Source organism: Orcinus orca, chromosome 18 (genome assembly GCF_937001465.1).
Source record: "Orcinus orca chromosome 18, mOrcOrc1.1, whole genome shotgun sequence".
In the NCBI taxonomy this organism is placed as follows: domain Eukaryota; kingdom Metazoa; phylum Chordata; class Mammalia; order Artiodactyla; family Delphinidae; genus Orcinus; species Orcinus orca.
Window position 1 is genome coordinate 8,267,030 of NC_064576.1, and position 121,929 is coordinate 8,388,958.

The 121,929-nt window shown below is 40.9% G+C and overlaps 4 protein-coding genes across 14 annotated transcripts; 1 reads left to right on the forward strand and 3 right to left on the reverse strand.

Annotated features, from left to right (window-relative positions):
• Positions 1-7,553: 7,553 nt before the first annotated feature.
• On the reverse strand, positions 7,554-49,093 carry LOC101277203 (protein-lysine methyltransferase METTL21E). Of its 2 annotated transcripts, XM_033435074.2 has the most exons (10): positions 48,846-49,093; positions 47,033-47,163; positions 45,257-45,336; positions 43,335-43,664; positions 34,519-34,685; positions 33,291-33,408; positions 27,419-30,511; positions 15,775-16,018; positions 13,823-13,917; positions 7,554-11,417 (listed from the first exon to the last, which is right to left on the reverse strand). In XM_033435074.2, the coding sequence occupies exons 4-7, from the start codon at positions 43,438-43,440 to the stop codon at positions 30,108-30,110; spliced, it is 795 nt and encodes a 264-aa protein (XP_033290965.1). In that variant the 5' UTR covers positions 43,441-43,664; positions 45,257-45,336; positions 47,033-47,163; positions 48,846-49,093; the 3' UTR covers positions 7,554-11,417; positions 13,823-13,917; positions 15,775-16,018; positions 27,419-30,107. The 2 variants fall into 2 exon arrangements, with proteins under 2 accessions (XP_033290965.1, XP_033290966.2); XM_033435075.2 differs by lacking the exons at positions 7,554-11,417; positions 13,823-13,917; positions 15,775-16,018; ... (1 more) ...; positions 47,033-47,163; positions 48,846-49,093 and adding an exon at positions 46,295-47,009 and having other exon boundaries at positions 21,892-30,511.
• Positions 49,094-49,998: 905 nt separating this feature from the next.
• ERCC5 (ERCC excision repair 5, endonuclease) lies at positions 49,999-78,970 on the reverse strand. 3 transcript variants are annotated; one of them, XR_007472991.1, is made up of 16 exons: positions 78,429-78,970; positions 71,408-71,583; positions 70,383-70,498; positions 69,877-69,963; positions 68,760-68,820; positions 66,291-66,434; positions 64,125-64,332; positions 62,672-63,787; positions 60,627-60,874; positions 60,151-60,270; positions 59,763-59,976; positions 57,673-57,817; positions 53,611-53,813; positions 52,381-52,463; positions 51,082-51,240; positions 50,570-50,692 (listed from the first exon to the last, which is right to left on the reverse strand). XR_007472991.1 is itself a non-coding variant. In XM_049700938.1 (15 exons), exons 1-15 carry the CDS (start codon positions 78,514-78,516, stop codon positions 50,102-50,104), a joined length of 3,600 nt encoding a protein of 1,199 aa, XP_049556895.1. In that variant the 5' UTR covers positions 78,517-78,969; the 3' UTR covers positions 49,999-50,101. The 3 variants fall into 3 exon arrangements, 2 of the variants coding, with proteins under 2 accessions (XP_049556895.1, XP_049556896.1); XM_049700938.1 differs by lacking the exon at positions 51,082-51,240 and having other exon boundaries at positions 49,999-50,692; positions 78,429-78,969; XM_049700939.1 differs by lacking the exons at positions 51,082-51,240; positions 71,408-71,583 and having other exon boundaries at positions 49,999-50,692; positions 78,922-78,940.
• A 2,929-nt stretch (positions 78,971-81,899) lies between these two features.
• On the reverse strand, positions 81,900-108,858 carry BIVM (basic, immunoglobulin-like variable motif containing). Of its 5 annotated transcripts, none has more exons than XR_004485244.2 (11): positions 108,727-108,858; positions 105,264-105,864; positions 98,958-99,087; positions 95,211-95,306; positions 94,825-94,929; positions 94,512-94,606; positions 87,500-87,632; positions 85,507-85,593; positions 84,461-84,557; positions 82,673-83,607; positions 81,900-82,231 (listed from the first exon to the last, which is right to left on the reverse strand). XR_004485244.2 is itself a non-coding variant. In XM_033435073.2 (11 exons), exons 2-11 carry the CDS (start codon positions 105,739-105,741, stop codon positions 82,183-82,185), a joined length of 1,359 nt encoding a protein of 452 aa, XP_033290964.1. In that variant the 5' UTR covers positions 105,742-105,864; positions 108,727-108,858; the 3' UTR covers positions 81,900-82,182. The 5 variants fall into 5 exon arrangements, 4 of the variants coding, with proteins under 4 accessions (XP_033290964.1, XP_012389851.1, XP_004273663.1 ...); XM_033435073.2 differs by having other exon boundaries at positions 83,519-83,607; XM_012534397.3 differs by having other exon boundaries at positions 81,900-83,607; positions 85,507-85,590.
• A 395-nt stretch (positions 108,859-109,253) lies between these two features.
• On the forward strand, positions 109,254-120,496 carry POGLUT2 (protein O-glucosyltransferase 2). 4 transcript variants are annotated; one of them, XM_004273617.2, is made up of 10 exons: positions 109,254-109,751; positions 110,984-111,189; positions 112,922-113,127; positions 113,303-113,380; positions 114,424-114,596; positions 114,716-114,953; positions 116,324-116,533; positions 117,235-117,324; positions 118,489-118,596; positions 120,256-120,496. In XM_004273617.2, the coding sequence occupies exons 1-10, from the start codon at positions 109,570-109,572 to the stop codon at positions 120,271-120,273; spliced, it is 1,509 nt and encodes a 502-aa protein (XP_004273665.1). In that variant the 5' UTR covers positions 109,254-109,569; the 3' UTR covers positions 120,274-120,496. The 4 variants fall into 4 exon arrangements, 3 of the variants coding, with proteins under 3 accessions (XP_004273665.1, XP_033290961.1, XP_049556897.1); XM_033435070.2 differs by having other exon boundaries at positions 109,282-109,751; positions 118,680-120,496; XR_007472992.1 differs by lacking the exon at positions 120,256-120,496 and having other exon boundaries at positions 109,282-109,751; positions 116,324-116,538.
• Positions 120,497-121,929: the final 1,433 nt, after the last annotated feature.

The window sequence follows — 121,929 nt, forward strand, 5'->3', positions numbered from 1 at the left end:
CAGGAGAAAAGCTGCTTCCCTCAGGACTCTCTGATTATCCTTTTCCTCTCTGAAAAGAAATCATTCCTTTTTATAGGTTCTTCAGAAAGACATACAAGGTTATTAAGAACATTTTTTAATTCACATAGCCCAGATATTTTGGGGTAACTGTGTCATATTACTGAGTTATGTGTCCAGATTGTATATTTTTAAAATTGCTGTATATATATGAGCAAATGAAAAATGAACTGTGAAATTCCTTATAATTGCAGCTGCAGTCTCCTAAATGGAGCATTAAAAATTTTACAGGAACCTCTGGGTGGCACTTTGTCTTCAACTTAAGCCTGTGTGGCATGAGAGTCACACAAACCTCATTGAGACAAATAGAAATGGGGGACAGTTTCCTAAATTGTTTGAGATTTCTAATGGCAATCTACTGTCCTCTACTCAAAATAATGAAAAAGACAATATGCCAATTTCATCACATTAAAAGAAATGCATATATACATGTATGTGACACAAAATTCTGACTTTTAAATTCAGTCATACTAATGAAAAATATGTCAGGACCAGCGTCTGTTAAAAATTAATTACTGCAGTTAACAAGTTTAGAATAAAAATCTCTTTCCAATGTTTACAACTTAGAGACTTAACATTTCCTTAAAATGTAAATTAATTTGAATGTCTCAGCCTATCTCTCCGCCACCACAACATCATTCTTCCCTAAATAAAACTTTACCTATAAAAATAATGGGTGAGAAAACCTGGATAAAAGATAACTTATATGTATCGATAACTTGGGCTGGATGGAAACCATGACGGATTTTCCTATGTGATTTCTGGAAAAAACAAATACATCCAAAGATGCTCCATTTAACTAAATAATAAAATTTCTTTTGAAAAACAATAAGAAAATGAAGTCAGGAAAATAAAAAGAAGAATGCTTTCTATAAGAGACTAACAAAAGATGTCTCATGTCACAAGTTATATTACCTTTCAATACAACTGTGCTCCCTAGTGGGGACTTCTGAAAGGTTTCGTTTAAATTTTTTAGAAGTTCGTTTCATGTAAGCATCACCACATATGCCAAATGATCCATTAAGGATACTCCATTATAGCTTAAAGAGTTTTCAGTTAAACACACAGGGTATCGTGGCCTAAGATGCTAAGAAAATACACAGCTCATTTCCATTTGATGTAACTCTGCAGGAAGATGTTATCCACAGAACATCTGCTGCATTAAGGCAAGCATTTATACAATGCCTTCAGAACAATTTTGAAGATTCTGACCTCTCTGGACCAAAGTCCGTCTGTCTTAAGGTTTTGGAAAGTTGGTCAATTCTCATTTTCACACGTGAGATCTGTGTATACAGAGGGTGCATTGCAAACATGCCTAAGGATTTAAATTATATCCTTGTGTTTCCTCGAGAACTTTCTACCACCAAGCCAACCCACCCTTCTGACCCACACCTCCAAGACCTTCTGTCTCAGGTCTCTCTCAAGCTGGGAATGTCAGAGATTAGAGTATGGACTGTCTGAACTTCTCTCTGACTTATTCTGCTCTCTATGTGCCATTCCACTGAGAGTCAAGGGTCCTGAAAACACCTTTGAGCCCAGATTACATAAGGAGTGTCTGCATGCTTGGAAAGAAAACCAATAGCTGCAATTCACTGAGAACATCCTAGACTCCAGACACTAAGCCTACCCTGAGAATGTTCTGCCACGTGAGCCCCTGAAGCCTGTTCAAAGTCAGTGGTGCAAAAATATCCCCAGGGGATCTTGAACAAGTGCAAAGCCAAAGATGCAAAAGGAAGTTTAGACAGCTTACTTCTGGAAAGTAGAGTTCTCCCTCATAGTCCTTTATGTTTTGCTTTCTTTCCACTCATTTGCTCTCGCCATAAATCACCAAACTCAGTTACGCAGGATGGAAAGAATGCCAAGAACCCAACTAGTCTGAGAGAGATCGGGATTGATGTGAGGGGGCTATAAGGACCAGGGAGGACGTGAGCCCTTATCTTTAGGATTTTCCATAAAAGTGGAGGCAGGGAAGGAAGGCATTCTAAGTGGGTGATGGCAGGGTGAACAAATCTGAAAGACAGAAATTGCCATGGAGTATTCAAGCAACAGAGAGCACGCCTGCTTCACCAGGTGGAAGGTCTGTGTCGGGGATCATTGGGGTGGTTGGGGCCAGATAGAAAAGGTTCTTGAATGTCAGCCTAAGGGAGCTGGAATTTAGCACACAGAAATGAGAAGTCATTAAAGGCTTTTGAGATCATGAAAACCACATTTCAGGAAGGCTTATCTGATAATGATGTGCAGAAGAGATTTGGAGGGACAGGGTGGATTGAGGAAAACTGGAAAATAGGAAGTATCAACGTGCCCTCAGCCAAACCTCTGCCTTTAGCTCCGTTTGGTGACTTGGTGTCAGAGGGAGAAACCCAAGCAGGGGATAAATAAAGAACTTCCCCCATCCGTCTCACTGTCTCCCCGCTCCCCAGGGCTAATCCCACCCCATCCCCTAGAACAAGCACCCCTGGGAGAATCCCAAGTCCAGCTCTGTACTCCTCCTCTCTTTATTCACTTGCTGAAGACGTACAACTAGATAAAGAGAAGCCTTTCCTTTTAAGGGCACTGGATTCTGCTTAGCTGATAAGGACCCTTTAAGATCAGCAAGTCCTCACCTGGGACAGGGCCAACTAAATATGTCTGAATTGCCCTGGATAAAAGGCCTCAGTCTACAGAGCCTCCTTATCAAAGCTACTAATCTTTCTGAGTATTCTTCAAGCTGTACTCAGCCCTACTGAAGTTTTCTCCCACCTGCGTGTCAAGTTTGAGGTCAAGTTTGAGGTCCACAAAGTTGCCAAATGCCAGGTCAGACTTGCCAGTCTCATTCTAAGGACAGCACACCTCTCTTTCCAGCGAGACCCGTGCTGACCTCAGCTTGCTTGACCTTAACTTGTCTCTCTAGCACTGCGGGTTTCCAGTGACCATAATGGACCTGACCCACCTTCTCATACGGGTGCGGTCACCTAAGGAAGCTGCAGCCATCCAGTCATAGGTGGGAAGGTCTGACACACATTGAGAGCAATGGAAGGAAAAAGGAAGCTTCCATCAAAGCATCCTCGACTTCTCCTATCATACCATAGTGAAAGGGCTAGAGTCAAATCACTCTAGAAGATAAAATGTACAGATCATTTCCACGGGGTCTTGTGAAAGTCAGAATCATGTCAGTGGAATTCAATCTTAAAATGCCTTTGTGGCACTGGTATTAGGTAAAAGGCCTAGAAACTCATAGTGATTATGTGCACAGGCAAAAAAAAAAAAAAAAAAAAGAGAGACAGAATGAAAAAGAGACTTCTTTGCTTTTCCTCTTTCAAAGAGATGTAAATTGGGTCATTGAAGAAAAACTCAGAATGCTGGCTCTCAAGAAATCTTCATCACTAAATTCAGGTCGATTCATTTCTTTCCTGTTGTACAAATCTGGAATGTTTTTTTATAAAATATTTACATCCTAAATGAAGTTGAGAGAAGGCAAAGAACAGAAAAATGGAATTGTTAATGAAATGCAGTGGAAGATAACAAAGGTACTGAGGGACTTTGTTCTATTTAGTCACCTACATAAAATACTACAGCCTAAAAGTAAGATATCTATAAGCAAACGCAACCCAAAGTCCTCAAAATGCAGATGTGTCTGACAGTGATACCCAGGAATGTATGATGGAAGGTCTGAGTTTGTTCTTTCATTAAACAGTTATACCTTTAATAACAGGAACTTATTAAAGTTTAAGGAGAGATAATTGAGATCAGTCTTGAGGACCAGAATGAGTTTGGCAAGTGGAATAAAAGAAGAGAACATTTCTCATAGAGAGAAGAGAACGAATTAAGGCCTAGAAGCATAAAGCGGCAGGAAGCCACTTTCAACTCTTCTTAGCCTGTGTTCATTCCAATGGAGGTAAATGACATTTGAAAAGTATAAAGAAATGAACAAATTTAAGGAATTTTATAATTGCTTTTATCCTTTGGAAGCTGAATTTGTACAATCTGTATTTCATTCTAGAGATACCAAAAATAGTATAGCATATAAGTGAAACAAGTCAGAGAAAGACAAATACTGTATGTTACTACTTATATGTGAAATCTAAAAAATAGTACAAACTACTGTATATTCAAAACAGAAACAAACTCACAAATATAGAAAACAAACTAGTGGTTACCAAAGGGGAGAGGGCTGGCGGGGAGGGGCAAATTAGGGATATAGGATTAACAGGTACAAACTACTAGGTATAAAATACATAATCAAGGAAGAATCAACATTGTGAAAATGACTCTACTACCCAAAGCAATCAACAGATTCAATGCAATCCCTATCAAACTACCAATGGAATTTTCACAGAACTAGAACAAAAAAATTCACAATTTGTATGGAAACACAAAAGACCCCAAAAAGCCAAAGCAATCTTGAGAAAGAAAAACAGAGCAGGAGGAATCAGGCTCCCTGACTTCAGACTATACTACAAAGCTACAGTAATCAAGACAGTATGGTACTGGCACAAAAACAGAAATATAGATCAATGGAACAGGATAGAAAGCCCAGAGATAAACCCAGGCACATATGGTCACCTTATCTTTGATAAAGGAGGCAAGAATATACAATGGAGAAAAGACAGCCTCTTCAATAAGTGGTGCTGGGAAAGCTGGACAGCTACATGTAAAAGAATGAAATTAGAACACTCCCTAACACCATACACAAAGATAAAGTCAAAATGGATTAAAGACCTAAATGTAAGGCCAAAATTATAAAACTCTTAGAGGAAAACATAAGCATGACACTCTATGACATAAATGACAGCAAGATCCTTCTTGACCCACCTCCTAGAGAAATGGAAATAAAAACAAAAATAAACAAATGCGACCTAGTGAAACTTCAAAGCTTTTGCACAGCAAAGGAAACCATAAACAATACAAAAAAAAACCCTCAGAATGGGAGAAAATATTTGCAAATGAAGCAACTGACAAAGGATTAATCTCCAAAATATACAAGCAGCTCATGCAGCTCAATATCAAAGAAACAAAACTCCGATCCAAAAATGGGCAGAAGACCTAAATAGATATTTCTCCAGAGAAGATATACAGATTGCCAACAAGCACATGAAAGGATGCTCAACATCACTAATCATTAGAGAAATGCAGTTCAAAACTACAATGAAGTATCACCTCACACCGGTCAGAATGGCCATCATCAAAAAATCTACAAACAATGAATGCTGGAGAGGGTGTAGAGAAAAGGGTACCCTCTTGCACTGTTGGTGGGAATGTAAATTGATACAGCCACTATGGAGAACAGTATGGAGTTTCCTCAAAACACTAAAAATAGAACTACCATACGACACAGCATTCCCACTACTGGGCATATACCCTGAGAAAACCATAATTCAAAAAGAGTCATGTACCACAGTGTTCACTGCAGCTCTATTTACAATAGCCAGGACATGGAAGCGACCTAAGTGTCCATCAACAGATGAATGGATAAAGAAGATGTGGCACATATATACAATGGAATATTACTCAGCCATAAAAAGAAACGAAATTGAGTTATTTGTAGCGAGGTGGATGGACCTAGAGACTGTCATACAGAGTGAAGTAAGTCAGAAAGAGAAGAACAAATACCGTATGCTAACACATATATATGGAATCTAAAAAAAAAAAAAAGAAAAGAAAAAGGTTCTGAAGAACCTAGGGGCAGGACAGGAATAAAGATGCAGACGTAGAGAATGGACTTGAGGACACAGGGAGGGGGAAGGGTAAGCTGGGACGAAGTGAGGGAGTGGCATGGACATATATACACTACCAAATGTAAAACAGATAGCTAGTGGGAAGCAGCCGCATAGCACAGGGAGATCACCTCGGTGCTTTTGTGACCACCTAGAGGGGTGGGATAGGGAGGGTAGGAGGGAGACGCAAGAGGGAGGAGATATGGGGATATACTTATATGTATAGCTGATTCACTTTGTTATAAAGCAGAAACTAACACACCATTGTAAAGCAATTATACTCCAATAAAGATGTTAAATAAATAAATAAATAAATAATCTTACTATCTTCTCACCTGTGAGGTCTGTTCTGATCTTTCCAGGCAAGCAATGGTAGTATAGTAGTTCTGCCTTCTCCCTTCTTATAATTTTTGTTATCTTCCCAAGCAGTGATCACTCCTCTCACATCTTCTTGCTCTGAGGAGGTTAATTTAGAAATAACTCTTGACGTCTTTTTCCTTTTCCACAAGCATTCTTTCATTCTGGGCTTAATCCTCTTAGCCACTATTCTTTGTCTGTTATGGCTATTCAATAAATATTTGTAAATTTTAAAAAAATTTTAATAAATAAATTAGATAATCAATAAGGATATATTGTACAGCACAGGGAATTATAGCTGTTATCTTGTAATAACTTTTAATGGAGTATAATCTGCAAAAATACTAAATCACTGTGCTGTGCAACTGAAACTAACAATATTATAAATCAACTATACTTTAATTTAAAAAATAGTAGGCATATTAGGGGCATTATCCCTTTGGTAGACCATAGAAAAACTTAGTACCCAGGTATTTGCTCCCGAACAAAAAGAATAAAACAGTGGAAACGTCTCCTCCTTCTGCTCTTTCACCAAGTCATAAATCGCTCCTTAACTGACCTCAGGGTCTCTACAGAGAAAAATGGAGAACCACAAAGGAAGAGTAGAAATGCAAAAGAGAAATCTAATAATTTCTTGAAACATTTTTTCTACTACTATCCCCTCCCCTCTGTACAGTGGTTCTTAATGTTGCTAGGTTCTGGATTCTTCCAAGAACCGATGAAAGCTGTGGACGCGCTCCCCAGAAAATTGCACACGCTCGTCAAAGTTCAACCCAAAGAACAGAATCCACTTGGGAATTGTATTTTGTATTTTTCACCCATGACAGAACAGAAAGGCTCCCTGGATGGCAGAAAGTAAGTTAAAAAGCATAGAAAAAGAGTTAACAGAAAACAAGCACAAAAATATCTGCACACATGTAGCCTATCCAAGGGCTCCCAGCTCAAAACTTCACCATAGAAAGAGAGACCTTAAAACAACAAGCCCAGGATGAGATAAGACAGGAACAAAGCACTCTGCATTAAGCACCGAAGAAAAACAGAACATGGTTATTCTTTCATGTCAACCTGTCTACCCTGCAAAAGCTGAATTGTAAAACCAACAGGAGAATACAATCATGTGACTTGATCTTCAATTTCCTCATCTGCAAAGTGGGTACAATAATAAAATCGTACCCTATCTACCTGCTGGCATGGCTGTGAAGGTCACCATAGAGAACATATGTGCAAGAGTTCAGAAGCTCTCAAGTGGCTATTATTATTATGTCTGATCCAAGATATAGATCACCTTTAGGGAATCGATAGATACTTCTATAATCCACTTGAAAGGAAAGGCTATTACTACTGAAGTGCTCTAATCAATTAATAGTAAATAGTGCATTCTAAAATTAGCTGCCTCAACATAAGTCCACTAAATAATATCTGACTGATCAAGTAGCATTTCCACGAACAAATATCTATTAAACACGGGTGAATCTGCAGCAACGTCATTATTGAACCAGTATATATGGAACGCCAGATGCTCCAGAATATTACTCACAGGAAACAAGCACAGGGAGCTGAAGTTCAGCCTCCTACTGGAAACGCGCTTTCAACTCAAGAGAGCCCATTGGAACTCACCACCCTCCCCTCAGCCCAAACTCCCTCCTCTCTCCTTTTCATTCTCACCATCCATAGCATCCCTGTCCACCTGGGCTTTCATCACTTTCCATTCCACTTCCCCCTCCTTCAACCCCCATATTCAGTTAAGCAGCAAATCCTGTCATTCAACCACCAGTTGAACGACACGTGGCTAAAGGCAGTGGTGTCCCAGACTGGAAGAAACCTGGATTGCTGAGTCATCACTACAAGGACAATCACCCTGAAATTTCAGGATTTACCTTAGCATAATCAAATGCATAATTAAGGTCCAAAGATAATCAGTATATCTAACCTTAGATGATCTTAGAATAATTTAAGTTCAGACACCCCCTTCCCATCTTACACAACTATGCATCCTGACTTTACCACCCTTCAAATTCATGGCTATTTTTCTTGTCCTCCTCCTACTTACCCACATGATTGCCGTTCTTTCTTACATCTCATGCCTTTCTTCTGGGTTCAATCTTCTTTTTCCCAAAGTAAATTTATACTGATGTTTTTAATCAGGAGTTTTGTTGGTGGAAAACTACTCAGGCTTTCTTTATCTCTAAACCTCTTTATTTTGCCCTGCCTCTTGAGATATAGTTTAACTGAGTATAGAATTTTTACTAACTATTGCTTTCCCTTGGCACTTTGAAAATATTATTCCATTACATTCTAGCATCTATTTTTGCTGACGATAAGTTTTATGTTAGTTTAACAGTTATTCTTTTGTAGCTGAGCTATATCTTTTTCTCTGGTTGCTTTTAAGATCTGTGTGCCTTCGGTGTTTTGAAGTTTCATCAGGATGTGTTTAGGTGTGGGCTTATTTATTCAACTCAGGATACACTGAATTTCCTAATCTGAAGACATATGCCTATAATCAATTTTTTCAAAGTTTCAGTCACTAAGTCTTCCAGTATTTCGCTTTCCCCTCCTTCTCTTCTTTCACTCTGGAACTTCTACTAGAAATATGTTGGACCTTCTAATTCTATTGTCCACATCTCTAAACTTCTCTTTGTTATATTTCTATCTCAATCTTTCTGTACTGTATTCTTGACAATTTTTTTTAGATCAATCTTCCAGTTCACTAATTCTCTCTTCATCTGTTCACTAAAACTGTAGCTCTATCTGGACTTTATCTTACCCTCTGAGAATTTTATTTCAAAATCTTTTTTTTTTTAATTTCTAGAAATTCTATTTTGTTCTCTGTCAGATACATCTGGGCTACTCTGATAGTCTTGTTCTCATTTTGATAACTTATGCATTTAATTGTGCTGTAGTCACTGTCTGATACTTCTATCACCTGGCCTGCTTGGAGCCGAAGCCCGTTGTTTGTCTTCCTTGCTGACTCCTTCAGGAAGAACTGTTTTCTACCAGCTTTGAGTCCCAGTTCCACAACTGAATAGGCATGTTATCTTGGGTAAATTACCTAACTAAATTCAGTTTCCTAGTCTGTAAAATGGAATTAGGGACTAATTCCTGTTTCGGAGTATTGCTGCAAGTGTTAAATGAGGTCATATGTCCATAGCCCTTAGCATAGAGACTCAGCTCTAAAAACATCACTTCTGTTACCAGTGCTCGGCTCTGGATTCTCTCTAGTACCTACCACAATGCCTGCTACTTGTTGGTGCTCAGTGAACATCTGATGAAAAAAACAAAAAAGTAGATGAAAAAACTGAAAGTTAAATCAGTTATGGCAAACCTTGCTATAAAGAATTATCCAAATACTAGTACTCCTCGGGCTATAAATGCCTAACTTATAAATACCTCAAACATTCATTCATTCATTCTCTATACAAGAACGACCACTGTTCTAGTGATGCGATAAATGACAATGAATGATACAAAGCGCCTGCTCCCATGGGGTTTGCATTCCAGTGGGGAGGATCTGACACTAGATGGAGCATTTATTAGATAATTGATTGATAGATAGATACATAGGAAGCAAAAGGGGAGGAAGGAAGGAAATAGATAATGATTAAGGCTTAGTCAGAGAATTAAACTAAAGTGATGCACTGGGAAGTAGTTGGGTTAATACTTTAGATCTGAATGGACTTACGCTATAGTAACACTGAGCTGAGATCTGAAGGATAAGAGAGGACAAGCCATTTGAAAAGACGAATCAAAGCATCCAGGCAAATGCGACAATGAATGCAAAGGCTTTTAGGGAGCAGGCTTTGCTCTTTCAAAAATCACAAAGGCTAGTGTGTCTAGAATGCAGCCACATTAGGGTACGATGGTCTAAGACAAGGTCAGGGAAGTAGACATGGGCCATATTATGCAGGGCTCTGTAAACCAGGGTAAGGAATCCGGAGTTTATGTCACCAGTGCTGGGAAGCCATTGGAGAGTTTTGAACAAGAAAATATCATCTGAGTTCCATTTCCAAAATACCACATACCGATTGATGCTTGAGATGGAGAACTGTTTGAGCAGATGCAACAAAACAAAACAAAACAAAAAAACAAACAACAACAAAAAAATGAAAGCTGGGCAGTTGCATCCTTTTTTCCTGACCCCCAATCTACCCTGAAACTGCTGTCACTGCCACCACTACTTTACCATCACCACCAGTGTCCACACACAAAGCTCTGGTCTCATAAGGCCATCTGGTGACCAGATTCGGAACTGTTTGATCCTGTAGCCTCTGAAAACACCCACATCTTCCCAGAAAAATCCCCCAAAGTCTTCTAACTTCTCAAATCAAACTCTTTCCAGTCCTACATTTAAAAACATCTGTTATTCAATTTAGTTATTTTCTTTCTTTCTTTTTTTTTTTTTTTACAAATAGAGAGCAATAGGATCTTTTATTATTTTTCACTGTAAGTAAAACAAAGTCTGGACTAGGCTCTAATGTCATAATCTTATAAGGCTATAATTTTATTAGTGAAATTTAGTATTAATCATAGTAGGTTTCATGGGGGGGACAAAATGAGCCTGAAGTTATTCCTCCCCTTACAAACCACTTACAAACACTTCTAGAACATAACTAAGGGGTAACCAAGATAATTTATGATGTTGCTTTACTAAAAAGGTTCGAAGTCAATCTCCTGTATGTATTTTTAGTTCAGAACGTGGTCCACATGTGTAATCATAACATCTGGAACAGCTGGTATGTGTCGAAAGAAGTTCATGATATTTTTTTTTCTTTGCTTAAGATAGTAGCAGTTTGAAAGATGAAGCTTTGTTTCAAAGAGGAGAGCTATTTATAACTGGCAGTTGGCAATTGTTAAAGCTAGTTCTGGCTAAAATATATATATGAAACGAACTGCCCTTTTCAGCGGTGTAACGGTCAAATCAGAAAACTCTCAACTTTCTCCTGGCTAATACAAAGCAGCTCTTTTTACATTCATTTAAAAATATTACACCAGGGCCACCAATCCCCTTTTGAGAGTATTTTTCCACTTGCAATAATGTGGCTAATTGCAATGATATAAGGAGACCTACTTTGCTACACTGATATTTTCTTGTCCATCAAATTGAAAGATTTTAAAAGCGATGCTTACTCACTCAACTTTATTCAGGAAACTTTGACACATTATAGCAAGTCTGTTAAAAATTTATCTCCCTGGGCATAAAGAGCTCCTGCTGCTTTGCTAGGCGGAGCTGGAGCAATGAATTTTTACTCCAGACATGACTAGTTGACTCTTACTTTGGGGATGCTTTTGGGTCTTCCCACATCAAAGCAAGATCTGGAAAAGAAGTAGTAAAATTCCTCTTTGTGGGAAAATTAATTAACATGTGATTTTCAGTATCTGTTAGTGGATGAAAATAAGACAGGTCTGTTGAAAAGCACTGCACTCTTGGTAAAGACTTCTTTCTCCCAGCTCAGCCTTCTTGCTATCTTATCCCAAAGTACCTCCTCTCATGGGAATACTCTACATGAAATGAGTTAGGGGTCTTAGCCCTCTTCTTAGCAGACACTTGTCACAGAATCTTTCACCACTATCGGCAGCAATTAGCACTAACTGGTACCCTAGACAGCAGTGGAACAGGAAGGTCAGTGATGGAGTGAGCAGGCCGAACAAATTACCCTGTCGCCCCTGGAAGTGAACTTATCAGTTCTGTGCGGAGGTGCTCTGTTCCTGCTACCACTGCCGGGCCTGCGAGGTGGATGAAGGAGGAATTTATTCTCTGAGGCTGTCCAACAAGAGTACTGGGGAAGGTCAGGTCACGGAGTGGGTCAAACAAAGCTGTTGAATTATGACCACTAAGCAGCCATCACCCCAAATTACCTCACCTCTTCCCGTCTCTCCCTGTCGCTTGAAGTTTCTTCCTATAATGTTATAAATCCAGTCAAAGCAAGTGCTCTGTCAGCATTTTTCTCTCCCACCCCAGAGCCCACACTGTTTATACTCATCGCTGTACAACAAGATCACTCGGAGGTTGGGAAGAGACGTCATCATTTGTCTTAGCTTTGCTTCCCTGTACATTCATCCTCCCTCCTTTCAGGAGACACAAGGGGGGATGGTGTGAAAATAAGGAAAAGAAGACCTGTGCAAAACTTTCCCTTTGTAGAATAGTCATTCCACTAAGTGCCCTTGTGTTTTGTCATTCTAATACCTTCACCATAGCTACTTTAAGTCAATGGTTTGAGAAATCCTTGAGCGAATTGTCAGGGAGTAATTAATAACTCTTTCCTCGGCTACAAGTAGCCACCAGATGACTTGGCACCACTCATAAGACAGCAGAAGGCAAAGGAATGTTGGCATCCTGCCACCTCATGAAAGTCACTCCCCCCTTCCACTTAACTCAGATGCCAGCACTTTCCTGAAGGCTGAGAAGAGAGGAACAGAAAAGGGAGTGGGCATTTGATTAACAACATAACAAATAAACCAGAGCACCAGCGAATAAGTCAGTGCCCTCCCGTCCTCCTAAAAAGAACAATACATTTGAAACTCAACCAAAACTATTCACTTTCCACCTTTGCGTTACCTAGAAAACACTTCTTATCTGAGTTTTTAAGCATTCACTTGGAGAAAAGAACAAAGAAGAAATGGCTGACCTAGAAATAATTCAGCCTTGCAGGGATGCCGGAGCCCAGACATTAACCAAAGCCAAGAGGGACCTTTCAGGACCATTTATAACCAAATCAATATGTCAACTAGTCTTGCCCTCAACTCACTCAAGCTTTTGTTGGAATTGAAAGATTAGCCCAGAAAAGAACCTGCCAGAAGAAATGTGTAGGAGACAAATTTGTTCTGCTTAGTCTTCATTTGCCTTCCTCAGAGGAATCCAGGATGAAGTTAATGAGGTATCTGGCCTGGACATCTTTTATTCTCATCCACTGACAAAACACCTGACAATAGAAAATGTTCCGCAGCATTTGTGAAATGAAAGAATGGGTAAATACCTGGATGGTCATTTACAGGCTAGTAAAGGAATAAACTTTATAGCAATTAACCGAGCTCATTCCATTCAGCCAAACTGATGCTCTTGGCTAAAGCCCAGAATTAAAGTGCCTGGAGCAAAATGAAAAAGGTGTAACACTAGCTAGAGGGTGACGTTCTTTCATTTATTCAATCAACAAACATTTATCAACAGTTAGGATGTGTCAGCCCCTGCACTAGGCACTTGGGCACAAAGATAAAAAGCATCGACTCTGTGTCAGTCAGAGTTCAGTTTAGTTGAGAGGGTGGAGATGAGAACAAAGAATGACAAAGCAGTGGGGAATAGCTCTCCTCGGTTACATCAGGAGGGTCCCGGGGAAGGGGGCTACCAGCCCTGGGAAGGTGATTGAGGAGGGACATTTGAGCTGGGCCTTTGGAGGGTGAGCAGGAAACCAAGATGGAAAAGGAAGATAGTGTTCCAGGCTGAGGGGGCAGGCGGAAGAGAAGGGGCTCCTCGGGAAGAGAGAGTGGTTGAGTGTCCAGTTCATAAGGAAAATGAACAGGGTAGAGAAAAAAGGAGGCAGAAAAGGTGGAAAGAGGGGAAGAAAAGTTGTAGGGACTAAGAAAGCATGTGGGGTGGAGTGTGGGTGACCAGGGCCTGTGTGCTAGCGAGAAAGAAGTTTGGACTTGAGTCTACAGGCCACAGGGTACCACAGAGGAGTAAAGTAGGGGAGTTAGCAGCTCAGATCAGCTGGAGGACCATTTACCTAATTCGGTTGGCTGGGTCAGTGTCCCTTTGTTCCTGTTCACTTCCTGGGTGTCCTTCTGGAAGTTTGAATGAGTGAATGTTCGCAGAGAGATTCTGTTTTTTTTAAAAAACAACACAGTGTGGAAAATAGGTTGGAGTAGAAGAAAAAGTCAAAAAGACCGCTTATGGCTATTTCAAGGGCAACACTTAGGAGGTAAAACGGATAAGCCTTGATGACTAAACGATCTACGAATTAAGAGAGAAAATAGACTTGAAGATGACTCAGAGGTTCTAGCGCAGTACTGAAATGGTTGAAGAAATGCTTATCAGAAGAAGACTAGAACCTCTATTTTTCACTCCAAATAAGAGGCACTGGGCTCTCAACATAGATTCAAAATTTTCATCACTGTGTTGAACTATTACATGCTTAAAGGCATAGGCCAATGGCAGGTTTCCCACCTGTGCCAGAAAACAGCAAGAAATACTTTGATCCTGACAAGCCTTACAGAGATCAAGGAAAGTATTATCTTAAAATACTGCAGTTTAGCAAAGGTATAGTTTTTGTTTTCTGTGCCTATGGTGCATGAGGAAGCAAAGGCGACGTTTGGAATTAAGGATGAAAATGCATTTCAGTGAAAAAAGCCCCATGTTCATTCATTGCTAAATTCCTGATTTTAAATGCAATCTCAATTTTACCTCCCCTGAGAAAAGCACGCATTTGTTTCTGTATTAAAGTTAGAGCTCAAAAACCTGTGCGAGGTCCAGAAACAACGGACAATGATAGAAAAGTGAACCATGTTTCGTATGATTATGAGACAGACAGCGGCAGTGGCTCGTCTGGGCCAGGGTGGCCCCTCCCTCGGTCCTCCTCTGGCCCAGGCCTTGGGGACCCAGACCTGGGCATTATTCATTTTGCCTTTGGCACCCAGAGCACAGGCTTTCAAATATGCAGACAAATGGATGGACATAGCTATGCAAATAGCCTCTTCCCTGTTGCGAAATGTACCTGAAAATCACATTTTCCCAAGCTTGCCCTCAGGCATTTTAAATACTCAAAACCAGGTAAATGTTTCAATTTATGCTGAAGTTTGCAAGTACTCCACTATGTAGGACTTTTACTCAACTCCAAAAGGAGAAGGTTTTGGCTTCTTCTAATTATAAGCCAATTAAGTATAGTTTTGCACAATAAGGTATTTCATTTGGTTTTTGTTCTGTATCAAAGTGACACAGGAAAATTATTACTACTTCCTAGCTGGTTCTAGCCATTGGTTTTATTTTTTGTTCTTCCTCTTTCTTTTCTCTTACAAACCCCGGGAATCAAGGGTAAAACACGTTTTAATAATATTTATGTTACAAATGTAAACACAGGGAAGTCAGAAAATATTTTAATAAGGTTTTCAAAGTCATTATAATTCATCCAAGCTGTTCTCATGCTAAATCCTATATTCTTGTCCTGTTTTCTAACTACATAGTTTACTGAGGAAAGGATAAGTGTGGGTAACCCCTGTTTGCAAAGAGAATCTTCATTTTTAACTTCTGTTGACTCACATTTGTAACCCAGATAAAATGAATGACTGAATTGTTTTACTTATACTCACAGGGAAGGCTTCATTTTTCTTACTCTATTACTTGGTAACACCTATCAAGATAGCTAATTGAATTGACTATTCATAATCTACTCTACCTCCTCAAAGCCATGTTCTACTTCCCCTTTGGTTTACTATCTGAAACATACCAAAGATGACCTGAAGCATGAGTGAATTTAAATCCCATATGAATTGTGCCAGCTTTTGTATTTTGCCTTTACATTCAAGAAGAGCTTTTTTCTTTTTTTTTCAACTCCCAGGCCACCAAACCCTTTTATTAATAAGCTGCAATAGAGTGAGATTAGTAACAATGATAACCACAAACATCTCTGTTTATTGAATACAACTTGGTAAGCAATGGTGTCAGCACTTTTTATCCACTTACCTCGATTAACCTTCACAGGAAATGAAAGGTTCACTGCTCTTTCTCCATTTTTAGCCTGGTGGACCTGGGTCTGGGCTTGGGATAGAAACCTGCCCACTTCCATCCAGTGAATAACTGGTAGATTCCCTCAGGTGAGGGGTTCAGAAGGCCCCCTGAGTGTCACGAGGACTGACTGACAGACTTCACATGATGTCAGTGGAAAGGGGTAAACTGCAGACTCCAAGCTGGGGATGTTTCCCAGTTTCTGTGAAATCGAAGGGGGTAGGAGGGGTCAAAGTGTTGGAATGTTCTAGAAATTATAAAAGCCCAGCACTCCCCCTTCCCCCTGAGTAGAGGGGACCTCCTCTGTCCAACTCCACACAGAGCCTGTTTGCTCAGGGGACATACTGGGAGACAAGGAGGAGGGAGCTCATGTGCACAGAGGTGCCAGCCTTCCCACCCAATTTGGGGCCTGCAGGACTCCTGGGGTCTGGTGAGAAGCCTGGATTTGGCATTTCTGCCCTGTTCTGATTGCCTGTTTCATGACCTTGTTTGCTGCCCAGGTCGGAGCAGCTCCCTGAGCCCATCAGGGGGTGGTCCTTCCCGCTTCTCCAGTCACACATCCCAAGTGACATTCCAAAACATTGCTCCAGGGTCTTTGCTTGGGTTGGGGGGAGGGCTAGCATAGTTCTGTGCATTCAGTTCCCTCTCCTAGCATGAAATGACGGCAGCCCTCTCTTTCTGCAGCCCACCAACATCACCTCTCCGGGAAACTGGAGCCTGGTTACAATGCTGGGACACACTTCCAATGGGATCAGCAAAAATCAAGTAATCCTCCTCTAATTCCTCTGTGCTATTTTGGACAAGTTGACTAACCCCAATGCATAGCATTCCCTTGTTGCATCTCTGGATCCATCAAAGCACCCAGGAATGCTGGGGGGCGACACATCCTGGGTTACAGAGGAGGACCCTGACTCCTCTGGTCTTCCCAGACATGACAGCTGATGGGAGGCCTTAGGGACCAGTCCCCTGCAGAGGCGTTAAGAAGAGCTTTTTTCTGACTTCTCATATAGAGACGGAAGAAAACAAAAAGATGGGCCAAACTAAGCCGCCTGCAGAGCGCCCTCTAGTGAAAGACCGAGGATGCTGCCTTCCAAGCCGGGTCCTGCCCTGACAGGATTTGTTAGGGGAAAACCACCTCGTCTTCCTGAACCCTGCACAAAACATTTTAAGGATCTGACTCCCAATGCAACAGATATCTTGACATCTAATCACAGCTGCCTGGTTGTATTACTGTTACTCTATTAAAATTCCAAATCAGCTTATTAGTGTATGCATTTCTTCCGTGAATAAAAACAGGAATTCTAACAGAACTCTCCTCAAGTCGGTAACAAAGCCGGAAACCATCAAGATGATAAGGCACTAAAACCTGGAGAATTCATCTTTAAATTGCTATCAAAGGAAAGAAAAACCAAAAGTGTGGCAGTCATTCAATGTAGCAACAGCCTCTCCTAATAAAAACCAAAATGCCATGGGTGCAGATATTGACCAAGACAAAGGGGCAAAGTTATGTCTATTAAAGATTATTCATCTAAGTGGCCATTTGACAAACCTTAGCATTGTGAGAACGTTAGGTAAATTTAAGGTTTCATTTTGTATGGCCTGTTTCCACAAAAGATTTGAAATAGTTCAAAACAAGATAGTACGGTAAGATGATCTATTGAGAGAAATAATTTCTCTAGAAGGAATTGAAGTTAGAAAATAAAAGCTTTTCCCCAATGACATTGGGAGGCACTACGTGCTGCTTTAAAGCTGCATTGTCAATGGAAATATGGCTATGAGTGGTGTCTACAAAGAACTAGACACAGAGCGCAGACCCCTGGGAACACTGGCAAGGGCTTCTATGACCCCCTAGGAGAAGCAGTCACTTCCACAATCCAGCAGGAGAAGCAAAGCCCCACAGATGGTGAAAAAGCACTGTATACTTAAGTAGTAACAGTATCAGCTGCCCTGGACCAAAAACTCTTCCCACTTTTCCCAGACCAAGCAAGCCTCTGGAGTTCTTGAACAATATATAGAGTAGAGCCATCCTAAGATTAATACAATGTTCTTCCGCTAACCCTAAAGATTGAGAATACCTGTGTGTTTTTAATCTATTTTTAAAGTGAGAGTATAATTTTTTTCACACCGATATTGTGGTTCATGTCTGTCTTCATAGTAAAATATAAACAGACCTAGGAAATTCAACTCAAATAAAAAGTGGACTAAATATGCCAACTCTAGTGGTCAAAATGGCTGTCTTTGGCTCGATGCTATTTTGAAATGATCAGGTTGCATTGAATGGTAAGTAGGATTTCTTTTAAAAGGGAAAGTTCCAAAGCAGGTTTATTACTGTGACTTAACTTGAGCTTTCTGAAGAAAACATAAATGGTTTTAAGAAAATATTGAATGTGGCTTTCAAATTCCCTAAATGAATCTACATATATAGGAAAAATGTCTAACGTCAGATAGGAAGTCACATTCCTTCTTGACCCTTCAGCTAGGAGCCAAGTTCAGGTAGGTACTTATAATTTCCCATCTCCTTCAGGTGGATGACCACTCCCTACCTATTACACAACCCTAGCATGGGCTTGAGTAATTTCATCAGTTAGCAAAAGGGAAACATTGGACTCTGACCTTGCAAAGCAAATAATTCTTTGAGTTTATGGCGGATAGGAATTTCCGCAGGAAATCCCATACTCTCCCTGGGTGGGCCCAGACATGTACAGCAATGCATTTCACTACTGCATTTCCTGTAGACCTGAAGTCTAAAGTCAGATTCCTAGAAGCAAGATTTCTTGATTCCTTCCATATCTATGAAGTACAGCCACTGCCTGCCATTCCATTGTTAAAGTATTATGTTCAGAAAAAGTGCTTTCCATCTAGGTCAGACCACCTCCGTAGCACTGCCTCAAGTCTGGAAGACCACAATTTAAGAGGAGATATTGAGTAATTGGAGTATGTCCAAGGAATATAATCAAGATTCTCAAAGTAATGTCAAATGGCATATGATTGAAAAAGAACTGGAAATGTCTGGCTTGAAAAGGACAGACTGTCTCATGCTTCTCTCATTGCAGCTTTATAGAAAAGCCTTGTTTTGTGTAGAGAGGCTTATTTTTTGTTAGATCTAAGAGGCAAGCAAATTTCAGTTCCATATAAGAAAGTACTTTCTCATAATTAGAATATACTGCATTTTCAGAAGATGATTTCACACTAAATAAGAGGTTGGACTCCTAACCTTGAAATTCCAGGTTCCTAATAGTCTATATAGCTGGGTAGTTCTTTTTAAAAATATATATATTTTGGGGGGGCATGAGAATTCTGAATCATTTCTGGAGTCAATAGTTTCTTCTAAAGCAGCTCAGTCAGACAAAAACACTTGATTTGATGCCAGTAGGTATGATTCCCATCACCTTACAGATGGGGTAGTAGGTAAAACCAAGAAAGCATGGACTTCAACGTTTGACTTAAGTTCAAATCCTACTCCACCATTTGTAGCCTGTTGTGACCTATGTTACCTATCTTAACCTCACTAAGCTTTCATTTCCTCATCTGTAAAATGGGATAATACTATTTAGGTACAAGACCCTCGTAAGAATTAAATGAGATAATGAATATAGGGAGCTTAGCGAAGTCCCTGTGGCTCAAAGAAACTCTTCAATAGAGGGCAGCTGTGATATCAGACAATTCACAGCCCTTCATTGCCCCTGCACCCCAAGCACTGCACTGTTTGAAGATTTTCCACATGCATCCTAGACATCCACATACAGAGGAAGGTGGGTGGGGAAAGGGAAGGACAAAAAGTTTTGTATGCCTCATCCATACACAAATAAATACCTCTGAACGCACACACATTTCTTCTTAAAAACTTTTTTTGGTGTAACTGTGGATTCACGTGCAGTAATAAGAAATAATACAGAGACATCTGATGTAGTCTTTATACGTTATACGCCTTTTAATGTCATGTTATTTTCTTATGATGTTAGGCATTGTTGTCTGGTGTTTTCCCTCCATCCAACGTATTGACGCAAAAAGTGGAAATAATAAATGTTGCTGAAAGCACTGAGAACCTGGGTGAGTCTGTGAGTCACTGTTTGGGGCCTGTGAGTCACTGTTTTTCCCTTCTCTCGACACATCTAGCCCCCGGTTGAGTCTTCCTGTCTAGGTAACACCTGCCCACTGCTTTGTGGACAGCACAGTCCCGGTTCTAGGACACTGAACTTCCTGGGTTCTTGGAAAATGGTGTTTTTTGTGGCTTGTTGAGCAAAGGGTGTGGTTTGTGTTGAACATGGTAATATTCCGATTTCTCTTGATTAATCAATTAATATTCCAGTGCTGAGGTGAGGTAGTATGTTTTCTTTCTTCTCACAACAATTAATTAATCTGTATTGGCTGAGCCCCAGAGAAAATGTATCCTAGGATATATCTGGGGTTGGTTTCAATACAGTTGGGGGCTTTCAGGTGGAAAATTCTCCATTTAGCAATTACATGCAATGAGAAAACTCGGAATTCGTAAGTGATTCAGTAACTCACAAGCCACGGAGTGCAATAAAACCACAGAGGGACAACCTGAGCTGGATTCGTCACCTACACCAAACCAGTACTTCTCCCAAAACGGCTAATGAACAGGATCTTGTAGGGAGATTTTTAAAAGTACAGATTCCTGTACCAAAATGCACCCCTACCAACCCCTGAAGGTTCTAATCCAGTGGGTAAAGGCAGGGCCAGGGAAACAGTATTTTCTCTAAAGTTTCACAGGGGTTCTGAGTGCCAGCCAGGGTTGAGAACCACCGCTCTGAGCCAGCAGATCAACACGATGCCTGTGCACTCGTATTAGGAAAGAGAAAAGGAATGCTTCCCTCCAACCCCACTTTCAGAATATTCCAGTTGCTTTTATTTTTAATTATTTTTTACAGTGATGATGAGGAATTCCAGTTTTTCAAATTACTTCACAGAGATCATCTAGTTGGAGGTATGATAAGGCCAGTTTCATGGAAGAATGTGGCTCTAATTCATCACAAATTTGAAAAGAGAAAAAAATGCTACACCCTATTGCCAGAATATTTCACTAGTGGCAAAAAAAAAAAAAAAAAATCTCACCAATGCCAACATCTTCTAGCTTATTGGGCAGGTGGGGAAGGTAGGTGACAAATGGGGTGCTTGCCCAGATACCTACCTACTGCGGTGAAACCAACAACTCCCGCACCCCAGGCCTGACAAACTCCTTTGCACCACATCAAATCCTACCCCAAATGCTGTCACTCTTGTGTATATGAGAACTTTCCCTCTAAAAAGACAATACAAGAGTTGGGAGCCAAATCTCTGGTGCTAGGAGCATCTACACATATTTTAATTAAGAGCCCATTTGAATATGGAGCTATTACACACTGTAGCAATAAAATTAAACATTGTCACTGTCTGTTCTTTAATAGCTTACAAGCATTTTATATTCAGAGTCCCCAAGCTAGAGTTTCAAGAAATATCCCTTTAGTCTTTGACTGTGAAACAATCTCCATATAATTTTTCATACTTCCTTTTCACTTCACAGACTATTTATAACCACACTTAATGAGCTAGACTCAAAATGAACATAAATGGTACATCAACATAAAAGAACATTAAGGGCAAGCAAAAAGGTTAGTCTGTATCATACCATGCTGATAAAGTTGTCTTCCCAACAACTTAGAAAGGATAGAGCCTACGGGAATATATGTAGGGGGTTCATGGAAGGTCCCACGGGGTAAAGTGTTCATTCGAGGAAGAGGGTGCATTTTAAGATGTGAATGATCGGACACAGAATAGGGGAAAGGGCGCATCTTCCTGATATGCCAAAATGCCCTCGTTTCAAATGATTAACACTCAAGGTTGAAGTGTCATGTATGACAACAGCGGTTCTCAAAGTGTGGTCCCCAGGCCAGAGAACCTGTTAGCGATGCACATTCTCAGGCCCCACTCCAGATCTGCTGAATCAGAAACTCTGGGGTTGGGACCCATCTAGATGTGTTTACCAAGCTCTCCAGGTGATTCTGAGCCACGCTCAGGTTTGAGAACCACTGTATTACAAGAAATGAAAATATGGCCAGATATTTATACTCTTCCCTCTCCTCTCCTCCCCTCCCCCTCACACACGTACACAAACACACACACATGCAGCCAGGAGCACGCGTATAGTGTTCAAATAACTGGAAACCAGCCCTTGTTTTCCCTTTTCTGGGAGACTTTATTTCCTTTCGTGTGCACAGCGCTGAGGCGGGGGTGGAATTTAAACAATCCCTAATGAAGGCAGACGGCACCACGTATTTATCACATTTTACTGTGCTGTATTTACCCCTTACCGCTTTGGGTCCATTTGCATATAATCTTTCATAATTCAATTCACTTGTTTAAATCATTTCTTTTATTTTCACTTATTTATTCAGATAGGGAAGTTCATTTTACAGATCACTGGGGCCTCCCAGTGGCAATGTTTGGTAATTTCAGACTCGGATTTAATTCCCCGAGTTTTGAGGGAATGGTATCCAAATCCCTAGCCTTTCACCTAGTTGGTAGAAGCAAAAGATAGAATCAATGCACGCTTTTTATCTGAAGTGGATTTTATGGGCATTCGAGCTGACATGTCCTCAGATGCTGGCTTCCACTTCTTGCACCTATCAGACTCCACGTTCAGGCACTTGCTGAGTAGAGAGGTCGGTCAGCGGGCTTCGGTGTCTGCTGGTCAGTGCACACAGGAATATACGTAATAAAGAAAGAGAGAAACTTATCCTGCGATTCCTTTTCCTCAGTAATCTTGAGGTTTTCTCTCTATAGAGTTTCCTCCCTACCATCCCGCCCTGGAAGTTGTCACTGCCCCGGGTAGCCAAGTCCCGCCGGAAGTTTACATACATCCTTCTCTGTTTTCTGGAACATTCTGTGGTCTGGCTCGCATCGCCATCCAGCGGCAATGGCCAGGGTCCTCTGAGCGGGGCCCTCAGGGACAGCCCCTGACAGCTGCCCTGTGCTGGCGTCACGGCAGCAGGCACCGGCCCGGCCCCGCCCGCATCGCCTAACACTCCGTCAGTGGTCCAGGCCTCTCGCTAGGGTGTGAGGCTTACTCAGCAGTATCAGTATCGCCCTCCCGGAACAGCGGGGCCTGTCAACGGATAAACCTCAGGCTGATGGACGCCCTTGGCCGTTTCCACTTAGCCAAGTACTCTGGTGTCCTTCCAGTCTCCCCGGCACAGCCCCGGTGCCCTCTGCTGGGGCTGCAGAAGGCCACGCTGCCTGAGTCAGTTCTGCCTTCGCCTGGGAAGATTGCTGAAAAGGTGGTTTCCTGGACTGGGATGCTCCCCTCACCCCGCGGCTTAGCTCCGTGCTGATGCAGAGTGAGCCTTCCCCCCTAGGAACAGCCCTGTAAACAGCCGCGTCACTGACAGATCGGATGAAGTTCTAAAGTTCAGCCCCGCCCCCTTGGCCTTTCCCGCTGAGGAGTCACCTGAGGGAATCCTCTGCCTTCACCTCCTTCGGCCTGAGCTGTTTTAAGATCACTACATATCTTTAAATTAATCTTTGTCCGATTTCTTTTTTTTGCAAAGAAAATTTTATTTAAATCTTTGCTTATACACTCATTCTCCTAGTGATTTACTGTTCACAATGCAGATACATAGCAATAGTATCCCACTTACGCTAATTTGTACAAATAAAGACAGCATTCACTAAATTCAGAGCAATTAGTGAATTGCTCCGAATTAGCTAGAATAAAAGTCAAATTGCAAGGTTCAGAGTGGAAAATGGACACAGGGCAGTTCTCGAAAAGAGCAGAAGCTTTGGTGCCTTAGAGACCAAGGTTCCCATCCCAACCGGACACACATCAGAGAAGCTGCTCACCCCCACTGAGCCTCAGTTTCTTCATGTGTAAAATGGGCTAATACCTCCAGGGTATTAGAAGTATTCAGTGAGCTCTATGTAAAATATCTAAAACAGAGACCAAAGCTGTGAGTATTCCGTAAATGGAGTTGTTTCAGCAAGGATTATTAGAAGCTACAATTTTTCCAGAGAGTGGTTCAAGGGGGTTACTCTCGGCTTCCCAGAAAGCGCCCCTGTCTCCATCTCCTTTCCCAGCTACAGGTTATTTCTCCAGGAAGTCTTCACTGACGCCCTGGTTGTGGATTAGTTCCCCTCCTATCACCACACCTGACACTGCACTGAAAACATGTCTGTCTCCCCCTCCATGCATTGACTTTGCTGCATCTGCCCATTTGCACTGAACTTGAAGCCTCCAGGAGGACTGCCCCATCCACCTTGTTCACTGTGTGTCTACAGCCCCTGCTTGGGGTTTCAGTAAATACTGAATGAATGAATGACAGCCATTAGATGGCTACCTAGAGAAGAAAAATAAAATATCAAGAAAGTAAAAGGTATTTACATTAGTTATTTTGCATTCTTATAATTGCCTTTAAGTCTCCTTGAATTACCTTCAAAAAAATATGAAATCTGTTCCCAGCCGCTCTAGCACTTTGCTCCCCCCACCCCAAGAATGCTGCACATTCTTATTATATATATTTATTAGAATAATTGTATAATTATTCCAACTAATTATAATCATATTAGAATTATTCCTCTTTTGAATACATGATTATAAAATATGTTTATCATGTTTGACACCCTTCTCATTCTTAAACTGACGACATATTAATCACAGAGATCCTAAGGAAGAAGGAAATCCTTGGTAGAAAAGTGTTAATAATTTACTAGTTGCAAACTGTACTTTTACCTCTGAACACCAGGTGGGTAAAAAACGTTACTCATGTTTGTTAATCTAAGAATTTCTTACATTTTTATGGCCTGTTCTTTGGGCTTATTTATGATGGTTTGGGACAAAGAGAAAACCTTTACCATTATGATTTATACTCTTCCAACAAAGGAAACACAGAAAGAGATAAGAAACCCAAATTAAACCATGGCATCAGATAAGAAAACCCAAATTAAATCACCACACACACACACACACACACACACACACACACACACACACAATCCACTGAAGGTAAGGGGTAACTGATAATTTAAAATCAAAACAAAGAAGAGTATAGACATACAGACTGTGGACAATGAAAATATGGAAATTTTCAAAAGCCTAAGCTACAAAATCTAGCATTACCAAATAAAAAAATTTCAGATGCCTTGTGTCCTGTATTTGTGGCATTATAAAATAATGCCTAGCCATTAAAGTACTTTTATATGCCTTATTTTAGTTTTAGTCAGTTTGTGCTTTTGTTTAGAAAATCTAACAATACATTTTGGTATGCTAAAGTGTTAGTAATTAGCAGCAGATAGCCAATATTTTCCTATTTTTTTTTTTCTGTTAATGCCATTTATCGAAAAATTGACCTGGACATCTGTTTTCATTTTTAGTGATGCTTTTAAATTCCTTGATGGTTGAGTGCCAATTCTAAAACTTGATTGGATTTCAAGGAAAGACAATTGCCTCAGAAACAAAGAAACTGAGAGAAGTGAGAGGAAAAACTCCTGTCTTCAAGCTTTCCCAGTATAAGCACTGTTGATGATAGAGGCCAAAGGTTAGTTCAATAGCACAGGCAGTCAATGGTGTGTGCCCAGCAATCTAACTACAACATATTACGCAATCCGAGTAAATACTCATGTCCAGGCCAGAAACTCTTAGTAAAAGGAGTTAGTATGACCACAGAACTAATTGATGCTACCTAAGGCCACCTAAGACACAACTGTCCCATTAATACAACCATGCAATTATACAGAACACTGTCTTTGATTATGTGTGAAACTTGGAAGCAGAGCACATACTGAAATTGGGCTTGCAGGTAAATATTCTAGACTTAATTTCACATCACAAACTCAAAAATGCCAAAACCTGGATGTGGAAATCATTTGTGAACTATTTCCAGACTCCATAAAGCAGACATGAAGAATTAGGTCCACACACAAACACACCACCAAATATCTATGATTTTTCAATTTCGCTTTGCCCGTATCCCCTACGTTTTGTGAAAGGATTTACCTGCTGCATTCCCAATCTTATTTAGTACTGCCTTATAATTTGGTGGAAAAAATGTACATATTTGACAATTTTTTTACTTCCTTCACGTGTAGATTTCCATGAAAATTAAGTTAAAGTGGAATTGAGAAAAGAGGCACAGTATAATTAACTTTCTTCTAAACTTATCACTAAGCTTACTTATCTGATCTACTTAATTTGACTTTAATCCTTTTATTTCTAGAGCCCAAGGTCCCAAGATTGTTTTCAAAATTAGTACATGTAAATATTTTCTTGTATCAAAATCCTACCCAGTGGATATGTTTTACTACCAAAGGATATTCAGAAATTACTTATCTGCTCTCATGCCAACAGCAATGCTTAAAGCAAGTTGGACGTGATCTCTGTGTACAAAGACCAGGCATTCACAGAGAACACCAAGCTGCTGGAATCTGAGGATTTAAAGGAAAAAAAAAGGAACATTCCATTCTGTTATGTTTCCTCATCTTCTTTCTTTATTCTATGGCTCCAAATCTCTTAGGAAGTCACCCAATGCCATGATTCTTTATCCAAAAAGAGAACCAAATATTAATCTGGCATGAAAACCAATGTTTTAACATTCTGGTAGACAAAAATTGGTACAAATGAAATAGGATAGATCAGTAAATTCTAAGACAGAAGATTTGAGTACAGTATTTAGTTTCCTAAAGTCAGCGGATATGGCCTGGGGCACAAAAACTCTCGTGTTTACATGCATATAACAGAAATTTTAAGCTGCAGAGTATTGCCAGCAAGTTGGTATGTCTGCTGTGAAGCAATAATGATTCTGTGATAACCTCTATTAAAACCTTGACAGTCAGTATTGTTACTCTATTAGAAACCCAGAAAGTTACTGCAAGAAATAGACTAAGGTTTTCAGTAGCATAGTTTAACCTGTCAGAATGAAAGACAGAAAGAAAGAAAGAGAGAGAGAGAGGGAGGGAGGGAAGGAGGGAGGAAGGAAGGGGAGCAAAGGCAAAATTCACAGTAAATTCTCTTGGGTTAAAGTTAACACATCAATTCCTAGCCATTAAAAAAAAAAAACTGTAAGATAGAAAAAAGCTACTCAAATTACATCTTTTGGAATTCAATTATTGTAAAATTGAATCTAGAAAAGTGTGGAGAAAAGATAGCACAAAGATAAAAGTAGACAAACACGCAGAATGGAGTGAAGCAGGAGAGACACAGGGTATGTGGGTGGGTGCTCCAATTTGCAAGGGAATGCTATAAAACAGAATAAAACAATGGGTGTTGAGCACTGTGTTTGACAGACTGACACCTGGAGAAAGAGGAACTGTTAAGAACCACACGGCTGGCTTGGTTCTAACACAGTCTTTGAAAGAAGGACACTTTAGTCTAACTAAAAATAGCTTAGTAGTGATATACAAACTTTTTTTAGCAGAGGAGCCATTTTTTTCATTTGTTACCCCAAGATTCATGCTGTTTCACCTAAAACCCTCCTAGAAGCCTCTGAGGCAGCTTCTCGGAACCTTGAGACTCTGCTGGCCAGCTCAAAAACCACAGTGGCAGTAAATTCTTTCAGAGTCAACAGACCCGAATATAATTTGGGGGAAGGAGGGCAGAGCCTCGAAAACATACCTCGGGTCTAGCTGTGTCTGACCTCAGCGCGGCCACCTGGGGGCTCAGTCCTCGTTCCAGCTCCTGTTCACTCTTCTGCTCCCCGCGTGAGCTGTGCAAACGACCTCTCTGCCGATGACTCTGATGTTCTTTGTTCTGTGATGTCCAGCAGCTCGGACCAAACACTCCCGAGTCAGCCTCACACTCATACTCAACATGGAGAGAAGGTCGGTGGGCATTAGCTTCCAGACTCTTCTAGAAATGACCCCTTCTCGCCACCTCCGGGCACAGTCCCCGCGGGGGCCCGGGCTGCCATCCCCACCACAGCCTCCCCGCTGGTCCCTCCGCCCTGCGTAGTATCCTAGGAACATCAGCCGGAGTGGTCCTTACACGGAGGGATAACTGCTTCACTCCTCCACTCCAAACCATCCCGCGATCCTCCGCTTCACCGGAGGAAGAGCCAAGGTCCTCGCAATGGCCTTGAGGTTGCGGCTGCCCTGATGTGCTGCTCAGACCCCTCAGGAGGACTCATCGCCTCCACGCGGGCAGCGCTGCTGGCCGGCGGCCCTGGGCTGTCAACGTCCGCGGGCATCGCCTCACCCGACCCCCCGGCGTAAGTCACCTCGCCCAAGGTCACAGCCTTCCCGGGCCACTTGCGTCCAGTGACTGTGCGACACGGGTTATCAAGGCTCAGCAGTCTCAGCGCCCCCCATCCCCGCCCCCAGGTCCACAGCCCCATGGGGGTGGGTCGGCTGAGGCCGTGCACGGCAGCTCCACCTTGCCCCGCTTCCTTCTGCCCCTTCCACAGGTCTTGATCCCCACGACACTCCCTAAAAATGGCCTGCACATCAAATGCCGCCTCCTGGCCTGCTTCCGGAGAACCCAGCCTGCCACGAAGGCCCCGTCCCGCCGCCGATACTGAAGCTTCCTAGCCTCCCCGCTCGCCCTGCTCCGAGCTCACTGGCCTCCGATGTTTCCTCCTGAGGACCGGTGGGCTCCGGCTTTAAGGTCCTGGCAGAGATGTTCCTTCTGCCTGGGACACACCTCCCCAGATACCTGCACTGCTGCTTCCCTCACCTCCTTCCAGCTTTGCTTAAATGTCACCTTCTAAATGAGCCTCCCTGACACCAGAGAAAAAGATTCTCATCTTCTCCTGATGCATTTGCTTACCTTTCCAGGTACTGATTTCACTTGAAAGAAATGACTTCACTCACTTACAAAAGAGTTGGAAAATTACTGTTTTAAATACATAAAGGCAGAGCAATGGTTAAAAAAAAAAAAAAACACGGGCTCTGGACTCAGACCTGGGCCTGAGTGCCTAGCGCTGCCACTCTGCAGCTGTGTGGCTCCACCCCTGGTGGCTTCGGCTCCTTTACCTGTGCAGTGGGGATACTGATATTACATAGACTCTTAGAATGGTTGTGAGGATTAGTTGACTTTATGTACACAGCAGGCTGTGAAAACTATAAAGGGGCATATAAATACTGGTAATTATTGAGAGATGACCCCAGGAACCGTGCATACCAAAAAACCCACTGAGAGTACATTTGCATCCTGGCTTAAGGTCAGAGTCCTAGGAAATAAACTTTTCAGCTCTGTTCAACCCTGAGTAGACTGAGAACTTCCAGCAAAGCAGAAAGGGCTGGGCAAGGACCACCCCGAGGGCACAGAGCCTGCCTAGCCAACATCACCGAGAACCCGGAAGAGTTACCAACCGCTAGTCTTCTTATGTGGTACAAAATCCTAATATTTTGCTCTTCTTGCACTAACTTTACTTACTTCAGACTTTATTCTAATCTCTAAGGTCCTTGTGAAAAAAAAAAAAGCACATAGGATTTCAAATATCTAGGTCTCTATATGTTTATCAGAAGAGCTTTAAACTTTAAAACCAGCCATATGTCTGGTTATTTGAGATTAGAGACTGAAATCTTTTCATGTGTATTTTTATACACACGAAAAGTTTTTATATTTATTTCTCTTTCTGTGATGCAGAATAACTGTACTTGGCCTAAAAATAAAACAATGGCTCCTCCAAAATCTCAACTGATTTTATGTTTTCTTCCATTCATTTTTCATTTACTGGAGTGAAATGTCCTTGCCTGTAACCTCGAATCCACCAGCTTGACTGATTTCAGAGGGTGTGCTGGAGACCCACCCTGCCAAGCAGAGAAGACAGACCACCAATAAGCTGGCACTAATGAAGCCACAATAATCTAACATTGACCATTACCTTCTCTGTCTGCCTAGTCAGATTTATTTGTAGAGCCCACTATAGTCCATTTCATTATTTCTAAAGAGAGAATCACATAAGCTTATGTTTAAAACATTTTAGACATACTATTATTAAAAACCATCATTCTACAGTTATACATTAACAATAATTGCACCATTTATTAAGATGATAATAATTATAAATAGTACTATAGAAAGATAAGGAAAGCAGACATTGTCCTAACCAATTACCACACAGAATGGCTTTGCCATCCTATACACCTGTGTGCTATATCTGGGAAAATCCCTGTCTGGGGCAAGGTGCACGTGCACGTGCACGTGCACGTGCGTGTGTGTGTGTGTGTGTGTGTGTGTGTGTGTGTGTGTGTGTGTGTGTCCCCTTGGGAAAGTCAGCTATATGAGATCATCCAGGTTTTTTGTTAAAGCAATAATAATCACTAGAAATTGCCTTCCCTTTCCAAGTCCTCCTCTGAGGATATCATGCACTCCTCCAATTTTTCTTCATAGCTTTATACAACTTAATATTCAGGCTAGGGAAACTGGAAATCTCCTCCAGGTTAAACAACTCCTTAAATCTATCTACAAATTTATTTTCCTTCTCCAACCTGAATTTCATGACCCAGAGGATGACGGTGGTTTCTTTGCACAGATGGTCAAAAGTAATGAGGAGTTCTTCCAGAAATGGATGAGCATAGACAACATCGGCCGCCAGGATGTAGTCAAAGTTGCTGGAAGCCTTGGGAAAGTTCTTGTCTAAAGCTACACCCCAGGAGAGCTCTTTAACCTGAGGCAAATGCTTACATTTCATTTTGGTGTTTTGGGAAATATTATATTGCAGGTTTCCAAGTAACTCAGGTAAATCTGTGGCAGTCACGTGTGCACCTGGGAAACAAAGGACAGTAGGAAAAGTAACCTTCATGGGATAAGGTAAAGCAATTAGGTTTCAAGCCACCATGCACTTTACAATTCTGCACAAATGCTAACCTCATGTCAAGGACTGGTCAGTACACACAGGAGGGAAATCCCTTCAAAATGGATGCTAAGGCACCTTTATGCCTCTCCTTACAAACAATTAGATTCCCCAGGCACTTCTGCACTCTGCTGCGTTTTTCTGTTCTCCTGGTTTTTTGTCTGTCTTGTTTTGTTATTGTTGCTGTTATTTTCTGTTTATCTACTTAAAAAATCAAGAGAAAGGGAAATTCAAAGTATTTGGTACCCTCACTGGAACAATCAGATGTCACAATTGAAAGACGAAAGGGTTCTTCACTAAAAGAAGTCTGAGCCCCAGTCATGTGAGACCAAACGGGTGTATATAACACTGGGCATCGTTATCGTTGACCAGGAAGTGCTCAAGTGTGAGAAATGGAGGGAGGAGAGAAGACTTTTCAATGTCATTACATGGAAAGTATCAGGACACCCATGTTCATGCCCACATGTAGTGCTCATACAACCAAAGATCAGCTGGACCCCATTATAAGTCTTTTCAGCTGGACCCCATTATAAGTCTGTCTCTTCCCATTAAGAGATGTTAAAACTTAGCTACAACCCACATATAGTGCTCATACAACCAAAGATCATAGACACAGGACAGAACGCTCAGATGAAGAAGAGATAAACAATCCCCAAGGTAAAAGTGAATACTGGTGGTCATTGTCAGGAAGAAATCAGAAAGCAAAAAATTTGGCCCTTAAAGTGAACTTTGAGCAGTAGCAGAGCCTGAAAACAATGTGTAAATAAGCCTAGGATTGGCTGTTTCTACATCATCAGACATGAAAGAAGAAATGGAAGGGAAGTCTAGTTCAGCCCAGACCGGTTTACAGCCCATTCTTCACCCAAGATGGCAAGTTTCTCTGGCCACTGACTGTATTTTCTGGAACATATTAAAATGGGAGGAAAATAAGCATTTCATTGGTAGAATCACAGAGATATGAATCTCTACATACTAGTGGGGTGGGTGGGTCTATCATTTTTCACAAATTTTTTAAAATCCCAAGATAAGGAAGGACCCCCTCTGTCCCCCGACCCTGCCCATAGGAATAGAATCTATCTGACTATTAAGATCTTTGTGTCTAGAGAGGTAAATATCATCACTGACTAAACAAAGTTTCCACCTTTTGATATTTGTTTCAAGTTATAGGAGCAGACCAAAAGGATCAAACCATAATTCAAAAAGACACATGCACCCCAATGTTCATTGCAGCACCATTTACAATAACCTAGGTGTCCACTGACAGATGAATGGATAAAGAAGATGTGGTACATATGTACAATGTAATATTACTCAGCCATAAAAAGGAATGAAACCGGGTCATTTGTAGAGATGTGAATGGACCTAGAGTCTGTCATACAGAGTGAAGTAAGCAAGAAAAGGAAAAACAAATATCGTATATTAACACGATGTATTATGTATGTGGAATCTAGAAAAACAGTACAGGTGAACCTGTACCGTTCCAGGGCAGGAATAGAGAAACAGACGTAGAGAACAGACATGTGGACACAGTGGGGAAGGGGAGGGTGGGATGAATTTGGGGATTAGGTTTGACATAAATACACTACCATGTGTAAAATAAATAGTGGGAACCTGCACTATAGCACAGGGAGCTCAGCTCAGTGCTCTGTGATGACCTAGATGGGTGGGATGGGGGGCAGGGAGGTCCAAGAGGGAGAAGATATATGTATACATACAGCTGATTCACTTTGTTGTACAGCAGAAACTAATACACTGTAAAGCAATTATACTCCAATAAAAAAATATTTTTTAATTATGAATGAACGACTTCCCAAAACACAAATTCTGCTGTTAAATGAGGAAGCCTTCAGGAATAAATCCAATGTGCCTCTGACACTGTCCATACTAAATGGAATGGTGACTTTAGAAAGCAATATCAAGACAGAGCAATCTAAAAATTATATTTGGAGAGGACTTCAAGGGTCTTATATTTCCCCAGTGTTTAGAAAGTTGTAAACTGCTAAATCTTGAATTCCTCTCAAGATTTTAGAGTGGCAGGTGTGCACTTCTGAAGATGAAGGAAATCAGGACAGATGTGGGCAGCACACATCAGAGAAGGCAGCTAAATTAAGGCCATGAAATAGATAACAGGAACAAAAAAGACTGAACTGAAGCAGGCTCAGGCTTACATATAGACAATCACTTTTAGTTGGAAAAGAAGATGCTGGTGGAAGAACAAGGGATTGCAAAAGAAAAATGGAAATAACTGAGAAAATTGATGGACAAACGCCTAAACTTAGAAGCAGACGTGATTTCTCATACTCTTTCTCTATTCTAACAGATGCTTTTTCATAAAAACATAGGACTTCAACACCCAAAAGGAATATACAAGTACATGGGAATGTTGAAATGGGGCTACAATTTAAGTAAAGATCGTCTGAGTCCGCATAATCAGCTCTGCCTATGCCTAGTATTTCACACGTCTTCCAGCAGTCAGGATGCTGGGGTGCACATCCCAGTTAGCCAGGATAAAAATCCAGCTTCCCAGAAAACCAAATGGGTGGCTTTAACATCAGTTTCCTGATAAAGCCCATTCAACAAATTAAGGGGTTAAAAATAGGCCTAGGTCATGGTAAACTGGATAGTAAAAGCAACTAATGATACAGGATCATGGAATTCGCTGATCCCACTCAATCAAAAACACCTGCTTACCAAGTAAACTTGCCACGATGGAGACTAACCCTGTTCCAGCTCCAATTTCAATCACATTTTTGTCAACCATGTTATACTGCTTTACATTTGTTTCCAGAAAATAGTATAGAACAAGGGCCTATGAAAATTCAAAAAAAGAAAAAAGTAGTGCTTGGCAAGTAATCACAGAAAGTAAAATTAAACTCTATTAGATAAATACCCCACGAACGCTATGATACGTATGTGAGCCCATGTGAGTGCATGTGTGCATCCATACACATCACTACAGAAAATTATCCACAGAAGTACATCCTCCAATAGGTTCAACACTTAGGATAGGAAAAGTCCTTGGGGATTGTTGGGGAGAAAAGAGGACTAAGAATATAGAGTTCAGTTACTTAGGCTTGATTATCCTTAAAAGAAGCAACTTCTAATAATAACAGTCATTTTAAAGAAGTGTGTGGGGTTTCCCTGGTGGCGCAGTGGTTAAGAATCCGCCTGCCAATGCAGGGGACACAGGTTCAAGCTCTGGTCCAGGAAGATCCCACATGCCGCGGAACAAGTAAGCCCGTGCGCCACAACTACTGAGCCTGCGCTCTAGAGCCCGTGAGCCACAACCACTGAGCCCGCGTGCCGCAACTACTGAAGCCCACATGCCTAGAGCCCGTGCTCTGCAACAAGAGAAGCCACCACAATGAGAAGCCCATGCACGGCAACAAAGAGTAGCCCCCGCTCACCACTACTAGAGAAAGCCTGTGCACAGCAACGAAGACCCAATGCAGACAAAAATAAATAAATTTATAAAAGATAAAAAAAAGAAGTGTGTGTTTGGGATTGAGGCAGACAGTGGGGGGAGGGGGTCTGCACCCTTCATAGGACAATTGATAAATAAGTGGTGGTCTTTTAGAATATTCTGCGTGTTGAGACTGAAATGGATTTCATTATAATTGTTTAACTCAAATGGAACCAGTTAAATGGGAAATTAAAATGTTTACTATTCTAAACTTCTGTGACTTATAGTCACAAAAAACTGAAGGTGTAAACAACACTCTTTATTAACGCTACAAATCAGAAATAGAATTCATTGGTAAAAGCATCTTCCCTATTTCGTGATTTCTAAATTTTAGTGTTGTTTGAGGTCACAAAAGAGAACCATGGAGACTCCTTTCTCCTTCCAAACAGTATATAATAACGAACAACATTGGATGAGAACTCATTGAAATGCAGCAAACTTTGTATGAATTCATACCGATGGCCAAACAACAGCACCGTAACAATCCATGGCTTCAGTAATCCGAATCTCATGACCAACGAAATGAAATCCCTCCCAGGAGATGGCTGTTACTAAAGTTGGAACAAAACACCTCTGCATGATCTCTGCAACCACTTTCCTGTCATCATCGGCTTCTCTGTTCTCTGAAAGGAGGGGGAAAAAAAAACAACAAGGCAGTGCTTGTGGTACTAAACCATAGCGAAGGAGAACCTGATGGAGGTGCAGCATCTCTACTTATGCTAAGTTGCTTTTGAATAGGCACTGATTTTAGGTGCAACATAATAATAGTAAGGTAAGCTATTTGAAAATAACTCAACAGAAGCTAATATTTCATACATCAGGATAGCAACATCCTTCTGAATTTCACTGAGGTTGAAATCACCAATAGACATTTCTGAAATGCTATGTGAAATAAACAATAACTGATATACTTTTTTAAAAAACAATGTATTTTAAAGGCTACCAATCTATTCACAGAGCAAAAGAAAGATTGGTGATGGAATCTAAGATCTCAACTATTCGTACTGGCTACACAGTGTGATGCCAGTTATTTGAATAATGGAATAGTAGCAGATCTTTTATGACCTGCCTTTATCCAGACAAAAGACATTTGATACCACCCAACAATATACCCTTGTATTATTTTATTATTACTTATTTTATATTATTATTTGGTGACAACTCATGGCATCTTAACATCCACAATATCACGTATGTTTCATAAGCAACATCAACCACCAATTACTGAGCACATACTTCACAGGCCAGACCACGGTAAATATGTATATAATATTTCTCGTAATTTTTGCAACAACTTGTGAGGTAGGCATTATTATTTGCACTTTTACAGATAATGAAACTAAGACTCAGAGGGCTTTGTCAGCTTGACCAAGCTCATGCAAATTGTAAATGAAGGAGCCAAAATTTGAGCTCCTTTTTGGTTGCTCCAAAGCCCCTCTCTGCACTATTAAAAAGCTATGATATAATTTTTAAAAATCCAGTTGTCTCTAAGAATTCAGAAACTAGTTATGGGGCTTCCCTGGTGGCGCAGTGGTTGAGAGTCCACCTGCCAATGCAGGGGACACGGGTTCGTGCCCCGGTCTGGGAAGATCCCACATGCCGCGGAGCGGCTGGGCCCGTGAGCCATGGCCCCTGAGCCAGCGCGTCCGGAGCCTGTGCTCCGCAAAGGGAGAGGCCCGCGTACCGCAAAAAAAAAAAAACTAGTTATGGAGCAAGATACACATCTCTCTCTAAGCCTCCATTTCCCTGTTTATAAAATGTGAAATATAAAAGAACCTACATCAAATAGTGTTGGAAGATTTAAATGAGATGATATATATAATGTGCTTAGCACTTTGTTACATAGAGTTCAATAAATTATTATAATTATTGTCATTGTAACTGTTATTATATTTTGGTCATGAAACTAAATGATAAAACAAGATCACCACATAAACAAAAATATTGGATTGTGTGGTACTTGATTGAAAATTCTATAGTTACTTGTAGAAGCAGTGAGTAGAATGGTGGTTACCAGGGGCAGGGGGTGGGGGAAATGTGGAGATGTAGGTCAAAGGGTACAAAGTTTGTAAGATGAATAAGTGCTGGAGATCTAATGTACAGCACCATGACTACAGTTAATAATGTGCTGTATACTTGAAATTTGCTAAAAGAGTAGATCTTAAATGTTCTCTCACACACACACAAAAATTAAAGAAAATGGTAACAATGTGATGTGGAGTCTATGTATCTATACGTGGAGGATAAATTATAGATTAGAGGTATTTACCGCAGAATGGTGACATCACTGTGAACTGAGAAAGTAAGATTGTTACTCCAAAGAAGGGACTGGGAGCTTTAAGATGAAGAGGCATCTTTGAACAGCCCTAGTTGGGGAATAATCCAGGAAACAGATGAGGTTATACATTAGAACACTCTGGCACATTTTCCCATGTCTTCCTCCTTTTCTAGTCCCTTACTAGCTTCTCCTTGCAAGACAGGCGAAGCCATTCATCTGATTAGCAGCTTAAAATGTGGATTGGACCACGGTTTTTCCTAGTGTGAGGGGTAGCTGTGCCTTAAAATGTCAGCCCTCATGTGCTGATACCCCCTTCCCACCTCCCTTCATGAGGCAGGCTGAGCTGGGCAAAGCCCTGCCTCAGAGAGAACTTAACCAATAAGGGTATCTAGGGCTGCAGTCCTTTATTTTCAAGTAGAATAGAATCATTGCTTACATCTAGATGACATGTTAAATGTCTGCCATTCTAAACACGTCTTTCAAAATTCTTGTACACACCTCAAGGCTGAAATTACATTCAGCAGTCCCAAATTCATACTTGCTGTTTTGAAATATTTTTTAGTACAAGATATAAAAGATGATATGAATAAATGGAGACAGGCTCTATACACAAATGGGGTGACTTATACTATAAAAATGTCATATATATTCAATACAAAATCAATCATAATTCCAGTTAGCTTTTTTAAGAAACTTGATATACTCACTCCAAAACTTAAATGGAAGAATAAACATCCATAAAGAGTTAACTTTGTAAAAGAAGAATAAGAGGTAGGAGAATATCTGCTTTATTAGATATTTAGGTATACCACAAAGCCATAGTAACAAAAACAGTATGGTATTGTTGCAAGAGATAAATGGACCAGTGGGCAAACTAGGGATCTCAGAGACAAACCCATGTAGATAGAGGGGGTGGGTTAGCTGCCACATTATATGGAGAAAAATAAAACTGGATCTCTACGTAAAATCTTTTATAAAGGCAGATTCCAGAGGGATTAAAGACCAAATGTAAGAGGAAAAAAAATTTAATAGTATAAGATGATATCTTTGTGAAAGTAGGGAGGAGAGAACCTTCTTAAAATCTGCAATACCCAAAAGTGATGAATATTCTTATATCAAAAGTGAAGATTTCTATTCTGTGAATGAAGATTAAAAGTATGGATGAGATTAAAAGATGACAGATGAGAAAAGATCTTCTACAATGTCTAAGACTGAAAAGAGATAATATCTCGAATATACAAGAAACCGATATAACCTCCAAATTGACAAGGAGAAAGATAGTAACCACAATGAAAAATAAGCAAAGGAGATAAACTGGCAGATTACAGAAGATGAAACCAAAAAAGCCACAAAGCAACATGGAAATGTTCCAACTCAGATATAGACAAATTAAAACAAGGTATCTCTTATACTCATTAAACTAACAAAAATTAGAAGCTGGACAGTGCTGAGTGATAGGGGGCTTGTGGGAATGGCAGAACCTCAGGTACCACTGGTGAGAATACAGAATGTTGCAGTCATTCTGGAGAGCAATCTAAGGTATTTTGTTAATCTAAGGTATTTTGTAGGACATTTTGTATAATGTCCTACAATCCAGCAATCCTGCCCCCACCCCCAAATTTTTACACAAGTCCTTAAATGGATATGCATGAAAATATTTATCAAAGATACATATCAAACACACTAGAATGGTTGCCAGGAGGGAGGTGGAAAAGGAAAGGAAGTAGGAAATGTGTAAAAGAAGAATAGATGAATGGATGAATGAATGAATGAGACAAAATACAGAGAGATATACATACAACAGTGGGGCCTTTCTGAGATGATGAACATGCACCACGTAAGAAAGTGAAGGCCTCAAGAGACTTTCCAATTTCTCCACGGCACTGTGGCAAGAACGGGAGTGAGGGGTCTTGAGTCTCTGAGTCCTAAGGGAAGATGTAGTTGTCAAACTGTCCTATGAGCTCCAATAACATCATTTCCTAGCATTCGAGGAATATAGTGGAAAGATGGAGGTAAATTAAGTTTGCCCTTGTTGGAAAATTCCTTCAGTGGCCATAATCCAGCAGGGACATTCAGTCAAGATGATTTCCAGTCCTAAATTCTGTGATCCCTTCACAGAGCCCTGTCTAGGATCCAGACAGAACCAAGCATTCTCCAAAGAACTCTAATCTCACTGCATGCCACAGAGGGGCCCCCCTCTACCACCCACTCTATCACCACCACAAACACTGACCTTTGGCAGAGATGCAGAGAAAACAAAGAGATGACAAACGGATAGTCTTCAGCATGAGTCACCTCTTCTAATATATTTCACTATATTTCTCCTTAAACTACGGCATGTATTCACACTCACAGGAAGAGCTCTAAGAACCAAATAATATTGGTAATATGTTGTATTTGAACTTTAACTTTCACTTCACTAGATTCACTTGCCTTGCTAAGATGGGGCGTGGAGGGGCAGCTTTTGCTCTGGAAGTTCTTTAGGGAAAAGCAGAGAACATTAATTGCTTCCTTGACCTTTAGCTAAATGTGCCCTCTTGGGCCTCCTTGCAAACCCCTTGTAAATGCAGCACTTCTTTGACAAGTCACCTAACGTATCAGGGATTAATAGATGTTAGAGTACACTAAATCCCAGGAGCGTCTCCTAAAGTTCCAATCATTGTTCTAAAAACTTTGCCAGTGAATATCTACAGTTACCACACTGACATCTCCGACTTTGCACTTTCTTTTAAAGGTTAGTTGACCAGATCAGTGCTGCTGTCCCAACAACTACAGTGTAATAACAAATGATTCCTGTTTTTTCACTATCTTTCTAAATAAACAGAGCTAGTCATTTTTTTTTAAAGAATGACATCTTTACTTCTATATAGAAATGAGATTAAAAATATATATGTGAATATATTACATAATCAAAAATGACTTACACCCCTCCAAAATAATCTTCCAAGAGATTTCATGAAACAACAGTAACCACTATTAATTGCACATACACTCTAAAAGAACACAATTCTATCCATCGTACATGGTCATTTGAAATTAGTCATACACCTAGGATGACCACATATCCTTTAGAAAACATTATCAAGCTGAAGAAAATTTAACTGACAGTGTTTTAGTATTCTCTTTGGCATTTAAAGACTATGTAACTACCACTCATTCTGTAAGAAGAGACACTCATAAAAAATAGCATAATTTATAGCAGGAAACCAAAATATACTGAACTTGGCTACTTGAAATAATTTGTCTAGATGTAATACATTGGATTTTAAAAGCAAATGTACACACACGAACAATTATGTCCATCTTAAAACTTTGCTGTTTTTCAGCATTAACTTCTATTTAAAGATTTTGAGGTAAGAATTTTTTTTTGGCTATGCCTCACATCTTGCAGGGTCTTAATTCCCCGACCAGGGATTGAACCCCAGCCCACCGCAGTGAAAGCACCGACTCCTAACCACCGGACCGCCAGGCAACTCCCTGAGGTAACAATTTTAATTTTAGTTATTCATTTAAATCAAAAGACAAGTTTAGTGTTTTAGCAATATCACCACCCATTTCAAGGTTGATGACAAGAACCGTTGGACAGGAATCTAACGCAAAGAGCTGCACTATTACAAAGGTGTCCCTAATGTCACCTTGTTGTAATAACAGGGGGACATCTATGCTCCAAACATAATACACAAAGAGTGGGCCCCTCGACGTGCATGCTTAGTTATTTGTTGATTACGGGATTGAATCTTGAGAAGGTTAATGAATGAGTAGATATTCTTTGGTTTTTAGGTAAGATTTGAACAGCAACTTTCCCCAAAAATTAACAGCATTATCACACAACGGAATTCTGATTTACACTTCTGAAGAATAATTTTTCCATACATATTCTCTGCTTGTTATCTAGTACTTAGGCCTCAGGATAAATAACTAAAATGAGGAAATGTTACACAAAATGTTGGATTTGGTTTCCCGGTATGAAAATCAGAAAACTTCTGATATCTATACCATTAGATAAGAGCTATCTACTAGAATCTTAGAGTATTATTTTATTAATGAATTTAATACTGAACACAAATATTAAAACAGATTGTAAATAAAACATAATCAAGAAAGTATTACATTTATGTTGCTCTCTTAGGCTTATCTATTTTAATGCTTTTTTATACATAAAAAGGCTTAACACCATTTTCCTGCTATTAAATCTTTGCTGATAGTGAATAAAATCTACCAGGTGCTCTTGTTCTCCAGAGAATTAAAGGGGTTTCAAGTATGAAGTAAAAATTAGCAAGATTCTGCCCTTCACGATGATATTTTTCTTAAGAGGAAAATTCGACAGTGAATTGATTTCCAAGGCTGGATTGTAAGAAGCCTTCAAAAATAGAGGCTCTGTCTGTATTCTTCTCTTTTATACTTTTAAGGTCAATAACAGCAATAATAAATGGAAGGGTCAAATCACAGAAATAGATGAAAAGAAAAAAAATTCTTTAATAGCTATGACAAGTGAATTCAAGCTTCCATTTGAGGGCTGTCACAGAAACCTGTCTGTGAAATTTAAAGTAAAAACCCCTCAATGAAATGAAAGACATTGTCATTCAATCGAATCTTCTATTCAAAGATGAATGTCATGTGCTTCTTAGAAATACCTACAGAATTTTTTTTAAAGATGATAAAGATATTTTCAGATTAGTGAATGGTCACAGGTAAACCTGAAAGCTACAATTCTGAATGCCTCAGCAATGTCAAGGTCTCGGGCCCTTATGTTGAAACTAATTCTTGAGACATTTTCACAAATGTTTTTTGTCTGGATGTCCACGTACTTTCAAGAATAAAGAGAAGCTGTAACTTTCATCACGTGGCTCAAATGATAGCTACAATTACCAAAGAAAGAAAATTCATTTTTTTACTGACACTGCTCAGGATGCAAGTGGGAAAAAAACAGAACCAAATCTAATTGTACTCAGAGCCTACTGCTGGGATCGTACCGGGGAGAGACAATTAAACAGATGCCAATGAAGTGTGATAAGTGGAATAAAAGAAATATTTCTGAGGTGCTATGGGAAGCACCGCTGCTTGGTCAAATCAGGAGAAGCATCCTCAAGGAGGAGACATTTGAGTTGAGGTGGAGGGAAGGGGAAGGCTGCCAGGCGGAGAAGGAAGGAAGCAAGGTCAAGGGAAACACAACACTGCCAGAGTGTGGAGGCCAGCTTGAGAGCCTGGAAGGACCGGGGAGCTGGTGTACAAGCTGGTGCAGAAAATAAGCCTGAAGAAAGGCTGGGATCAGACCTGTGGGCAATGTTGATCTTTCTTCTACAAGGTGAACAGGAGCCAATAAAAATCATTAGGACAAGAACTGACACAATCAAAATTGGTATTTGAGAATCAACTTCTGGCAGCAGCAGCTGAGGCTACGTTAGAAGCTAATGGGAAGACGTAATAATCTAGACAAAAGATGCAAGAGTCTGAAGTGAGGCAGCAGCCCTGGGTCTGGGAGCCAAGCGTGAATTTGTGAGTTCTTGAGGCAGTGATAGACGCCCTGTCGAGGGCAATAAGTGACGTTCAAACTTGACATTCTGCCCTGAGTTTTGAAGATATCTGAGGCAGATAATCATGTTTGAGTTATTTTTATTCAATACGTGGAACATTTATTAGTCTTATCTAGCAGATACTTATTCAGGTTATTTTTAAACATGTAAAACATGTCGATGGATGATTTTCACATTAATAATTATGCGGCTATAGTACTCCAACTAGTATATTAATATATTAACTCAAGACTCTAGTTTGGTATGTTTCTTAAGCAGCAATAGAATTACTCAAACTTCCTTCTTCCTCTATTGAGGCAATGTTGCTTATAAAGGCCATATTTTCCATTAATCCAACTCTGTAAAGATTTATGAAGATCCTTGTGAAAGACTTAGTGCTATCCCTAAGTAATACATTGTACCTGGTCCTGAAAAGAGTCAACTGACTAGTGGCTAGAAATACAAGCTCATCCCTAATGAGCAGATTTTAAGTCCAGCCATTAGCCTCAGTTATAGCTAATTCATTCGTTCCCTCATTTACTGAGTACATGGGCACTGTGAATACAAAGATAGAGCAACATATAAGTGGTCGAATAGAGACTTAACTAGTTAACTCAAAAACAGAAAGAGAAAGCTCCACGCCTCAGAGAGCTCAGCAAAGAATGACCTGAGACTTGATGACTATGGGTTTGTAAGTCAGATAAGAGAAGGCAAGATACGCCGTACGTAGGCATCTACATGTGCAGAAGCCCACTGGCAAAAGACTCTTGACCAATTTTCCAATTTAGGAAACTCTGAGAACTTGAATATAGGATAAGTGGTGGTCATAGCATGAGATAAAACACTGCGTGCCATGCTAAGAAGTCTCGATTTTATCCTATAGGAAACACTGAGGCACTGAAGAATTTTAGGGAGGAGGAGAATGTGACAAGATGTTAATTTTTAAAAAGATCATGTATCTGTGGATAAAGAAAGGGAGCCAGCCCAGGGTTGGGGAGGCCAGTTAGAAGGCAGTTACAACAGTCAAGAGAAGAAATAAGCAAGATGATGCTGCAAACAGGGCGTGAGGGGTAGAGAAACATATTAGGAGGTAAAGATCAACAGGATGTGATGGTGACAGGTGTGGGGAAAGGGGAAAGACTGGCATGAGTCCAGGTTTCGGGATAGCCAGAGAAATGATGTTGCCATAAACTGAGATAGAAAATACAGGCGGAGGGGCAAATCTGCAAAAGCAAAATTATTTTTTAATGCATCTGGATCCGCCATCTGGCACGCTGGCTACAGAGGTGTGCTGCTTGGATTAAGAGAACGTGCTGCAGCAGGTTCACCTGGCTCCTCGGAGGCCAGGCTTCCCCCGGGCTGCCTCTAAGCCGGTCCCTCTCCCGCTGCAGAGGACGCTCGTCCAGGGGGCAGCTCTGTGGGGTGACTCCCTGTGGGCCTGCCCAAGACTTTCTCAGAGCTGTGATGCGGCCTCTGCCCACCTGGACCTGCAGTGATGCGAAGGCTCTCCCGGCCTTCTTCTGCTCCTTCCTCCTTTACCCTCCACAGACATTTCCTCCAATAAATCTCGCGCATGTTAAATCCCATTCTGGCATCTGCTTCCTGAAGGAACCGAACTAACACAAGGCAGAATGGAGGACGTCAAGTAAGCAGCTGGAAGGACAGATCTGGGAGTCACTGTGCATGGGAATCACTGCGCCTCTGGTTAGTACGAACCTGTTCCAAGGCTGCAGACCCTGAGGAGTGTTCTTTATAACACACTGCTACTTGTGCTAACAGCCGGAGAGCCGCCGTTGGCAAGAGTAGGCAACCTAAGAGATTCGGAATAGCTAACGTAGATGAGGTTTTAGACGGTTTAGATTATAATGCAACATTAGAAACCATAGACAGAGGAATTTTTAGCATCCACTACAGTCCTAACTTTAATCTGTGCATAACTAAGTGACATCCTATAATTCTTTGGATCTTCAGGCCAGTGTTGAAATCCAAGAACTGGGCTGTGGGTTTGCTCCATCCTTTCCAAGCACAAGATGACTAAGTATAAACGGTTAGGACAGGAAAAGTCACTACCCTACAGTACTTGAGAACTGAGTGTTCGACTGGTTAGTGGGAGCCTTTTCAACAAAATGCAATCTGACTCTGTCCCAGTGGCACACACTTCATCCCCTTAGCACTGTGCCTATGAATGTATTTTTAAAGCTTCAGCTGACAATGTAGGTGATTATGGGCTGTGTCTGTTCATGTTGTAAACTATTTTCTTGTTAATTCTGTCTCCACCTTACCTTGAACTTCTTCCATAGCCTTTGTAATTTGCCAAATTATCATATGCAAAGTTGAAAGCAAGCATTATGGTAATGATAATGATGACATTTTATTCATAAACTGCAGAGAAACTGCATCTTCATTCAAATCATCTAAATGGCTGGATTCTCTAAGTGATTATGACTTTAAATGTTTAGATTTGCAAAAATTACTACAGCAAAACCGTACATGTTTAAGCCACATAGGCTGCCAACACTGGGCATACACCCAGCTCTCTTGGCCTAAAGACATGCTCACCTAGGTAGAGGCCACCTGGTATGCCTAAAAAAGGCGAAGAAAACAGGACTCTAGTCCTTAGAAAATATCCACAGTGTAAAGGAGAAAGAGAAAGAAGCCAGGACAATTAAATTTGTACTACAACTGTTCTACAAAACCATGGTAATAATTCTTCTAGTCTATGTCAAGAGCATATGTCTGCACTTTTTATCTCAAGACAGTGGGGATAGTTGTATTACGTAATCTATGCAAAGTCATACTTGATATTTAGGATGATGTAAAAAACAGTGGGTCAATTCCAAATAATTCCACTGGTGGTAGAATTCAACCTTAAATTCTCCTTACCACAAGAGGTCAAAATACATTATTATTTGCCTCTAATGAATACATCAGAGGGACCATAAGCACAGTCTAGAAATATTTTATAGTCTAAAATCATTTTTCATGGAAGCATTTGTAAAAAACCTTTAGTTTTACATAAAACTATTTTATCTCTCTTGCAATCTTCCTATCTGAAAAGAAATAACCACAAAATCACAATCATATATTTAGTGTACAGCACTTGTATTCCACTTTTCCAGATTAAAAAAAAAAAAACTCTAAATACCTAGCAAGTCTATATATTTGATTTATTATCTGTCAAAATTATCTCTAACATATCATCAGGCCCACAGGTATAGCAGGGGACATTAAACATTATTAGAGATAGTTACAGGTTAGCAAACACAAGCCAAGATATAATATGCAATTGATAAAAGTCCTAGCTCTCTTTATGACATCAGCGAACACTGCAAAGGTAAACATTTACATTCTGTTGTCTTCTTAGAATTGGCCAAATTACATAAAGAAACATAAAATAATTTACCTTTTTGAGCTTTGAGATCCATTAAGCGATGAACTAAGGGATGGCTATATATTGATGCTTTCTTGATCATTTCTTGAAAACTAGGCAAATAATACATTAAAATATCAAATGGTAATAATTAATTCAAAATGTATGTTAAGTGCTTTCATATTTACCTAATAAAGTTTAACATCAGATACAGCAGAGAAAATTATATTAAAATATCTTATTAATAAATCATGATTTTAAAAAGAGTGCACTGAAATGCAATCTATCTAGTACAACCAAAATTCAGGGTCAGAAATTTTAGAAGCTCCTGGAAAAAGAAAACATGTTCTTCACCAGAGACCACCTCAGCTATCGTGAAGCAAGGCATCATCTTTATACTGACTAGTCAGAGAGCGATCCTAAAACTTAAGAGGTGATTGAAACATTGGGAGAGAATGGGTTTCATTCAGTGTAGTGAAAACCATAGCATTAATCTAAAACAAAGCTTCCTACATAGTAATAGATGCAGAGTCGCTCTCATCCGTGGTCATCAGCATGTACCCAGGGGCAAAGAGCCCAACCACCAGGTGGTTTTTTTAAGTAGCTTCTTCTTTAAAAAGAAATCCATACAATCTCAGCAAACACATTTAAAATTAAAGAAATTCAAGTATTTTATGCCTCTCAAGCAGAGGATATCATGTGAATAAGCTTAAACAAGCTGTAATTCCAACTTTGGAAAACAACAATTTGATGTTCTAGGTATCAGGTTTTGAATCATTTAATAATCACTGTACTACCATGAATTTATATTCATTCCTTTCTTCTAAGGCTCCCAAAACACATTTCATAATCAACACGTTTTTCTTTACAATATGCTCAGTAAATTAGGAGACAAATTATTTTCCCTACAGTTTACAAACGAGAAAAATCAAAGGTTACATGGCTAAACGGTAGCCCAAGTGGTCACCCATTTTGTTCCCAATTTAGTTTCTCTTCCATTAAAGAAAGCAGTCTTTATGACACGTGCCTACCTGAAGGTCAACATTTATTAAATGTTAAGTCTGGACATACCTATATATATGAGTTAGCTGAGTTTCTAGACGGTTAAAAAGTATCATCCACAACTTTTGCTTTGCTGATGAGACCTCTGATGGTGCCTGAAAGGCGAGCACCAAAGCACGCAGTTTACTACTGTACACACTGGCAGCGAGTCTTCACAGAGAACTAATCCTGACAGCTGCAGCTTCACAGCCTCTGATCATACAGCAGTGAGGTTGGAATAAATAAGGGGGTTGAAAAATGTAAGTAGGCACATTCCACGTGAGTGTCTCGTGAACAGAGCAAGAGCCAACCGGTAAGTAAAAACATTCCTGCAAGTGAGTGAAGGCTATCAGGGCAAAGCGATTATTTTTAACTTTGATGCCAGGAGTTATTTAAGAGTCCACAGCTATGACGTCCTGTGAAACGGAGGCCATGTGTTTTTCAGGTCACCTGTCTGGGTACAAACACTATTTTTAGAATCAGACAGCCACACCAGAATGTTCGAGAGTGTGTGTGCAGCAGTGATCTGGACGCAGGAATTGTATTTCCACAGTTCCTTCCTACTCAGAGTGAATAGGAAGGCTGAGGGTGTATGTCGCCTGTGCACCTGCTCATGTGCATTTAGGGCTGCATCTCAGAGGACAAATTAATTCCCCCAATCACTGAAAATAGCCTGAATAAGAAGTTATTACAGGTAATGAAATCGAGCAATATTGTAAAGTTAAACTTAGGAGTGTGGGTACAGCTTCTAAGAAATACTTCACATACCATGATGGACGGAGGTCACGTTAATGTATCAGACAGGACTAGTGGTCTGGGAGCCTGATTTTAGTCACTCCTGTCCATAATTAGTCTGTGATTTTTAGGCATTGACTCAGTGTGTTTCTTGGCTTCCTCATCTATAAAGCAGAGACATAAAAAGTACATAATATCTATTTGTGAAATGAATATGGTAGGTAAAAAACATCCTGGAAACTGCAAAATCCTAAATGATGAAAACAATTATTCATAGGCAGCTAATTCTGGGCAGAGGACACACTCCCTTTTTTGGGTCTTTTTAAAACAAGAATTAAGAATTATTTGGAACATAAAAACCACCTGTCTTCTCCCACAAGTTATTTAAAAGATCAAGAAACCTCAGTGCTGGATTCCCTAAGAAGCAGAATATCTAAATGAATCATCTAAACCGACATGATGACAATGATTATTTGTTTCATTGAACGGTTAAAAAGAAGTACACAGAGACTTCTGCCTCCCAGTATAACTAGAAAAGCACATTTTACACACACACACACACACACACACACACACACACACATACCTGTTACAAGGCATCAGACAGCTTCCAAGGCAGCCAGGAATTCCATGCTTTTGCTGATTATTGGTGTAAAGGGGCTGAGAAGCCCAAGAGAGGAACACAAGATAGGACACCAGCAGAGCTTTAGCTAGGGAGACAAGTGAACTAGGGAGACAAGGGAATAGTGTTTGGAGCTGGCGAGGCTGGCTAAAAACAGAGCAAAGCTCAAAAGACGAGAGAAACACCCCAGCAGACAGTTAGTATCCCTGGAAAACTACTTTTTAGGAATGGGAGGAAACTAGGAGATGGAGTCTTCAAAGACTAGCCTTGCATCCACTCGGTCCTGATTGAAGTAAAATAACGTTCCCCTCTGCTGCCTGCCAGAATACCTTCTGGAATCCTCTCCAGAGGAAGATGCACAAGATCCACAATCTTCTACACGTAACGTCCAGCATTCATTCAAAGTTTACTAGTCAACTACTAGGAAACAAACCCACACGTAACCCAGATATTGGAGCTTTTTGACACAGACTTTAAAGTAATTGTGATTAAGATATTATAAAAAATAGATGACAAGAATTACACCAGAGAACTGGAATCTACAAGTCAAATAGAACTGAAAATAGAATAAATGAAATGAAGAGCTCCACAGATGAGTATAAGAGCAAATATAAAGAAAGCAAAAGAAAAGATTAATAAGCTGAAAGATAATTTTATAGAAAAAGTATATGATGGTCACCATCCTAAGTAAGTTACAGGTGTCCCACTTACTTTGAATAATGATAAATTTGCTTTGCTGCTGTTTGTCTTTAACAGGCAGCCTATTTTCTAGGTAATATAAGCACCCTGAATTTTGAATTAGAAGATTAGAGTTCAGGTCACAATTGTTTCCTACTAGTTGGGTGAATTTGGTAAAGTCAGTTAACATCCGTAAACTTGTTTCTTCCCTTGTAAAAGGATATACCTTGGTTGCAGGGTTAAGAGGAAAAAAAGGTATAGTATCAAACAGTTCTGTAAATACTGTATTTATGGCATAAGCTACTAATGATTTTTTTCCAGACTTCTATCTTTATTAGCGTACAGACGAGTAAACAGGCTTTTTTGCAAACATATCTAGGTCTTCTATTAATGGATCCGAATACCTATTTTTCCTCTCTTTCTGGATACACAGCCCATGTAGAGATTACTTTTCTGAGTGCTCCTAGTATATAGTCAGTTCAGTTCAACAGGATGGGAGCTGAAGTGATTTTTCTAGTCACCCTTAACATAAGACATTCGGCTCACCCAAGGACTCTGGTTCTTTCCTCTTCCAGCAGGTTGAAACGCAGATGTAGCCGTGACCTGGTATAGACCACTGAAGCAGTACAGCAGCCTAGGGGATGGCTGAACCTGGGACCCTGAATGACATCAAGGTGCACAACTGCCTTACCAGCTCAGACTGGCCAGACTGTTGACTGAGAGGTAACGTTCCAGCGTTTAGGCCACTGCATGTGAACATCTCTTTGCTACAGCAGCTTAGCCTTCACCCCAGCTACTGCAGTGCAGGACAAATGTCAATTACCTATGAAAGGCAACAAAATTAAATTTTAGAAAAACTACTGCTTTTCTACCTACAAACACATATGCAGAAAACTCCCAATTATAAGTAGCTTTGAGAAATGAGAATAACAAGAAAAAGTTAATGTCTCTCTCCCCAATCCTTCCCCAAAAGCGTTCTGCTTTAAATACCTCCAGAGAAAAGAAGCATTAAGAAAAGACTTGAGTTTATGTGGAAGTCAGTGTTGATTTTAGTAGAAAGCTGTCAGAGAAGACTGAAGCAGAAGACATTTCAAATTAGGAAGGAATAAATAACGAGCAAAGAAAAGCAGCAGCTGTAGTCCAAGTATTTGAGAAGTTGGACTGAAATGTAAATATAAATGAATATAAATATATTTATATAAATAAGATGAATATAAATATATTTTCTTCTCGTCTAGGTTGGAAAGTCAGAGGAAACGCACATTGAGTGAGTACTGATCAACAGAAATCCTTTTTCCCTTTTTAATGTTGTCAGAAAGCATCAGATGTTGTATAATAATAGAAACATGAGGCTTCCCTGGTGGCGCAGTGGTTGAGAGTCTGCCTGCCGATGCAGGGGACGCGGGTTCATGCCCCGGTCCGGGAGGATCCCACATGCCGCAGAGCAGCTGGGCCCATGAGCCACGATCGCTAAGCCTGCGCGTCCAGAGCCTGTGCTCCGCAAGGGGAGAGGCCACAGCACTGAGAGGCCCGCGTACCGCAAAAAAAAAAAAAAAAATAATAATAATAGAAACATGAACAGACAAAGCCTGTAAATACAAGGAAATATTCAATGAAGTGGAAAACACTAGAAAAAGGTAATATATTTAAAAATAAATGTCGAGTTTAACGTCCACATTTTTAAAAACCACACAACAAAGACTGTGCAAATACTCTGAATTTTATTATTTCCTCACAACAAATTCATGACGAAATGTTAAGCTGTACCCAGTTAGAGAGAATACATGTGTATTCAGGTGTCTTTAGATTTTCCTCTTCCTTCCTCTCGTACTTCTCCGTTTCCCCTTTTTCTTCCCAAACACAGACCTGGCGGTCACCAGGACGGGCTCTGCCTTCTCCCCGTCATCATCGCTGGAGCTGCCTGTGGTGGCACCTCCGTCTCTCCTGGGAGCAGGCTGCACTGTGCTCTGTGCATCTGAAGAGCTGACTTTTGACTCTACAGCTGCTTTTCCCCTTTGCATGTTCGCTACAGGGAAATATTCCTCATCCTCACTTGAAGAGGCATCAGATGACTGTGAGAGGTAGGCCTCCCCCAAAAACCCACCACATTCATGCCCCCGTTTAGAATCCGAAAGCCTCTTTCTTTTCGGGCTGGATGACTCTTTCCATCTACTTGTTGTGCCTCTCTTCTGGGTTTTTCCTTCTGCCTTATCGAGGAACTCAGAGTCTTTCTCCATGGCAACAGAAACTGCTTCTATTTCACTGGCTGCTTCTTCTCTTTCTTTTCTCAGCATACATGTCACAGCTCTGTTAAGTCTCTGGCTCTTAATACCCTTAGCCTCCTGTTTCTCCTGTTGAGCTAATCTAAAGAAAGAATCAATTCGGAGCTGCGTCTAAAAAAATGAAATAAAATAATAATAACTCAGACAAGTAAGTAAACTTTCTAAAGCAAATCAAAGAAATCCACCCTGATTACTGGCATTGGATGACTCTTTCAGAAAATACTAATTCATTCTCTCTCAAAAGCCGATCTCCCCCAAATGAATGACTGGCAGCAAATTTTACTTTCAAGATCGTACTTAAAGCAGTCATGTACCACCTCCGTCAACTAAGCCCTCCGCCCACATATCAAGTAGGAAATTCCTTCCTCGGCATTGAAAGAGAGTTAAATATTTTTCAGGGGCCAAATATATCATCTTCTTTTAGAGCAACACAACTTCATGGGGTCTGTTTCTAAATTCTACTCTTCCCTTCTTTTAAAAACATTGTCATCATATGATACCTTCAGGAAGAAACTTCACAGTATTATATATTAGGAGTCGTAAGAAATATTCTTGACTTCTGTTCAGCAAATCCACTTTCAGGAAGACATTCTTTAAAAATAGTTACATTTGAGAAAAGTCACATGCCTGATGTTCATCACAGCATTACATACAAAAACCTGAAAATTCAAGGTCTACTAAGTGAAGTGAACCAAGTTAAATCTCTGACAAAATGTAATCTGGCCATCTGAAACAATGAAGGCCATGCAATACACAGAAAAAAAACTTACCTTCACCAGTGAATGGGGGCTTTATTTATAACAAATCGCACTTATGTCTGATAATAAATATATGTGGGAAGGAGGGGAAAAATAAGAGAAAATGGACGTAAATGTTAACATCCATATTAGAGGAAGCAAACAATGAGTTAATTCATTTTTTTCACTTTCTAATTTTGGGGAAATAAACTTATATTAACGTCTACAATGAAAAGGGAGAATAGTATTACCACAAAACTTATCTGAAATTAAGGAGTAATCAGTCACTATGCCAACTAGCTTTCCTGGTCGGTGGGCGTACAATGTTTCCAGTACAGAAAGTCGTCAAACAATGCGAAAGTTTCTGGAAAGGTGGTCTACCTCAGTTTTTTGTTTGTTTGTTTGTTTTTCCAAAATTAACCCAATCTAATGGAAAAGGATTTAACTTGAACATGTATCTTGCAGGATCTGGTCTGAATTCCACTGAATGGTTTCCCTGTATGTATGTTTTGTGGGCTGCCTCTGGGGTGGGAGGAGGTCTCTGTGTGGGCAGGAACACACTCAGGGATAAAGCGAGATGCTGTTACCTACCTAAGGGAACTGAGGGTCATCTCTCCTGCCAGTACACTATGACTGAATTAGTACCTTTGATGATTCATTTACAGAATTTAAGAATATTAGTACTTGAAGACACTTAATAATCAGAACTGCTTTGGACTGGGCACTTCTTAAACTTTTTAAAAATGAAAATAGCTCTAAAAGGGTAAAATATTTAACCATAAACACCTTAGTACGCAATCCATTATTAGATTGTTTTTCTCGAAGTCAGAGTGAATACAAAAGGATATCAAAGTTCAGCCCTAAGAGTGAAAGTGGAAAATGAAGACAAAGTCCAGCTTTCCCGTTTTCTGTTTTCCTCTGTTCTCTTACTGAAGTACAATAATTTTTAAATGTATGTTGCGTGCTCTAAAATAAAAGTAACTAGTCTTTAACAGCTGGCCCTCACAGCCTTCCTAACTTTACTCTCTATCCTGAACTTAGGAAAAGAGCTGCCATGATTACCTGCTGGACATTCAGTTGCTTTAATACAGGAAACAGAAATTCATCTGTCTTCGTCCTGTTCCAGCCAAAATACCGCTGACAAAATATGCAGGCAGTTAAGACTCATACATGTTTTTAAAGACATTTAAACAAGTGATAAATAAAAAGGTCCAAAGAAGCCACCCTTGATTCCATTCCCCATGTCTCCAAAGATTTTCTTATTTATAAAGATTAAAATGATAAAAGAAAAGAATAACAAAGCAAATTATTCCAACATAATCATCTGGCACGATGTTCTTATAAATATCCTCTAAGATAAAAGATATTCAACTCTCATTTTAGGACATCAAAGACTCATGACTATGAAAAAAGGTTAATCTAGAATAAAAACAAATTTCTGATATCACATATATTTCTTTTTTCTTTGAGAAAAGATGTAGTTAGAGTAATACTATGGCAAACTTTTAAACATCTATCCAAATGATTATTTAAATATGCAGAAAGGAACAGTAATAGAAAGAATAAAACTAATAATCTTTTCTATTCTTTCAGAATGAATACTTAAGTATGTAGTGTATCTACGAATGCTTATCACTACTTACTTGAAATAAAGATTCTCTTTAAAACTAAAAAGATGATTCACAGTAACTAAAACATGGAAGCAACTCAAGTGTCCATCAACAGATGAATGGATAAGCAAAATACGACATTACATACAATGGAACAGTATTCAGCCTTAAAAAGGAAGGAAATTCTGACACATGCTACAACTTGGATGAAACATTATGCTAAGTGAAGTAAGCCAGTCACAAAAAGACCTAAACTGTATGGTTCCACTTATATGAGGAACATAGTCAGAGTAGTCAACATCACAGGGACAGAAAGTAGAATGGTGGTGGCCAGGGGCTGGGGGAGGGGAACGGGGGAGTTAGTGTTTAACAGGGATAGAGTTTCAGTTTCACAAGATGAAAAGAATATGGGGATGAATGGTGGTGACAGTGACACAACAATGTGAATGTATTTAATAACCACTGAATGGTATGTTTAAAATGGTTCAGATGGTAAATCGTATGTTATGTGTATTTTACCACAAAAAAAAAAAAAATTAAGGAGAGAGAGAAAGGAACAGAAAGGAGCATCTTAGCTCACGGAATATTTTTAAAAAAACTGATCCAAGTTCATGTCCCGTAAGTTTTATACCAAAACACATATTTGACTTGATATTCCTGAGGTTTGAGGAAGGGAAAGGATATTCTCTAATCTTCTCGAGATCAGGTTTGCCCCACAGAAACGACCCCTTGGACTCATCCACCACAGGCTTGAGGTAAGCGTCTGCCACGGCCGGGTTAGGGAAGCCAGGCGTGAGCTGCAACTTGCGTAACTTTTTTTTCACTTTGGTGTCATAAGGATTAGGTCTTATCTTCTTATTCTTTTGAGCTCCATGCCACCACTCGCTACAAGGCAAAGGAAACAAACCTTCGTGAAGCAGTAAGACCTTATGGCAGATGCACCGCAGACAAAGGGCTAAACGTAAAGTTCAGAGACGTAAACTCAAGTCCCACCCAACTCCAGAACAAAGCCTATGACTTACAGAATGACAATGGTGTCTTTCTCCTGTTATTAACACAGTATACAATGAGGCAATCACTGACTGACCCCTTCCTCTGGGCTTGGCACTGTGTTAACTGCTCTACAGGCCCCATCATCACACGAGCACAGTCCTGCCACTGTCCTCACCTCACAGACAAGGAAACTAGACTCAAACAGAAGCCACTTGCTCAAGATTTCACAGCTGGGACTGGTACAATCTCCCTCCAGAGCCCACACTCATAGAAAAGTCACAGCTCCTCTCCTTCCCAGTGGTAAAATGAAGTAATATCAATGTATCCGTATTATTTACCTCCAGTCAACTATAATCAGGAACGAAGAATATTTAATAAAATGTAAAAATGCCAAGAAGATGTTAAATTTTTAAAATGCAGAATATAACTCTACATCAAGTGTGATCCCAATACTGGGGAAAAAAATGTATATATGTGGAGAAAGAAAGAAAAAGTAAACAGGGATATTTAAAATAATAAAAAACACTAACAACTGTTATTTTACCGTGCGCTAGGCAATGTTCTAAGCGAGGATACAGTGGTTAATTTTCTTGATGTTTTATTCCTTTTTCAATTTTTCCTTTGTGAGTATAAATCACTATGGTGGGTTAAAGCCCATTCTTGGACCCTCCTCCCAACAAGAAGTGTTGGGGTCCATGTCCCTTACCCTCGAGTCGGGCAGGCTCCGTGGCTGAGGAAGGGACATTGTGCCAGGCCTTTAAAGACTGCAGCTTCCACTTCCTGTCTCTTAGAATATTCGCCTTGCAAGCAGCCAACATGCTGTGAGGAAGCTCCAGCTCCTGAGGAGGCCCAGATGGAGAGGGTCCAGGCGCCCCGGGCCACGTGCTGGCCGACAGCACCGCTCACCAGCCACGAGCGAGACACCTCACGGGGCCCCTCTAGCCCAGCTGAGACGCCCCCGACACACCTGGCACCAGGCGAGGCAGCCCCACCCCGAGCAGCCTGATTGAACTGCGGATTCACGAGCAAAATCTCTGACTGTTGCTGTTGGAAGTCACTGAGGTTTACGGTAGTTTGTAATGTGGCAACGGACAACCAGAAAAATTTACACAATTACACAATTAGGATAAATAAATGGCATAAAAGTTAAAAACATAAATATAACCCTCTCCCATCTACGCACTAACAGAACCTAAAAAACCCTACATCTGCTGCTTCACGTACTGATTGGTCTCAGGACCTGACTCACAGGCGTGGTCTCCACCAGTGCCGCACCTCACCAAGGCAGGAGTGCCATCTGGTGTTCTAACTTCAGTCTTCGTGCAGGATCAAAATGCAGAAAGGAAAAAAGGATCTATCTTCATCAGTTTTAAAATACTGTTCAAGAGGGCGCTGGGAGAACACCTACAATTCTCCCCTACTCTCTTGTGAATCTTCATCTTTGAAATAGTACTCATGATTGCCAGCACCACACACTGTAAGCTCATCAAATCAAAAGGACCACCCCTCCTTCAAGCAAGAGGGCCAGGCACTTGAGGGTGGAAGACGGCATCTGCCCATCAGCTGAGCTCGGGGGACACAAGACGGGGCAGCAGCGACTGTGATAAAGTGGAAGGGTTTGTGCCCTGACCAAGCCAGTGGGGTGGAATTGCTGTCCTCTGTTTCTGGGCTATTTGGGAATTGGGGCTCAGTATTTTTAGATGTCATTTCCCCCCAGGAAAATCCAAAATTTTCTGTGAAATCTCCCCCAATTTAAATGTTGGTAGCCCACTCAAAATTAAAGAACATACTGTGTAGGCCAAAGCAAACACAGCTGGGCTGAACTCAGCCTGCAGACTCAGAGCTGCTCTGCTTTAAAGGGGGGCCGGCCGGCCAGGGTCTGGTTAGGAAAAGGGAGAGCAGAGAAGAAAGCAAGGTGACAGACACTCCCAGTCTTACTGCTCTTCCACTGTCTCCGCGCCCTGTAACTGCACCCATCCTAGCCCTGCAGAGCCAGGCAGGCAGGGGCAGCTCCTATCTGCCATCAGGGAGCTAAAAGACCAAGGCAGAAATTGCTAGAGCTGACTAAAAACGTAACCATTCAAACAGCAACAAACGAGCAAAAACTGTTGAGAGAACAAAAACGGCATAAACAGGCATTCACTAGATCAGCATGGCAAACTGTCAACAAACATGGAAAAAAATTACTCTCACCAATAACCAGGACACCAAGTCGAAAAGTTAGATACCATTTTCACTTATCCTAAAATAATAATCAGATAAGAACTCAAAGACATGTATATAAAGTCACTCAAGGCAGTATTTGTTTAGACTTTAAAAAAAAACAGAAATAACAATAGGCATTTGATTAAATTAGTTATTCATGATACATCAAAAGACTCCTATGGAGTCATTAAAAACAGCAATGTAAATCTATACGTCGTTGATAATATGCCCTGTTCTATCATCAAATGAGTTGCAGGTAACATAAAAAGTATACAGCATCGTCCCATGCTTGTAAAAAAAAAAAGTAATAACAGACTTATATGAGTATACTTGTGCGTGTGTGTGATTATATATAAAATGCATGTGTATATTGTGCATAGAAAAGACTAACACTATATAAACCAAAACGTTACCTGTAATCTTTATAATTCATATTTTGTCATTTTTCTAATGTGTGTTTGTTATTTGTATAAAAGTTACTTGTACTTTTGCAAGTTATTTACATACCATGACTTATAAGCAACCTAACAACGTACCTCCAGTATATACATTTCCTCAACAATAAGAAAATTATGAAAAGAGAGATGACGAAAACAAAATACAACACTATGTGTGCTAAGGCTGGAGGACAGCAATCATTCAAACAACTTTGTATTTAATTCTAATCACCGAATCTTCAGACCAGAACATCCCGAAATTTTTCAAACCAGGAGCTACGACTGGAGAGAACACTAAAGAATCATTAAATCAGCTACTGCCAAATAGTATCCCATGTCAAACTGATGATTTTAAAAGATGCCATCACAACCTGTGACTAGACGAAAAGCCACTGAATTGTACTTTAAAAGAGTAAAACTTATGCTGTGCGAATTATATATATTTTTTTGAAAAATGCCACCAAGGAGCAGCCTTAAGAAAGAACTACTTTCACAGACAACCTCGTAACTAGCGCCATCTCAGAATCTCCAAAAACAAAGAGTGTACCCCAAGTACAGCACGACTCTGGGTTCCGGACAGAAGGAGATGCCACCACTGAATACATCACAGTCTACACGCAGAGAGAAAACGTTCCTGGCATATAGCTCCATGCCCCTGTCTGGCCGACCTCCCTCAGAACACTTGGCACACAGCAGTACAAGCACGTGGATGCTTCTCCCTCGCCCCCAGGGTGTGGCAGCTCCTTGAGGACACAGCCTGGGGCTCAGTCACCTCCCCTATTCCAGCCTAGCACACTGTCTAGCACATAGTAGCTGCTCAGGAAATACTTGAATGAATGAAACGGTAACCTCTACACTCCCAGGAATTCCCACTGGACTGGCTATGTATCCTCAAACTCGGGTAAGCGTGGCATCTCTAAAAATAATTGCCTATGATTTCATCAAACTCTAGAAAAGGGAAAACAAACTTTAGTAACCCCAACCATTACCTCCTCCTGTTTTCTCAGGGGACAATGATTTGTGACAGTTCACGATATAAGGAATAGTTCTGTTTAATTTGGGTATTTATATATAAATACCTGAATTAAAGAAATTAAGAAAGGACTTACGAGAATCTTAGGAGAGGTTCCAGGCCATGTCCAGGGAATTCATTGAGAATTTCCATGGCTGTAACACAACCTACAGTTGGTATTCCTTCCGTATAATCACTTCCAAGCAAATAGGCCAAATTTATTAATTTGTTCCGGTCCAATCCTATAAGAGTAAAAGTTATTATATACTTTTCCACTTTTTATTTTATAAACATTTATTATATAACATTTATAAACACTTCGTTATATAGATAATATACATGTATATATCCTTATCCAATATCCAAAGGTATCTCTCTTTTGCTATTTGAAATAGATTCCTTTTTTTTTTTTTGCGGTACGCGGGCCTCTCACTGTTGTGGCCTCTCCCGTTGTGGAGCACAGGCTCCGGATGTGCAGGCTCAGCGGCCATGGCTCAAGGGCCCAGCCGCTCTGCGGCATGTGGGATCTTCCTGGACTGGGGCACGAACCCGTGTTCCCTGCATCGGCAGGCACACTCCCAACCACTGCGCCACCAGGGAAGCCCTAGATTCCTTTTTTTAAATGGCATTGTGCTTCGATTTTTCAAGTTTCACACATCCTTGCAGTTTTAAATGCCATATAACCTCTGACCCCCAAATTTGGCGCTCTCACCGGGACCTCTCCTCTGAAAGACAGTCACGCACACTCAACTGGCACCTTAACGTCTCCGTGGAGATGTCTAAGGGGCACCTCAGAGACAACACATCCAGACCAGGGTCTTCACTCCCGCAACACCTGCACCTGCTCCTTCCCCGTTCCGCCACCTCACCAAGGCAAGGCCAGTCCACTCCGTGCGCTGCTGCGGGGGATGGGGGGTGTTATCCCTGACTTCTCCTTCTCTCACGTCCCAGCCCAGTCTACCCGCAGAGCCTCTCCACCACACTCTGGACTCTCCTCCTTCCTCTCTGACCTCACCTCTTGCCATCCTTCTCCTCATTCACTCACACTGGCCCCTGAAGTCGTTTCCCGGGCCTGCCGTAACAAAGTGCTCAGACTGAGGGCCTTACACAAAGGATTCATTTCCTCACAGTTCTGGGGACTAGAAGCCTGACCTCACGGTGTTGGCACGGTTGGTCCCTTCTGAGCCTCTCTCCTTGGCTGGCAGACGGCCGGCTCTCCACGTGTCTGCACGTGGTCTTCCCTCTGTGTCCTAATCTCTCCTTCTTACAAGGACACCAGTCGGACTGGATTAGGGTCCACCCTAATGACCTCATTTGACCTTAGTCACCTCTTTAAAGAACCTATCTTCAAACACAGTCATACTCTGCGGTACCAGAGTTTAGGACTACAACACATGAATTTGCGGAAGATACAGTTCCCGTAACTATCTCCATGCTTCCCTAGAACACACCAAGCAGGCTTCTGTCTCAGGGCCTTTGCACATGCCAGTCCCTTTGTCTGACATGCTCATCCCCACGGTATCCATAGCACGAGCTTCCTCTCTACTTTAGGCTCCAGCCCAAAAGGTGCCTATTAGTAAAGCCTTTTCTGACCACAAAGGACATGCACTTCCTGCGACTGCAGGTCACTCTCGCCTCTTTTACTGCTCTGTTTTTCTATATGGCTCATACCACTGTCAAATTACGATTTATGTATTTTTTTTACCATCTGTTTCTCCTGCCAGACTGTTTTATTCTCTGCTGTTTCCCCATTTCCCATTGCCAAGAACAACAACTGGCATATAGGAATCGCTCAGTGTGTATTTGCTGAATCAACGGGAGGATGAAGGATCACTGCCAGAAACAACAAGGACCATGAGGCTCATGATTCCAGCAGGAGTGACCCCCACCTGTCTCCCCACTCTACCACCTGTGCTTTACTCTGGAGAGCTCAGGTAACCAGTCAGAGCGTAACCAGGCCTGATGATTAAAACTGCAGAAAATGTCTGAACATTACTAAGGTTTTAATTTCTTAGTTCCAAATTAAAAATCGTATTCTGCTACAGAAGCAAAAGATCGTTTATATGAAAACTTGTACAGATCTACCATTTCCATTAATGCACCAAATTAGCTCCTTGGAAAGAAAGAATTCATACTACAAAATTCTGAAGGTAAATTTCAGAAAGCAATCGTACTCTGAAGTCTTACCTAATTGGTTGTGAAAGTCCACATACTGGTAATATTCTACAAACTTGTTTTTATTAAAAAAGTTTTTATAGACGTGCCGTGCTCCGAACAGCCAAATGTCACTGTCATCAGTGATCGTTCCAGAAGTTTGATCAGTCAGATCCAGGATGGCGCACTGAGCTTCTGCTTCCATGGGAGCCTCGACGTAGGGGATGCCGAACAGGCGAAGAAGTTCCTGAAGAGGTACAGACACACGATGACCCCTGCTGAAATGCAGGACCTGGCCTCCACCCGGAAGTGGGAGCAGTGCTTCAACAGGTAACTTAATGCATGTGCCCGCGGGGAGTCTGATTAAGGAAAGACATCGGTAGGTAGGTATTGTTCGAGAACACCCAAGCTGTCCACCTACCTGGCTTTCCTGGAACATCTGTCCTGTCACAGTAGCCGCGACCCGTTCTTGCTGCTGTTTTTGAGCTTTCAGTGACTCCTGCTGTGTTAAAAGGTTGCTCTCCAGCGTCTCCAGCTCCTCCTATAAGATAATTTTGCCTGTGGGTAATTATATTAATAACCCAATTAAGTTCATTGGTAATAAAAAGCTTGTACTTAGTCTGACTGAAGTTACCAATAAGCTTTTTCTCCTTATGCAGGTTTCCACTTGGATTTCTGAGCGAGTTTGTAATAGCTTTAGAGTTCCCTCACTAACCCACATGGGAAGTGGACACTATCCCGGCCAGGAACCTCCACAAGAAAGGAGCCATGTCAGCAGGAGTAAGAAAATGGGTGCAAAGAGCTATTATGTCTTCCTCCATCAGCTCCTTAAAAACTCAGAAGCTACTTAACTTGGCTTCCTCAGCAATGAGTAAAAACATGATGTCACGTTATTACCAGGTCAACATCTTGCCATTCGTTGAGCAAATCATCTGCATCTTTTTCAGTTTCTTCAGGTGGCTCAGTGCCCACGGCCTCCCTCTCAGAGTTGTCTCTCGGGAGGCCCTGGGGTTCACCTGTGGCTTCTTGCGTCTCAGTTCCTACTGGTTCCTCTTCACCTTGTTCAGAGGGAGGTCTGGAAGCTTCGTGTAACTCAGCTTGAAGTTCATCGCTGCTATTTATACTCTGCACTTCAATGAAACTTCCTGTACCAAAATAATAAGATCGTTTTGTCTATAACTAAAACATTTAAATTACCCTGAAATCATCAAGAGCTTTCCAAAGTATCCTGAAAAATGTTTTACCCTAAAAAGAAGAGATTTAAATGTCTTAGAAAACATGTAATAGTAGTATATTGTTATTAAATAAATTTATTAATAAGTGCCTGTAACTTCAAAATAAGCCTTTTCAATTAGATACACTGGCACTGTCTTTGAAATTAGGAACCATGCTCTCAAACATTTGCATATTTGCTTATAAAAAAACGTCCTCTAGGGCTTCCCTGGTGGTACAGTGGTTGAAAGTCTGCCTGCCGATGCAAGGGACACGGGTTCGTGCCCTGGTCTGGGAGGATCCCACATGCTGCGGAGCGGCTGGGCCCATGAGCCATGGCCGCTGTACCTGCGCATCCGGAGCCTGTGCTCCACAACGGGAGAGGCCACAACAGTGAGAGGCCCGTGTACAGCCAAAAAAAAAAAAAAAAAATAGTCCTCTAAGTTAACTAATATTGTTTTGAAATTCAAAAAGAACTACCAAGGTATGTACACAATCATGGAGTTTTTAAAAAATGTTTGTATGCTATTTCACTATGAACACAGCAAAGAATAACACTGTGACACAGAAGAGAGAACCCTGGATAAGGACACGGAAGAAACAGCTCTTCCTCTCCCACCTCCTTCCTTCCTCTCTTGATGTCCTTTCTTCTCTTTGAAAAGCATTTATTGACTCCCTTCCTTCACTTCAGGGGGAGGAATCTGGATCTGAGGACACACTCAGGACGGAGGGGCTGGGACCAAGGGGACAGCCGGGACCAAGGAGGAGGCCAGTGATATCGGGAGCTGGTTACAAACAGAGAATGAGCAAGTAAGTAAATACACTGAAGATAACAGAAGGTCCCTCACTGTTAGACAGGGAAATTATAAAGAAGGCAGAGTGTAGAATGAGATCTGGGATGCTGGAGAAGAACTGCAGATACGAGCGTGAGCTCATGGGTGTATACACAGCCCCACGAACAGGTGCCAGGCAGGGTTGGGATTCAAACCCCATCCAATGGCCCCAGAGCCAGAGCTGCTTGGTCTACACTGCACTGCTCTCTCCCATCTCCACCCTCTGGTCACCTCTGCAGGGGAGCTGAACCAAGAAGGCCAAGTGTCCCCCTGGCTCAACCTCACCTGGGAACGGCGTGGCAACTCAAGTTTCTGGCCGTTCTACACATGTCCACAAACGACCACAAAGACACTACTGTGAGGACTGATTCTGGGGTTAGATATAAATTTTAGTGAGTAGGCAATTTTACAGATTTGAAATCTGTGAAAAATGAGGATTGACTGTACATAAGCGTACACAGATACAGACATATAATATATATGTGTACACATAGAGAGCGAGAGAGACAGAGAGAGATATGATAAAGCCAATGTGGTAAAATGCCAGCCACTGAGGTCCTAGGTGAGGGAAATAGAATGTTTTAAGATACTTTTTCAACTTTTTAAAATTTGTAATTATTTCAAAATAAAAAGTTAAAAAATTAAAGGGAAACTCACCTTTACCTTCTCCAACTAGGGCACTCCCTCTCTTTAAAAACAAAAATGAAAAGAGCAGCCAAACAGCAAAGGTCAAGATTCCATTACTAGCTGTGTGTCCTTGGCAAAGTCACTTGTCCTTTCTGGGCCTCTAGTTCACCACCTGAACAATGTGGATCTGGACTACACTAAAGCATCTCTCGGTTCCTGCAGATGCGAGATCCTACTTTTCTTTATCTCTAAATGAGCACAAGCACTTACCATCAGATTCACTTTCTTCAGAGCCTGTTTCCTTTGGTTCCATAGACGCTGGAACTGAAATTAAACCCTGGCCTGCAGATTCAATGGTCTCATGTTCTTGGATGGTTTTCAAGAAATTCTCATGCTCTTTGGCATTAACAGATGCCACATTTCCTAAGTCACTTATTGTCTCTAAAGGGACACTTAGCGTATCACTCGATTCTTGCAAACTGACGGTGCCTTCAGGAGCAGGGTTTTTTTCAGATTCTGTTGCATCATGACTTGAAAGGACAGAGGTGTCATATTTACTGTCTGGTGGAAGAAGACCTTGCTGTAGCTCAAGCACTTTGGTTCCACTCCTTGATACAGAACTCGGACTTGTCGGAGGTGTCGGTGTCCACTCTGGTCCTCTCTGGAGCCCAGGTGCATCCCTGGGTAGCACCACAATGTTTTCCAAAGGAACTGGATCTTTTCCATCCTTAAGTGCAGTCTCATCGTTTGTCTGAAAGGCTTCCTTCACCGGGGGAATAAACGACATCTGCTCTTTTGGAACGCCAGAGTCGCTGCCTTGACAAAAGACAGTCCTCGGTAAGTGAGCCGATTCTGTCCGCTCTTCGTCGGCATCAGCGCTGGTTACAGGCTCCTCTGCGAGGTTCATACTGGCTGCGTGAGACGCTGCTGCCAACGGCACTCCTTCACCATCTCTCATTTTAGGTCCTTCCTCAGTCTCCTCGTCAGAACTGCTCTGGAGCGGTTTCGGTTTTCTTGCGCCTGCCCCTCCTGTCTGCACGTCGCTCCTGGCACGCACTTTCACGTCTTCATCATCGTCATTGAGAGCTCTCTGCGTGGCCAAGAGAGTCAGCGGCGACACAGAACCTGCACGTGCGGTGGCGGGCGCGTGCCTCACATGGCACAGCCTGCGGGTCTCACTCTCCAGCTCATCTTCTGAGCTGCCGCCCAGCAGGGCCGCCTGCAGGGCCAGTAAGGTTCTCGGGGAAGGAGGGGAGGCGTCAGGCTCTTCCTTTGGCTCCAGCTTTTCACACGGAGATGACTTCATGTCAGAAGACCTGCTGTGCATTTCACTGCATGAAGGAAGAGACTCTGAATCCACTTCTGCAACTTTCTTAGCTTGAATACCTTGAGAAAAATTAAATATTCTCACTATGTAGCTTTACAGTGTGACAACATGCTTCTAATTAGATGAATAAGAGCATACCGGTTCTCATAAATGAATTTATAAATTCTCATTTAATCAGCAACTAAGAGTTAATTTGTTAGTTAATTTTAAAGTGGGTTGGTATGATACTACTTAATACATTAAAATCTATATACATTTATTATTGCATTAATAATAATTATAGTCAATAAATTAAGTAGGACTTCATTCACATTATCTGGGGGTGGTAGCTTATAGAATTCAGAGACACGACATATTTTTGGTTTTTAACCGTCAAATAAGTGATGGTACCTGTACCTTTAATCAAGATGTAATGTGAAGTATCTTCAGAGACCACCCTCCTTGACTCTACCTCCTTCAAAAAGCCTCCTTCATCTTCATATTCCCTTTGGATTTGTCCTGAATGTTGTTGATTCATTTCCTTTTGGACATTTTCTATGTGTTGGTTTAGATAGTTTTTTTTAAGCAAGCCTTTGAGCTGGTACTGTGAAAAGTCATTGGACTCCTAAGGCAAAATAAATAAACAAAATTTATCTTACATTAAATACAGATAGTATTCTCATATTTCCATCCTTTTCCCCCAAAGGGGATAAAGAACAAGTGATTTTTTTCCATTGGTGGTACTTTCATACTAGAAAGGTAAAATTTGAATAGTAGGAAAAAGCTATAATTGCTTTGTTAAAGGATAATCTTTCAAACAAAAAGAACTGGGCAAAAGAAAGGAAATCATGCATACTGTTTATGATTCCATCATTTACTCAAAAAACATTTATTGAGCATGTGATGCATGCCAGGCACTGTGACATGTTGATTCTGGCTTAACGGACAATCTTTTAGAATGCAAGTAAAGTGCCCAGCACAGTTCCTGGTCCATAAAAGACACACAATAAATCATTGCAATCACAGTTATTAGTAATACTTAACATTTATAAAGCACTTCCTGAGTAAGACATTCTTCTAAGTGTTTTTAAATATATCATACCATTTTATTCTCAACCACCGATGAGGCAGACGTCATTATCTCCATTCCACAAATGAAGAAACTGAGACTTAAACAGCTTGAGTAACCTCTCTAGAGCCGCATGGCTAGTAAGTGGTAGATCTGGGGTCAAAAGCAAGCTACCAGAGCTTCCCTGGTGGCACAGTGGTTAAGAATCCGCCTGCCAGTTCAGGGGACACAGGTTTGAGCCCTGGTCTGGGAAGATCCCACATGCCGCGGAGCAACTAAGCCTGTGCGCCACAACTACTGAGCCTGTGCTCTAGAGCCCGTGAGCCACAACTACTAAGCCCACGTGCCACAATTACTGAAGCCCGCGTGCCTAGAGCCCGTGTTCCACAACAAGAGAAGCCACCGCAATGAGAAGCGTGCGCACCACAACGAAGAGTAGCCCCTGCTCGCCGCAACTAGAGAAAGCTCGCATGCAGCAACGAAGACCCAGCGCAGCCAAAAACAAATAAATAAAATAATAAATTTATTTAAAAAAAAAACAAAAAAGCAGGTTGCCAAGCCTTATACTAAATTGCTCCTATTACTATTAAGATTATTACTCTTATTACTTACCAATACTACTATTATCAATTTTGCATTTGCCCAATGTTCAGACAATGCAAAGGTCCAGTCTGTATGACTTAGAACTTCCCTTAGCTACCAGAAGGACGGATCCAACGAGCTGTGCACCATCCTACCCTGGCCTACCCATCCCAGAGGCTCTGTGGTGGCAGAAAGAGAAAAAATGGAGCAAACCATCAGGACTGCCTCTTTCTCCCATCCTTCCCACTGTTGTTTACATAATCCAAATTCTATCTCCTCAAAGACCAGCCAGAGATCCATTTACACTCAAGAAACAAAATGCAGGATGGATAGACTGAACCTGGATGTTTCCCCTGAAACAAAAATAAATTTACTTCTGTCCTTTGAATATCATTTCTGTACATCTTAGCATTTTCCTATGTTCACGTACTTCGTGGAAAAGCAGATAGGAGTGATGGGAAAAGAAACAGCTCCTGCCTTTTTCATATTTTTGGTATCAAAATATGTTAATATTCTACAATGTATATTATGGGTTAAAATAACTTTTATGAACTAACCTAAGAATTGAACCACTAAGCGTACACTAGGCACTTACTATGTGAAAGATACTGAGCTGAGTGCTAAAAATACAGAGGTGAGCAAGGTAGGCACATTTGGGTGCTAAAAATCTAAAGAGACACTACAGGGTGCTGTGAGAACACAGAGCAGGAGACAAGACCTGGTCTTGGTGGAAAGTCAAGAAAAGCTTCCCTGAGTAAGCATTTATAAGTTCAAACTTATAAATGCATGTTTCATAGTATCTCGGAGATACACAAATGCCATTTACTGTAAACGTATATTGTACAAGTAATGCTTATCAATTTTCTTTTTTTAATGAAAAATTTTGCTGATATTCTTAATTCTAAGCATTAATGCGCTGTTGTATAGTTTACCTCTGGCATTGCTTCAAATAATGTTCTTCTTCGCTTGGTAAATTCTTTCATATCAGTCAAGATTTCATGCTTTATTTCAGGGGGCAGGCTGCTAAAGTCTTCAGACTCAATATCTACTGCATTAGGATTCTGAAAGAACTCCTCCTGTAAAGAGTAAAACGTAACACCATGAAATTTACACTTTATACACTTAATTCTATTCACCGTGACAGATTTTTTTCGGTGCTTGTATCATAAACAGAGTTCTGCATATTCTACAATAGGCTAAACACAGTTGTACATTATGTGCAATAGGCATCAAAGTGAATAGGCAGATTAGGGAATGTATCCATTCACTCATTCATTCATTCAAAAGAAAAAAAATACTTGGCAGGCACTGTTCTAGGTGCTAAGGAACTACAGAGATCATGCCAGGTAAGGTCCCTACTCTTAGGAGCAGAAGACACAGGATAAAAAAATGAACAAGATAACAATGAGAAAACAATGCAGGTTAATCTGATACGAGAGTTAATTAGAAGAACAGAAAGAGAAAAAATATTATCTGATAGAGAGGACCCCACCAGAAATAATGACCTGCAAGCAGGGACACAAAAGACACCCAAAAACCTGCTCTGGGACAGAGCATCTCAGGCTGAGGGAACAGCAAGTCCAAAGACCCTGAGGCAGAGATAAGCCTTATAAATTTGAACAATATTTACAGTCCCCTTAGTTAGATAAGTTCTGTCTTGCTCTTAACTTAAAATCAAAAGTAGTCATTAGTGGGCTTCCCTGGTGGCGCAGTGGTTAAGAGTCCGCCTGCCGATGCAGGGGACACGGGTTTGTGCGCCAGTTCGGGAGTATCCCACATGCCGCGGAGCGGCTGGGCCCGTGAGCCATGGCCGCTGAGCCTGCGCGTCCAGAGCCTGTGCTCCGCAACAGGAGAGGCCACAACAGTGAGAGGCCCGCGTACCACAAAAAAAAAAAAAAAAAAAAGTAGTCATTAGTAAAGATAAAATAATACAATTTGCTCTCTTGTATGTATGCATGTTGTGTGTGTATAAACCAGCAAGCACTTAGGACAGGCCAGTCATTTCACTCAGAGCTTCCCATGTTTTCCCTCAGGAATGCTCCCATCGTCCCTACGAGGAAAGCATCAATATTACTGTTTAAAAACAAAAAAAGGAAATAAAGCCTTGGAGAAGTTGATTTGTCTAAGATCGCACAGCTAGTAAGCTGTAGAGTCTGGACTTAACTGCAAGTCTTTCTGCCCACAGGGTCCATGGTCTTCATCAAGACTGTGCTCACTTGCTGCATTAATAATGCAGGACCTTCATAAGCTGAAGAATCTTGCAGTTTCAGCTCAAAAGTCTTCTACCAGACATACCAGAATAACATGAACATACAAGAAACGGTGAGCTTGGGAATCAAAGAATGTTACCCGCTCTTCTGAGAAATGTGGAAAAAATTTCAAAAACTTGTATATGCAGCACAACCTCAACTTGTAAGCAAGTTGTGCATTAAAATATGCGTGGTGGTGGCTCTGCAACCTGTGCACGGTTCTCTGACCCTCTTCTCGCCTAGTTCCCCTCCCATTAAGTGGGGGCTGGCCCTAACCAGCTGCCAGTGAACAGAGCGCCATGGAAGGAAGGCTGTGCACCTCCCACAGCTGGCCAGAAAGGGCAGCGCGGGCCCTGCTGGCACTGCCTCTTGGGCTCCTGCCCCGGAACACAGCGGCAAGCTGTGCCAGAGCTCAGGCCACACGGAGAGGCCACAGGCGGGGGTTCTGGCTGACAGGTAACGTCAGTTGCCGGGCACGCGGGGGAGGAGGTCTTTGAGGGGCTCCAGCCCCAGCTACCGTCTGACTGCACCTACACGGGAGACGCTGAGAGGGAACTGCCTCGCTGAGCTCATCAAGCCCCAGAACAGAGAAGATGATGATGATAAAAGACTGTTTTCACAGCACTAAGTTACGCAGCAATAGGTAACCACAGCCTGTGCATGAACATACATCTTCATAAATATATACATACACACATACCCTTGATACACATACACATACCCAAACACACACACACATACACACACACACACACACACACACACACACACACAGGTATTCAACTACACGGGGGCGGGAGGGGTACTAATATACAGCAAAATGTTACTAGAAGTTATTCATGGGTGATAGGCTTCCCGTATTTTTATACAAGCATTTATTGTTATTTCTATTTATTTATTGGTTGGTTGTAAAAGAAAGATGGCTTATTGTGGATATCTAGATAGGCATAATTCCATACATATGTTTATGAGTCTGTGTATATTTTATATGTATGTACATTCACATGCACACATATATACACACAGTAAAGAAGGTTTCTGTATTTTTTACCAAGAACATTCACAAATCCATACTACCTCATTAAAATTATTCATTTGCATGTTATTCATTTCAAATAGAATAAATCCTGAATTCAAAAATTATTTAAATACCTGTAGTGCTTGTTTTTGATTCATTCTCTCTTGCCATGCTTTTTCATCCTCCTCTTCTGAACTGAAAGTCAAACACACGTTTATAATATCTATGATTTAATGACTACTTACAAAAATATTTCTTGAGTGCAAGGTGCTGCTAGTTACGGGAGCTGCAACAGTAAGACGGCCTCAGTCTCACAGTGTGATGGGGACGCCTGTAAGCGAGCGATCGTAACATGACCTAATATCTCCCATCACCAGGGCAGAGCAGGTTGCCGAAGCTGCAATTAGGGGTCACTTCACCCCAGGAGCTTTGTGAAATCTCCTGCAGTTACACTGCCTGATTAAGGGGTTGAAGTTTTATCCTAGAGAAGGAAGAATCTAGGAAGTGCTTTAAGCGAGGAAATGACAACATCAGATTTGGGTTTAGCAGGTTCTACACTACCAGCCAGACACTGGGCTTGGCAGGGAGGGGTTCCCTCAGAAGGGTACGATCAGAGATGGAGACACAGACAGAAGTGTGGAAGCCAGGACGGTAACCTCGAGACACGATGATGGCCGCAGCGGTAACTCACAAGCTGTGTGGCCTCACAGGAGCCCCGGGAAAGGAGTGGGGGAAGGACAAGCTGGCCCTCCACCTGCACGTCAACCAAAGAAGCCGCTGAGGACTAATATCCAGCCGGAGGGAAGAGTGCACAGGGGTGCCCGAGGAAGAGTGGCCAGAGAGGGTCCCAGACATCGGGCTGAAAAATGCAAAGCAGCCACTGGATTTATCAGGGAGGACGTAGTGTGCGGACTTTAGTGATGGCGTGAGAGAGAAAACACCGGGCTGAGAAGCAGGTAGAGACAGCTGGCGTCAGTGAAGTGTAAGAAAAACCAGAATACACGTCTCCACAAATTCTAAATGAACAGTGCTAGCGCAGGCTCCAGAGAATGAAAAAAGAAAACCGCCACAAACCACCAAAACACAAAGATAGTAAATAAAAAGTTTGGTCTTAAAAAATATTCTAAAAGGTGTCGAGAATGCGTATTTCAGATGCATTAATTCCCACATGCCTTATTATGTAGATAAAATAGAAAGGTTTAAATCTGTCTGAATACAGCAATAACATTTTTAAGTAGTTAAAACATTTACCTATCTTTCTCTGCCTCTTGTAAAGGTGGCAAAACATAGATGTCATCTTCTCTTTGAACTTGAGTAAGACTGGGAAGTGCTTCCTCCCTGAAAAGTACACAGAGACTTCAACAGAGATCACAGGAAACAGTATTCTGAGAGTCAATAATACTCCCCCCAGTGATCACACAAACGCTGACGAGGAGGTGAAAAGGGGAAACCCAGGGGCGATAGGTTCAGCCCCTGCTGGCCTGGCTGCGGGGCTGCTGGACAAGAGAGCAGCCTCCAGAAAGAGGGGACCTGGTCTCGGCGTGAAGAAAAGTGTTCTGAGAGTAAAACGTGCAAAAGCAACGCGGCAGCTTTCCTTTCTCGTGATCACAGCTGATTCTCACAGAACAGAGTTTTCACAACTTCAACTAGGTCAAATGGACACCCCATTTATTCCTCTCATTAGGGAAAGGCAGCCACAAGAATCTGATGCAAAAATTTTAAATTAATCTTTAAAATTAATGTAATTCCCCTCTTGCCTTTTGCTTTTTAAGGCAGTTTTGATAACTTGTCTTTTCAAAAATGTTTTCAAAAGCTTCTCGGTAGTTTTTTTGGAGTCATTGGTTGCCAAGTCCTTTCTCTGCCTTCTTTTAGCCTGTGAAAAAAAAGGATACAGGATTTTATTTCAAGGTATTAGTATATCAAAAACACTTCTGTGGGTTTTTTCCCTAGAGAATTTGGTTTGTCTGAGTTTTTGGACTATGGTTGTTTTGGTATCTTCTTCTAATTACCGTATGAGTGAATACCTTCAGGTTTTTGCTGTGGAAAGGACACCCAGAGTTTCCAACTAACGAGTACTTAATGGGCTGGCTATCACACAATATATTTGAGAAGCTATTAATTTACTTTCAATTTCTTTTAAACATCCTTTAATGTCCTTAAGTAGCCTAAAACTTGATATACAAGTAAGTAAATGCTTCCCTAAAGGGATTATTATATTAATTAATTTCTTCTTTAAAATGCCACTGTTAAGCCAAAACCAATTCCCGATATTAGTTTTTATAAAAATACATTACTGGTATGTAACTGTCCTTCCACATCCAAGATTATGTCATAAGAAATCCTAAAATGTATAGAAATATCTTGTAAGAAATGTCCAAAACAGGGAAAAATGGAATAGTCTCGGTGCTTACAGTTTACTACAAGGCAGAAATATCAAAACATTCTTTCATTTCCTCTTTTTTAACTGAGATAAACCGCCATATAACGTTGTGTAAGTTTAACTGCAGAACACCTAAGACACTCTAAGGGGAAAACTCTCTACTGTAACTTTAGTAGTTTTATTAAAAGTTAAATATTATTGCTCCTGTGATATACTTTCAGAAACAAACCTCTTTTAAAAGAAAAAGTGTTTGTTCAAGATAAATTTTTAAAAGTTGAATTAAACTAGATATATGTCAAAGTTAAGTCTTGATTTCCAAAATTCTAAGGAGAAAATTTAAATTTTATGTGAACTTTTCCTTCTTTCTAAGAATGCATAAAGAAAAAAACAGATGACTCTTACCAGAGTCTGTTTCTTCAATAGTGGAGCATCCCCATCAAACACAAAAATAGGGCGAATTCGAAAAAATAAGAGTTTGCAGAGCCGATGGAACAAAGTAAGAAGATGAGCATTTTCTATTGAGTTCCCATGGCGATCCCGAACTCCTTTAAGTGCTTGGTTTAACCAAATGCTAATATCTAGAAGGACTGTTAATGGAAAACACTTTGCAATTTCTTCCCTCACCCTTACAATTTCAAATTCCTAATGTCTGATATCATCCAAACATTAAAACTGAGCACCCATCACAACTTACTTGAAACTGAAAAATGGTTAGCCCTGATGGAATCTACCTAAAATCAGTTAACTGTATGTGGGCCCTGTTATCACTATTCACATTCTGAATTTTTAAATCTTACATAGACATATGTCTCCTTTAAAAAGTCTAATCGCAAAGAAGTGCTTCTTTAAAAAAAAAAAACTAATGATCTGTATGGAATTTTAGTAAATTAACACAACTTTTTTGGAGAACAATTTGGCAATTCATAGCAAAAAACTTTAAAACTTGCATTCTATTTTATGTAAGAATTCCACTTCCAGACATTTAACCTCAAGAAATCATCATAGACTTACAATAAGAGTTACTTATAAGACGGCTTGTTTATAATAATGAAAATACTAAGAATAAAAGTTTTCCAACAGGTCCTTTTTTAAATTAGATTATGATATAGTGATTTGCTGGAATCCAAGGGTCTCTTAAAAATGGAAGTCGCAGAAGCACATGAGGCAGAGAGTCACAAAATATTATTAAAGGAAGTAAAACGGTTACAAAAGTATGGAAAATATAATTCCATTTTGTAACATATGCAATATGCTAAATATTAAAAAAAAGACTCGAAGTTCAGACATCAAAATATTAAGAGTAGTTGTCTTCTGCTGTGATTACCTAATTTTTCCTTCTTGGAGTCTTCTTATATTTTTAAACTTTACTAAAGAATGCTTTTTAACAGATTGTTTTCTATTTGTTCATAAGAGGGGGACACAGCCCTCTGCCCGCTCCTCCGACCCACCATTAAAGTGCTGACTTCGGCAGTGATGGCCCGCAGGCCCTCCCCTTTCCTTCTGTCTGCACTGGCTACCCAGGTGACGTCCGCCCCCCATACCACAGCCCATAGAGCACCGAGCTCCATACACGCGCGTCTGCCCCAGAGCGCTCTCCCAACCCCAGGTCGGACGGCCTCGTTGACATCTCTACCTGATGCCTCAGCCGCTTCAGACTTACCACGATCAAAACTGCACTCCGTGCCTTCTCAGCAGGCTACTCACGCCCCCATTTCAGTGGATGTCACTCCCATCCACCCAAGCCAGAACCCTGAGCGCCATCCCACGTACGCCTCCACCCAGCCATTGCCAGGTCCTATCAGTTCTACCTTTTTAGCTATCTTGAAACTGTTATGTTAGATTTCACCGACAGACCTGTAGTGAAAACTACAGTGGAAAGCTCCCACTGCCTTTAGAATAATATCCAAAAGTCCTTCCCACGGCCTACGAACCCTGAATGATCTGTCCTCTGTTCACCTCTCCTGGCTCATGTCGAGCCACTGGGCTTCTCTCAAACCCTGGAAGTCACTAAGCTCCTTCCTGCCTCCAGGGTCTAGACCCTCCTTGCTCCTTCCCCAGCCTGAAAGAGCCCCTCCCTCTCTGAGCCTAGAGATTCCCTACCCTTAGGTGTCAGTCTAGGGGTCACGCCCTCAGCCGAGATTAAGACCTCCAGTTACACACTCTTATTCAAAAACACCTTGCTTATTTCATGGCAGAAATGTTTCTATGCACTGGGGATACAGTACTGGACAAAACAAAGCGTTTGCCCTAATGGAGTTTACAACCAGTGCAGGGGGAATCCAGACTGTGAGCTCCATGACATGTGTAAACCACACTGCTGGGCACTGCTCTCCCTCTCAGAGCACATAGGAGGCAACAAAGACCTGCTTTCAAATGAGATGAACGGTTAAATATTTAAATGAATGTACATTACCTACTTACTACCATAAAAAATTAGGCCCATCAACAATTAACTTAATAAACATTACATAAAAAATAACTAGTGGAGAGCAAGCTATTACTAGATTCATTCCTATGATATTTGAGGGCTACTAGGTGCCAGGTATATCCAAGATCCTAGGGATAGAACAGTGAACAATACAGCTATGAACAAAACAGATAGGGCCCCTACCCCTGAGAAACTTGCATTCTAATGGGGAAGACAATGAAAATCAAGTACAGACGTCTAATACATCAGGTTGCTGGTAAGTGCCAAGAAAGAAATAGAGCAGAGTAAAAGGACAAAAGTGTGATTGGTGGTCAATAGCTCTTTAGTTAGGGAAGTCCTATCGGAAGAAGTAACGGAGGCCTGAACGAACGAAGAGGAACGAGGGAGAAAACAGTGGGGCAGGAGGTACAGCAAATGCAAACGCCCTGGGACAGAAGCAGGCTTCCGTTTAAGGACAACATGGCAGGTGCACGGCCAGAGGAGCAGTAAGAGGAAGTGATGGGTGTATATAGTCACTGGAAGGTTTCCAGAATGTGACTGAAGGATCACCCCAGTGGACACGTGAGGAACAAACTATAAGGAAGCTAGCTTTAAACTAGTTACAACAGCCCGAGGGAAAGCAGAACGCAGTGGCGAGGATGATGAGAAGTGGTCAGAAAAGGATCCATCCTGGAAGTAGGATCTGGCATTGGCTTAGCTCTGTACTGGGTCAATGGTGTTGTTATTGGGTAAATATTTCTAATTGGCTTGTTTCTGGTTGCTACACCGTTGTATCAGATGGAATAAGTTTCTACTTAGCCCATTCCTTTAAATGTTATAATCAATGAGAAAAATATAATTTCAGATCAGTAGCTCTCAACTCTGCTGTCCTTTGGAACCAGATATGAAGCTTTTGAAACACAGATTGCTAAACATAGGTACACCTAAAATTCTAAATCATAGAGATTGAGATCGGACTTTTTTTTTTTTTTTAATTAATCACAGGTAGTGCCAATTCTCAGCCAGGTTGAGCTTAAAATTCTTTTTTTTTTTTTACACTCTTTGACATAAACCACAGCAAGATCTTTTTTGACCCACCTCCTAGAGTAATGGAAATAAAAACAAATATAAACAAATGGGACTTAAAAGATTTGCACAGCAAAGGAAACCATAAACAAGACAAGAAGAAAACCCTCAGAATAGGAGAAAATATTTGCAAATGGAACAACAGACAAAGGATTAATCTCCAAAATATACAAACAGCTCATGGAGCTCAATATCAAAGGACATTTCATCAAGGAAGACCTACAGATGGCCAGGAGGCACATGAAAAGATGCTCAACAACACTAATTATTAGAGAAATGAAAATCAAAACTACAATGAGGTATCATCTGACACCGGTCGGAATGGCCATTATCAAAAAATCTACAAACAATAAATGCTGGAGAGGGTGTGGTGAAAAGGGAACCCTCCTGCACTGTTGGTGGAAATGTACATTGATACAACCACTATGGAAAACAGTATGAAGGTTCCTTCAAAAACTAAAAATAGGGCTTCCCTGGTGGCGCAGTGGATGGGAGGCCGCCTGCCGATGCAGGGGACACGGGTTCGTGCCCCGGTCCAGGAAGATCCCACATGCCGCGGGGCGGCTGGGCCCGTGAGCCATGGCTGCTGAGCCTGCGTGTCCGGAGCCTGTGCTCTGCAACGGGAGAGGCCACAACAGTGAGAGGCCCACGAACGGCAAAAAAGCAAAAAAAAAAAAAAAACTAAAAACTAAAAATAGAACTACCGTATGACCCAGCAATCCCACGACTGGGCATATACCCTGAGAAAACCATAATTCAAGAAGAGTCATGTACCATAATGTTCATTGCAGCTCTATTTACAATAGCCAGGACATGGAAGCAACCTAACTGTCCATCAACAGATGAATGGATAAAGATGTGGCACATATATACAATGGAATATTACTCAGCCATAAAAAGAAATGAAATAGACTTATTTGTAGTGAGATGGATGGACTCAGACTCTGTCATACAGAGTGAAGTAAGTCAGAAAGATAAAAACAAATACCGTATGCTGACATGGAATCTTAAAAAAAAAAATGGTACTGATGAATCCAGTTTCAGGGCAGGAATAAAGAGGTAGACATAGAAAATGGACTTGAAGACATGGGGTGGGAGGGCGAATTTGGGGCAAAATGAGAATAGCATCGACACATATACACTACCAAATGCAAAACAGTTGGCTGGTGGGAAGCAGCAGCACAGCACAGGGAGATCGGCTCTGTGCTTTGTGATGACCTAGAGGGGTGGGATAGGGAGGGTGGGAGGGAGATGCAAGAGGGAGGGGATACGGGGACATGTGTATGCAAATGGCTGATTTGCTTTGTTGTGCAAGAGAAACTAACACACCAATGTAAAGCAATTATACGCCAATAAAGATATACTATTAAAAAAAATTTTTTTAATTTTATTTATTTTTGGATGTGCAGTGCAGCATGTGGGATCTTAGTTCCCCGACCAGGGATTGAACCCTCGCCCTCTGCAGTGAAAGCGCAGAGTCCTAACCACTAGTCCGCCAGGGAATTCCCACAGCTTGAGATTCTTAAAAAAGAAATATGCAGAATTAGGCAAGCTGAAAATATTTCCATAATTTAATTTGTCTAATTTCAATAAGTTTATAAAAGGCAACATTAAATTTACCCCAGGACTGGAAAAGTTAAATGTGCAGCCAAGCCAAAAACCATTTTACAGATGAGACTCAAAAGACCAGTAACATTTTGAAACAAAAAATAAATTACTTTAGTTCTATTGTTAGGCGATGTAAAATTTAATTAACCCCTATTAGTATGCAAAGCCTAAAGAGACTGTAAGATTTTGTTAATAAAGTTAAATGTATTTTACAAATGTTAAGGTCCATAAGAGACAAAAGTTTAATTATTAATTCTTTATTATTTGACACAAACACTTAGATTGCATAAGTAAACAAGACACTCATCTAGAAATGGTAAAAAGACCAAATTATTTTAGGGATCCAAGAATAAATTATGAAACTCGTATGTCATGAGTAATTTTATTAACAAATAAAACCAAAAAACCTGAATATATTTCAGATATTTGACTTGGAATTCCCATGAAAATGAAACAAAGCAAAATCAATTAGAGAACAGCAACCAGCTAGTCTCCTTTTACATATATGTATATATGCATATATATATATACATATATATGAAGTTACCATTATAACTACAGTACCTTTGACAGTCTTCTTTTAATAATTCATTCTTTCAGAAAAGCCTAATAACCCCATGAATATGACTTCATGTCCCAAAAAAGTTTCTGAGTCATCTGAAAATAGATGATCTAAATTAAATTCTTTACATTTATTTTGGACAACTTTCTAAAAAATCAGAATGCTGAACTTCACATCACATCTCAATTGTTTTACAAATTATTAATTCTTCATACGGGCTGCAACGTAAACTGATCTAAATCTTTGCTGAAGTCTTAAGGGTTCCTGACACTGAAAAATGCTTTCATTCACATGTACAATATATACTGATAGTTCTATGAAGAAAATCTTCAGAAAGCAGTAATTTGAGAAACCACTAGAGGGCAGCAATAGCACGTGTGCTTTAAAAAAACTTTCCCACAAGCTACCTGGCATAAAACTTTTAAGTCACAATTCATTACGGATGTATTTCAAGATGACTCACATTGCAAAAAACACAATCATCATCATCATGTTACTTTATTTAAAAAATTATCAATGCTCCATTATGTATAAGTTGTCTCTATACGAAAGTCAACAGCTCCTTTCACTGAATCCCCACATCCTCTGACAGTGCATTTACCACGGGACAGCAATTATTACATGACTGTCTCCTCCACTCCGAGTGGAGATCCTAGGCTCATAGGTTCCCACTTAGGGAACTGGTGTAAGGTACCACCAGCTTCTTGAACACAACAGACACTCAGAAAAAGAAAGAAAAGAAAAAGAAAATGAAGACTGCTTAATGAATAAAAAGATAAAAATGTCAGAAACAGCCTTCACATGTTTTGGTAATGAAGAAAAACATTAAACTCCAAAGGCACAAACAAAACCAGCCAAACATGCACACAATCAACAGTCCTTAAAATGTCCATCATAGAGGCTGGGAAGAAAATAATTCACTGTAGACCTTTTGAAATCTTTTCAGTGTTGTACTATATGAATTTCCTATTCCAAAACACATAACAAAAGATAATAAAAGTTACTTTTTTTTTAAAAAAAAAAGGTCAAACACTTGCCCACACTTTTCTTCCTCTAACAAACATAAATAAAGCAAGACTCAGGACAGCAGGCAAAACTACTGGTCGGAAGTCCACTTCGTTTTCTCCATGCTGACCTCCCTGTCGGGATAACAGATTTACAATTTACCATACTAGCAGCGACAGACACTATTCTAAGCTTCTTTCATTTAAATAACCCCTTCATTCCTCACACCAACCCTGTGTGCAAAGACTATTATCACCTCCACTTCCCGGATGAGAGAACTGACGGATAAGAGAACTGACGCATACACTTAGGCGCCCCTAAGTGATTAAAACAAGACTCCAATCCAAAGCTGTGTGACTTGCAAAGCCAGAACTGGGAGATTGGGATTGACATATACACACTACTACATATAAAACAGATAACTAATAAGGACCTACTGTAGAGCACAGGGAACGCTACTCAATACACTGTAATGACCTATACGGGAAAAGAATCTAAAACAGAGTAGATATATGTATACATATAACTGATTCACTTTACAGCAGAAACTAACACAACATTGTAAATCAACTCTACTCCAATAAAAATTAATTTTAAAAAGAAAAGAAAGGAAACATCCCAAAGAAGACCCTATAGCTACCCGCCTGGGTGAGACTTTCAGCCTAACAACGCCCCTCTGCGCCCCCTGGAGAACCTGAGAGCAAAATCCTGGCACCCATCGTGCATCCCTGGCACCGACACCCGGAAAAGGATACCCACGGCAAGGACCTTCCCCTCCAGCGTCTCCGGGTTGACCTGCCGCCCGGAGCACTCCAGCAGCTTCCAGAGCCCCTGGACTCCCATGAACGAGGTGTGCCCTCGGAGCGCGTCTCACGGGCGGGATCGCAGGAGACCTTTCACTCCAAGTCTTCCACAAGAGGCTGCCCCAACGCCCCGGACCCCGAGAAGAGCTCCCCAAGCTCCCACCCGGAGAAGACGGAAAACAACCAGGAGCGCACAGCTTTCCAGGGAAAACCGGCCCCGGCGAAAACCGCACTTCCCAGAACCTGACACGGCCTCGCGTTAGAAAGACGGGCCCAGAGAAAGTCGGAGGCACAGAGGAGCAGGTCCTCGTCTCGCCCAGCGCTTTGGCCCAAACTTCTGCACTCCTAACAGATGACCAGGGTGAGGGGACAGCTCAGGCGAGATAACAGCCAAAAGACGTCCCTCAGGCAACCCCTGTCTCCTCTAGGGGGGCCGTAAACGCACACGAAATGGAGCCGCCCGGCTTCCGTTTAATGCGTCGCGCAGGGCGGAAGTCCCGCCTCCCCACGTGATGTATATCCGCTGCGCCGTTACACTCCGGAAGTGAGGGGGTGTTTCGGTCTTCGTGTTTGTATTGTGTCGGCGCCCTGCTTCCTCCACATTGGCATCTTGTTGCTGTTAAATGTTGAAACCATCCGCAAAGCGTCTGCCTTCAGAGGTTGCGGTTTTCTAGGTGCTTTACCGGTATCAGTTTCTTCCCACTGAGCCGCCACTTGTGAAAACTCTTAATACTAAATATTGTTTTACATGTGAAAGATGGACCCTTTGGTTGGTGTTTGTAATTAGTATTTATTTGTCCGGTAACTTGTGGTAACTAGGTGGTAACACGATTTAAAATCTTAACCCTTGAAATATAGTCTTCTCCGGCCTGTAAAATTTGGGAATCCACGGCATGTAGGTCAGAAATAACAAGAAACTAATTGCCAGATTAGCACCTGGGTAGACGGTGGCTCGGACCCTCGGGCTGAGATTCACACCCCGACCGAGCTACGTTATGATGTTTATCGTTGTTCAAGTCGCATTTGTTCAGGGTTCGTCTCTTCATCTGTAAACTGAGCGGGCATAAAGCCAATCTTGCAGACGGTTTTAAGCAAGGATCAGAGGTAATGTTTGCAAAGTACTTACCACTCGGAGTTAATAAATGATAGCCTTATCGTACATATTGGTTCAAATTTGGACTACTGAAACTAGATTCAAAATCAGTGAAAAGATTGATTAGAAATCAGTTTTTAGCAAAGCTATGTTCTTGCCCAAACAGATGGGTTCCCAGTAGCCAAGTTTACTTGACCTAGTCACAACTAATTTTCTGTCAGGGATAATCCTGACAAAGTACTTATTTTCATTTCCTCAGTGTGTAAAGTAATCCCCAGAACTGTTGTTCCGAAATGTATTTTGCCGGAATTAATATAATCGCCTGTTCAATTTTTGTCTCCCCGCCTCCAGTAGTTTACAGTAGACTGTAAACTTATTGAAATCAAGAACTATTTTGTTGACTTACATACCCCATTCCTGATATTTAGCAGGAATCCTATAAATATTGCCTAAATGACCACTTTGCCAGCGTCAAGTCTAAATCTCTGCAGGGCATCTTGCACCCTGTTGAAAGAGAACTTCCTCAAGCCAGGCAGATGTTAGTTCAGATCCCATCTGAGCCATGTCATAACCCTGAGTTATGGGCTGAATTGTGTCCCCTTCCAAAATTCATATGTTGAAGCCCTAATCCCCAATACCTCAGAATGTAACTGTTTGGAGATAGGGCCGTTTCAAAGTTAAGTTAAAAGGAGGCCATTAGGGTGAGTTAATCAATCTGACTGATGTGCTTATAAGAGGGAATTTGGACACCCAGACACTAAGGATGATTGCACAGAGGAAAAACCATGTGAGGACACAGGGAGAAGGGGGCCAGCTGCAAGCCAAGGAGAATTCAAGAGAAACCAAACCTGTCAACACCTTGATCTTGGACTTCTATCCTCTGGAGCTATGAGAAAATAAATGTGTTGTTTAAACCACCAATCTGGTATTTCGTTATGGCAGCCCTAGCAAACTGAGACATCCTAGGATCCTAGGCAAGTTTCTTCACCATTGAGAATCTGAATAAAATGGAGATGCCACTTCTTTTGTGGTTGCTCTGAGATCAGTGACTTTACATGAAACACCTAGTGGGTAATGGTGCTCAAATTAGATTGTTGAGTGAATGAGGGGGAGAACTCTGTGGGTAAAATTGAAATACAGAGTGTGACTGGATTGTAGATCACCTTGCCTGAGCCCCTCCAGTGTCTGGGAGAAGGCAAGTTGGGAAGTATTACAGCTGCTGCACCAGCTCGGCCTGATGATGGGGCTTAGTAGCGGGAAAAGTAACAGTTTCAGGATTTGATCATTTTTTTTATGACCTGAGAGCTGGGTAAAAACAAATAGCCAATGTGAACATTTCAGTACTACAAGTGCTTGTAAAACCAGAGCAACATTTCTTGAATACAAAATATTTTTTTAAGGAACAGCAACTAAGGAGTGTATATTTGATTTGTAAGAAATTGTTTCCTTTAGATGCTGTTTAAAGGGCTCTCCATCAAGATTCTCACAGGAAAATACACATCGTTTAGGCCAATAATAATAGCAAGCACTTAAAGAGCAATTCCTATCTACAAAGCACTGTTCTAAACACTTTACATGTATTAACTTATTTATTCTTCAAAACAATTCATAAAATAGATACTATTTATCCCCCTTTTACCAATGAGGAAATATGCACAGGAAAAATAATCTCAACTCGCCCAAGGTGATACAGCTAGTTAGTGGAGAGCCAGTAATATGAACTTTCATTGCTTCTATGGAGACTTCTAAGAAAAACTGACCAAGAAATTAAATATGACAGGAATGTTACTAATCTTGAAAGAGAAAGGTGCAGTCACTTGCTTACACATTCTGGAAAAGCAGTCCCTGTAAGTCTCAGTGTGCTCTTGATAAATGCCAAACTTGTAAGCCAAGTTATTAAGTGATTGGATATATTAAGACATTTATAAAAGTTGATTATGCCAATAAGCAATACGTATAAACTCATCCTCTTTTCCTAGATGTCACTATATTCTCTATTTTATGTTGCATTCATCTCCTTTCTTTACCAATCTCTTCTCTGAAATATTTGGCTGAACTATATGCAATTGCTGATATTCAACCATATTTGACCTATAAAAATTACAGTTTAATTTGGTTCAAGCTAAAGAATTAAGTTTTCTATTTCCTCTTATAAAGTCTAAACAAAAATCTAAAATTATAGATATATGCATATTGTCTCACTGATTATAAAAGTCAGATAGAAGAGGTTTCTTACACTACTTACACAGAATTGACAAATTGTCATGTACTTCAAACAAGATTATAAGGGTACTCCCTTCTTAAAACAAAGGTTCAAAACATTCTCATGATTAAAAGTAGAAAACAAAATTTTATTGATGAAAACTTCTTAAAAGTTCCAGTATGAAGTAACAAAATCAACAACCTACAAATCTTTCAGTCCTTTGCATTTCAAGCAAAATATTCTCTTCAGAAAAATGCCCATTTCATAATATATATCCCCTTCTGTAGGCTAGGCATGTCTGAGTGGATAAATGGATATAAAATTCAAAAGAGAAGAAAATGAAAATATTTTAAAAAATAAAAATCTGAACCTTCTCCTTGAGGTGTATTACGATGTGGTTACCAACATATTCAGCACCTTGTAATAATCAAGTTACTGATTTGAGTCCCAGAACAGCCCCTGAAATGAAAGAACAAGAGATCCTAGTTTTTTGTGAGTCACAGGTTGGCAGCAGAAGAAAAACTGACAGCAACTGGAGAGGAGCTTAAATACATGAAATCCACACTTTCTGAACTATTTCACACTCACTTCAAGCAGCTAATTGTCTACATGTTTTTAAAAAGGAAAGAGCTCAGAGTCTGGAATACGGAGAGTTGCCCTCTGAGTGATGGGGTATTCCTAACGCGTCCTTAATTCTGTTATCAACATATGACGCCATACTGGGGGACCAGTCAAATATCAGATCTCATCTCACAGGTTACCTTGGGTATAGAAACTTCAGATGCCACTTGTTCTTTTACTCTACCCCTAAAGCAAGGTTTATTGTAGACTTATGAGTCTTTCAAGACCTAAAGTTCTTGTCAGCATTTGACAGTAACATACCAAGAAAGTCAAGAGTACCTGAATCGATGCACTAAGTCACCCATCTGCACCAATAGAAAAGATCAGTATCTTGAGTCTTTTCTCTTTTGCCTCTTTATTGAGAATCCTGAGAAAGTTGATCAGGAAAAAAATGAGGCAGGCAAGATACCACTACAAGTAAAAGAATTTCTAGACTCACTAAGTCATTTTAAATGAGCTTTAACCGCTAGAGAAAAACTAGAAATCAACAGCCCCAATTTTGGGGGGCAGATACTTAGTACCTTACATTTTGAGCTTGGGAACAAAACTGCAACAAATATCTGGGGGTCAAGTCATAAGAAATCACTTCATGCTTAAGTATTTCAAATCGTGATGCTATTGAGTGAAATTGTGTTTGATTTGTTTATGTGTAATTTTATTGGACTTTGTGAAACTGCCCAGAATGTTTATATACTCTTAACTTTTAAAAGGACAAAAAAACTCTGTGCTTATCTGTTTATATACCGGAAATCACCCATCATAATCATATACAAGCTTATTTACTGGAGAAACTACAAGGTTATATGTTGTACCACAAGATATGTTCCTATTTAATACAGACTTAAAATCTTGTACTGCCTTAATGCAGTCCTGTATAGACCAGCTGCATGAATAACACAAGTCATCAGTATGCAGCATGGTCAGTCATTCCCATCGTAATCACTGTAACCCTGGTAACCACTGTTCCTTCTCTCATGGATACTTGACATCTTTTTCCATGTCAAGTCCTGATGGAAACTAGCGCTAAAAGACCGGCCCAGACGCCCATGCTGCTTCTTGGAGATATTGTCCTCACTCTCAGATTTGGCAATTCCCTGGGCATGTGTTGAAGGTTGTGATTCTTGCCTAATGGTTCCAAATGGAAAGTTCCAAAGGCCAAATCTTTGCCAGTTAAGTCTCTGGAATGCTATGATGCAATGCAAATTTCCTCCAACCTGAGAAAAAAAAAAAATGTTGGGTTCAGAAAATGATAGGAAATTAATTATACTAACATGCGGGTTCCCATGAATTCCCTTATTTTTCCCCCTTCACCTGCATCAAAACAGTGCTGATCCTTTGATTCATAATCAGATCACATTATCCTGCATCTTTCCTGACCAGCTGCCTTTACAAAAATATAACAATGCCCACAGGAGGCAAAACCCCTTCCCCCCATATGCCTGTCTACCACTCACACACACTGTACCCGCCCAAGCTGACTACTCCAAACACCAAGATCATTCCTCTTCCTCTCCCTCCTACGCATTCTTCATATGATAGTAGGATAATATGGATGGGATGTCTACTCAATCCACAGAACATACCATTCCCTGAGAACCACCCCCAGCAGCCTTGTTGGTCCACATGGTTCTGCCCCATGGCCACAGTTAATCGCCCTGGGAGTGAACACCTGACCCAAGCTGGGCCAAGTCTACAGAACTGGGCTGGAGGCATGCCAGTCTTAGTCTCGACCGTTCATCTGAAAGGGAGACCTAAATTGAAAGACGATCTTCGGGAAGTAAATAGACAAATAGACAGCTAAGAACAACACAACTCCCAAGAGAATAAGACAGACTAGCTCCCTGGCCCCTGCTAACATTCTCTTGTGTGGTACCAGTTCCCCCTGAATCCAGGCTAGAATTCTTAACCTTTCCTTTTAAAGATACCCCTGTGTCCTTAAAGTAATTTTCACTTTTCTGTCTAAAATGGTCTGAACTGGGTTTCTGTTATTTACAACTTAGAGTACTGGGTAAAATAACTGCATTTTGGCCAGTTGAAAAATACTTCGAAATACAGTGGTGTTCTTACCTTCTTTGTTTTTCGATACTGCAGACCCCTCTCTAAGTGCCGGATATCTAGATATTCTGGATTTTGAGTGTTTAGATCAGTAACAATATCCGCCCACCTATTGTTAAGGAAGGATAAAGCACGGTTTTCTTTAAGTTCAAAATACTATTGTAATGGAACTTTTCACATGAGCAATTTGCTACAAAAGCACCATGGCAATAATTCTCTTATCACAGGATTGTTGCATCCAATAAGCTTTCATAAATCCTTGTTTTTATGACAGTTCTGTTTATCCAACTATTGCCAAGGTTAAAAACGGTTACTCTGCATATGAAATAACTATATATCAGCCTGTTAGATGACATCCTGCAGGGTAACATAGAAACATTCGATATTTCCTTTTTAATTGGAGTCAAGTACATTTTCAAGAGATGTATAAATTAATATGTCTTTACTCACAAACAACATGATTGATTGTATAGAAAATCCAAAGCAATTTGTAACTGCTTTGGATTGCAAAACTATTACTAAAACCAATAAGTGAATTTGGTAAAGAGGCAAGATTTAAGGCCTATATAGAAAAATCCATTGTATTTTTGTACACTAACAGAAAATAACTGGGAAATGAAATGTTTTAAAAATCAATTTGCAACAATAATATTTAATATCTTGTAATAACCTAGAATGGGAAATAATCTGAAAAAATATATATTTATATATAACTGAATCATTTTGCAGTACACCCAAAACTAACACAACATTGTAAATCAACTATACTTCAATTAAATAAATTTACAATAGCATCAAAAAATATACACACTTAGGGATAATTTTAACAGAATACATATAAAACTCTATGCTAAAAATACAAAACATTGCTGAAAGAAGTTAAAGCTCTAATTAAGCGGAGATAGAGTCTCTGTTCATAATGGGAAGACTCCATATTGTTCAGATGTAATTCTCCCCAAACTAAACTATGGATTCTGTAGATTCTACTCTAATCAAAATTCCAACAGGCTTTTTAGCAGAAATTGAAAAAAGGGGGGAGAAGGAAGGAGTTAACATACTTTTTGCAGTGAATAGCAGGATGTTTTCTACTTGATTCTCCAATTAAGATCCAATATTCTACTTCTTGTGGTGAGAGGGGGCCCCTGCTAAATAAAAAATACATTCACAGTAAGCTTCATAAAGTCATTCACCTCCTTGAAAATATTGCTTCAATTATACACTGATAAAAGATACACTGAAGTTTATGCCTAGATAGCAGTCACCAACACTAGAATAGATATTGGAGTTTAGGCTTGAACAAATATCTGAAGGCCATTAAAGAGAAAGCATAAATTAAATTTAGGTTTAGAGGGCTTCCCTGGTGGCGCAGTGGTTGAGAGTCCGCTTGCCGATGCAGGGGACACGGGTTCGTGCCCCGGTCCGGGAAGATCCCACATGCGGCGGAGCTGCTGGGCCCCTGAGCCATGGCCGCTGAGCCTGCGCATCCGGAGCCTGTGCTCCGCAACGGGAGAGGCCACAACAGTGAGAGGCCCGCATACCGAAAAAAAAAAATTTAGGTTTAGATCCCCTCTTACAAAATATAGGGCTAAAAATCCACCTCTCAGCATTTAGGAGGAAAAAAAAAAAATCCTAGCATGCTACCCACCAGTACCCTTAAGCTACACTTCTTCTTTCAGTTTGCATTCAAAAAGTTTCAAAAGGCATCCTAAAAATAAAACCCTAAAGCAGCAATACACCTGTAGAACTTTTAAACATACTGACACCCTAACCCCACCCCTGGAAACTCTAATTCAAGTAGGTGTAGGGTGGAGCACAGGGAAGTATTTACACAGCTGTAAAAGCATCTCAGGTGGTTCTTAGGTTCAGGCAGAGGTGAAGAGCTCTCCTCTAAAGGGGGCCAAGTAGGAGTACCTACTTCTTCACGTTTTACATTTGACAGGTGTCTGGAGTAAGGTGAAGTTGCAGGATCAAACTATAGAAAAAAACCACAATAAACCCCACAGCCAGAGAGATGAATAGGACACTTCAGCATCTGGAGAGACACCGTGGTTTTTCTCTTGCTTCTCGTTCACAAAAATACAACGTCCAGCTTCCCCACCCAAAGGCCACATGGCCTCCAGCCTCAAAGAACACATCCTACCCCAGATGACCAAGCCACGTTCTCCCAGCCTGACCTTCAGCCCTCGCTGAGAAAGCAATGCTGCCTGTTCTCCTTCTCATTCACCAATGCCACCCACCCAGATAGAACAAACCAGAACTCAGCTGGGTGAGGATAACTGTGCTTATCAATCAACACTTCTACCCAGAGTACTCATGGCTTCTGTTTTCAACATTCTCAAATAGGACACTTCTTCCTCTGCTTTCAACTACCCTGGCATTATCTCAACCCATCAAAAAGAAAACTTGCTAAGGAGGAAAAAAAGTATTAACATTCAGCCACCCTCTCTTATTTACAGGCTCTCTCTTCTAAAACAATACAAGTTTACCTGGAAGTAGACATACATAGTTAATAAAATAGAAACTTTGGATCAACAAAGGAACAAATATAACCATTAGGGTAACATGGTTCCTGATATTAGAAATAAAAATTGGCTGCAGGCTTCCTGGTAGCCAGGACAAAAGGGGAACCCTGATAAATTTCATGTTATTCACCACAAGGAACGAAATGCTTTTTAATGTACTCAGTTGCAACAGTCTTCTTGACACTAGATTCCACAGTACATTTTCCCTGTGGGATCCTGGATGAGATCACTGAGACATAATATGTAAAGTCCTTTGCAGCCATTTTATAATAAACATAAAAGTGATTTTTCAAATGGCTTTCTCTTTTCATGACTCTAACAATAGTATCTAAGTGGATAATGTAAAAGCACAATTAACCAAACAATTCTGCAGAAGATTAAGCTACTATGTTTAAAAGACTAGTCTCAGTTGATGTAAGGAAAGCAAATCATGAAGTCTTCCAATGTCTAATCAACCAAATATTTCTTAAATGCTTTCTACAATATATGTTCCTGGTGGAGTATCCACATAAAATACAGAAATGCTTACCTGAATGCTTTATTAGCTTTAACAGGGGTTGCTTCAAAGCCAATTGGACAGAAATAATGATTTTGACAATGGTAGATATAAGCTAACGATTCATCTTTCAATCCATGAGTTAATTTCGACAAGGCCCCAGAAGCTACAAAAAACAAAAACAAACCAACTGAGGGACCATAAAGCACTCTCTATGCTTTATACAAACAACTAGTTAAGGACTCAAAGACAGAAAAGATATTACTTGGAACACATGGACGTTGCTGGGGAAAAACAATGAAAAGCTATCTAAAGGTTAAAAAATAATTAATGGATTTCAGTTTTACCCTTTAGACTGAAATTCAGGCAACCTGAATAGCAAACTAAAAAGCTGAAAGTCCTTGCTTACCCAAACCTTCAAATAGCATACATGCTTGTCTACAAAATTTAATTACCATGTAAAACCTAATACCTAGTGTATATAGCAATTGTCTCAGCTCCTCTGGTTGTACACATCTGTCACTTGAAATTTCTGAGTAAGCATGCCCATTATAAGCATGTTTGTTTATAAGCTTTGTACATACACTACTGTACTAATATGTCTTTATAAAAGATACACAAAAAGTAGACATTTTTAATTAGATTAAAATATAAACATTCTAATACATTCTTCCCGTACCACAATGATCACCTTGCAGCTGCCATAATGCGGACATCCAAATCTGAAGACCACTGAGGTATATGGATAAATATAAACTCCAAACAAGTTCCAAAAATGAAAACTTTTCCCCACTAACACACACTTCAATCCCTTCTACAGAAGTCACACAAACCAGAGGAAAGACTTTCACAAGCCAAGTGATAAGAACATCTTAAGAGACGGGCTGGTAGTACCACAGCATCCTCTTAATAACTGCTTCTCCTTGTATATTTCCCATGGCTGCATATATTACTTATGAAGTAATTTCAAAAGTATTACCATAAGAAACGAGTTTTCACCAGCACTAAATACTTAAAGCCATTAACTGAGGTTTCATTAACTTGCATCTCCTGGAAGACACTAAATTATTCATGAACAAATAGCCCATTAAAACTGGAAATCCTAAAAATGGTTTAAGTCGATGAAAGCTTGCAAGTTATGGTTTTTCTGATTGACTTTCTGGCCACTGAAATAGCTGAAGACCAAAAATGGCAGGTCAACGGCTGCAGAAGAGCCAAGGAGGCGGGACCCCGCCCCAACTTCTGCAGATACACACAATTTGTGAGTTCCAAGGAGACAGTATTATTTCTGTCTTAAACTCTTTCTCCAAGGTTTCAGCTCGGCCTTCCCCACAGATATTTACTTCATGGCATACCGCCAGAGCATACCTGCACACAAGGCAATCTGTTCTACTAAAATCTCTATTTCATAAGGATAAACAGGTCTTTCTGCTGTTTGGCGTTAATTTCCCCAGATGAGTTAAAAACTGACATCCAAGGGCAGCTCTAAATTGAAGAATGATAAGACCTAAAATTCAGAAGATGGTCAATATTTCATTTCCGTAGTTGAACTTGATTGTAGAGATGTTTCAGGATAGTAAGCGAATGTAAATATAGACTCCTCATAAATTCAGTAAATACTAAAGATGTTTATACACATAAGTGGTTTAGAAAGAACTCTTGAAATCTTTTTAAAATTGTGAAAATGCCAAGTAAAAAGTTATCCGAAATAACTAAAACTTTTTAATGAAAGAACTTTATTGTAACTTCCTAATGGAAATTTTTAAGTATTTCACACTTTCCTCCTTAAGTCAAATGTAACACAAAACAGCTGGTTACTGTGATTATGAATAGTAGTCACATAAATATACTAGAATATATTCAGGGGCAAATGAGATAGTTATGAACATTTGCTCTCATTAATATTCACAGTATTTCAGCTGCTACAAATACTCTATCACCAAGTCCTAGTTTTCTAGAGGACAGAGGTGGTGTTTCTTCTTTGGCGTAATTATCATGCTCCTCAAGAATGTTTCTTCTTCTTACTTCAGGGTTACATGACAACATTCTGATGGATTTAGATTAGGAATCAGCGAACTTTTTCCTAAAGGGCCAGTTAGTAAATGTTGGAGGTTTGTGGATCATGGGCAGTATGCACACTACTCAACTCTGCCACTGTAGCTGAAAGCAGCCACAGACAAAAGCAGTCAAAGGCCATGTGTAAGCAAATGGATATGTCTTTGTGCCAATAAAACTTTATTCACAAAATGGGCTGCCGGCTCATGGGATGTTGTTTGCAGACCTCTAATTTAGATCAATAATTTTCAAACATATTTTGAGATGGAATCCCTTCTGCAAGGGAAATTTACACGCCAGCCCAGTCCATAACAGGGATCAAAGCAGAGTTGCTGTGGCCAAAGAGGAGGTATAGGGAATCTAGGTGCCCACCCCTTGCCCCCCACCAGCCCGAGGCAAACTCAATTGAGCACAGATTGAAATTTGCGCACTGAATTTCCTATCAATGGAAGGAAATTCCTATCTGAATTTCCTATCAATGGAAGACCACACTCTTTATAAAGAAGCTGAATAGCATCTCTTTAGAAAGACTACAGCAGTAGTTCTCAAACTAGAGCACAAAGGGCTTGTTAAATAACAGATTGCTGGTACCTACCCCCTCGGTAACTGACGCAGTAGGTCTGGGGTGGGGACCAAGAATTTGCGTGTCTAACAAGTTATCAGGTGATGATGATATTCATCCAGGGGCCACATTTTGAGAGTCACTGGTCTAAGATTAAGAGGAAAATTTCATTTAACTCAACTCAGGAAGTAAATTATGAGCATCTACTAACTACAACAGCAACCACAGGGAAACAAAAGATAAGGAATGCACAGTACCTCAAGCTGCCCTCGTAAAACAAGTAACTTTGATATAGGGTGGAAAAGGACAGTGCCACAAAAAAAGGGTGTAATTCAAAGGAGAAAGCGCACATCAGGTTTGAGGAACCAAGAAGGGGGTGGCATCCAATACAGAACATAATCAAGTGGCAGCATTTCAACAATCCAGACAGAGGAAAGAGCATGAGGAGAAAACAAAACCACTGCAGGGGAGGGATGGAATCAGGGAACAGCATGTAGCCCAGTTCAGAATGTAGGGCACGATAGTGTGGAGAGGCCTACAGTAGGGCAGCCCCCAGAATTTCAGGATAAGGTCAGAAAAAGATCACCCTCCGAAATAAAAGACAGTAAAGACAATATTTAATACATTAAGCTAGTCATCCAAGAAAGTGATTCTATTTAGGAGAAGACATATAAATGTGTTACAGATGGAAGCTAAATTCAGAACGATGTTGAGTCTAGACCAGAGTATATCGAAAAATCTGAAACTTAAGAGACAAAGCAACCACTACCAAACGCACAGCCATGATGTGCATGGTGTAGAGAAAGCAGAACAAACTAGAATTATCCAGCCTGCTGTACTGTGAAGAACAGTATATGTCCTGAGCGGCCGAGAGAATCCTGGTGCTTTTGATAGTGTATTTCTCACTCTCAGTTAATATATTAACATTCTAACATTTTTTGAGCTTGTTGAGTACAAGTCAGTTTTGTAAAGCCTTATCATCTATAGAAGAACTCCAGAGAACTCTAAAAGAACTCATTAGGATGTATTTTTATACCCTCAAAGACAAGGACCAGATTCTGTAACCCAGCAACACAGTATCATCCTGCAAGGCTCCTACTCCCTTGACATCTTTTAAATCCAACTGGTACGTGGAGGACAGCAGGGAAAGACCAATCTGTTCTTGCCTGGAATGATGATAAGGAATTTATGCTTTAAGCAAGCACGAGAGAGCTCCCAAAGTAAAAAGGGATATATTAGCACCACACGTCGAAAAAATTTATCCAGCCTGGTGTCTAATATGAACTGGAGAAAACCAGAGGACGAGGAAAACAGAATATGAACGCACAGTCCACCCAAGATGCATTAAGACACTGTAGTTAACTGGTAGCAATGGCCAGGGTGTGGGTATACATGAGTTATGTCAGGATAGGGCAGAGGTAGATATTCTTGGCTAAGCAAATATAAGAAGTTACAATATCTACCAGAAGAATAAAAATGAAATACATGAATATTAGTGTAATTTTCAAGCTAGGTATTAAAAACAAATGAATCTAGACATCCTTGGTAGCTAAGTGAACCAACAGTTTGAAGTTACTCAAATAATAATAATAATAATACAATAATAGGAAGTGAATAATAAGTGAACCAATAGTTTGGAGCTAACATTGGCAACTTCTGGCACAAATTTTTATTATGAGTAATTACATCTCTAAAGAAAATACTTCAACTCATATTCATATGATTCATAACAGTCAAATCTGTTAATTCTGTCTTTATTCCAGAAGTGAGCTCAGTTTACATTTCCTGAAGGCCCACTGGAAATAAGCATGTCAATCAGCAAATAGGGAGTTACGAAAGAAGCGTAGTCCCCAGGAAAACTTAAAGCCTGTTGTGGGAAACAGGCCTGATATTCCTTAAAAAACATCTAAACAACAACAACAAAAGATACAAAGTATTTTTTTTAATGCACACTATCAACTAGCAATGGTTCTCACTACTGAATATCCCAGAGACAAATGAGAAAAGCCTATCTCTACAACTCTTTCTTCTACAATGAGAGGGAACAGAAAAGACTTCTGCTTGACACAGGCAATACTCTCCCAACTCTGAACACAATCAGAAGTCCCAGGGTCACACGTGCAAGGTCAGGGGGCATCAAAGGGCTATTGAGGACACTCCCTACGGTCAAGGAGATGGGCAGACACGTTAAAAAGATGCAATGTAATATAAGGCTGCACACTCCAAATGCTAAACAACATATGCAAACAATCAGAACTACAGGAATTAAGAGAAATCCGAGCATCAGAGATAAGGCAGGGCTTGCAAGGGACCACTGATTCTTGAAGCGGAAGACAAGAATATTCCAAGGGGGAAGCAGATCAAATATCCTTCAGGAAACACACATAGACAAAGAGACAGCGAGGAGTGAAGGGTTGTAATGGGGACCATGAACACAGGAATCAAACTGGGAAAATACAGTATTGAAATTTATTTAAAGAAATTACAGTAACCATTCCTTTCCCCTCCCAAAAAAAGAGGGGGTGGGGGGGAGAGAAGAGCTTGTTTATCCTATTACTCAAAGGAAAAACACTGAGGTATGTTGGAAAGTATATTCTTTCTTAGTTTCTAATTGCCTGATCAATTTCGGAGAGAGATAGTGTTGACAGCCTCACTGGAAACAAACAAAAAAAATTACACACCATATAAAGCCGCGCTTCCCACGAAGACAGGCCCCCCTGCAAATGCACAGAGTTCAGTTAGGAAGAATAAAAGCTAACATTTATTGAGTCCTTACTCTGTGTCAAGCAAGGTGTCAAGTGTATTACAAATATGTCTCCTTTTATCTTCACAGTGACCCCATGGGGTGGCTCAGTAAGTGAGTGTTTACGTGCCTTGTTCAAGGTCACAAAACCAGTATGTGCAGAAACCAACATATGAACTCCAAGTTTGCCTGACTCACAACCAACTTGATAGACCTGCTAAAGGTCAACAGAAATATACCCTATTCTTTGTTCACTCCTTGATTTTGATAAACCATATACCCTCTCTGCTGACAGACTCCCTGTTTGACCAAACTTCAGTTAGGCATCTCTGAGCCCTCTCCTCAGCTAGGCTGGGATCTTGGGCTTCTGCGTCCATCCTTGCTGAATCCAGTTTTAGCAAAATTCCTGCTGAAATCAGTTTAGAGAGAATCCCCCCACCCTGAATACCTGATCAAGGTCCTCACCCTTCACCCTTGGCCTGCCTGTTATAAGAATCCTGTTAGGCCAATTTAGCAAGATTCCCCACAGCCCCACCTTGATGTCTCCTCTTAATAACTTTCCATCCACGGAACCGCTCACTTTGGGAGTTGGCTACAAATTCCCAGCTGTCTTTGTTGTATTCAGGGTTGAGCCAGATCTCTCTCCCATATCCCAGTTCTGCGTTACAACAGTCTTCAGTAAAGTCTTCCTTACCCTTTTAACAAGTGTCAGAATAAAATTTTCAAGTATCAGAATAAAATTTTCTTTAAAATTTTCCTTAACACTATATTGTAGGTTTCTGATTGTAAAGTCAAAAGATGACTGTGAAGGGGCTTCCCTGGTGGCGCAGTGGTTGAGAGTCCGCCTGCCAACACAGGGGACGCAGGTTCGTGCCCCGGTCCAGGAAGATCCCACATGCCACGGAGCGGCTGGGCCCGTGAGCCATGGCCGCTGAGCCTGCGCGTCTGGAGCCTGTGTGTCCGGAGCCTGTGCTCCTCAACGGGAGAGGCCAAAACAGTGAGAGGCCCGCGTACCGCAAAAAAAAAAAAAAGAAAAAGAAAAAGATGACTGTGAAATTTTAAAAATGGAAATTGTCAAATAATTCAAATTATTTAACTAGTGCGTAACTAAAACAATCCTTAGGATCGACTCCAAAACTCTCTGTTATAATCAAGACCCTTCTAAAATAGAACTTTGTCCCTTTCATAGTCCATTGTCCTGTTGTTATATGTTATTATGCAGGTCCGACATCAAATATTCTAAAATCCTTGCATTCCCTTTTAGGAAGAGGAACTGCAAATTCCATGCCGCTTCCTGAAAGGGTTTTAGTAGCAGGCAAGTAAGCACATGCGCGCGCGCGCGCGCGCGCGCACACACACACACACACACACACACACACACACGAACACCATGGACCCAAACAATACAATGTGTTAAAGTAGTGTTTATGACATGCCTTGAATCTTTAAAAGTTTTTCATGCAAAGATGAAAAGAGTTAAAATATTAAACTGTATATTGAAAAGTGGCCTACATATTACTATTATCTATTATGGTTTCCCCTTGGATAAAGAGTGATAGACTGTATTTCGGATTTACATCATGTGCCATGAATCAAAACCAATCTTCAAGATGGATCCTAAAGCGTGCGTGTGTGTGTGTGTGTGTGTGTGTGTGTGTGTGTAAATCTTCTATATGTTTACTTACCAGTTTCTCCAGCTGTTTTATTCTTCCCATGAGGCTTATATAGAACATACGAGCATCCTTTTACGTGGAAGTGGTCGTTAATTTGTCTAAACCATCTGAAAATAACAAGAAGACTCACTCATAGTAACAGTTCCATAACAAAGAAGGCACTATTCCAATTCCAGAGAAATTCGGGCAGAGCCCAAGTCTGGCATATCTACCAGAGGTTGGGCCCAAACAGCTGGATGCATGGTTTACTATCAATGCACATCTACAGCATTATTATTTTGCAGAACTAGAAATAAGGTATTGCTTCTAAGCGAGGGCTTCGTACCTCATAAGTGTCGTATTTCCAGTGAAAGGGCCGAACCTAATATCCTCAAACGGGGGTTGAAAACCCAAAATATGTAAAGCTTCTTCTTGGGTGATAGCTGGAAGACTACGAAAGAAATATTGCCTTTCATTTCACAGTTCCAATCATATGCAAATATAACCTGTCTCAATGTTACTGTGTCTGTCTGATTTGCAAACAATTTTAGTAGTATTTTTCATTTTTATTTTATCAAAAATAATGCATGCACATAGGCTTAAAACAAAATACGGCAGTTTTTCCCCAATTTATGAAAAATCTGTTCTTAAAAATCTTCCATTATAGAAAAAGCAACACCAAATAACTTTTGAATTTGGAGTTCAGGGATACCACTAAATTAACATACTTACTTTCCAGCTCCCATTGTGCTATATAAGAAATTCCAACAAGAAATTAATGAGGAGATACCACAAGAAGTCTTATACTGTGGTCGGCTTATGCAGTACCTGAGAAAATAAAAGACTGTTTTCACTTGAATGAATACAAAATATGCATACAGAAATAGAACACTCATGGCAACTGAGTGTGTTACATAATGAAAACTTTGATCATTTAAACCACCAATGTAAAATCTTTATTCATTTATTTTCATATTTATTCAACACATTATAAATGCATAATGACAATAAATCATGTATTTTAAGAATGCTGGCTAAGTATGACTAACTATTATTTAAAGTGGATGTTACCCAAGCCAATGGAAAAAAATTAAAGATCTATAAATTTAGACATCAACTATTAAAATTTCAATGTAAACTCCTAGTTGAGCTACACATATGATTATTTGCAACTTCAGTTGTAGTTCTTTATACAGTGTGGATATTAACCCCTTATCAGGTATGTGATCTGCAAATGTTTTCTCCCACCTTGTAGGTTGCCTTTTCACTTTGTTGATTATTTCCTTTGACGCACAGAAGTTTTTAAGTTTGATGTAATCCCATTGGTTTATTTTTTCTTTTGTTACCTGTGCTTTTGGCATCATACCCCAGAAATCACTGCCAAATCCAATGTCATGAAGCTTTTCCCCTATGTTTTCTTCTAGGAGTTTTATAGTTTTAGGTCCTACATTTATGTCTTTAATCAATTTTGAGTTATTTTTTGTGTATGATATGAAGAAAAGGTCTTAAAAGACCTTTTAAGAGGTCTTTTAAGGTGTCCCTCATTCTTTCACATGTGGGTATCCACTTTTCCCAGCACCATCTTCTGAAGAGACAGTGCCTTCCTCATCCTGTGGTCTGAGCACCCTTGCAGAAGATTATTTGCCTGTTTACATGAATGTCTATTTCTGAGCTTTATTCTGTTCCACTGGTCTATATGCCTGTCTTTATGCCAGTACCACACTGCCTTAGTTACTGTAGCTTTGTAATATGTTTTGAAATCAGGAAGTGTGTGGCCTGTGTTGCCCTCCTGCAATCACCACCTTCCCTGTAATTCACTAGAGGCAGTGTCCTTAGCTGGTATCTAGGGGATAAGCTGGAACCTTGGTGGCAATCAGCACAATGTTTCCTTCTGCAACCTTCTCTGCATTTCTGTAGTGCTAATCTGGATCTCCACAAAGAACTCAGATTCTTCCCCACTGACTCAACGGCTCATACCCTTAGATCTAACCAAAGAGTCACCAAACAGTTTGGGGTCATCCATGAACTTTAAAGAAACCTGCATTGTTTGAGGCCAGCAGTAATCTGTGAGTTCTTGGCGTCTCCTTTCTGTTAGTCCAGAAGGCACAGGATTTGAAAAAGGTATTAGAGCCTATGGTTTGGGGATGATGCTATTTCTTTGCTTCATGGAAGATAGAGGTTTCCACATTTTTCATTTTGCTGTTATTGTTTACATGGGTTTGAGGGAAGGAGTGGAGTAAAAAGACCTTACTCTGTCATATTTCAATCTCCCTCTTCCACCTGAAACACTTCTTCACAAATCCTTGGGATCAACCCTAGGCACTTTTAAGATTTTTCACATTTTTTCATCAATCCAAAATTGTTTACTGGTCTTATTCATGACCAGCTTAAAACTTTTACCGACATTCTACTATCTTCTGTGGGTCTTTCCATTCAATCTCTAATCTTGTAATATACTCTAGGAAATAAGCTTGTGATCCTGGTAATTTTTCCCCCTCAGTTATTTCTCCTATCTGTCCTTCCTCATCCAAGTCTTTACGTCTTCACATATTATACTATTAAATATAATTACTCATATATGTGGTTATAACAAATCTTAAGTCTAAGGGGTTCAGAGCAAAATGCACAAAGCCTCACTCCAAAAAAACTGAAATTAATGTTTTTGATTTGTGTCTCTTCTCCAATACACTCTACATACTAACTATTGATACTGACAATTTATCTTTGTAAAATATCCTTTTGTTAAGAAATCATCAATGGTTTATCTCTACTCCAGAAAAAAAAAATCTAAATCCTTAGCCTGATATCCAAGAACTAGATCGTGACGTGTGTTACAAAGAAAGAACATGGGGACTTCCCTGGTGGCGCAGTGGTTAAGAATCCGCCTGCCGATGCAGGGGACACGGGTTCAAGCCCTGCTCCAGGAAGATCCCACATGCAGCAGAGCAACTAAGCCTGTGCCCACAACTACTGAGCCTGCGCTCTAGAGCCCATGAGCCACAACTACTGAGCCCATGTGCCACAACTACTGAAGCCCGCGTGCCTAGAGCTTGTGCTCTGCAACAAGAGAAGCCGCTGCAATGAGAAGCCCGCGCACTGCAACAAAGAGCAGCCCCCGCTCACCACAACTAGAGAAAGCCTGCGTGCAGCAATGAAGACCCAACACAGCCAAAAATTAATTAATTTAAAAAAAAGAAAGAAAGAAAGAACATGGACTTTGGAGTCCAACTCTCTTCAGTTTCAATATCACATCTGTGTATTTGCTATGTGACGCTGAGTAAGTTTCTTAGCTTCTCTGAGCCTCGCTCCAGACAGGCTGATCTACTCTTCATTACCAACCTGCCAGACACTTTCCCACCATCCGTTCAAAGACCTTTAGACCCTCCATCCCCTCAGACTTCCTCTCTTAAGACCCAGCTCCTCAGTGAAGCCTTTCAGTGATCATTACCGCCTCTCATGTTGGTTGTTTATTCCCACCCATCATCTGACAAATTTCCTGAGATATTTTACATTTTCCACTGTTCTCAACTAGATTGGAGAACAAACACCCATGTTGTACATCTCTGTATTCTCAGCCCACAGTAAATGGTCCAATATTTATTAAATAAGTGAAAAAAATCTAATATTTCTAAAGCCTCACACAAAAGAATTTTTAAAACCTCAAATTATAGATCAGTAATATTTAAAAGCTATCACAAATTAAACATCTTTTTCTTTAGAATAGGAACTGTACGTTAAGGTCACCAAATGGCCCCGGTTGGTAAGTGAAAGATCTTCTTGTTAAAAGAATGCCAGTTAGTAAAGGCAGAAGAAATGATAGAATTTTGAAATTGCACCATTTTATAATAGGATTCAGGCAGGGGTCATCAATGGGTCTGGCTGAAACCACGAGGTGAAACGTTGATGGTTACCTAGATGTTAACCCAATGACACCGTCACCCCACTGATTACTTGATGGTTCCAGAAGAAAAAAGGGAACTTGACAATGTGGGCTAAGCCTGTTGCCACCTCCTTAATCCAGTAATCACTCTTAGGATCTCTAATATCAGATGACCAGACACCATGTACCTTCTGATGGGATATCAGGATGAAGGCCACAGGGCCACCTAGGCAGTATTCTTGCCCAAAATGTTCAACCAGAATCTTATCAAGTCTTTATATGTAACTTCCGGTTTATAAGGACCGAGATTATATGAGTAATTTAGACCACCAGCAGGAAAGGAATCACACAGATTGGGGAAGAATCAGATGGGGAATGTTCTAGTTCAGAAGAGATTTATGGGCCACAACAAGCAAACACAATATGTGGTTCACGGTGGGTCCCACTCTGAGCAACCAAGTGTGAAGACATTTTTGGAAAAATCTGGGAAATCGGAATTTAGCCTGGAAATGAGATGCGAAGGAAATATTGTTAACTTCGTTAGGTATGACAATGGTACTGTGGTTAGGTAAAAACAAAGGTCAATTTTTAGAGATTACCATCGTCTGAGGTCTAATACTTTCCGCTGCTTAATATCTTCAAGAGGAGAATACTGAGGCCGCTCCCTTTGATGTCTTCTTCCTTTCTTGTCTGAAGTTTTTTTCTTGGAAATTTGCTTCTTTCCATTGCCTAGAACACAAGAGTATAAAATGAAGTCAAATGAAGTAAGATGCCAAGGCAATACAATTAATTATGTAACAAAATATAAAAGTAACTAGGTCTGAAAATGCTTTGCAAACATATTGAAGAAATACATGTACCTTCAAGAATACATCCCTGCCTTAAAGAGAGGCAGAGAGAATAAAAACACATTTAAACAACCATGAATGTTATTTCCTATCAGGTTCTTATATTCCAATTTCTGAGCTAGTTACTTAGCTAGTAAAATAATCAATCACAAAATGTTTTGCCACATCTAGAAAATAAAATTACCAACAGTAAAATATTTAACTAGACCACTTTCCAGAAAATGAAACCTTTCTATAAAACAATAAAGCCACATTAATGTAACTCTTTTGAGAAAGTAAAAGCAGTAGATCCAGTAATCCGATGATGTGATATTTAAAAATAATTCCAGGCCTACAGAGACCACAAAATGGATTAAGAATGATGCACATGGGCTTCCCTGGTGGCGCAGTGGTTGAGAGTCCGCCTGCCGATGCAGGGGACACGGGTTCGTGCCCCGGTCTGGAAAGATCCCACATGCCGCGGAGCGGCTGGGCCCGTGAGCCATGGCCGCTGAGCCTGCGCGTCCGGAGCCTGTGCTCCGCAACGGGAGAGGCCACAACAGTGAGAGGTCCGCGTACCGCAAAAAAAATAAAAAATAAAAAGAATGATGCACATAAGTACATTATTAAAATGCAACTTTAGCACCAGGAGCCAGAATGGAAAACAAAGTCTCCTTTCTGCGTGCAAGTATGTACACATGTGTGGGCACGTGCACACACACACACACCACACACATTCTCCAAAAGACACAGGGGGAGGGGAAATTGGGAGCCACACAAAAGGGGAGGCAAAAATGAAAGTGAGACTTTACACTCTTTAATTTTTATACTTTTTTATTTCCATCTAATTGATCGCCCAGTCAAAAAATTATATAAATTAAAATATTATTAAATAACCTCCAAGCCTCATTTCACTAAAACACCATTAACATTTCAGATAGCTACGTGCACTTTAAAGTCTCTCACACATATCATATTTTAAACAAAATAAATCTGTTACAAAAATTAAATAAAAGCTAATATTTCATTTTTATGAGTTAGTCATAAATTATAAAACATAGATTATATAGATATATGCCTAGAAAACAAACATGGAAAAGGATCCATTTTATTCATTCTACAATGAAACAATTTAGCGCCCAAAACCAGCTGGAACCAACAAGGACTTACTGTATAGCACATAGAACTATATTTAATATTTTGTAATAACTTATTAAGGGAAAAGAATCTGAAAAAATATATATATATACACACATATGTATAACTGAATCACTGTGCTGTACGCCTGAAACTAGCATGACATAGTAAATCAACTATACTCCAACTTTTAAAAATACATTAAAAAAAACCCAGCTGGACCTCAGAAACTGTGGTTACACAGGGAATTTCTCTAATTTTTGTAAAATGGCATAACACTGAACACTAGAAAAATCAAGAAACAAGGATTTTTCCCCCTTCCCTTCAGTTATTCTTCCTAAGTCTTCACAGAAACGCAAAGTTTCTCCCAGAGCTGAACAACCCCTGGCAAACATGAGCAAAATCTCATTCTGACAAATTTCTTTCACTAATAAAATAAATCTTAGTGGGTGAGAAGATGGAAAATCTACTTTCCACCATTCCTTGAGATGTCTTCACTGACCAATCGTGACTTAATTCCCTAAGGAGTTTTCCAGCCACTTAGATTTTTAGTGGCTAATGAAGCACGGTAACCTGTGACCTCAGCAGCTCATAGGGTCATCTGTACCCACCTGCAGTCCTCAAAGACTCACCTGAGCCTGCCCTCTGTTCTCTCCTAGCTTACTCCCATGAACCCTGGGATAAAAAAAAGTATATATGGTCTATATGAACATCCTTCATGACATCTCCACACTGCCAAAGAGAGAGCTGGTCCCACAGGCAAAATTCCAATCAATTTGAGGAAGGAAGCTCTGTCAAAGTGGAAGCCACATTTGAGAGGGGAGCATAAAAGAGCAATGCCTGAACATTTCTATCTCCCCATCACGTCAACTCCACTAACCATTGTCCACTGCCCCTTGTTATTGCCATATTCCTTCTTCCATCCCTCACCCTGCTTACAACATACCCATTTAGCTCCCAAACCAAAAATACACACACACACACACACACACACACACACACATATCCACCAGACTGGCTTTTAGAGAAAGGTACCAGGATAGCAAATACAATTAGAATACTCACCATCTTTTTGACTTAAATAACCACAGGACAGTGTTCCAGGCAATTGCCGTCATTAGAACGTGAGGTTGGGGGGATCCCAGAAATAGGGCCAGAGAAGGGAAGAAGCCAAATTTGACCCAAATCTTAGGCTGACCCTTGAACTGTGCATGCACAGAGCAGAGCCCAAACAGTACAGCTAAGGCTAAAAGAATTGAACTGAGATTTGAGATGTCCTCAGAGGACAGAATTTGCAGCTTTAGTCCAACCAAATTAATTGCTGCTAAAATTTTAAAAGCAAACAAACAAATAAAACACTCTTTGGGGGACTATATCAGAATCCAAAATCACCATAACATTTCCACCATCCTGAATACAATCCAAAAGTACTGAACACGTGAGAAAACTGAAATATGTGACACATTCTCAAGAAAAAAGATAAGACCAACTCTGACATGACCAGCAGGTTAAGATTTTAAAGTGGGTATTATAACTATGCTCTATGAGATGGACAAGGTGCTCTAGCAATGAATGAAAAGATAGCAAACCCAAGAAACTATTTTTTTAAATGTAAATTCTGGAACTAAAGTAAACAATATCTGAAATAAACAATTCACTGAATATACTTGACAGCTATCTTTAAGAGACAAACTTTAAATATAAAAAGACACGGTTTGAAAATAAATGGACAGGGCTTCCCTGGTGGCGCAGGGGTTAAGAATCTGCCTGCCAATGCAGGGGACATGGGTTCAAGCCCTGGTCCGGGAAGATCCCACATGCCACGGAGCAGCTAGGCCCGTGAGCCACAACTACCGAGCCTGCGCTCTAGAGCCCGCGAGTCACAACTACTGAGCCCACGAGCCACAACTACTTAAGCCCACGTGCCTAGAGCCCGTGCTTCACAAGAGAAACCACCGCAGTGAGAAGCCTGTGCACTGCAACGAAGAGTAGCCCCCGCTCACCGCAACTAGAGAAAGCCCACATGCAGCAACGAAGATCCAACACAGTCAAAAATAATAAATAAATTAAATAAATAAATTTCTAAAAAAAGAAAATAAACAGACAGAAAAAGATAGACCATGCAAACATTAATTAGTCAAAAGAAAGCTGGAATAGCTATATTAATATCAAACAAAGTAGCTTTCAGAACAAGAAATATTGTCAGGAATAATGTGGGATGTTTCATAATGAGAAAAGGGTTAATTCATCAAGAAGAAATAAAAATCATAAATGCGTGTGCACCTTATAACAAGGCTTCAGATTACATGAAACAAAAATCAACACAATTAAATGGAGAAAAGACAGCTCCACAATCACAGTTGGAGACTTTTAACACTTTAAGACTTTAAGACTTTAATTGTTAGAACAAGACAAAAATTAAGTAGCAACATAGAAAATATGAGCAACATTTTCAAACACTTTGATCCAGTAAATATCTTTAGAACACGACACTCCACAACTCCAGAATGCACCTTCTTTTCAGGTGCACGGGGAACATTCAGCAACAGAGACCATATGCTGCCTCGGGAAACAAGTCTCAGTACATTTAAAAAGACTGTGAGCTTAGCACAGGGAGCTATACCCAATACTTTGTAATAACCTATAAGGGAAAAGAATCTGAAAAAGAATATATATATATATATATATATTCAGATTTTATATATATATATATATATATATATATATATATCTGAATCACTGTGCTGTACATCTGAAACTAACACCACATTGTAAATTAACTATACTTCAATTAAAAAATAAAACAAGACTGAGGTCATATGTCCTCTGGAACTAAATTAGAAATCAGTACTTAGAAAAACCCTAAATACCTGGAGATAACATAGCATACTTCTAAACAATCATGTATCAAAGAAGAAATAACAAAGGAAATTAGAATATACTTCAAATTAAATGACAATAAAAATAAAGTGTGTTAAAATTTGTGGACTGCAGCTAAAACAGTACTGAGTGAGCAATTTAGAGCATTAAATACTTCAGTAGAAAAGTCTTGAATCAAGAGGTTAGAAAATGCAGAACAAATAAACCCAAAGTAAGTAGGAGAAATGAAATAATAAAGATCATAAATCAATGAAATAGAAAACAGACAATTCAGAAAATTAGCAAGCTAAAGCTGATTATTTGCAAAAGACAAACAAAACTGATAAACACCCAGGTAGGAAAAAAAGAACATAAACTACCAGCATCAGGTATGAAAAAGGAGTTATCACTAAAGACCGTACAGGTGTTAGAGGGAGAAAACAGACTGTTAGAAACAACTTTACGTCAACACCTTGATAACGTAGATGAAACGGACAAACTAAACTTTGACAGAATTGATGGGAATCAAGACAACTCCATAATCATAATTAGAGATGTTTAATACCCCTCTGAAAACCCCTCAAAAAACAGGAAGAGAGAATACTTCCAAACATGTCTTAGGAGACCTGCACAGACATTATGAAAAAAAAATTATAGACCGATCACGCACAAATAGAGACACAAAGTGAAATCCCCGGACACCGCGAGAATTACAAATTTACATAACATTCTGTAAAACCAGTTGATTTGGCAAATGAATGAGTAGACAGAGGTTTTACAAAACGATCAGAGAAGCCTAGAAGTAAAGTACACACCTGACTTCTGCCTCTTTCTAGCTGTGCAGTTGTGCCCAAGCAACGTATCCCCTCTATGCCTCCATTTCTTCACCCATAAAATGAAGACAACAGTACCTACCTCACAAAATTCCTGTCTTACTGTGAGTTCAAAAGAAAAAAGTGAAGAGCATTAGTATCTGCTCCAGAACCACCACATTGTAATTGTGAAGGTTGTACACTACACCCTCTTAAACTGGGCAGTGCACAACCTACTCAGTGGTACCTGGAGACCCTGTTGAGTGTTCAAAAATTTTTAACAACAGAAAAGCCAAAATGTTATGTAGTAGAAAAGAAAACTATGGGCTTGCCTGGTGGCGCAGTGGTTGAGAGTCCGCCTGCCGATGCAGGGGACACAGGTTCGTGCCCCGGTCTGGGAGGATCCCACATGCCACGGAGCGGCTGGGCCCGTGAGCCATGGCCGCTGAGCCTGCGGGTCCGGAGCCTGTGCTCCGCAGCGGGAGAGGCCACGGCAGTGAGAGGCCCGCGTACCGCAAAAAAAAAAAAAAAAAAAAAGAAAGAAAAAGAAAACTAGATTTTTTTTTTTTTGGCTGCGTTGGGTCTTCGTTGCTGCGCACGGGCTTTCTCTAGTTGCCGAGAGCGGGGGCTACTCTAGGTTGCGGTGCGCGGGCGTCTCATTGCAGTGGCTTCTCTTGTTGTGGAGCACGAGCTCTAGGCACGCGGGCTTCAGTAGTTGTGGCACGTGGGCTCAGTAGTTGTGCCTCACAGGCTCTAGAGCGCAGGCTCAGTAGTTGTGGCGCACGGGCTTAGTTGCTCCGCGGCATGTGGCATCTTCCTGGACCAGGGCTTGAACCCGTGGCCCTTGCATTGGCAGGCGGATTCTTAACCACTGCGCCACCAGGGAAGCCCCAAAACTAGCTATTTAATTGAGAAATATGATTCATGTCACTGCAAAACCATGAAGTAGTATGTTATTCTAGCCACATCATTAACCATTACTAAACTACTGAGTACTTATCTATAATACTTGTGTTTTACAGCACTCTTAGATTTGTTCAAAGCTCTCAAAATGCAAAGGTTATGTTTGAAGTTTCCAGTGGCAACACATTAGTGAACTAAATGTCCTATGCCCAAGGTTATTTTTTTAACTATGTCAACAAACAACATGATAGCAATGTGCCTTGTTTGGTATCATAAAAAGAAAATCTGTCTGAAGGCAAGTTTAAACAAGATATATTGCTAGTTTTCTCCTTATTTTCACATGAGAACATCATGGCTCCTTCCTTACCTGATTTGTGTTTCAAATTCGTGGTCACTCCGTCAAATTCAGATTTGTCAATTTCCCACGCAAGAGGTAGCTTGCCCAGGCTGTTGGATAAGTTTTCCAAGCTATTTTCTTCATTGTAGATGATTTCCGATGTACTGGTCGGGATGCCAATGTATCTTGAGGAATTATTTCCAGCAGATAAAGAGGTACTATTGGGGAGGCAAGAAGAGCGGGCTGGATTTGGAGTTTTGTAGATTGAGGTCGCCTGGTTGAGAAAGGCATAGTCTGAACAGATGGCATAAATTTTCTCCCGAGTGTGGGTCACTGGACAGCTCCATGGATAATGACCATCTCCTTTGGGACCCAAGGGTTCTCCCGAGGCACGAGTGCAGAAAGATTGTACGGCACCTTGTAGATTCTCTTCGGGAGACCTTCTCTCAGATTTGCACTCACCATTTCCAGAATCATTTGTCCTTTCTGCTTCTGCAACGTTAGGCATTGAATGCAACTATAAAAGTGCTGTTATGAGGAAGAGGTTGCAACTCTTTCTATTTCTTGAAAAACAGCTGTGACAATTGTTTACAGCATTCTACAACAACGTGAGCGCTGCAAAAATGGGCTCCTAAGAAAAGAGGGAAGAGAAAGAAAGATCAACAATCCACTAGACACTACAAAAACACTAAAAAATATTTTAAGTGTTTCATATGCCTTCATTCAATAAATATTTATTTTACAACTACTATATGCTTAAGTCATGATCACTGACCATCTGTCTTGTTAAAAATTACTTTAAAATGATGCTTTAGGATAATAAAAAAGACAAGTAACTCAATTTAAAGATGGGAAAAATATCAGAATAGTCATTTCTCCAAAGACGGTGTAGAAATAGTCAAGAAGCACATAAAAAGATGTTTAGCATCAACAGACATCATGGAAATGCAGACCAAAACCACAATAAGATACCACCTCACATTGACCAGGGTGACTCGAATCAAACAGATTAACAGTAAGGATCAAACAGGATGTGGAGAAATTGGAACCCTCATACACTGCTGGTGGGAATGCAAAATGGTCCAGTAACTTTGAAAAACATGTCCTTAAACATTATACGTAGAGTTACCATATGATCCAGCAATTTCACTCCTCTGAATATATCTAAGAGAAATGAAGACATATGTCCACAAAATGTTCATAGCAGCACTACTTGGAATAGCTAAAAAATGGAAACAATCCAATGCCCATCAATAGATGACTGGATAAATAAGATGTAGTCTATCCTCCACCTCACTCTCCTCTCCCCATGGACCACCTTTCCTTTCTCTGAATGCTGTCTACTCCTTCTTCCCCACCTTTATTTAGTTAATTCCCATTACCCTTCAGATGTCAGCTCCATGTCACCTTCTAGGGGGATGATTTCTTTGCTCCTCCAACCAAGCCAGGTCACCCTGTACAGACTCGTACCTCATTCACAGGTCTTTACCAGGGTGCAATTCTACCTTGTGTGTTAGTGTGTTTACATGATGAATGTCTGTCTCCTGCAAGTCTGGTTTTCCTGCCTACTGTATCCCCAGGGCAATTTGTAGACGTCTCATCAACAGATATTCTTAAGTCCCTGCACCATGCTGGGTATTACTGTAAGCCAGGGATTTGGAGCCTAGATTCAGAAGGCCACCAGGAGTGGCCTTAGCAATCAAGAGCTGGAGTTCTAGCCAAGGGCACTCTTTTTCTCCTTCCTGGCTCTCATCTGTGAGAACTGAGGTTCCCTAATCCAGTAAAGGAGGTCATGCTGTATGAAGATTTACTAATAAAAGTGACTGCAGGACCTAAGCTCAATGACTTAATGATTTATTCATAAAATCATATCACAAGCAACAGAAGTACTGTTTAACTCTGTGCAAAAGAAATTTTATAAAATGGCCAGCTTTAAATGCACCGCTGGAGTAACGGTTTTTAAGTCCCTGGAAGGAACTGCTCTGTAAAATAAACATTTGTAAATCCAATGTTCATGGCCTGGGTTACACTCTCTTTTCTGGTTAGATTCTTAAATCCTTATTTTTAAGCATCAAGTTTGCTTAGAGAACTAAACATCTTAAAAAGTCTCTTCAGTAAAGCCTTCCACGTATGACAACTATTATGATCTGTATTCTGCACGGAAGGCCGCTTAGACGCAGGGGCAGGTAAGGACTTACTAAGGAGGACTTACTTATTGTCTTTATTACTAAGGAGAATAAGTAATATTCTTCTGAGAGCCAGCCGCACTAAGCCTCATTAGGTCTGATCTCGGTCCTTCCCCTCCAGACCCTTCCCCACGCCCTCCACGCCCCTTCCGCGGTCAGACCTGAGCCCCTTCCCAGGCAGAGGCGCCGGCTTCCGAAGGACACCGGGGGTCCTCCCGCACTCCGGCCAGCGTTGAGCCCAAGCTCCCGGGCAGGCGAGCGGAGGGCTCTCCGCCCTTCTCTGCGAAGCTCGCGGCGCCTGGAGGCCCCCAGGATGGAGGCGACAATCGCGCAGGCCCGTCCCCGCCGCGCGGAGCCGCTGTGTGCGGAGGCGGCGCGGGCGAAGAGGAAGGAACGCGGCTGCGCCCCCTGCCTGCGCCGCTCGGTGGTCCCAGCGGCTTCGAGGGCCGCGCGTCCCCGGGTCCCCGCAGCTAGGCCTCCGGGCCCCTCCTCCCGCCTTCCGCCCGGCGGGAAGCCGGAGTTCTCGGCGACGGGGAGCGGGCAGAGGCCGGCGGGGTGTCAGCCTCCTACCCGCCCGGGGGCCCGGGGACGCTCGCGTGCTCAGGGCGCCCGGGGGGGAATGGGACGCGGGCAGATCACTGCTCCCGGAAGAAGAGGGAGCCCCCGATTCGAACTTTTGAATGCACTAGTTGATAGCATTACTAATGACAATTGCCGAAAAGGAAACTAAAGAAAACCCCCGCCCAGGCCCGCTTTGGCTGGCGGTTCCACCGGCCCATCAGAGTTTGGGGGGTGCAGCTGAAAAGGTCGAGAGAAGGGGGGAAGGGAAGGAGGAGGCTCCCGGTACGATTTCGGAGCTGACCGTGACCCCTCCTGCGACCGCGCTGGCCCCGGGCGGGCGTGCAGGGGCAAGGGGACGGCCGCCGCGCGTTCCGGTCCCGGGCCCTGCCGAGCGTGGCGTGGAGATTGACGCCGGGCGGCAGCCACCGGTATCCCCGCGGCCCCTCCAAATCGGGCTTTGTTCCCGAGAGGACTCGTCCTTTCTCTCGCGGACCCTTCCCGCCACCCTGCGGCCCAGCTCTTCACCCCACTTCTTCCCCGGAGGACGGGTTCCCACGCACTGGCGTCCACTCGGATGGCCACCGGGCACCGGAGAGGCCAGGGCCCCCCGGCGCGCAGGCTGCGTTGGCGACGCAGAGAGCAGGTGGGCGGCAGCAGGCCTGGTCCGCCGCGCTCCAGTGCCCGGCGGAAGGCACAGCGCACAGTCGCCGGCGGCCACCTCGGCCCCTGCCCACAGCCCGATGTACCTCTGGCCTGTCCGGTGGGGTCGGGTCGCTGCGGCCGCAGCGGAGCCCGGCACCGGTCCCGGATCACAGCTTCCAGCGCTCGGCCCGCGACGCGCCTCCGGTTACCCTGGGGCTGGCGTCTCTCGTCCCATCGGAGCGCGCGGGGACAGCGCCCTGATGGCTGTGCCGGGCGACCGATGGTCAGATATCATTGACAACACCTTCCTTTCATCGTGTTTTATACCTGCCCTCTGCACGTGCGGGGGACAGAGTGACAATTTTTTAAAAAATCTTAGCTGTGCCTCCAGGCCCACGTGCCCCTCTACTGGGCAGCTACTATTTATTTGTCCGCTGAAAGCGGTGACGGCAAAGTAAATAAGTGAGAGATGGTAAAACCTGGCGGGATTTCCGCTAGTCCTGTCGCGAACTACACGTCCCAGGAAGCCTTGGCGCCGGGACGCGTGTCCACTGCGCCATCCACTTGGAGGAGGCCTTACTCAGTCCGGGCGGACGCGCGGGCCAATCCCCTCGCGGTGCACCTTGGGCTGGAACCTGAGACGCGTTCGCCCTCAATGATGCTCCAGTTACAGAAGCAACGCAAGTTTGTCATTATCCCGAGGAAGAGGAGCGGCGTGGTCCTTGCGCATTTCAGCAGAACTACTGGCACCTTTCAGCTGGACAAGCCAGCGCCCCGGTTGTGACCTTTCCGGGGAGACCACGCGCCTGCCCAGCACAGCAAAGGACCCCACTTGGAGCCGCGTCTGCTGCTGCGATCGGCCGACGTGCCCCTGCCGGAGCCGCGGCTGGTTCCGTCCACCTCTTCCACTTCATTTATCTGTGGATCATTTTGAGTCCATCTTGTAAATGTTTAGCACTTTGCTGCTTTACTGCTTCTTTCTGGGGACAGTTCCAGCACTGGCCGAGACCGGCGGAGAGAGGCGACTGAGCCCGGAGAAGAGCGAAATATGGGGACCCGGGCTCAAAGCAGCTGTGGTCCTTCCCGCGCGCTATTTCTACATCCAGGCGGTGGACACATCAGGAAATAAGTAAGTCGAGCAATGGCTCCCTGACTATTTTGGAATACAGTTAAAACTTACTGGTTTTCCCCTTAAGTTTTGTTCGCCCAAGAACTTGTTTCTGCACAGCAGTTTAAAATCCAGGACATTTGGGTGCTATTCACATCTGGTTGTAACTGTTCCCCCCATCCAATCAATTTTTCTCTGTAGCTTTACAAATAATTTCGAATTAGCTCTTCTCCTGGCTATTTTGATAGGGATTTCCCCATGACTGGGGAACAAACTCCTGTACTTTGCTGAAAGTACTCTTTCTAATTATTTTTGCATAAACTGTTATAAGGAATTTAAACCCAGTTGTTAGAAACTGCTTGGTTGCATCTTTCTCTGTTTTCAGGTGGACCTCTGCAGGTAAGCAGGTTTTGAAACTCAAAAGAAAAATAAAGCACTATTTGAAACTTTAGAGTTGAGGGGGAACGTATCAAAATATGAATCTTCTATGTTTGTTACAACTTTATTTCGTTCCACTGAATTCAACGGTTAAAAGTATACTTGAAATTTATTTGTAGAATTCACTTACTTCTGAAATGATTGTCTTTTTTTTAATTGGTGGTTGCTGACTGTGTGTATTTTGTAGGCAGAAAATCTTGGGACTAAGAAGTTTCCCAAAGGAAAGGAGAGTTATAAATTTTGTCACTTGTCTATAAATAGTACGATTGGGGAAACTAAATACCATCTTAATCGTAACAGTCAGAGCACTCACTCCAAAAAAAACTTCTGTACAATGTCACTTGGGTGATATACTACCTACTAGCTTTTGCCCGTGGCTGAGCATGATTTATAATACTGATTCTTTAAAAAAAAATATTTGAGAGAGATTTTTCAGAAAATCATTATCTTTAGAGGCACCGTTTCATCACAAATTTCCAGATGGGCATGAAATAAATAGTAGGTTGATAAGACTATTTTTATATATGAAATGCATAAGTATGTTCTATGTTTACATAAATTAGTTGTCAACATATCTCCTTGCAATTTTCTAATAAAACTGTTTTATGTTATCTTGGCCATTGTAATCCTCTTCTTTTTTTCCTCTCTGATGCATCCTATTCATTCTGGTACTAAAAGCATAAGGAAAAAGAAACAAACATATGTTAGGGGGAGAATGTGGAGGAGAATAGGAAGGTTCACAGACTAGAGAACATAATCTTTGCACGGTTGTTTCTTAAAATAATCTTTATATCTCATTGTTCTTCCCATCACAGATTCACATCTTCTCCGGGTGAAAAGGTGTTCCAGATTAAAATCTCAGCCCCAGATGAGCAATTCACTAGAGTGGGCGTCCAGATTTTAGACCGAAAGGATGGGTCCTTCATAGTAAGATACAGAATGTATGCGAGCTATACAAATCTGAAGATAGAAGTCAAATTCCAAGGTCAACATGTGGCCAAGTCTCCATATATTTTAACAGGTAATTTGGAACATAATTTTAACACAGCAGTATTTGAACACAATAATACATGTCATTTGATCAACAAAAACAAGTTAGCGTGGTATTTTTTTCACTAAAAGAAAAAAATAGACATTTCCTACTTGAAAGCTAAATTGAGAGTCCTGGTAAAAGAGAGAAATGCACGATTCAAATGGAAATTACAATTTGCTAAAGAGGAAAGAACATATTAATAGAGAATTTGCTCCCTAAAGGCACAACATTAGCAAGAACAATCAAGCTATATATGCGGTCATCGATGGCGCTTTCTTAATTAGAGATATATGACTTAAGTACTGATGAGTGTTATTGAAATTTGGTCGGTCACTTCAGGAAGAAAGAGGACTTGATGGGAGAGCGGGGAAATTGACTGTGGGTTTTTGTTTTGTTTCAGTGCTATTTTCCAGAGAAATTCTGTTTTCTTATACAGGATAAGAGTACAACTTTCTTACCTAGAGCCATATCATTCCCTCTCAGCAGAGACAGCACCCTAAAATATTAGAGAAGCAGGGTGTATACAGACACACGAATCTTCCTTGTCTCCCTGCTCCACGAAAGGCAAACATTTTTCTAGAAAGTGCCTCCATTTCTTCCCCACACTCCACCAGGACCACACAGTACCATATAACCTGCTAACCTTAAAAAGATGTCCCATTGTCTACTACTGCCTGGGTCAGGTGACAATCTGAGACTCATAGAAATAAATGACAGTAAAATCTCAATTCAGATTCTATATTAGGTTAGTATTATTTCTATAAACATGTAATTAATTCATTATAATATTAATGAAATGGGTGTTTTGAGGATTACTTTGCTTCTTTATATTTTCTTTAAAAAAATATACCAAACATAGTATGGGTGTTTTATTTATTTGTATTGGTTTTTTGTGTTTGCTTTTTTGTTTTTGTCTCGCCTCAAGGCTTGCAGTATCTTAGTTCCCCCACCAGGGATCGAACCCAGGCCCCGGCAGTGGAAGCGTGGAGTCCTAACCACTGAACCGCCAGGGAATGCCCATTTGTATTGTTACTTACGATGATTTATCCATTGAGAAAAGTACCTTAGACCCTTTAAGAACTAGTTTGTATAACAGACCACTGAAATATAAATTTCTATCATTTTGTCTTTCATTAAAACAGGTATATTCCTCTGATATCCTTTTACCAATGTTTGGTTATTCTTAAGTACACAAAACATAAAGAGTAATGCTTTGCCATACAGCAGAAGCTAACACAACATTGTAAAGCAATGATACTCCAATAAAAATTAATTTAAAAAAAAAAAGAGTAATGGACTATGGGAACTTCCCTGGTGGTCCAATGGTTAAGACTCTGCAGGAGGCATGGGTTCGATCCCTGGTCAGGGAACTAAGATCCTACAGGCCACACCACCAAAAAAAAAAAAAAAAAAGAGTAATGGACTATGGTAGCCACTTAGCGCAAAAAGTAACACCGTTGGCTTTCTTTTGAACTCGTGCCAAGTGGGCCTGACTGTGAAAATATCATAACACCTATCTGTGAAGAGCGGTCAGAACAGACTTAACTTGAGATACAGCAGGGTAATAAAAATGTTTTTCTTTTTAAAATATGTTTTCCATCAAATTGCCCTCCCCATCTAAATAGGCAAAACTTGTAAAGTCATATTACGAATATTTGTTACATGTTTCAAATGCTGAGTGAAATCATTACTGTATACTTTGTTCCTTGTGTGTAATTAGGGCCAGTTTACCATGAGAATTGTGACTGTCCTTTGGAAGACAGTGCAGCCTGGCTATGGGAGATGAACTGCCCAGAAACCATTACTCAAATTCAGAGAGATCTGGCACATTTCCCTACCATTGATCCAGAAAAGATTGCAACAGAAATCCCGAAAAGATTTGGACAAAGACAGAGCTTGTGTCATTATACCTTGAAGGATAACAAGGTACAATTCATGACTGAGGGTTTCTTGCCTTAGTGATTTTTTATTTTGACCATTTGGCTACAACTAGCTACATAGTTTTATTAAAAATCATTCTGCAGATCATTGTGATAAGATTGATCTCAGTGAAGTCAGTGGTTACTTTTAGACAAACAGTAAACATTCAATTCTCTTCCAGGTTTATATCAAGACTCATGGTGAACATGTAGGTTTTAGAATTTTCATGGATGCCATACTACTTTCTTTGACTAGAAAAGTAAGTATTTCTTTTCTCAGATGTATAATAGACAATTTGAGCCCAGGTTTTACACTATAATTTTTCAAAATAAAAATAATAACAATACCAGGGTTGTTCTATTCTGGACCCTTAAGTGCTATATACTGTTCTGAAGTTTTATGTCAGGTAGTATACCTGTATTAGTCTCCTAGGGATGCTGTAACAAAGTACTGTAAACTGGGTGGCTAAAAACAACAACAATTTGTTCTCTCACCATTCTGGAGGCTAGAAGTCTGAAATCAAGGTGTCAGCAGGGCAGTGCTTCCTCTAAACCCTATAGGGGGGATCCTTTCTTGGCTCTTCCTAGTTTCTGGGGGTGCCCGGCAATCCTTGGTGTTCCTGGTTTGCAGCTGCATCACTCCGCTCTGTTGTCACATGGTGTTATCCTTGTGTGTTTTGACATCTTCATCTCTTCTCACGAGAACACCAGTCATACTGGATTAAGGGTCCACCCTAGTCCAGTAGGATCTCATCTTAACTAAATACAACTGCATCGGCCCTATTTCCAAATAAGGTCATTCTGAGATACTGGGGTTTAGGACTTCAGCATATCTTTTGGGGGGACACACTCAACCCCAAACAGTATATTATAGATGAAAATACCTGGGACTTACCTGGTGGTCCAGTGTGTAAGACTCCGCGCTCCCAGTGCAGGCGGCCTGGGTTCGATCCCTGGTTGGGGAACTAGATTCCGCATGTATGCCACAACTAAAAGATCCTGCATGCCGCAATGACGATCCCACGTGCCGCAATGAAGATCCTGCATGCCGCAACTAAGACCCAGTGCAGTCAAAATAATAAATAAATAAGTAAATATTTTTAAGAAAAGAAGATACTTTATAGTAAAATTATTTTGGTACTAAACCTCCTTTGAGCCTAAAGGAGAATTGCCATATGCTGAATCCTGTCCCTGGGTGTAGTGTGCTTTAGCAGGGTTTTAGTGGAGTTTTGACAATGATAGTGAAATGGCTGATATGAAAAACTATACCATCATTTTAACCATCTTGGGTTTCTTTTCCTAGGTGAAGATGCCCGATGTAGAGTTTTTTGTTAATTTGGGAGACTGGCCTTTGGAAAAAAAGAAATCCGATTCAAACATCCATCCAATCTTTTCCTGGTGTGGCTCCACAGATTCCAAGGATATCGTGATGCCTACCTACGACTTGACTGACTCTGTCCTCGAAACCATGGGCCGGTGAGAGACGGGTCCCAGACGACCCAGAGCCTTGGTTTTCTTTCCTTGGTGAGTTCTTTCCCAACAACCCTTGCAATGTGATGGTTTGGGAGAAAAATCTGTTGCACTCTGTCTTCCAGAGTCAGTCTGGATATGATGTCTGTGCAAGCCAACACAGGTCCTCCCTGGGAAAGCAAAAACTCCACAGCTGTCTGGAGAGGGCGAGACAGCCGAAAAGAGAGACTTGAGTTGGTTAAACTCAGCAGAAAACACCCGGAACTCATAGACGCTGCTTTCACCAACTTTTTCTTCTTTAAACACGATGAAAGTCTGTATGGTCCCATCGTGAAACACATTTCATTTTTTGATTTCTTCAAGGTATGACATCATCCGTGGCCAATCCTTTGTGTTTTTCCAAATACCTGCATTTGGGGGCGGGAAATCAAGGGCTGTAAATTACAGGGGTGAGAGAGGTGAGCACAACATTTTAGGAACAGTGAGGAATGGAGCCCCGGGGACTAACCAGTTCCTAGGGGGGCAACCTGGGTTGTACTCAGTACCTAGACCTGATATTAAATATGCACCACAGGAGCTTGGGACCTGGGTAGAGCTATAATTTTTCCCCCAACTGACCCTCAAGAAAAGCATATTTCAGCTCCAAATCCTTTTTTATTAATAAATATGTGTAAGTAATTTTACAAATATTTCTCCCCAGGGCCATAGCATCATAATAGACTAAAGAAGATATATAAACCAGGTGTCTCTTATCAGGCCTTCTGGTAGGGAAATGACTTGGAATCCATCCAAACGTTCTGCCCAGGAACTCTGGGGATGCTACACACTTTCTGTGTCTAGAATGTGGATTGTTCCTGTTTCCCCAGTATGGATCCTTTCTCTGACAAGTCCCCTTTTTCAAGCAGTGGGATGCTGCCCTGATCTCTAGACCACTGAGGGGTTTTGAAGCCCCATGGGGTGAACAGGGAAAAGTGGGCCAAAAAGTAGTCAGCTGTCTCCTGCAGGTGGGAAGGCCAGTGATTAGCTGTCTGTGCTGTAAATGGCCTGATTTTCTTTTGATGGGTTACCTGGTACGAGGAAGACCTAAAGAAGGCCATAAGTTGAATTGTCTGTGTTTCTTCCACATGCATATCACAGAAATTTTGGAAAGAAACGGGAGATTTGATACCAAATCAAATCTGATACCAGCCATCCCTCCTCAGAGGGTGTTTTGTCAGACCTTCGCTTTCTTTCTACCTGTTGAATTTGCTACAGCTAAAGACTGTTGACTACCACAGTGCTATAAATATTTTGACTCATAGGTGTTCTTGCCCCAGAGCTTGTTAATTTCATTAACACTTGCATGTGGCCACCTGATGTTAAAAGGTAACACGGCATAGAATGTGCCATCGTGAGGCGCTCACGTGCCATCAAGAAGGTAGTAAATGGATTACAGAGTCACGATAAATCTATCTTTCCTTACGTTGTAGCCTTAGGACAACAGTTTTATAATTTCATTGGCTGCCCCACCATTAGCCTCTGGACCCTTTTTGAAACCTGGGGGAACATCAAAATGTGCCCTTAGCTATAGGTCAGCGTGTTGTATATAATAGCGCTTACTAAGTGGTGGAGGCCATGGGCGAAATCTGGCCAGTTTGTATCTGAGGTTTGATGTGTGGAAAGAGAAGGAGAATAAAGAAGAGTGGGAAAAAGGAAATTTAATGGAGGTTCTTCTACTTTACTGCTCTTTGCAGCATAAGTATCAGATAAACGTCGATGGCACCGTTGCAGCTTATCGCCTACCGTATCTGCTAGTAGGTGACAGTGTGGTGCTGAAGCAGGACTCCATCTACTATGAACACTTTTATAATGAACTGCAGCCCTGGAAACACTACATTCCAGTTAAAAGCAACCTGAGCGATCTCCTAGAAAAACTTAAATGGGCAAAAGATCACGATGAAGAGGTAAGGTCAGTCTCTTTGTACCCCAATTATCATGGGTTCATTTTCAATGTCTTGTGCCTGGAAAGCATTCGGGATGCTTAGATGTAGACCCTTACCTGTAAATGGGAAGCCACCTCCCCGCGGATAGCACAGATCCCTTCAGGGTAAACACAGGCATAGTGGCTTGGATTAGCTGTCCACTCTGCACATGACACAAAAAGCTAAACCTTGGCCTTGATTATGCTCTCTCCTTTAGTCAGTTTGATTTGAGCCCCAAGCACTGCCTCACCTCACCTAGCAATATGAAAATGAAGATGGCCAACCTGGCAGGAGGAAAAACTAACTGTGCTATGGATTAAAATGAGGGATTGCATGAAAGAAGCATCAAACTAATTGTCTGCCGAAAATTGTTAAGGCAGTGCATTAAGCTTCATCTTACATTTACTTTGCAAAGTCATTGTTAGTTCAATTATTGTATGCCTTTTCTCTCCAAGAGAGGCCAATTCTAGAAGGCCCAATATGACTTCTCAAACTTTCGAGTCTTAAAATCGTCCCTTTGATTTGAACAAACATACTCTGTTAAATGTTCCCTTTACCTCACAAGACCCCAAAGATATTTTTTTCACTATTGTCCCACTAAAATGTCCTCTGAAGATCAGTTAGCATATGTCTGTATGGGGAAAAATATGTTTCATTAAAGCATATTATTCTTGTTCCCACAGGCAAAGAAGATAGCAAAAACAGGACAAGAATTTGCAAGAAATAATCTCATGGGTGATGACATATTCTGTTATTATTTTAAACTTTTCCAGGTCAGTATTTTCTAAGAAAATAGACATACTTGTAATTGGTCATGTTAGTAGCAAGTAATATTTCACTTAATTTCTAATAGTATATTCATTAAGGAGATATATGTATACCTCTGTTGTAGGCAAAAATCAGGGATAAATATTAAATAATAATGAAAATAGTAGAAAGCCAAAGATTAGCTAATGGAGAATGCTACCACCTTAAAAGAAAAGTATTAATGTTAGAACCATGCGGTATGTGGTTAGAAAATTGGCTTCTGATCCTACAGAGTTACTGTGCGTGGATTCACATTTCCTCTCTGTACAATATTGCTGCTGCCTTACCATTTCCTTTTCTATACAATGCAAGGTATGTTTGGACCTGTTGTGCTGACCCCATATGGGCCATGACTTTTCTTGGAAATTGTTTTTATGGACCTACCCATTTAGGCATTGTAATTAGAGCATATCTGACAATTTGAAAAGTTCTTTTTTAAAAAAAAATGCAGTAGTAAACAAGTAATTGGCTAATAATAGTACTAGATCTAAGTTAAGATTTTTTAAATTCAGAATTGCAGAATTGCAGATATTGAGCCCCGTGTCTTAGGCTCTGCTGCAGAACAAAGTTGGTCATTCCTGGTCCCTTCCCCCTTTATAACCTTTCCTAGGGGATGGTGAAGTATGTAAACTGAAGAAGGAGCTGGGGGGACGTACTATTTGAATTCCTAAAGAGCCACATTCATTCAACTCACATTTTTCGAGCCTAAGCACCTCGGCCAGAGCTTAGCCCAGAGCAAGCACATGATGAATGAAGATGCGACTGAGGCTGTACCAGCCATGGTGGGTCAGGCAGAAATAGTCTGTCCTCAGATTCTCAGTCTAGGGAAGATGGGAAGCACAATTATTTTCGCTACGTGGCAGAGGTCAAAAAAAAATACCGTACAAGTCATATCAGTGAAGCGTAGACTAAGGAGTGGTCCCTTAGAAATAGGCAGCCAGTGCCCAAAGGTCAGCCGCCTCTCAGAAGCTCTGTTGTTGGGCTTTTAAGGGGAATATGGAGGACCTTGCATATCACAACTTGACACGTGAGTTAAGTGGACTGTGTTCTAGCAGACTCTGGCATATCTAATTTGGTAAGTGGATGTTAAGTGATATATAAGACATGTTTTTGTATTGTTTCCTATACAGGAATATGCCAGTTTACAAGTGGGTGAGCCCCAAATCCGGGAGGGCATGAGGAGGGTAGAACCACAGACCGAGGATGACCTCTTTCCTTGCACGTGCCATACAAAGAAGGTAACCAGAACTCACCTTCTAGCCAGTGTCAGAGTAAGAACTAACAGTGATCCAACTCTTCATTCATTCCTTTCCTCGTTCAGTCAGGCAACAGCTACCTGAATTCCTCCTGGAGCCTCCAAGCAATTCATTCTAGCAGAGGCAGATAAAATAGATCCCCAAAAGGCAAAAGACAAGCGCTAAGATGCAGTGAAGAGAGCTCTCAGCAAAGTGGAGGGAAGCCATTTTTACTGTGAGAATTCAGATCACGTGGCATTTGAAGAGATGTTTACAGTTCGAAAAGTGTTTTCACACCTATCATCTAAGAGCTTCATCTCCTTGTGAGATCGTTTCTGCAGAGTTCGTCATCCCAGTTTAGAGATGGAAAAATGTATAATCATCATTATTCACGTTAACAGAGTATTCATTTAAAAGCAATCTCGGTTGATACCACTACATACTGATTTTGTTTATAAAAGGCAGATGCACATATGGACTTGGCAGGCTGAAGAAGACCTGAGAGATCAGTAAATGCCTTCATTTTATAGTTAACAAAACCGAGCCCAAAGAAGAGTTTAGCTCAGAATCATCTATCTGGATTATAGCAAAGCAAGAACCAAAAACCAGTGTATCACCTTCAAATTGTGTGCATAATTGTGCGTAAAGACAGTGTGATGGCTTGGGGGGGGAGCGGTGATTATAGGTATTTTTCATTTGAAGGAATATATACTGTATAAAGTTATTATATGTATTATATGTATATATAAAATATGCTGGCTTGACATTATTTTAAGCAACAGCATCATGTCTCTGAACGGACAAACTCAGAACCGTGGCATTGGAACCAAAGTTGAGAGCGCAGATTTGGCAATTATTACGTCTGCCTCTCAAGCGGTTTTAAAAGGAATAAGAAGACTACCAGCCCCAATGGCGTGATGGAGCCACACCTCATCCAAGTTCACAGACTGTTAAATATTTAGGGATTTTTCACAGTGGTTCAGTTTTGGTAGCTTGGAATCCACGTGGTGGAAGTATTTACACCATGACAACAGTACATGCTACAAATCAGTTTTGGTTGTCTGTTTTTTTTGGGCGGGGGGAACTGATTTGCCACCAACTGGCTCTCAGAGGTGGTGCATCATCAGCATTAATTCCTCTCAGTGCTGCAAGGCCATAAAATCAGTGAAAGCCAGTGACAAAACAGAAATTTCCAGACTCGAAACGTGCTCCCACATGGAGTTAGTGATTTGATATCAGAACGCTTCTGTTGGCTCCAAATGAAAGTGGGCAGCTCCCTTTCTCCACTCCTCTTTTTAAATTTTTATCTCTAAGTGACTTTGAGGGGTGCCAAATGATTCCCCAGATTCATAGCAGTTAGGGACTAGAATGATAGCTTTGTTTATTTTTTGCCCATTGTCTACTCTAGCCGTTCACTGATACCATTCATAACACAAGCCTTTTACCATAATACAGACGCTTAGATGTTCAGGTTCCCCACCAATGTGACTTTACCCTTGGGTGATTCCAAATAATAGTCCTAAAAGCCTCTAGCAATAACTTGGCTTTTTTTTTTCCCCCTTCTTTCATCTTTAGGGGAAAATAATTAATAGACTAACATAAGCTTTCTTGACTCGTAGAAGACTTCCTGATGGCTCTAAATATTTTGTTTCTTAATTGCAGACCAAAGATGAACTCTGATACGCAAAATACCTTTCCTTCAAATAATGGTGCTCTGAAGACTCTTCTTAACTGAAAACAAGAAGAATGTCTTTTAAATATTAATTCCATGGACAATATAAAATCTGCTCTGTGATTGCCTGGATTATGAAGATATGTTTCTTCTTATTATTGCAGTATTCCCATGACTGACCTTTAAAGCACATTTTTAGAATTTTATAATAAAAGCACTTTTATTTTAAAAGGCTGTGTTGTGCTAATTGTTAGTTGTGTTTGGACCATGGAGCCTTAAAAAGAGAGGGTGTCTGGGTCCTGGACTCAGAGTGAAGTATCACAGAAGCCACCACCTACCCACACACAGGGTTTATATAAGAAAGCAATAAACCTCTGTCTTTTTTTTTTTCTTAAAGATTTTTTTGATGTGGACCATTTTTAAAGTCTTTATTGAATTTGTTACAATATTGCTTCTGTTCTTTTATGTTTTCGTTTTCTGGCCGCGAGGCATGTGGGATCCTAGCTCCCCGACCAAGGATCAAACCCACATCCCCTGCATTGGAAGGCGGACCACCAGGGAAGTCCCTAAACCTCTTATTTACACTATCATTTTGGATAATCAGTCCCTCACAGCCAAACCTAATTCTAACTAATACATCTTCCAAGGCTTTTCTTAATCTGGCTTCTGCCTGTATCTTTAATCAAATCTCTCACAGCTTCCTAATATGTACCCTGTAGTCCAGCAAAATCAATCCCTGTTCCTTCTGTGCCTTGTTCCTTACCTTCCTTGTACGTGCCTCCCCTTGGTCTGGAATGCCATGACCCTCTTCTTCCTCTGGCTTAGATATCCTTCAATGCTCATTGCAGGAATCACTCCCCTGAATCTCTCAATCTGTGTACTTGTATTGTTATCTCTTCCCTGCTATGGGGTCATGATCTAACTTGTAGTCTCTCTCCCTGACCAGATGTTAAGCAACTTGATAACAGAAACCGTGCTCTTCTTCTGTTTCATAGTGTGCCTGAAACTAGAAAGATGCAATAAGTATTGAATGGATAAATGAAACGAAATGAATGAATGAACGAAAATTACCCTGAAATGTGATTAAGAGAATTAAAAAGGAACTTGAAATCCTAACACTGAACAGTAGCATATGGCCCACAAATTCCTTTCCTAATTGTTTCCCTTCTACCCATCTTCCAGTTAAATAATGTGTTATAAATTTTTTAAATCGTGGAATGTTTCACATATACAAAAGTATATAAAACATAAACCTCCAGCTTAAAAATAATTATAAGAACACACTCATGTAACTACTGAAAAAGAATCCTGAACCTTCTTGGCCCATCTGTGCATTTCCTTGTAAAGTCTAGTCTGCTGGCGATTCTTGGTGTTCCCTGGCTTATGGACACATCCCTCCAATCTTTGCCTGTGTCATCACATGGTCTTTCCCTCTGTCTCCATATCTTCTCCTTTTCTGTCTCTTATAAAGACACTCGTCATTGGATTTAGGGCCCACTCTTAAGTCCAAGATGATTTCAGTTTGGGAGTTTCAATTACATATGCAAAGACCCTGTTTCTAAGTAAGGTCACATTTCAAAGTAGTCAGGTTAGGACTTGGACAAATCTTTGGGGGAGCCACTATTTACCCACTACATCTTCTAAAAACATTCCTTTTGAAACTA

Excerpts from the sequence above, each read along its gene's own strand:
- LOC101277203 (XM_033435075.2), bottom strand. The coding sequence starts at position 46,341 with ATGATACTTTTTAACCGTCTAGAAACTCAGCTAACTCATATATATAG. Across the intron at positions 45,337-46,294 it reads CAGCTAACTCATATATATAG|TTTTCAAGAAATGATCAAGA; the intron begins GTATGTCCAGAC and ends TTATTTGCCTAG. Across the intron at positions 33,409-34,518 it reads GTGCTGTTGTTTGGCCATCG|GCCCTTGTTCTATACTATTT; the intron begins GTATGAATTCAT and ends GAATTTTCATAG.
- ERCC5 (XM_049700938.1), bottom strand. The coding sequence starts at position 78,516 with ATGGGAGTCCAGGGGCTCTGGAAGCTGCTGGAGTGCTCCGGGCGGCAG. Across the intron at positions 69,964-70,382 it reads ACTGCCTTAAAAAGCAAAAG|GGAGGAAGCACTTCCCAGTC; the intron begins GCAAGAGGGGAA and ends TGTACTTTTCAG. Across the intron at positions 63,788-64,124 it reads ACATTACATCTTGATTAAAG|GTATTCAAGCTAAGAAAGTT; the intron begins GTACAGGTACCA and ends ATTTTTCTCAAG.
- BIVM (XM_004273615.4), bottom strand. The coding sequence starts at position 105,741 with ATGCCTAACGTTGCAGAAGCAGAAAGGACAAATGATTCTGGAAATGGT. Across the intron at positions 95,307-98,957 it reads GTATTAGACCTCAGACGATG|GTACTGCATAAGCCGACCAC; the intron begins GTAATCTCTAAA and ends TTATTTTCTCAG. Across the intron at positions 94,930-95,210 it reads AGCACAATGGGAGCTGGAAA|TCTTCCAGCTATCACCCAAG; the intron begins GTAAGTATGTTA and ends TTTCTTTCGTAG.
- POGLUT2 (XM_049700940.1), top strand. The coding sequence starts at position 109,570 with ATGTTTAGCACTTTGCTGCTTTACTGCTTCTTTCTGGGGACAGTTCCA. Across the intron at positions 111,190-112,921 it reads GTCTCCATATATTTTAACAG|GGCCAGTTTACCATGAGAAT; the intron begins GTAATTTGGAAC and ends GTGTGTAATTAG. Across the intron at positions 116,534-117,234 it reads CAAAAGATCACGATGAAGAG|GCAAAGAAGATAGCAAAAAC; the intron begins GTAAGGTCAGTC and ends TTGTTCCCACAG.